The 109,646-nt window shown below is 46.4% G+C and overlaps 1 protein-coding gene across 3 annotated transcripts; it reads right to left on the bottom strand.

Moving 5' to 3' along the window:
- Positions 1-11,561: 11,561 nt before the first annotated feature.
- NEMP1 (nuclear envelope integral membrane protein 1) lies at positions 11,562-92,309 on the bottom strand. 3 transcript variants are annotated; one of them, XR_003941470.1, is made up of 10 exons: positions 92,142-92,309; positions 77,457-77,581; positions 75,950-76,169; positions 67,081-67,153; positions 60,564-60,657; positions 56,194-56,308; positions 53,982-54,207; positions 38,335-38,505; positions 13,256-14,226; positions 11,562-13,053 (listed from the first exon to the last, which is right to left on the bottom strand). XR_003941470.1 is itself a non-coding variant. In XM_030196657.1 (9 exons), the coding sequence occupies exons 1-9, from the start codon at positions 92,281-92,283 to the stop codon at positions 14,046-14,048; spliced, it is 1,347 nt and encodes a 448-aa protein (XP_030052517.1). In that variant the 5' UTR covers positions 92,284-92,309; the 3' UTR covers positions 13,183-14,045. The 3 variants fall into 3 exon arrangements, 2 of the variants coding, with proteins under 2 accessions (XP_030052517.1, XP_030052518.1); XM_030196657.1 differs by lacking the exon at positions 11,562-13,053 and having other exon boundaries at positions 13,183-14,226; XM_030196658.1 differs by lacking the exons at positions 11,562-13,053; positions 38,335-38,505 and having other exon boundaries at positions 13,183-14,226.
- Between the last annotated feature and the right edge of the window lie 17,337 nt (positions 92,310-109,646).

Here is a 109,646-nt window from a genome sequence, read left to right as displayed (position 1 = left end):
CATACAGCAGGCCCTCCCCCCAATCCAGGAGGAAGGCATCCGATGCTAGTCTGCCGGAGGCCTGAAGCCTGGAACAGAACTGAGGGACTTTGTGGTTCGCTCGAGATGCGAAGAGATCCACCAAGGGGGTGCCCCACGCTTGGAAGATCTGTCGCACTACCCTGGAACTGAGCGACCACTCGTGAGGTTGCATAATCCTGCTCAACCTGTCGGCCAGACTGTTGTTTACGCCTGCCAGATATGTGGCTTGGAGCACCATGCCGAGACGGCGAGCCCAGAGCCACATGCTGACGGCTTCCTGACACAGGGGGCGAGATCCGGTGCCCCCCTGCTTGTTGACATAGTACATGGCAACCTGGTTGTCTGTCTGAATTTGGATAATTTGGTGGGACAGCCGATCTCTGAAAGCCTTCAGAGCGTTCCAGATCGCTCGCAACTCCAGAAGATTGATCTGTAGATCGTGTTCTTGGAGGGACCAACTTCCTTGGGTGTGAAGCCCATCGACATGAGCTCCCCATCCCAGGAGAGACGCATCCGTGGTCAGCACTTTTTGCGGCTGAGGAATTTGGAAGGGACGTCCCAGAGTCAAATTGGAGCAAATCGTCCACCAATACAGGGATTTGAGAAAACTCGTGGACAGGTGGATCACGTCCTCTAGTCCCCCAGCGGCCTGATACCACTGGGAGGCTAGGGTCCATTGAGCAGATCGCATGTGAAGGCGGGCCATGGGAGTCACATGAACTGTGGAGGCCATGTGGCCCAGCAATCTCAACATCTGCCGAGCTGTGATCTGCTGGGACGCACGCACCCGCGAGACGAGGGACAACAAGTTGTTGGCTCTCGCCTCTGGGAGATAGGCGCGAGCAGTCCGAGAATCCAGCAGGGCTCCTATGAATTCGAGTTTCTGCACTGGGAGAAGATGGGACTTTGGGTAATTTATCACAAACCCCAGTAGCTCCAGGAGGCGAATAGTCATCTGCATGGACTGCAGGGCTCCTGCCTCGGATGTGTTCTTCACCAGCCAATCGTCGAGATATGGGAACACGTGCACCCCCAGCCTGCGAAGTGCCGCTGCTACCACAGCTAGGCACTTCGTGAACACCCTGGGAGCAGAGGCGAGCCCAAAGGGTAGCACACAGTACTGGAAGTGGCGTGTGCCCAACTGAAATCGCAGATACTGTCTGTGAGCTGGCAGTTTCGGGATGTGTGTGTAGGCATCCTTCAAGTCCAGAGAGCATAGCCAGTCGTTTTGCTGAATCATGGGGAGAAGGGTGCCCAGGGAAAGCATCCTGAACTTTTCTTTTACGAGATATTTGTTCAGGGCCCTTAGGTCTAGGATGGGACGCATCCCCCCTGTTTTCTTTTCCACAAGGAAGTACCTGGAATAGAATCCCAGCCCTTCTTGCCCGGATGGCACGGGCTCGACCGCATTGGCGCTGAGAAGGGCGGAGAGTTCCTCTGCAAGTACCTGCTTGTGCTGGAAGCTGTAAGATTGAGCTCCCGGTGGACAATTTGGAGGTTTTGAGGCCAAATTGAGGGTGTATCCTTGCCGGACTATTTGCAGAACCCACTGGTCGGAGGTTATGAGAGGCCACCTTTGGTGAAAAGCTTTCAACCTCCCCCCGACCGGCAGGTCGCCCGGCACTGACACTTGGATGTCGGCTATGCTCTGCTGGAGCCAGTCAAAAGCTCGCCCCTTGCTTTTGCTGGGGAGCCGCGGGGCCTTGCTGAGGCGCACGCTGCTGACGAGAGCGAGCGCGCTGGGGCTTAGCCTGGGCCGCAGGCTGTCGGGAAGGAGGATTGTACCTACGCTTACCAGAAGCATAGGGACCAGTCTTCCTTCCCCCGAAAAATCTTCTACCTGTAGAGGTAGAGGCTGAAGGCTGCCGGCGGGAGAACTTGTCGAATGCGGTGTCCCGCTGGTGGAGAGACTCTACCACCTGCTCGACTTTTTCTCCAAAAATGTTGTCCGCACGGCAAGGCGAGTCCGCAATCCGCTGCTGGAGTCTATTCTCCAGGTCGGCGGCACGCAGCCATGAGAGCCTGTGCATCACCACACCTTGAGCAGCGGCCCTGGACGCAACATCAAAAGTGTCATAAACTCCTCTGGCCAGGAATTTTCTGCACGCCTTCAGCTGCCTGACCACCTCCTGAAAAGGCTTGGCTTGCTCAGGGGGAAGAGCATCAACCAAGCCTGCCAACTGCCGCACATTGTTCCGCATGTGTATGCTCGTGTAGAGCTGGTAAGACTGGATCTTGGCCACGAGCATAGAAGAATGGTAGGCCTTCCTCCCAAAGGAGTCTAAGGTTCTAGGGTCTTTGCCCGGGGGCGCCGAAGCATGCTCCCTAGAACTCTTAGCCTTCTTTAGGGCCAAATCCACAACTCCAGAGTCATGAGGCAACTGGGTGCGCATCAGCTCTGGGTCCCCATGGATCCGGTACTGGGACTCGATCTTCTTGGGAATGTGGGGATTACTTAGTGGCTTGGTCCAGTTCGCAAGCAATGTCTTTTTCAGGACATGGTGCAAGGGAACAGTGGACGCTTCCTTAGGTGGAGAAGGATAGTCCAGGAGCTCAAACATTTCAGCCCTGGGCTCGTCCTCCACAACCACCGGGAAGGGGATGGCCGTAGACATCTCCCGGACAAAGGAAGCAAAAGACAGACTCTCGGGAGGAGAAAGCTGTCTTTCAGGAGAGGGAATAGGATCAGAAGGAAGACCCTCAGACTCCTCGTCAGAGAAATATCTGGGGTCCTCCTCTTCCTCCCACGAGGCCTCACCCTCGGTGTCAGACACAAGTTCACGGACCTGTGTCTGCAACCTCGCCCTGCTCGACTCGGTGGAACCCCGTCCACGGTGGGGGCGTCGAGAGGTAGACTCCCTCGCCCGCATCGGCGAAGCTCCCTCCGCCGACGTAGTCGGGGAGCCTTCCTGGGAGGTGGCCGCGGTCGGCACCGCACGCGGTACCGACGTCGGGGACCTCAACCTGGGCGATGGGCCAGCCGGCGCCACGCTCGACGGTACCGGAGGCGCAAGCACCGCCGGTACCGGAGGGGTAGGGCGCAACAGCTCTCCCAGAATCTCTGGGAGAACGGCCCGGAGGCTCTCGTTTAGAGCGGCTGCAGAGAAAGGCTGAGAGGTCGATGCAGGCGTCGACGCCAGAACCTGTTCCGGGCGAGGAGGCTGTTCCGGGCTGTCCAGAGTGGAGCGCATCGACACCTCCTGAACAGAGGGTGAGCGGTCCTCTCGGTGCCGATGCCTGCTGGGTGCCGAATCCCTCGGCGACCCAGAGCTCTCGGTGCCGACGCGGGGAGGAGACCGGTGTCGATGCTTCTTCGACTTCTTCCGAAGCATGTCACCGGAGCTCCCCGGCACCGACGAGGAGGACGTAGAATCCATCCGTCGCTTCCTCGGGGCCGAGACCGAAGAGGGTCGATCCCGGGGGGGCTGTACCGCAGGAGCCCTCAGGGTAGGAGGAGACCCACCCGAAGGCTCACCGCCACCAGCAGGGGAATGGACAGCCCTCACCTGCACTCCTGACGATGCACCTCCGTCCGACGACATCAGCAGACGAAGTCTCGGTACCACCGACGTCGATACAGTCGCCCGATGCCTCGGCGCCGATGCAGAGGTCCGATGCCTCGATGCAGTCGATGGAGCGGCAGCCAAGGAAGATGGTCCGGACGCTGACGACGTCGATGCACTCGATGCCTCCGGTGCCGATGCCGACGAAGAGCCCGAGAACAAAACGTTCCACTGGGCTAATCTCGCTACCTGAGTCCGCCTTTGTAACAGGGAACACAGACTGCAGTTCTGAGGGCGGTGCTGGGCCCCTAGACACTGAAGACACGCAGAGTGCCTATCAGTGAGCGAGATTACCCGGGCGCACTGGGTGCACTTCTTGAAGCCGCTGGAAGGCTTCGATGTCATGGGCGGAAAAATCACGCCGGCGAAATCAAAAGCCGAAATGCGAAAATTGAAGCACCAAAATTTAGAGGGAGAAAAATCTCGACCGAGGCCAAAAGAGGCCTACCCCGACAACGAAAGAAAACTTACGGGGCAAAAACTAAGAAATACGGGAAGGGCAGAAAACCCGAAAGGGTCTTCCGGAATACTACCGGAGCGCTTCCCGAACTTTTCTCAAGGAAAAAAAGGACAAAAACACGTCGAAAAGGACGCGCGAGGTCGACTCTCTGGGGCACGAACGGCGTAACACGACCGTACCGAGTGCGGACGAAAGAAGACTGGCCGGCTCGAGCCGGTTTCGGGCGGGAAGACGGCCGCGCATGCCAAATGCAAAGCGGAGATAAGGAGGGCAAAAAAGGACTTTGAGAAGAAATTATCGTTGGAAGCAAAAATACATAGTAAAAATTTTTTTAGATACATTAAAAGCAGGAAACCGGCCAAAGAGTCGGTTGGGCCGCTGGACGAAAATGGTGTTAAAGGGGCGATCAAGGAGGACAAAGCTGTAGCGGAGAAATTAAATGAATTCTTTGCTTCGGTCTTCACCGAGGAGGATTTGGGGGGGACACCGGTGCCGGAAAGAATATTTGAAGCGGGGGAGTCGGAGAAACTAAACAAATTCTCTGTAACCTTGGAGGATGTAATGGGTCAGTTCAGCAAGCTGAAGAGTAGTAAATCACCGGGACCTGATGGTATTCATCCCAGAGTATTAATAGAACTAAAAAATGAACTTGCGGAGCTACTGTTAGAAATATGCAATCTGTCCCTAAAATCGAGTGTAGTACCGGAAGACTGGAGGGTAGCCAATGTTACTCCGATTTTTAAGAAGGGTTCCAGAGGAGATCCGGGAAATTATAGACCGGTGAGTCTGACGTCGGTGCCAGGCAAGATGGTGGAGGCTATTATTAAGAATAAAATTGCAGAGCATATACAAAAACATGGACTGATGAGACAAAGTCAGCACGGATTTAGTGAAGGGAAGTCTTGCCTCACCAATCTAATGCATTTTTTTGAGGGGGTAAGCAAACATGTGGACAATGGGGAGCCGGTTGATATTGTATATCTGGATTTTCAGAAGGCGTTTGACAAAGTGCCGCACGAAAGACTCCTGAAGAAATTGCAGAGTCATGGAATCGGAGGTAGGGTATTATTATGGATTAAGAACTGGTTGAAAGATAGGAAGCAGAGAGTAGGATTGCGTGGCCAGTATTCTCAGTGGAGGAGGGTAGTTAGTGGGGTCCCGCAGGGGTCTGTGCTGGGTCCGTTGCTTTTTAATGTATTTATAAATGACCTAGAGATGGGAATAACTAGTGAGGTAATTAAATTCGCCGATGACACAAAATTATTCAGGGTCGTCAAGTCGCAGGAGGAATGTGAACGATTACAGGAGGACCTTGCGAGACTGGGAGAATGGGCGTGCAAGTGGCAGATGAAGTTCAATGTTGACAAGTGCAAAGTGATGCATGTGGGTAAGAGGAACCCGAATTATAGCTACGTCTTGCAAGGTTCCGCGTTAGGAGTTACGGATCAAGAAAGGGATCTGGGTGTCGTCGTCGATGATACGCTGAAACCTTCTGCTCAGTGTGCTGCTGCGGCTAGGAAAGCGAATAGAATGTTGGGTGTTATTAGGAAGGGTATGGAGTCCAGGTGTGCGGATGTTATAATGCCGTTGTATCGCTCCATGGTGCGACCGCACCTGGAGTATTGTGTTCAGTACTGGTCTCCGTATCTCAAAAAAGATATAGTAGAATTGGAAAAGGTACAGCGAAGGGCGACCAAAATGATAGTGGGGATGGGACGACTTTCCTATGAAGAGAGGCTGAGAAGGCTAGGGCTTTTCAGCTTGGAGAAGAGACGGCTGAGGGGAGATATGATAGAAGTGTATAAAATAATGAGTGGAATGGATCGGGTGGATGTGAAGCGACTGTTCACGCTATCCAAAAATACTAGGACTAGAGGGCATGAGTTGAAGCTACAGTGTGGTAAATTTAAAACGAATCGGAGAAAATTTTTCTTCACCCAACGTGTAATTAGACTCTGGAATTCGTTGCCGGAGAACGTGGTACGGGCGGTTAGCTTGACGGAGTTTAAAAAGGGGTTAGATAGATTCCTAAAGGACAAGTCCATAGACCGCTATTAAATGGACTTGGAAAAATTCCGCATTTTTAGGTATAACTTGTCTGGAATGTTTTTACGTTTGGGGAGCGTGCCAGGTGCCCTTGACCTGGATTGGCCACTGTCGGTGACAGGATGCTGGGCTAGATGGACCTTTGGTCTTTCCCAGTATGGCACTACTTATGTACTTATGACTAGCAAAGGCCTTTGCTAGTAAACTTTTCGATGGAGGGGGCTGCCGAGGACGTCAACCCATCAGTGAGAACAAGCAGCCTGCTTGTCCTCGGAGAAAGCTAACTACACTGCCTGCCGCTGGCTGAATATCGGAGAGATGGACCCTAATTACAACCATTTAGGCCAGTGGTTCCCAAGCCTGTCCAACAGCCCTCACTGCCTCCATTACATGCAAAATCACCTTGTGCACGTTCGTTACAGATATCCTAAAAACCCTACTGGACCATACAATATCTAATGCCTGCTCCCCAGTGGCTATGAACACTGCCTCTGCAGCATCCCTAACCTTGGCCAACCTAGGAAGTGGAGGTCATGACCAGGGAATCATACCTAGGGTTTTCCAAATGCACAACACTTACCACTTGAGCCACCAGGATATAGTCATTCTTGATCCATGCCAAATGAGGGAGGTTAGGAAGAGGGAACTGGCTGGGCCTGTAATTTTTTAGATTTATTGCCTTAGTTTGTAAATGCAGTCTGTCCAGTTTGCCAGTAAGCGTGGAAGGTCAGATTGTAAGAACATCAGAAAAACCATCCTGAGTCAGACCATGTTCCACTGAGTCCAGCATCCTATCTCCAACAGTGGCCTGTCCGGATTATAGGTACCCAGCTGGTTCCAAAAAGTAAATCTATTTCTCATAGATCATTTCCAATTATCACATAAATTTAGTAAAAGAAATTGTAACAGAGCTGTAACAATTACCTGTATCTATCTCTAAACTTTATTAAATCTTCAAACACATTGATTAAAAAAACAATTGGGATATTTCCAATGGACTTATCTCTACCCAATAATTGGGTGGTAGAGATAAGTCCATTGGAAATATCCCAATTGCTTTTTTTATCAATGTGTTTGAACATTTAATAAAGTTTTTCAATATCTGCATAGTTGTTCAGAGACAGATATAGATCATTTCCAGGGATGAGCAATAGCTTTCCCAAGTCCACCTGGCTACTCAATTTTTATGGACTTTTTGTCCAGGAAGAACAGTGGATTAGTATTAAATGTGGAAAGACAAATTGTTTATACTATAGTGATTTAAGGCAGAGAGATTTGAAGATCAAACCCACGGTAGGGCCAATAATGAACCCATGGGTGGAATTCCTTACGACCCTGGGTGTGCTAGAAAGAGGAAGTACAGGCCAAGTTCAGATATCTAACATTACAAAAAATGGTTATCATGAATTACAATTGGTTGTGGACAAATCTAAAGGATAAGGTGTTGAACGGTTTTGCGATCAACAATAATTAGCATGTTGGATTATTGTTGTGTACAATTTATCAGACTTCCAAAGAAATTCAGAAGGAAAAAATAGGTTATTCAAAACATGGAGGCTAGACTTAATGGGAGCTAAAAGCGAGAGTGTTCATCCATCTCTGGCAAAGTTACATTGGTTACCTATTAGTGAACACTGCCATTTAAAACTCAAAGAGGACAACATCCCCACTAATTCAAACAACCTTTTAATGAAAATAAATTTAGAGAATCATTAATTAATCAGTAATAAGCTATCATACGTTTCATTTTCCTACCACGCAATAAGCTTTATTGTAGAATGTGAATTCACAAGTGAGAGGCTGGGTTGATTGACAAACCAGTCTCTTATAAATGCAGATTACAGCCCACAATATATATTTTATCATTTACATTGAATTACATTACAGTGGCAGGCGCTGTATTTAGATCACACTGCATGAAGCCTTGTAGTTTCAGGTTAGACATTGTGCCAGCATAGCTTAATGGTCATCTGTTGTTTTTCTTGGACCCTTATCTTGTCTAACTTGCCCAATTTTCTTCCAGACAACTTCTCTACCTTGTGGTCAGTTGTTTTTCCAGACCCTTCTTCCCTAACAGTTGTTTAACCTTTATTTCATCATATAATATTAGCACATAGTTTGGCATATTTGGGTCTCTAGCGTTCCCTTTATTGATTGCTAGATTAGCCTAAACTACTTGGCCTATTTCCTTCTTTATTTCCTCAGCCCCCCCACCCCCCTCCTTGTCAAAGCTTTAAGATTTGGACAGCACCTTCAGGACTATTCTGTTTTCATTATCTATATTGCCCAGATAAATCTTACTCATCCTTCCATATGCACCCTGGGGCAACTGGCACACTGACATACAGAACTTTAGTAGCGAGTGTCTTTGAAGCTTTTCTAGTGCTGTGTGAAATCAGTGTGGTGCAGCATTGAAAATAGAGCATCCTAGATACAGAATACATATAGGGCTAGATTCTATATATGGCACCTAAAAATATCAGCTCCAAAAACCCCACACGTAAGCGGGTCTTCTATAAGCTGTGCCTAAAATTCAGCAGAGTTTATAGAATTAATGCTTAAGAAGAGAGGTTGCGCAGAAATTTAGGCACAGTCATTTGCAACCTAAATTTATACGTGGAGCACCATTATTCTACACAAAAACATGCCCCCAAAACGCCTATGACCCTCCCATTTCCGCACCTCCTTTTTTGGACCACGCCTAAATTTTAGGCACAGATTAAGTCCCAATTAATTCTAATTAGTGCCAATAATTGCTTGTTAAAAAAGCCAATTATTGTCATTGACTCTTTATTCTATTAAATTGCACACATAAATCAGAATATTCCTAATTTATAAAATCAGGGGGGATAATTATGACCCTTATTTGTAAAATCTTGCATCCCCCGTGAATCAAACTCAGGGAGCCATGAAGTAAGCCATGACCAATCCCAGAAGCTCCCAAGGTCACACTGGAGTTTGGCAATCATTTCCTTAGCCTTGTCTATATCATATTGGGCCTCATCTGCACCAACATTCACTTCCAATTAAGTCACAAACCTCTCCCTCAGTAGCCAGCACTAAGTCTAATGCATCCCTATTTTGTAAGACCAGCAGATGGCTCTGCCTTATCTCCTCCATGACAGCTTCCAACCCATCAAGAGTATGATTCATTGTCCTTTCCAGTATTAGAGAAAGACTCCTGATCATCCACAGTTTTAGTCATGCCATAGCCAGGGAATATAACTATCGCAAACCTGGCATGCTCTGACCCATCCCATGAATCAATATGCTTGGATGGGTCTGCATAAATTATGAAGGCAATTCTATTTTTAAAATTCCTGCTTCTACCTTGGGGAGGGGACTTCATAACCCTAACCCTGGGAATAATAGCAGCAATGAAACTAATCTCCAAGGGGAGGAAGAGGAAACTACTTATAAGCAGTAGTACCACAGATTAAATAAGCATTCTACAGTAATGGGGCACATTTATCCTCAACCAAGAGTTGAGCCTGAAAGAAAACCTCCCAAGTCTGCACACATCCCACAGCAACACGTTCTCTTCATGTATTGGCCTGCCATCCTTTGCTCAAGTTCATTTGTGCAAAAGAGTCATATACAAAAGTTTGAATGGCATATTAAAGGAAGTACTTGCAGGTACGGGTGGGGATGGACATTAATTGCAGGGATGGGTGGAGACAGAATGGATCTTAGTGGATACAAGTGGGTATGGGTGGATTCCAATGGGGACAGACAGGGATGGGTGAAATTTCTGTCCCCGTGCAACTCTCTAGTTTAGAAGTGATAGCAATGGCTATTAGGCCAACTATGGAATGGACATATAGGACTAAATTCTCTATAGCATACCTAAAAATCAGTGCCGAAACGAAATACACTTAGGCTTACTTTATAGAATAAGCCTAAATTTCCGCACGGTTTATAGATTATGCCGAGTGCCTGTCTGCATGACTAAATTTAGTTGCGAGCAGTTATGATAAGTAAAACTTGGTGTAAACACTGATGCCTAAATTATGTGCGGACCAGGTGTATTCTTTAACAATGTGCATACCCGCCCATTCCATGCCCATGGCCACACCTCCTTTTCAAATATGAGACTTCGAATTTAAGCACATCACAGAGAATACGCTTAGACAGTTCTGCATGTAACTTCTAATTGCCAATTAGTGTCAATAATTAAGTGGCAATTATCAGCACTGATAGGCTGAGAACTAGAAAAGCCATTGTTCAAATCCTACTGATGCTCCTTGTGACTTTGGAAAAGTCACTTAACCCTCCACTGCCTCAGATACAAACTAAAGATAAGGAAATACCTATTGTACTTGAATGTAACTTGCCTTGAGCTATGACTAAAAAGGCATGAGCTAAATCCAAACAAACCTGGAGGAAAAGAGGTCTATTTCTTGCTGTGCCAGTCCTCCCCTTTGTTCCCACTTCTATGGAGTAGTATTGCATCAAGCACAATTTAAGCCTTAGGCTCCTGTTTACAAAGCTGCACTTGCGGCTGGTGGTGCAGTACCACACACATAGCCCATTCACTTTGAATGGGCTGTCGGCAATGCCGCATGGCTTTGTAAATAGGGGGGGGGAGGGGTTAGGATCTTAGTGCACCAGAAATGGGTATTTTTACAGCAAGAGGTATTCAATGCTTTTTGGAATGAGTTTCATCAAAAGCAAGACACCACTCACACACAATAAAACTCACCAGCACTCTTACAAAAAAAAGTGTCCTTTATTTAAAAATAGGAATTCATTTATAAACAGTATAGCCTCAAGGCAAAAAAATATATTTTTAAGTGAGCAATGTTATATTATGCCTTTCATATCCAAATGAAAAACATTTTTCCTCAGGAACACAGGCAACATTTGCAGTGATGTTTCTCAAGGCCAATGTAAAATATCACACAAAACTATATTATATAGGGAAATATTTAAAAACGAGTTAGGCATTTTAAACCTAATGAGGCACCCCTAACTAATTTTTAAAAAAAAGCCATTACAACCCCAAAAGGACTGATTAGTTCACAACAGGAACCAACATCTCCTTGCTCATATTTCTTACAGTACAAATATATGGCATCAGAGGAAAATCAATACTGGATGTCCACTCTGCCATTTCTGAGGGTATTATTTAGTATCCCTTTCAGTGCCAGAACGAGACCCATGAGTTCCCAAAATAAATACTTTTTACATGCTCATTTACTGTGCTTTGCTAACAGCTTGCCAAGTTCAGAATTTATTCCTTGGCGAACTTAATGTCACCAGACAATAACAGAGCCATAGTCTAATATCAGCAACTACCTGAAGATTCCAGAGTTTTGTAGTCTTATTCTTAAAGGACAGTAACAGAAGGGGGAAAAAAAACACACCTTATTTTACCTTGCAAACTAAGAAGGCATGAAACAAGAGTCAGAGAGCAGTCACATACAGTTAAATTAAAACCCAGACCTCTAGCTTCTTATTGCATATCTTCTTATATTTTTTATATGGCCTCTGGGCTGACGTACTTCACCTACCTGTAAGCGCCAGGTCACAGGAATAAAACAGCACAGCTTAAGATACATTATGAAAGCATTTCTGTATACTTTTAGCAGGAAGGAAAACCACTTAAAATCTCTCCCTTATGATCTTCTCCCTGGTGTTTGCTTTTCCCATTATCAATACACTGCACAATTATAAACAGTGTATGAATTGTCCTTATGGTGAAACAAAACACATGCAATCCCAAGGTTAAATAACCAAGAGAAATGCAGGACAGTGCTGTAGCTCATATAGTTCATGTTTTAATTATCAGTAACGTGCTCAGCATGAAGTGCAACCTTTGCCATTCCTCTTGCACCAAGCAGTTCTAATTTGTACTGGATTTTATTATTTCTGCATTGCATGATTATAAGTTGGCTCAGTGTAAGATGTCTTCCCACTTTTTGGCTGCTCACAATGGAACCCATTCCGCAGCCCTTAATTTTGTGCTCACTGTTACTAGTAGGAAAACTTAGAATGACCACAAAATATAGAACCCAAGAGCAGAGCCCAGGGGAATGTTTGATTTCTACTTACAATGATTACCTGGTTTTTATTATTTTATATATTTTCCTCCCTTTTTTAGTCTATGATATTGTTCACTTTTCTCTTATACTTTAAATTCATGACTCATTCACGTGTGCTTTTTCAGATGTATTTTTGGACCCCTGATGCAGGTCAGTAGGCAGAAATACAGCCTGTGTCGGGTCCTGTTTTATTTTAATAAAGTTTGTTAACATCTTAGCACAACATAGTGCCCGATCTTCAGCAAAACCCCAGATGTAGGGGGAATGAGAAAAAGGGTGGTGCAAAAGCTCCTTCATGCAAATCTAGTGGTCTACCCTTGAGCAGCAATGACATGCATTTGTGAAAGCTGCATCTTGCAGATTTAACCACAAGAGAGCATTACTGTTTTTGGCACATATGAGATGCAGTGAAGATTAAAAGCTAGGTTGCTGTTCACAATGGCTATCAGGTGTGAGCTGGATGAGGAGGGGTAAGAGTAAAAAAAAAAGTGTATATATATATTCCTGGGTAACATTTCCGCTTGTATCAGTTCAAAAGGAGTAGGGAACACTGCAATCTCTTAAAAAGCTATCACAGATAACATGACTGAATCTTAAAGAAACAGTCACAGAGGCAGAAGATTCTCAGTAGGATTCAGCACAGACAATACAGCTGATATTAGCAATGCTATAACAAAGGGGGATTTTTCACTCCGTGTTTATTTTGAAGTAAATACAGAATGGCTGGTCATTAGCACCACAGAGGCCTTTCTTGGGATAGCAAAAAATACTATAATACTAAAAACTGGCAAAAAAAAAAAAAAAAACCCTGCTCGTACATTACACTTGGTCTACATTATTTGTAATGCTTTAGGTCAGTTTTGTGATGTAGAAGTAGAAATCAACTAGTCCCTCTCATGTCCCACAAACACCCTTTCACCTAGGACAGGGGTAGGCAACTCCGGTCCTCGAGAGCCGCAAGCAGGTCAGGTTTTCAGGATATCCACAATGAATATGCAGGAGATAGATTTGCATACCATGGAGGCAGTGCTTGCAAATCTATCTCCTGCATATTCATTGTGGATATCCTGAAAACCTGACCTGCCTGCGGCTCTCGAGGACCGGAGTTGCCTACCCCTGACCTAGGAATATCAGCAAAATAAAGTGGCTAATCAAGAAAAACTAAAATCTGTTGAATCAGAAAAAAAACAAACCTTAATATTTGTGTATTGTAAGTCAGGCACTTTGAATCAATGGCACTATAGAAGAAAGGCCTTAAGACACTATGAAGCTCATTTTCAAAGCACTTAGACTTTCAAAGTTCCACAATTTACTATTAAACTTTATAAGTCTAAGTGCTTTGAAAATACTCCTCTATATTAACTTTAGGCCCCAACTGTGAACCATTTCTTTGGTAAACATTACATTTATAAAAAGTCACTTGTTCTTCCTCCCTCATCCGTTCTGTTTCTTACACTCTTTCTCGCACACATACACACATACCCCCGCTTCCCCAAGCATAGTTAGAACTCAACAAATCAAGTTTTGCTGTAAAACATCCACAGTGTTCAACAAGTGGGGCTTAAAGGACAGGTCCCTGAGTTTCCAGCTGCCATATATTTTTCAAGGTTGCCCCTTGAAGTTATCTGCCAGGAGCACTCAACAGCAATTCTACAGCCCAGGAGCAGAAAATAAATCTCTTATGACCATAGAGTCCTTTAGCCATCTGTAAGATACTGTTGTTGAACATCATACTAGCCCAAGACATAACAGCTGGACCTGGAGCTCCTATAGAGCAGCACCTATATATTAACAGCATGTGACACACACTGCTGCCTAGACATCACTCCTGCTCAGAATCCATTCGAATACAGTGGCTTCTTCAGCACAGTTGTGGTCGCTCTGCACCCTGGCGAGTGTTCCAACAACTCCCTAGAAGGTGACATGGTTATTGGGGTGTGTGTAGCTTTGAAGTTCCTCCCGCTCGTCAGAATCCTCCAGATCTTCATAGAGCTGATCCTCGACGAATGAGCCCCCAAGCCCATATTCCTGCTCATGTGTTAAGTGCTCATTTGGGGTGAGGTGGGAAGCACCCTCCACGAAGTCGGCAAACCTGGCAGAAGAGAGAGATGGCTAATGAAGTCATCACAATAAAAGCACAGGACAAACAAAAAGTAAACTCATTCCTGCATGAGGCTAACCCTGTTACTGTGCAAAGCACCCACCTCAAAGAAATCAAAAACCAGCAGTAGTGCAGTCATCCCAGAGTGCAGCTGTATTAAATGTTATACAATAATTCTAGGGCTGCATTTTGATTAAAACATTATCAGAATTAATCATGTGATTAAAAATAAAGGAAGCAGGGAAAAGAAATAAGTCACTTAACCCTCCATTGCCCCATGTAAGCCGCATTGAGCCTGCCATGAGTGGGAAAGCACGAGGTACTAATGTAACAAAAAAAAATATATATATTTATTATAACATAAAATAGCCATAAGAAAAGCCAAAACACGCATTCAGCATAAGTAAACTACTTCACATACTGTCTTAAGAACAGAACAATGCATTCAGCATATACATTAAACACCCTATACATCTTAAGGTTTCAGCCAGCTGCTAAGGAACACAAGTTTTTCCAACATTGCCTGCTGAAAGAGCTGCCCATTTTTTTTTTAATTGACTATGGGTTCTGATAAGGTAAACAAGCGCTCACAAAAGACAGTTGCAGCTGGTGTTCCTACGTATTTCATAGGCAGTCTAGCAATGACCAGATGTCACGCTTCATGTTTCTTCCACCACTGAAATGGGCATAGCTCTTAGTCTATCTGAGGTTCGGAAATGTAACAGTCAACAGCCTGGTTCCAGAAATGGAGCATCTTCGGAATCAGTGAATGATACATACCTGTAGCAGGTGTTCTCCGAGGACAGCAGGCTGATTGTTCTCACGACTGGGGTGACGTCCGCGGCAGCCCCCACCAACCGGAAAAAAGCTTCGCGGGACGGTCGGCACGCAGGGCACGCCCACCGCGCATGCGCGGCCGTCTTCCCGCCCGTGCGCGACCGCTCCCGCCAGTTGAATGACTAGCAAAAGATGAAACACACAACTCCAAAGGGGAGGAGGGAGGGTAGGTGAGAACAATCAGCCTGCTGTCCTCGGAGAACACCTGCTACAGGTATGTATCATTCACTTTCTCCGAGGACAAGCAGGCTGCTTGTTCTCACGACTGGGGTATCCCTAGCTCTCAGGCTCACTCAAAACAAGAACCCAGGTCAATTGAACCTCGCAACGGCGAGGGTATAACAGAAAATTGACCTACGAAGAACAACTAACTGAGAGTGCAGCCTGACCAGAATAAATTCGGGTCCTGGAGGGTGGAGTTGGATTTACACCCCAAACAGATTCTGCAGCACCGACTGCCCGAACCGACTGTCGCGTCGGGTATCCTGCTGGAGGCAGTAATGTGATGTGAATGTGTGGACAGATGACCACGTCGCAGCCTTGCAAATCTCTTCAATAGTGGCTGACTTCAAGTGAGCCACCGACGCTGCCATGGCTCTGACACTATGAGCCGTGACATGACCCTCAAGAGCCAGCCCAGCCTGGGCGTAAGTGAAGGAAATGCAATCTGCTAGCCAATTGGAGATGGTGCGTTTCCCGACAGCGACCCCTAGCCTGTTAGGGTCGAAAGAAACAAACAATTGGGCGGACTGTCTGTGGGGCTGTGTCCGCTCCAAGTAGAAGGCCAATGCTCTCTTGCAGTCCAATGTGTGCAACTGACGTTCAGCAGGGCGGGTATGCGGCCTGGGGAAGAATGTTGGCAAGACAATTGACTGGTTAAGATGGAACTCCGACACCACCTTCGGCAGGAACTTTGGGTGGGTGCGGAGCACTACTCTGTTGTGATGAAATTTGGTATACGGAGCATGAGCTACCAGGGCTTGAAGCTCACTGACCCTACGAGCTGAAGTAACTGCCACCAAGAAAATGACCTTCCAGGTCAAGTACTTCAGATGGCAGGAATTCAGTGGCTCAAAAGGAGGTTTCATCAGCTGGGTGAGGACGACGTTGAGATCCCATGACACTGTAGGAGGCTTGATAGGGGGCTTTGACAAAAGCAAGCCTCTCATGAATTGAACGACCAAAGGCTCTCCAGAGATGGCTTTACCTTCCACACGATAATGGTAAGCACTAATCGCACTAAGGTGATTCCTTACTGAGTTGGTCTTGAGGCCAGACTCTGATAAGTGCAGAAGGTATTCAAGCAGGTTCTGTGCAGGGCAAGAACGAGGTTCTAGGGCCTTGCTCTCACACCAAACGACAAACCTCCTCCACTTGAAAAAGTAACTCTTTTTAGTGGAATCCTTCCTAGAGGCAAGCAAGACACGGGAGACACCCTCAGACAGACCCAACGCAGCGAAGTCTACGCCCTCAACATCCAGGCCGTGAGAGCCAGGGATTGAAGGTTGGGGTGCAGCAACGCTCCGTCGTTCTGCGAAATGAGAGTCGGAAAACACTCCAATCTCCACGGTTCTTCTGAGGACAACTCCAGAAGAAGAGGGAACCAGATCTGACGGGGCCAAAAGGGCGCTATCAGAATCATGGTGCCGCGGTCTTGCTTGAGCTTCAGTAAGGTCTTCCCCACCAAAGGTATGGGAGGATAAGCATACAGGAGGCCGGTCCCCCAATGAAGGAGAAAGGCGTCCGACGCTAGCCTGCCGTGTGCCTGAAGTCTGGAACAGAACAGAGGCAGCTTGTGGTTGGTCTGAGAGGCGAAAAGGTCCACCGAGGGGGTGCCCCACGCTCGGAAGATCTTGCGTACCACTCTGGCATGGAGAGACCACGCGTGCGGTTGCATGACTCTGCTCAGTCTGTCGGCCAGACTGTTGTTTACGCCTGCCAGGTACGTGGCTTGGAGGAGCATGCCGAACTGACACGCCCAACGCCACATCCCGACGGCCTCCTGACACAGGGGGCGAGATCCGGTGCCCCCCTGCTTGTTGACGTAATACATTGCAACCTGATTGTCTGTCCGAATTTGGATAATTTGGCAGGACAGCCGATCTCTGAAAGCCTTCAGTGCGTTCCAGATCGCTCGGAGCTCCAGGAGGTTGATCTGCAGATCCTTTTCCTGGAGGGACCACAGACCCTGGGTGTGAAGCCCATCGACATGGGCTCCCCACCCCAGGCGAGATGCATCCGTCGTCAGCACTTTCGTGGGCTGCGGAATTTGGAATGGACGTCCCAGGGTCAAATTGGTCCGGATGGTCCACCAGAGCAGTGAAGTGCGGCAACTGGTGGAGAGGCGGATGACATCTTCTAGATTCCCGGTGGCTTGAAACCACTGGGAAGCTAGGGTCCATTGAGCAGATCTCATGTGAAGACGAGCCATGGGAGTCACATGAACTGTGGAGGCCATATGACCCAGAAGTCTCAACATCTGCCGAGCTGTGATCTGCTGAGACGCTCTGGTCTGCGAAGCCAGGGCCAAGAGATTGGTAGCCCTCGCTTCGGGAAGGTAGGCCTGAGCCGTCTGGGTATTCAGCAGCGCTCCTATGAATTCCAGAGACTGAGTAGGCTGAAGATGGGACTTTGGGTAATTTATCACAAACCCCAGCAGCTCCAGAAGTTGAATAGTGCACTGCATGGACCGGAGGGCTCCTGCCTCCGAGGTGCTCTTGACCAGCCAATCGTCGAGATATGGGAACACGTGCACTCCCAGCTTGCGTAGATACGCCGCCACCACCACGAAGCACTTTGTAAACACTCGTGGGGCAGAGGCGAGCCCAAAGGGCAGCACACAATACTGAAAGTGCCGTGCGCCCAGGCGGAATCTGAGATACTGTTTGTGAGCTGGCAGTATCGGGATGTGAGTGTATGCGTCCTTTAAATCCAGGGAACATAGCCAATCGTTTTTCTGAATCATTGGCAGAAGGGTGCCCAAGGAAAGCATCCTGAACTTTTCTTTGACCAGGAATTTGTTCAGGCCTCTCAGGTCTAGGATGGGACGCATCCCCCCTGTTTTCTTTTCCACAAGGAAGTACCTGGAATAGAATCCCTGCCCTTCCTGCCCGGGTGGTACGGGCTCGACCGCATTGGCGCTGAGAAGGGCGGAGAGTTCCTCTGCAAGTACCTGCTTGTGATGGGAGCTGAAAGACTGAGCTCCCGGAGGACAATTTGGAGGCAGGGAGGCCAAATTCAGGGCGTATCCGCACCGCACTATTTGGAGAACCCACTGGTCGGAGGTTATGAGAGGCCACCTTTGGTGAAAACATTTTAACCTCCCTCCGACTGGCAGATCGTCCGGTACGGACACTTGTAGGGCGGCTATGTTCCCGTGGATCCAGTCAAAAGCCCGTCCCCGGCTTTTGCTGTGGAGGCGCAGGGGGCTGCTTAGGCGCACGCTGTTGACGAGAACGAGCGCGCTGGGGCTGTCCCTGTGCCTGACGAGGCCTTCGGGCCGGCTGGTTGTACCTACGCTTCGCAAAAGAATAGGGTGCAGCCTGCCGGGCCCGGGAAAAACGTCCACCTGTGGAGGTGGATGCTGAAGGCGCCCGGTGGGAGAGCTTGTCGAGAGCGGTTTCCCGCTGATGCAGTTGGTCCACCATCTGCTCGACCTTCTCGCCAAAAATGTTATCCCCCCGGCAAGGGACGTCGGCCAGTCTCTGCTGGGTGCGGTTGTCCAGGTCAGAGGCACGCAGCCATGAGAGCCTGCGCATCACTATACCTTGGGCCGCAGCACGAGATGCCACGTCACAGGTGTCATAGATACCCCTGGACAGGAACTTTCTGCACGCCTTCAGCTGCCTGACCACCTCCTGATAAGGCCTGGACTGCTCCGGCGGGAGCTTCTCGACCAGGTCCGCCAGTTGATGCACATAGGTCCGCATGTGGATGCTCATATAGAGCAGGTATGATTGGATGCGGGTCACGAGCATGGAGGATTGGTAGGCCTTCCTCCCAAACGAGTCCAGAGTGCGAGACTCTCGCCCCGGGGGCGCCGAGGCGGTATCCCTCGAACTCCGTGCCCTCTTGAGAGCAGAATCCACGACCGCTGAGTCATGGGGCAATTGTGGCCGCATTAGCTCTGGGTCAGAGTGGATCCTGTACTGGGACTCTGCTTTCTTGGGAATGGTGGGGTTAGTTAATGGTCGCACCCAGTTCCGAAGCAGCGTCTCCTTAAGGACATTGTGCAGCGGCACCGTGGAGGACTCTCTAGGTGGTGATGGATAGTCGAGGACCTCGAGCATCTCGGCCCTCGGCTCTTCCACAGAGACCACGGGGAAGGGAATGCTGATAGACATATCCCGCACAAAGGAGGCAAAGGAGAGACTCTCAGGAGGTGAGAGCTTCCTCTCCGGTGAAGGCGTGGGGTCCGAGGGAAGGCCCGTAGACTCCTCTGAGGAGAAATATCTAGGGTCCTCCTCTTCCCCCCACGAGGCCTCATCCTCGGTATCGGACATAAGCTCATGTAGCTGAGTCCTGAACCGGGCCCGGCTCGACGTCGAGGCACCAAGGCCTCGGTGTCGTCGAGCGGTGGACTCCCGCGCCGGCGGGGACGAAGCTCCCTCCATCGACGTCGACGGGGACTCCACCTGCGTGGCGGTCGAGACCGGCACCGCAAGCGGCAGCGGTGTCGCCGGCGCCACAGTCATCGCGCGCAAGCACCCCCGGCGCCGGCACAGCCTGGCGCATCAGCCCTTCCAGGATCCCCGGAAGGATGGCTCTGAGGCACTCGTCCAGGCCCGCTGCCGAGAAAGGCGGTGGGGCCGGTAGGGGTGTCGGTGCCCGGATCTGGTGGGAGCCAGGAGACTGCACCGAGGTGCCAGGACCCTGTTGCGTCGGCACCTCTATCACCGACGGGGATCTCTCCTCTCGATGGAGACGCTTCGGCGTCGACTCCTCTCCGACGTGCATCGAGGGCGACCGGTGACGGCGCTTCTTATCCTTCTTCCGATGCCCGTCACCGGCGCCGGGAGGCATGGAGGAGGAGGATGACGATCCCCCTCGGTCTCGAGGAACCGGGTCAGACAGGGTTCGGTCCCGTGGGCCACGGGCTGAGGGAGTGACCGGGGCCGACTGCCCACGCGGCCTCTCACCTCTACCCTCACCGGAGGACCGGCGGGCCGACGGGACCTGTTCTCCTGGGGTCGATGCCATCGGTGCCGATGTCTCGGGCATCGATACCGGTACCGAAGGACCGGGCGTCGATACCGATGCCGTCGAGGTCGACATCGAGGGGCCGGCGCAAGTTCCAAAAATACGGTCCCGTTGAACTTGCCTCGCAACCTGAGTCCGTTTCCGGAGACCGAGACACAGGGGACACGACTTGAAATTGTGCTCCGGCCCGAGGCACTGGAGGCACCAAGCGTGGGTGTCGGTCTGCGAGATGGGCCGGCCGCACCGACCACACTTTTTAAATCCACTCGGGACCTTCGAGGACATCGACGGAAAAATCGCGTCGGCGAAATTAAAGTCGTCGATGGTGGCGGAAATCACACCTCGAAAATGAAAAACGACCGTGCGGCCACTAGGCCGCAACGCTACGTCCCCGCTGGAAGCGAGGGAAAATGGGAGCGCGTGCTCCTTTTTTTTTTTTTTTTTTTTTTTTAAAGAAAGAAAAGTGGAGCGCGCGGCGATAAACTAAATATAAAAGAAAATAAAAAGGTTCGCGTAAACGCGACGGTTTTTCCGGGGCTGAAACAGAGAGAGCGGCACAGGCACGACTCTCTCCAGGCGCGGAAAAAAAGGAACTGGCGGGAGCGGTCGCGCACGGGCGGGAAGACGGCCGCACATGCGCGGTGGGCGTGCCCTGCGTGCCGACCGTCCCGCGAAGCTTTTTTCCGGTTGGTGGGGGCTGCCGCGGACGTCACCCCAGTCGTGAGAACAAGCAGCCTGCTTGTCCTCGGAGAATGATCAATACTCGGTGCAAAACGAACCTCCTTTTCTTGTGGTTATGTACATGGGGTTTCTGTCTCAGCATCCGTTTCATCACACAGCACTAGACTCTGCAGCTCATAACATAGGAACATAAGTGCTGCCATACTAGGACAGACCGAAGGTCCATCAAGCCCAGCATCCTGTGTCCAACAGTGGCCAATCCAGGTTACAAGTACCTGGGCAAGATCCCAAAATAGTATAATGCATTTTATACCGCTTATCCTAGAAATAAGCAGTGGATTTTCCCCAAGACCATTTTAATAATGGTTTATGGATGTTTCTTTTAAGCTATCCCAATCTTTTTTAAACCCTGCTAAGCTAACTGATTTTATTACATTCTCTGGCAACAAATTCCAGAGTTTAATTACACATTGCGTAAATATTTTCTCAGATTTGTTTTAAATGTACTACGTTGTAGCTTCATTGCGTGCCCCCTAGTCCTAGTATTTTTGGAAAGAGTAAACAAAGCGATTCACGCCTACCCGTTCCACTCCACTTCGCTGCTTTTTTGGCAGACACTTGAGGAATTTGAAGCAGGAATTCAGTGCAGTTGCAATGTTCAGCCAGGACCAGTTTAGCTGTCGGCCTCTTAGATCTGAATAAAATGCTTCTTTGAAGAGAACTGCGTATGCTGGATCATTATCCAACACCATCATAGCATGATGAAGATGGCATATGGATGGCAATATCACAGATCATGAGATATATTGATCTCCACCTAGCAACACTGTTACACATTTGCAGAGTTTGAGAATGTCTGTGTTACATGAAGCTTCTCCCACTCAAAGGAGGCTCAATGTGTGTCTATGCCAAGGTTGAGCTAAAGTTTTATTTATTACATTTGTATCCCGCGCTTTCCCACAAATGGCAGGCTCAATGCGGCTTACATAGTAACAATATAAAGAATTACAAATTTGTAAAAAAAAATATACAGTTTGTAGTGCCATCACCACTTCTTTGTTCCAAACCAGTCTCTTGATCATGTCTAGGATACAATTCCACCTAGTAGACGCATCCTGAACAAGTATTTCAGAATTCAAATTAAGTTTTCACTGGTGCTCCTTCACTTGATTTGCAGGGCTATGTTTGAAGTGGCCGACAATTTTTCTACATTTTGCCAAAATGACCTCTAAACCACTCTCAACCATTTGCTAACACACAATTGGAGAGTGTAGGCAAAGCATGGCATGTGCTCAAAAAGCAGCAGACCAAACACAGATTTCCCATTCCCTTGCAACCCGACTTAAGTTCTGCACAAACTGGAGTAAAGTGGCGTTCTGCCACATTGTAGACAGTTAGTGGAAAAGACTGCAGTCTCAAATATGGTCCAGCATGTGACACATGACTCCCAGGTAGCTGTCGCTGGCTACTAATGTCCAGTAATTTATTTATTAACTGCTGTAAGTGCAATGTGGGTCGCTTGAAGTGCTTGAATCTTGCTCTCTTCCACACTGAAGAGATCTCTTGATGCGTGCATCAATCTTTGACCTGCTTGGAAGTACATAGGTTCGACATCCTGTTGCAGCTCTCAGAACTTCCTGGAGGCCATAATAATGCTAATGGAGCGATCATCCTTGGTTATCCACCTAGCGATAGCATTTGTAAGGTTTTCATTTTTAATCGGAGCTATCAGCTTCGTCTGACTCTTTTCTTATAACAGGAGTAAGGTACACTGATGATGTCGACTAGATGTAGAAGCCTTCAATGGTTGTTGCTATTGGGATGAAGATAACGCATGTTTAGTGCAGAGGTGGTAGGATAGAGATGACGTGTTGCAATGATACTTGAATTTGCCTTTACAAAAAAAAACAAAAACTTACAAATCACTGTTTGCCAATCTTTGAAGGTAAATTGACCACTAAGCAGCGGCTTCATTTTCACTTCCATTGGGCTACACAAAACAATTTTAAAAATTAGGCAAGAGTTAAATATCAAATTTGAATTTCAATTGCATTTCCCACCCCCAGAGTACAGAACAACCATATGCAATGATGTACACAAATTAAATACCAGATTTGACATTTCAAATTGTAAATAAAAAGGAAAAGATACCTAGCCCACAATGGTCAGTGTGGGTTTTTTTTTTTTTGGGGGGGGGGGGGGGGGGGGAGGGGAAGGCAAGATCCCCTCTCCCTCCCCACTTTGCCCAATCCCACAAACAATAAAAGGTAGCCTTCCAGTACATCGGTAGTAGAAGAGGGGAATTTTACCTCTTTGTGGAAGGAGGGTGGGAAGCGGATTGGAAAGGAGGGCAATATACTACTGAGTGGGGAGGGGGTGAGATATAGCCCATGTGTTCATAGGCAGAAGGTGAAGGTCCTGCAGATGATTTGGTAATTTATTTTCAGACTAAAATTAGTACAATTAGGCAAAGTTTCCAAGTGATTAGTCAAGATCATCGATGGCAGGTTCAAGTGGGGGATAAGAGGGCAAGAATGTATGGAGATTTGTTATAGGATCAATTTTCAGTGTGGATGCAGATACTATCAGGGTTTATCTCAAAAGGTTGTCAAAGAAATCTAGTTATCTAGATGTTTGTCCTCCTTATTTATTCAAGGTTGTACCTTTTGATATAGCAATCTGGTTGACATGGTTTGTCAATACCACCTTGAGTTCTGGTATTTATCCACTTGACTTAGCGTATATTATGTTAATACCAATTCCAAAATCAATGGGGGCAGATTTGTCTAAGGCTGAAAATGACAGACAGGTGGCAAGCATCCCTTGTCTTGCCAAGCTTATTGAATTTATTGTAAATTTCAAATCAGAGAGCACATGACAGTTTGATCTTTTACACGATTCGCAACACGGTTTTAGACCATTACATAGTACAGCAGCTCTGTTAGAGATGACTACGGAAATTAAGATGGCTCTAAGCAAAGGAAAACAAATGATTTTGCTTCAATTTGATATTTCAGCTGCTTTTGATGCAGTAGATCATAAGCAGTTGTTATATAGATTAAGTCAGTTTGGTATGGGTGGGATAGTATTGAAATGGTTTGGAGATTTTTATGAAAAAGATTGTCAACATTAGGAGTTATGGTCTCTATTTTTTTTTTGTTTTGTACTGCTGAGGAAGTTGAGGATATTGTCTTTTCTGAAGGTAATTATTGTTAAAACAAATTTGGCTCAGGTTAATAATTTGAAGTTAAATAGGTTAAAGACTAAGATAAGGTGGTGTGAAGCTTATGAATCTTTGTTAGCGAAACATAGAATTAGAGTGAGGTGAAAAATTATTAATCGAGGACCACTGTATAGTGCTATAGACTCCAATTTGTCTTCTGAGTTGCAATTAAAAACACTGACTAAAAAACTTTTTTTAGGCTAAGACAATTGAGGGCAACACGCTCCATGCTACACCCTTATAGTTTTAGAACAGTGGCACAGGTAATTCTCCTTCATATTTGGATTACTGTAGCTCATTGTATGGAGGGCTAATGAACAAGCTATTTAAAAAAATTGCAGTTTTTACAGAATAAAGCTGCAAGGCTGATTTATGGTCTGGGAAAATATGAGAGAGCAACTCCATTGTTAAATGATTTACATTGGCTTTCGATAGGTCTAGGATAAAATTTAAATTAGCTCATTCACACCCACCAGATGATCAAAAGCAAACACTGGCGCTAGAGGCTGTTAGCGCCATACTAGCGCCGGCGTTTGCTACCGCCCCATGATTAGAGCCCTCGAGCGCGTGAAACAACGTGCTCGAGGGCTCTTTGCGCAAGTAGCATGCAAATGCATGCTAAACAGGGCTCAGCGCATTCATCGCCAATGATCAGCGGCCAGCGCGCCAAAATTTGGGTGGCTGGCCGTGGCAAACCCTACGCCAGCTCTGAGCTGGTGTTAGGGTTTGCAGATCATTGGGGAGGAATGGTGAGCCCTGTCCAGCATACAGTTGCATGCTGGCAGGCCCCTGTTCCCCGCCAAAGCAAACCTGCCAACAGGAGGCTGGAGGTCCAGCGGACCTCCAGTCCTCCCCTCCAACGATCCCCCCCCCTCCCCCGGTTCAGGAAGGGCTGGAGATCCGGTGGGTCTCCAGCCCCCCCAAACCCCCCCAAAAAATGGTCCCTGGTGGTCTAGTGGCCACCGGCCAAACCCCCCCTCCCTCCCGAGCGACGGGGGGGACGATCCCCCCCCCCCCCCCGGTTCAGGAAGGGCTGGAGATCCGGTGGGTCTCCAGCCCCCCCCCAAACCCCCCCAAAAAATGGTTCCTGGTGGTCTAGTGGCCGCAGGCCAAACCCCCCCCTCCCGAGCGATGGGGGGGGGGGGGCTGGAGGTCCGGTGGACCTCCAGCCCACCCACCCAGCGTTGTCTGTAGTGGTGGTCCAGCGTACAAACGGAACCCCCCCCCCCGGCCCCCCTACCTTAGTTGGAGGAGGGAGATAGCCTACCTCCCTCCTCTTCCTTGGGTTGACGACGGCACAAAATGGCGGCGCCCAGCCCTGCCCAGTACATCCTGGGATGCGCTGGGTGGGGCTACAGACCATATAAGGGAATGGTCTGTAGCCCCGCCCAGCGCATCCCAGGATGCATTGGGCGGGGCTGGGCGCCGCCATTTTGTGCCGTCGTCAACCCAAGAAGAGGAGGGAGGCAGGCTATCTCCCTCCTCCAACTAAGGTAGGGGGGGGCCGGAAGGGGGTTCCGTTTGTACGCTGGACCACCACTACAGACAACGCTGGGTGGGGGGGGGGGGGGGGGGGGCGGGGGAGTTGGGGCAGGGGTAGTCAGGGCCTGGTGATCCCATGGACCTCCAGCCCCTGTGTTTGACAGGTTTGGGCTTTTGACAGCCCAGACATGTCAAACATGTGCGGGAGGATTGTGCTGAGCGCATGCTCAGGCACAATTCACCCGCACTTCTATCCCATGATCAGAGGTAACTGTGCTGCTTAAATTTGCATGCATTATCTCTGATCATCCATGCGGTAAAGCCCTGCACTGTTCCAGTGCTATTTTTAGAGCGCTGTTTGGAACAGCGCGGGGCTTTTGATCATCTGCCAGTCGTGTATAAATCGCTATATGGAGATAACTAACAAGATGGCCAAAACTATTGACTTTCCGTCATCCTTTTGTTCGGCCCACGCTGTTTGAAATTAAATAATCGATCCTTTAGAAGTATTCAGAAGAAAGTGTATTTAGAGTCCTCTTTCTTATATCAGGGCTAGTAAACGGGGACAAAGTTTGTCCCCATCCCTGTCCCGTCCATTTGGGATCTGTCCTCATCTGCAGAAGCCTCAATTATGATTTTATATTTAAATCTTTTTATTAAAGTATAAAAAGGAATATTCTATGCAACTGTTTATAAATCACAAATAGAAAACAATAAAAATAAGCAACTATAATAACACCCCCCCTTCTAAACCCAACAATAGCTGACTACTACCCCAAGGAACCTAATCCTCCGTTAAAATGTAAAGGGCTACAAAATACAACTCACTCTGATAAAATTGAAAAATGAATTTGCAGATTGGCCAATGGCAATTTTTTTTTTTTTTTTTTTAGAGTGTTCCAGGGGTGATCTAGGAAATCATAGACCCGTGAGCTCAACATCAGTGTTGGCCAAAATGGTACAGGCTATTAGAAAGAACAACATTACAGAACATATACATAAGAATGAATTAATGAGACAAAGCCAACATGGATTTAGCTAAGGGAAATCTTGCCTCACCAATCTACTACATTTCTTTGAAGGGGTGAATAAGCATGTTGGTAAAGGTGAGCCAGTCGATATTGTGTACCTGGATTTTCAAAAGGCATTTGAAGTACCTCATGAAAGATGCCTGAGGAAATCAGAAAGTCATGGGATAGGGGGTAATGTCTTATTGTGGATTAAAAACTGGTTAAAAGATAAAAAATAAGCAGAGTACGTAAGAACATAAGAGTAGCCATACTGGGTCAGACCAATGGTCCATCTAGCCCAGTATCCTGTTTTTCCAAAGAGTGGCCAAGCCAGGTCACAAATACCTGGCAGAAACCCAAATTGTGACAACACTCCATACTACAAATCCTAGGAAAAGCAGTTGCTTCCCATGTCTGTCTCAATAGCAGACTATGCACGTTTCCTCCCTCCAAACCTTTCTTAAACCCAGCTATGCTAACCGCTGTTACCACATCCTCCGGCAGAGTGTACCAGAGCTTAGCTAATCATTGAGTGAAAAAATATTTCCTCCTATTTGTTTTAAAAGTATTTCCATGTACCTTCCTCTAGTGTCCCCTAGTCTTTGTACTTTTGGAACGAGTAAAAAAAAATCTACTTACTTCAACTCGTTCTACAACAATCAGGATTTTGTAGACCTCAATCATATCTCCCCTCATTTGTCTCTTTTCCAAGTTGAAGAGCCCTAACCTCTTTAGCCTTTACTCATACGAGAGGAGTTCCATCCCCTTTATCATTTTGGTCATTCTTCTTTGAACCTTTTCTAATTTCGCTATATCTTTTTTGAGATACAGCAACCAGAACTGAATGCAATACTCAAGGTGAAGATACAAAAAGCATTATAGTATTTTCAGTCTTAATCACCATCCCTTTCATAATAATTCCTAGCATCCTGTTTGCTTTTTTGGCCGCCACCACACACTGAGCAGAAGATTTCACTGTATTATCTACAACACCACCCAGACCTTTTTCTTGAGTGCTGACCCCCAAGGTGGACCCTAGCATCAGGTAACTGATTCAGATTAGTATTTCCAATGTGTATCATCTTGCATTTGTCCACATTAAATTTCATTTGCCATTTGGATGCCCAGTCTTCCAATTTCCTAAGGTCTTGAACTAGGGTTAAATGGTCTATATTTTCAATGGAGAAGGGTAGATAGTGGGGTTCTCCAGGGGGTCTGTGCTTGGGACTGTTGCTTTTTAACATATTTATCAATGATCTAGAGATGGGAACAACTGAGGTAATTGTGTTTCAACATTTTATTGATGACAATTCAAAATAAACACATCCAAATAATAAGAGTATACAGAGATTCAAATATGAAAATGTACACAGCAATGACAAAATGATACAGTCCATCATCAAACTAACAATTTTATCCCCATCCCACCCCTACCCTCTATTTTAAAACAAGTTGTCGACAGACAAATACAACTAGCATAATAGATACAAAATCCTAACAAAGCATCCATCAGCCCAATTCTTGAAAAACCCCATCCAATCACCCATTACTCACTTGCTCAAACCCCAATCCATCCCTGCTTCTGAAAATGACTCTCCGAGTATCCAATCCTCCTCATCCATTTCTCCCAATCCCAAGATTAGAATGCTTCAAGAGAATATGAGAGTCTGATTCCTCAACTTTCAACGAGAAGGAGCCTACCTCCCTTCCACCCACCCGCCTATGACATCTCAACCTATATCGCTAAGATTCAAAAAAAAAATTATAAACAATGAAGCAGAAGACTATGCCCCCTTGGAGACAGAATATCAAAGTAAGCTCCCCACACTTTTAAAAAATGGCCTTTCCTCGTAATAGAACGCTGTGCCTCTTTCTCCTCCCAGGTGGCAAACAGATGTACTTGGTTTCTCCAATGCCAGTATGCTAGAGGGTGCAGTGAGGTCCAATGTTGCAAAATACATTACAAGAGGACCTTACAAGACTGAGGAGACTGGGCATTCAAATGGCACATGATGTTTAATATGAGCTAGTGCAAAGTGATGGGAAAGAGGAACCCAAAGTATAGCTATGTGATGCAAGGTTCCACATTAGGAGTCACTGCCCAGGAAAAGGATCTAGGTGTTATCGTTGATATGTTGAAACCCTCTGCTCAGTGTGCAGCGGCAAACAGAACGTTAGGAATTATTAGGAAAGGAAAGGAAAACAAAAATGATGTTAAAATGCCTTTGTATCGCTCCATGGTGCAATCGCACCTCAAATACTGTGTGCAATTCTGGTCACCACATCTTTAAAAAGATATAGCAGAATTAGAAAAGGTACAGAGAAAGGCAGTGAAAATGATAAAGGGGATGGGATGACTTTCCTAGAAGGAAAGGCTAAAGCAGCTAGTGCTCTTCAGCTTGGAGAACAGATGGCTGAGGGGAGATATGATAGGTCTATAAAATATTGAGTGGAGTGGAACGGGTAGACATGAAATTGCTTGTTTATGCTTTCAAAAATACTAGGAATAGGGGTGAAGCTATTAAGTAGCAAATTTTAAAAGAAACCGGAGAAAATATTTCTTCACTCAACGTGTAATTAAACTCTGGAATTTGTTGCCAGAAAATGTAGCAAAAGCAGTTAGCTTAGCAGGGTTTAAAAAGCTTTGGATACATTTCCTGAAAGAAAAGTCCATAAGCCATTATCAAGATGGATTTAGGAAAATCCACTGCTTATTTCTAGGATTGTAGCATAAAATCTGTTTTACTCTTTTGGGATCTTGCCAGGTACTTGTGACCTGGATTTGCTGCTGTTGGAAACAGGATATTGGGCTTAAAGGACCTTCAGTCTGTCCCAGTATAGAGCGAATGCTACATACCTGTAGAAGGTATTCTCCGAGGACAGCAGGCTGATTGTTCTCACTGATGGGTGACGTCCACGGCAGCCCCTCCAATCGGAAACTTCACTAGCAAAGTCCTTTGCTAGCCCTCGCGCGCCCGCGCGCACCGCGCATGCGCGGCCGTCTTCCCGCCCGAAACCGGCTCGAGCCGGCCAGTCCAGTATGTAGCAAGACAATACACTTCAAGGGAAGACACAACTCCAAAGGGGAGGCGGGCGGGTTTGTGAGAACAATCAGCCTGCTGTCCTCGGAGAATACCTTCTACAGGTATGTAGCATTCGCTTTCTCCGAGGACAAGCAGGCTGCTTGTTCTCACTGATGGGGTATCCCTAGCCCCCAGGCTCACTCAAAACAACAACCATGGTCAATTGGGCCTCGCAACGGCGAGGACATAACTGAGATTGACCTAAAAAATTTACCAACTAACTGAGAGTGCAGCCTGGAACAGAACAAACAGGGCCCTCGGGGGGTGGAGTTGGATCCTAAAGCCCAAACAGGTTCTGAAGAACTGACTGCCCGAACCGACTGTCGCGTCGGGTATCCTGCTGCAGGCAGTAATGGGATGTGAATGTGTGGACAGAAGCCCACGTCGCAGCTTTGCAAATTTCTTCAATGGAGGCTGACTTCAAGTGGGCTACCGACGCAGCCATGGCTCTAACATTATGAGCCGTGACATGACCCTCAAGAGCCAGCCCCGCCTGGGAGTAAGTGAAGGAAATGCAATCTGCTAGCCAATTGGATATGGTGCGTTTCCCTACAGCCACTCCCCTCCTATTGGGGTCAAAAGAAACAAACAATTGGGCGGACTGTCTGGTGGGCTGTGTCCGCTCCAGGTAGAAGGCCAATGCTCTCTTGCAGTCCAATGTGTGCAGCTGACGTTCAGCAGGGCAGGAATGAGGACGGGGAAAGAATGTTGGCAAGACAATTGACTGGTTCAGATGGAACTCCGACACGACCTTTGGCAGGAACTTAGGGTGAGTGCGGAGGACTACTCTGTTGTGATGAAATTTGGTGTAAGGGGCCTGGGCTACCAGGGCCTGAAGCTCGCTGACTCTACGAGCCGAAGTAACTGCCACCAAGAAAATGACCTTCCAGGTCAAGTACTTCGGATGGCAGGAATTCAGTGGCTCAAAAGGAGGTTTCATCAGCTGGGTGAGAACGACATTGAGATCCCATGACACTGTAGGAGGCTTGACAGGGGGCTTTGACAAAAGCAAACCTCTCATGAAGCGAACAACTAAAGGCTGTCCTGAGATCGGCTTACCTTCCACTTGGTAATGGTATGCACTGATTGCACTAAGGTGAACCCTTACAGAGTTGGTCTTGAGACCAGACTCAGACAAGTGCAGAAGGTATTCAAGCAGGGTCTGTGTAGGACAAGAGCGAGGATCTAGGGCCTTGCTGTCACACCAGACGGCAAACCTCCTCCAATGAAAGAAGTAACTTCTCTTAGTGGAGTCTTTCCTGGAAGCAAGCAAGATGCGGGAGACACCCTCTGGCAGACCCAAAGAGGCAAAATCTACGCCCTCAACATCCAGGCCGTGAGAGCCAGGGACTGGAGGTTGGGATGCAGAAGAGCCCCGTCGTCCTGCGTGATGAGGGTCGGAAAACACTCCAATCTCCACGGTTCTTCGGAGGATAACTCCAGAAGAAGAGGGAACCAGATCTGACGCGGCCAAAAGGGAGCAATCAGAATCATGGTGCCTCGGTCTTGCTTGAGTTTCAACAAAGTCTTCCCCACCAGAGGTATGGGAGGATAAGCATACAGCAGACCTTCCCCCCAATCCAGGAGGAAGGCATCCGACGCCAGTCTGCCGTGGGCCTGAAGTCTAGAACAGAACTGAGGGACCTTGTGGTTCACTTGAGATGCGAAGAGATCCACCAGGGGGGTGCCCCACGCCTGGAAGATCTGTCGCACCACACGGGAATTGAGCGACCACTCGTGAGGTTGCATAATCCTGCTCAACCTGTCGGCCAGACTGTTGTTGACGCCTGCCAGATATGTGGCTTGGAGCACCATGCCCTGACGGCGAGCCCAGAGCCACATGCTGACGGCTTCCTGACACAGGGGGCGAGATCCGGTGCCCCCCTGCTTGTTGACATAGTACATGGCAACCTGATTGTCTGTCTGAATTTGGATAATTTGGTGGGACAGCCGATCTCTGAAAGCCTTCAGAGCGTTCCAGATCGCTCGCAACTCCAGAAGATTGATCTGTAGATCGCGTTCTTGGAGGGACCAACTTCCTTGGGTGTGAAGCCCATCGACATGAGCTCCCCATCCCAGGAGAGACGCATCCGTGGTCAGCACTTTTTGTGGCTGAGGAATTTGGAAGGGACGTCCCAGAGTCAAATTGGAGCAAATCGTCCACCAAAACAGGGATTCGAGAAAACTCGTGGACAGGTGGATCACGTCCTCTAGACCCCCAGCGGCCTGATACCACTGGGAGGCTAGGGTCCATTGAGCAGATCTCATGTGAAGGCGGGCCATGGGAGTCACATGAACTGTGGAGGCCATGTGGCCCAGCAATCTCAACATCTGCCGAGCTGTGATCTGCTGGGACGCTCGCACCCGCGAGACGAGGGACAACAAGTTGTTGGCTCTCGTCTCTGGGAGATAGGCGCGAGCCGTCCGAGAATCCAGCAGGGCTCCGATGAATTCGAGTTTCTGCACTGGGAGAAGATGGGACTTTGGGTAATTTATCACAAACCCCAGTAGCTCCAGGAGGCGAATAGTCATCTGCATGGACTGCAGGGCTCCTGCCTCGGATGTGTTCTTCACCAGCCAATCGTCGAGATATGGGAACACGTGCACCCCCAGCCTGCGAAGCGCCGCTGCTACCACAGCTAGGCACTTTGTGAACACCCTGGGTGCAGAGGCGAGCCCAAAGGGTAGCACACAGTACTGGAAGTGGCGTGTGCCCAGCTGAAATCGCAGATACTGTCTGTGAGCTGGCAGTATCGGGATGTGTGTATAGGCATCCTTCAAGTCCAGAGAGCATAGCCAATCGTTTTGCTGAATCATGGGGAGAAGGGTGCCCAGGGAAAGCATCCTGAACTTTTCTTTTACGAGATACTTGTTCAGGGCCCTTAGGTCTAGGATGGGACGCATCCCCCCTGTTTTCTTTTCCACAAGGAAGTACCTGGAATAGAATCCCAGCCCTTCTTGCCCGGATGGCACGGGCTCGACCGCATTGGCGCTGAGAAGGGCGGAGAGTTCCTCTGCAAGTACCTGCTTGTGCTGGAAGCTGTAAGACTGAGCTCCCGGTGGACAATTTGGAGGTTTTGAGGCCAAATTGAGGGTGTATCCTTGCCGGACTATTTGGAGAACCCACAGATCGGAGGTTATGAGAGGCCACCTTTGGTGAAAAGCTTTCAACCTCCCCCCGACTGGCAGGTCGCCCGGCACTGACACTTGGATGTCGGCTATGCTCTGCTGGAGCCAGTCAAAAGCTCGCCCCTTGCTTTTGCTGGGGAGCCGCGGGGCCTTGCTGAGGCGCACGCTGCTGACGAGAGCGAGCGCGCTGGGGCTTAGCCTGGGCCGCAGGCTGTCGGGAAGGAGGATTGTACCTACGCTTGCCAGAAGTATAGGGAACAGTCTTCCTTCCCCCGAAAAATCGTCTACCTGTAGAGGTAGAAGCTGAAGGCTGCCGGCGGGCGAATTTGTCGAATGCGGTGTCCCGCTGGTGGAGAGACTCTACCACCTGTTCGACTTTTTCGCCAAAAATGTTATCCGCACGGCAAGGCGAGTCCGCAATCCGCTGCTGGATTCTATTCTCCAGGTCGGCGGCACGCAGCCATGAGAGCCTGCGCATCACCACACCTTGAGCAGCGGCCCTGGACGCAACATCAAAAGTGTCATAAACTCCTCTGGCCAGGAATTTTCTGCACGCCTTCAGCTGCCTGACCACCTCCTGAAAAGGCTTGGCTTGCTCAGGGGGAAGAGCATCAACCAAGCCCGCCAACTGCCGCACATTGTTCCGCATGTGGATGCTCGTGTAGAGCTGGTAAGACTGGATCTTGGACACGAGCATAGAGGAATGGTAGGCCTTCCTCCCAAAGGAGTCTAAGGTTCTAGAGTCTTTGCCCGGGGGCGCCGAAGCATGCTCTCTAGAACTCTTAGCCTTCTTTAGGGCCAGATCCACAACTCCAGAGTCGTGAGGCAACTGGGTGCGCATCAGCTCTGGGTCCCCATGGATCCGGTACTGGGACTCGATCTTCTTGGGGATGTGGGGATTAGTTAGAGGTTTCGTCCAGTTCGCAAGCAATGTCTTTTTTAGGACATGATGCAAGGGAACAGTGGACGCTTCCTTAGGTGGAGAAGGATAGTCCAGGAGCTCAAACATTTCAGCCCTGGGCTCGTCCTCCACAACCACCGGGAAGGGGATGGCCGTAGACATCTCCCGGACAAAGGAAGCAAAAGACAGACTCTCAGGAGGAGAAAGCTGTCTTTCAGGAGAGGGAGTGGGATCAGAAGGAAGACCCTCAGACTCCTCGTCAGAGAAATATCTGGGATCTTCTTCTTCTTCCCACGAGGCCTCACCCTCGGTGTCAGACACAAGTTCACGGACCTGCGTCTGCAACCGGGCCCGGCTCGACTCCGTGGAGCCACGTCCACGATGGGGGCGTCGAGAGGTAGACTCCCTCGCCCGCATCGGCGAAGCTCCCTCCGCCGACGTAGTCGGGGAGCCCTCCTGGGAGGTGGCCGCAGTCGGCACCGCACGCGGTACCGACGTCGGGGACCTCACCCCGGGCGATGGGCCAGCCGGCGCCACGCTCGACGGTACCGGAGGCGCAAGCACCGCCGGTACCGGAGGGGTAGGGCGCAACAGCTCCCCCAGAATCTCTGGGAGAACGGCCCGGAGGCTCTCGTTCAGAGCGGCTGCAGAGAAAGGCATGGAGGTCGATGCAGGCGTCGACGTCAGTACCTGTTCCGGGCGTGGAGGCTGTTCCGGGCTGTCCAGAGCGGAGCGCATCGACACCTCCTGAACAGAGGGTGAGCGGTCCTCTCGGTGCCGATGCCTGCTGGGTGCCGACTCCCTCGGCGACCCAGAGCTCTCGGTGCCGACGCGGGGAGGGGACCGGTGTCGATGCTTCTTCGACTTCTTCCGAAGCATGTCACCGGAGCTCCCCGGCACCGACGAGGAGGACGTCGAATCCACCCGTCGCTTCCTCAGGGCCGAGACCGAAGAGGGTCGATCTCGGGGGGGCTGTACCGCAGGAGCCCTCAGGGTAGGAGGAGACCCACCCGAGGGCTCACCGCCACCAGCAGGGGAATGGACAGCCCTCACCTGCACTCCACCCGATGCACCACCGTCCGACGACATCAGCAGACGAGGTCCTGGTACCACCGACGTCGATGCAGCTATCCGATGTCTCGGCGCCGATGCAGAGGCCCGATGCCTCGATGCGCTCGATGCAAGGGCAGCCGAGGAAGATGGTCTGGACGCTGACGACGTCGATGCACTCGAAGATCCCGGTGCCGATGCCGACGAAGAGCCCGAGAACAACACGTTCCACTGGGCTAGTCTCGCTACCTGAGTCCGCCTTTGAAGCAGGGAACACAGACTGCAGTTCTGAGGGCGGTGCTCAGCCCCCAGACACTGAAGACACGACGAGTGTCGATCAGTGAGCGAGATAACCCGGGCGCACTGGGTGCACTTCTTGAAGCCGCTGGAAGGCTTCGATGTCATGGGCGGAAAAATCACGCCGGCGAAATCAAAAGCCGAAATGGCGAAAATTGAAGCACCAAAATTTAGAGGGAGAAAAATCTCGACCGAGGCCAAAAAGAGGCCTACCCCGACGACGAAAGAAAACTTACCGGGGCAAAAAGCTGGAAGTACGGGGAGGATTGACACGAAACCCGGTGGAGGGTTTCCGGAGCACTTCCCGACTTTAGAAAAAGCTTTCCGAAGAAAAAACACGCTCAAAAAACAATTAGGACGCGCGAGGTCAACTTTCCGGGGCCCGACACGGCGAAACACGACCGTACCGAGTGCGGACAAAAGAAGACTGGCCGGCTCGAGCCGGTTTCGGGCGGGAAGACGGCCGCGCATGCGCGGTGCGCGCGGGCGCGCGAGGGCTAGCAAAGGACTTTGCTAGTGAAGTTTCCGATTGGAGGGGCTGCCGTGGACGTCACCCATCAGTGAGAACAAGCAGCCTGCTTGTCCTCGGAGAACAATGCTTATGTTCTTATGCTGGATTGAAAGCAAAGAAGCCCTAGAAATATAGGCACTTCATACTGCAGCCTGAACAGCCAACTCCAAGACAAAGGTTTGTGTCAACATCAATTTCAAAAATCTGTCCTGGATATCTTTTGATGCACTATCCCTTTCAGTAGGTATCATCTTCTTAGCTACTGCTGTAACCAGAGCACCAACTTTAGGTTGCTTAAGCTTTTCTTTCTCCTCTGGTGTCCAGGAATAGAGTTTAGTTATTGCTCTTCCAACCTTTAAATCCGGCCTATGGAGCACCCACTCTGATGAGATTAAAGCCTAAATAGCAAAATGTAAATAAAAGGATTTAGAGGGTTTCCTAATCCCTTCTAGATTTCATGAGGAAAAAGAAAGCAAGCTCTGCAAAACTTCCAGAAACTTAAGATGTCACAGAAGATAAATTTTCCCTTCTGAAAAGGCGCATGATCGATGGGGTCATCCCCTTCAGATGAAGGAGTCTCCCCTTCTTGCAACTGATCCACAAATTGAGCTCTGGAAAGTAAGAGCACTCATTCTGAGAAAAAACAGAATGACCACCACAAGGAGCCAAGGTTCCATGGCAGACCTTGATACTGAAGGCACAGGTTGCTGCCTGGCCTCCTTGACAGCATTTGAGTGAAAATGCTTTTATGCAGGAGCACAAATTAGAGAGAGAAAGGTGTTTCAGACTGAAGTTTCCTCAATAGTGCCTGGAACAGACATCGGTCCCTGTAACAAAATACTACCTAGACCTGGAGAATCCACTGTCTTCTGAACTGAAACAGGAGTTGCATCTGAGGCAGGTCAGAAATGGCAGCTATAAGCAGCAGTACAGTTCCTATGCAGTGCAGTGCTGCAATCGCAGCAAGGAGGACTCTGCATCCTGAGGTAAATCTAACTGCCCAGTGTCCCTCAAATCCCCCGAGCACCAAGACCATTCCACGAGGAAGGACATTACTCCAACAAAGAATACAGACTCCCACAGCAGGAACACCACCGATTCAACCAAGGCCTTCATAAAAAAAGTATCCAACGTTCACCACACGCACACTGTTTATTTCAGCATGTCATTTGAATTATTTTCTTCTTGTTATAATTAAGACACCCCTCTAGGCAAGGAAAACCAACTCCAGGAAGATTAACATGAAAGGAGAGGTGAGGTGGGTGAAGTTAAACCTCAGACTCCTCTGAGGAGCTCCAGCTCAAAAAGTTTTTAATTAAAAAAAAAACAAAACACAACCATTTAAGTAGCAGAAAGCTAAAACACAAAAGCTAGACCCCCACCTCAACTGTTAACCAGCTCTCCAACTGGTTCAGAGCTCAGAACTGTTCAGAATCTACATGGTTAGACTATCATCATCTGCTGGAGACAAAGAAATACCGAGTATTTATTTATTTTAAACATTTCTAACCCACCTATAAACTAGGAAGTTCCCATAAAAATGTACAAACCAATGTAAAACAAAACATTATCAACAGAAATATAGCATAAAATACTACTAACATAATCCAAAACATAAGGTGCTGCTGTCATAACTTCCAAAACAGCACTATATCAAATAGTATACTTGAACAAAAAGCTGTGTTTTTAACTATTTCTTAAATTGCTAGAAACTAGTAGTTAAGCAAAGCTGACATGGCAAGGCATTCCACATTAACGCTCCTGCTATAGAAAAAGCAGAAACACAAGTAAAGACATAATGCACGGAAGACACCAATTGCAAACTCAGACATTTTAAGAAATCTGATCTTAAAGACCAGTAGTATTGGCTACACGATGCCTTATAGGGCAGAGGCTTCTCTGCCTCCCACTTGCTGGTTGACGGACATAACCCACATTTTGGACTGGCTTAGCCTGGATAAGGAGGGTGACATTTTGCATTGCAGATTATAGCGTGCTGCATCCTTTGGTAAATTGTTTTGCAGGAACCTCATATGTTAGAAGCCGGGCGGTCAGCAGATCTAAACATGCAGCTTTCTGCATTGGCCCCTAAAGCCTGAGCATATCTGACAGGGTCCTCTAAACATTTGGGCCTAGGCATGTGTCATGTTGTTTATGCCTTAATTAGGGTCTGGCAATAGACCAAGCTGCCCTTTCATATTTCTCTCTATAAAAGCTTTACTGTTCTAAGCAACTAATTCTGTTAGAGCTACTACTGTAGTCCCTCCCCTCAAAGATAAGCAAGACTGCAAGAGTGCCAAAGGGGAGGCTCCTAAACAGGAAATGACATCAGGTGGTTTCCTGTGGCTGATGTTTATCACATTTCCCAATGAGCAGTAACAATTGGTCTCGACTGTTGAAGAATGTAATAGGCACATTAGGTATTCACAGTAGTCCCAAAAGCGTGCGTATTATCTTTTTCTTAGTCATCTCTGGTTTTTGTTGGTTATGCAGCAACTACATTTTCTTTTGGTGGGTTAACTCTCTCTCCCCAAGTGTTGTAAAAGGTGACTGGTTCATTTATTGAAAGAAATCTTTAACATCTTGTTCGTTACATAGCTGGTGAAACAGCGAGACAGAAGTTAATTCATCTCAATTCTCAGAGTATCTACACATATCTTCACTGATCCCTACAAATCAGACTGCAACATCCCTACCTCTTGGGGGTCTGGATACGCGACACCACTTTCCACGCTGAAAAATCTGGGCTGCCGCAGTAGTCTCGGAGCTCCTCTAAGGCCCTTCTTGTCTCAACCTCTGCCTGCTTCCGGTACTCTTCCTCAGTTAGGAGCCGAGGAGGGCTAGGTTTAGCCCTTGCTTTAAGATATCTGAAAATTCCCAAAGCAGTATTCCAATCAATGCAGCTCGCAACTCCCAATCTAAAAATACAAACGTTTTACTCCCTCCACTTTGTACCTTGACCCTGCTCACTTTCTCTTCTCTTCCAAGCACAGAAAAACACTCAAACCCAGCACTGATTTCAGCAGCTACAAATCTGCCATAGCAGCTGCAAGAACTACAGCAGATAGCACCAAATTCAGCTTTTAGAAAATGTCCATGAAGTCTGATCTTTGGTCATTAAAATTAGTATAAAAACAGCCCCCTCTAGTTTTAGAAGAAATTTTTTCTCAGCTGACCACATTATGCAGCTAATTAGCTGACTATGGATAAATCCCACGTCTAAAAGTGGGTATTTACTGCAGTCCCAGTCTGCAGACCTAACTATCAGACTGACTGTTCACGTGTCCTTTAGATTGTAAGCTCTTTGAGCAGGGACTGTCCTTCTATGTTAAATTGTACAGCACTGCGTAACCCTAGTAGCGCTTTAGAAATGTTAAGTAGTAGTAGTAGTAGTAGTATGCATTTTAAGAAGGTTTCTAAATCTTGGGTTTAGCTTACCTTGTCTTACTGTGACAGTCTCCCCCCATTGAGGGCTATCTCTTAAATGACACTGAAAATACAGACTCCTAAAACATTTGATTAACTGGGTTAGGTGTCATAGAACTGCCTTTAGACTGATCATGTTGGTTGTTAGCCATTTGGACTTTTGGTTTTACTTGTATATAACTAAGTTATAATCAAACACATTATCACGTCTTGACTGTACTAGTTATTTAATACTAGTAAAAAAGCCCCGTTTCTGATGCAAATGAAACGGGGGCTAGCAAGGTTTTCTTCAGAGTGTGCATGTGGGAGTGTGTGTGTCCCTGCCTTCTGCCCTTTCTCCCTTCCCCTCTGCTCTCCGTCTCCTCTGCTCTCTGTCCTCCCCCCCAGTCCTTCAGTGTTAAGTTTCCTGCTGTGCTGTGTTTGTTTGTGTTACAGAGAGAGTGAAGGAGTCTGCCCTCTCTCCCCTCCCTCCTCCAGTCCTTCACTGTTACAGAGAGAGCGATTTCGTGCTGTGCTGTTTTCCTTCACTGTGGCCCAGATGCATCAACCAAACGTTAAAAAATAAGAATCGTAAAAGTGCTTAACGATTTTAAAAAAATGAGGCATGCACTACAAAAACACTCCAGAAATGTTATGATCGGTATTGCAAAGTAGGATGTATCACAGAATCGTTAAACCAGTCGTTAATCAGCGCCTAAAGCATGCGCAGAGCCGCCCAAGCGTTATGCTGGCTGCTCTGCGCATGCCACAAAGGCCCAGCTGTCAAAACAAAACAAAAAAAACCCCCCCACAAACACGTGTGTTTCGGGAGGGGGCAAAGGCACTCGTCATGAGCGTCCTGTATGGACGCCTTGCCCCCCCCCCGCTGCTCCCCGCTTCCCCCCCCCCCCCCCACGAAAAATCTCCAATTTTAGCAGCCCCGGGCCGGCCCTCCTCCCTTCCTGTATTCTCCCACACTAGCTCCGCCTCCTGCCATGCTCCGGTCCCGTGCCCCACCCCCGCCGCCCCCCCTTTGGTCGTGGCTGCCGCTCCCCCCGTCCAACGACCCCCCCCCCCCCGGCCCGTGCAGCGCCTCTCACCTCTGCTGCACGGGCAAGAACAGCTGATCGGCGAGTCAGAAGGCCTCCTCAGACGTCCCTTCTTTCTTCCTGGGCCCGCCCTCCTCTGACGTAGGTAAGACACGCGGGGAGCAGCGGGGGGGGGGGGGGGGGCAAGGCGTCCATACGGGACGCTCATGACGAGTGCCTTTGCCCCCTCCCGATCCTTTTTTTTTTTTCTTTTTTGGTGCTGAGGGAGAGGGGAGCAGCGGCGACCTGGGGCGTCAATAAAGGACGCCCCTGACGCGTTCCCCCCCCCCCCCCCCAGTTATTTTTTTTATTGGATTTTGTTAACTTCTAGCAGACACATAGCCCTAACGAGAGGTACAGACTCTCGTTAGATTTCATGGTGTTCTCCTGCGTTAAACGAATCGGAAAAGGTTAGTGCATGTCATTTCAATGGGATTTGTAGAAGAATTGCTCATCTGCATTCAGTTTTCGTTAGCTGCTACTGTCGTCGGAAAATAGGCTTTAGTGCATGGAAAGGATAGGAAATTCTTCCTTGAGGGCTCATTTAACGATGAAAAACGTTTAGTGCATCTGGGCCTGTGTTACAGAGAGAGCGAGGGCGGGGCAGACACTCATGGGGAAACCGGATATCTCTGCAGCTTCACACTTCCGGCTGGAGGCTTCATTAGAACGTTGGTGCTGCCTTTTATATATAGAGATAGTCTAATCTGTACATATATGTTAAGATTTTGTTATGGCTTGATTAGAGTGTCCTTTGTAGTTAAGTTTATTTAAACAATGTGTGCATGCATAATTCCTATTTTTAATGGATTCATCCTGTGTACCCTAAATTCATTAGAACGAACGCTGAAGTTTGGATAACCGTAAAATCAAATCAGTACCAATGTTTTGTTCAGAGAACAGCTGGTCAGTATACACAGTGATGTACAGAACAGAGGAATACAGCAGAGGCTAACAAACTGATATCACCTGGCCCTACAGCACAATGAAAGACCTTGCATTCTCCCATTACAGTACACCCAGCCAAAGCATGACTGGTGGTTTGAAACCTACACACGTAATGTGCTATTTCAGGCCACACTGAGTGCTTTTAAAATCAATCACACTTTAGATTTAAAGAGACAATCAGAAGAATGAAGGTTACCGAATCAACACCTCTGGCAAATTTAAACCCCAAGGAATCCCTGCCACAAATTTCGTTGTGACACCTACCAACATGACTTCACTTTAACACACTATTCAAAATAAACCACTACAAAATGTGTTTTTCAAAATCCTTTTATAAACATCCAATCTACACAAGAACCTTTGGTTGGAAGTACATAAGACACCTCCACCCAAAGTGGTATTCATCAGGTTGGAAAGGATTAGTTTTCAATACTATGGAATTGAGGGGGGGGGACACACAACTAGGGTTATGACCAGCATGATGACAATTTCTTACAAGCAACAGTGCAGCTCCCTCCAAGATCACTTTAGACACCATTTTAGCTGCTTTTAAGTAACATTTCTAACATAATGAAGAATCTCATACCGGCAGGACCATGGACAGCTGGTCCCCCAAGCGCAAGTCACTTGCTCTAACTAGATATTTTAAGCAAAGCAAGTGCCCAAGATTAAGGTAAAAGTATGTATCATACCTGGTAATTTCCTTTCCATTAATCATAGCAGATCAATCCATAGACTGGTGGGTTGTGTCCATCTACCAGCAGGTGGAGATAGAGAGCAATCTTTTGCCTCTCTATATGTGGTCATGTGCTACCAGGAAACCCCGAGTATAATAGATATCAAAGCTCCATCCACAGGAATCACCAAACAGAGAATTACACCCACAAAGGGACACTAAGCCACCCACCCACCGCCGAAGCGGGGGGGGGGGGGGGCACCCACACCCGCCGACGCGGGGGGAACTGGCATGTCCTGCTACCGCAACTGCGGGAGGAGCTGGCTTAACCCATCACCGCCAAAGCGAGAGGGAAACAAAGCTACCCTACTACCGCACGAAGCGGGAGGGAGCACTGGTTATGAATCCAACCACCGTCGAAACAAAGTCGTCCCAACTCCAGGGAAATCCAAATGAAAGAACTTGAACTTGAAGTCCTCCTGAACAGGAACTGAAGTCTAAACTTGAACCTGAAAATGAACTAGAACAAACAGTACAGATATCTGGGAGGGCCTATGGATTGATCTGCTATGATTAATGAAAAGAAAATTATCAGGTATGATACATAATTTTACCTTCCATATCATCAAGCAGATCAATCCATGGACTGGTGGGATGTACCCAAGCAGTACTCACCCAGGGCGGGACATGAAAATCCCAGAACGCAACACTGAAGCTCCAAACTGGGCCTCGGCCCGTGCTGCCACATCCAAGCGATAATGCCGTGAGAAGGTATGAGCCGACGCCCAAGTCGCCGATCTGCAAATCTCCTCCAAGGAAACGGACCTGGACTCTGACATCGAAGCCGCCTGTGCTCTAGTAGAATGAGCCTTCAGCTGGATAGGCGGCACCTTCCCTGCGGCCACATAAGCCGCCGCAATTGTTTCCTTGCCCCAACGTGCCACAGTAGGTTTAGATGCCTGCAGACCCCTACTGGGGCCCGCGAACAGCACAAACAGGTGATCCGACTTCCGGAAATCGTTGGTCACTTCCAAGTATCTGATGATAACTCGTCTAACATCCAGGCATCTGAGAGCACGATACGCCTCTGGATAATCCTCCCTATGGAAGGAGGGTAGACAAAGCTGCTGATTCACATGGAAGCGAGAAACAATCTTGGGCAGGAAGGAAGGCACTGGGAGAATAGACACTCCTGCCTCCGTGAACCGCAGGAACGGCTCTCTACACGAGAGCGCCTGGAGCTCGGAAACCCTCCTGGCTGAAGCGATTGCCACCAAAAAGACCGCTTTCAACGTCACGTACTTCAGAGCCAGTCGCGATAATGGATCAAAGGGCGGCTTCTGCAAGGCCCGCAGCACCAGATTGAGATTCCACTTAGGCACTATCGAGTGCAGAGGAGGGCGTAGCTGATTAATCCCTTTGAGAAAACGCACCACATCTGGCTGAGAAGCCAGGGAAGCACCCTTCAGGCGACTCCTGAAGCAAGCTAGAGCCGCTAGCTGGACCTTAAGAGAGCTGAGCGACAGGCCTTTCTTCAGACCTTCTTGCAGGAACGCCAACACTGAAGCAATTGATGCCGTGAAGGGCAACAGGGATCCTGCCTCGCATCATGATACAAAAGTACACCATACCCTGGCGTACATAGTAGTAGAAGAGCGCTTCCATGCTCTCAGCATAGTGGCGATGACCTTGTCCCAGAAGCCCTTCTTCTTCAGCCGCTTCCGCTCAAGAGCCAGGCTGTAAGACCAAAGGGGGAGATGAAAACGGTAACGGAATTCAAACATGCGTGGGATGTGCATAAAGGAATCCTGTGCAGTAGGAATGGATCCTCAGAAGCTTAGCCAAAATTGGGTGGCAGAGCAGGTGGGGGAAGAGAGGTTGGTGGTTGGGAGGCGACGATAGTGGAGGGCAGACTTATACGGTCTGTGCCAGAGCCGGTGATGGGAGGCGGGACTGGTGGCTGGGAGCCAGGAAATACTGCTGGGCAGACTTGTACGGTCTGTGCCCTGAAAAAAGGCAGGTACAAATCAAGGTAAGGTATACACATATGAGTTTATCTTGTTGGGCAGACTGGATGGACCATGCAGGTCTTTTTCTGCCGTCATCTACTATGTTACTACGGGACCCTGATGTAGGAGGCCCCGCTCCGCTGGAAGCCGCTGAGGACTGTCTACGGAAAGCTGGATCAGGTCCGCATACCAAGAGCGTCTGGGCCAGTCTGGACCCACCAGGACCACCCGGCCTGGGTGTTTCGCCACCCGGCCGAGAATTCTGCCAAGCATAGGCCAAGGCGGGAACACGTAGAGAAGCTCCTGTACCGGCCACTGCTGGAGAAGAGCATCGACCCCCAGAGATCGAGGGTCCAGTCCTCTGCTGAAGAACCACGGCACTTGGCAATTGGCCGAGGTTGCCATCAGATCCAAGGTCGGCATGCCCCAGCGCTTCGTGATCTCCAAGAACACCCGAACAAAACAGTTGCCACTCTCCGGGATCCAAGGTATGGCGATTGAGAAAGTCCACCTCGACATTCAGGACTCCCGCAATGTGAGCCGCCGACAGCTGGTCCAGATTCGCCTCTGCCCACTAGCATAACCTCATGGCCTCCCTGGCTAGGGGGACGCTCCTTGTACCTCCCTGGCGATTGACATAGGCCACGGCCGTGGCTTTGTCTGACAGGATTCGAACTGGCCTCAGTATCAGTACCTGAAGAAACGCTTGAAGCGCCAACCGAATGGCCCAAAGTTCCAAGAGGTTGATGGACCACTTCGCCTCCGCCGGCGACCATATCCCCTGCGCTGTTCTTCTCAGGCAGTGGGCTCCCCAACCCGTCAAGCAGGCGTCTGTAGTAACGACAATCCACTCCAGGGACATGAGAGGCATATCGGCTGACAACTTGTCTGACATCAGCCACCAACTTAGCGCCCTTCTCACCGCCGGGTCCAGGGGAAGGCGAACTGCGTAATCCTCCAAAACCGGAGTCCAGCACCGCAAAAGAGAGTGCTGTAGTGGCCTCATATGGGCCCTGGCCCAGGGCACTACCTCCATCGTGGTCGTCATGGAGCCCAACAGTTGCACATAATCCCAAGCCCGAGGAGCTGAGGCTAGGAACTGGCCCACCTGGGCCTGAAGCTTGAGGCTCCGGTTGTCCGGCAGGAACACTCTGCCCACTTGGGTGTCGAACCAAACACCCAGATACTCCAGGGACTGAGTCGGGCGCAGCTGACTTTTCTCCCGGTTGATGATCCATCCCAGGGAACTCAGAAGAGCAATGACTCTGTCTGTCGCTCTCCCACACTCCGCAAAGGAGGGAGCTCGAATCAGCCAGTCGTCCAGGTAGGGATGGACTTGCATTCCTTCCTTGCGAAGATAAGCCGCAATGACCACCATCACTTTGGAGAAGGTCCGCGGAGCCATAGCCAACCCGAACGGGAGGGCTCTGAACTGGAAGTGCCGGCCCAGCACTGCAAAGCGCAGGAAGCGCTGATAAGGCAGCCAGATGGGAATGTGCAGATAAGCTTCCTTGATGTCCAAGGATGCCAGGAATTCTCCTTCTTGTACCGCAGCAATCACGGAGCGGAGAGTCTCCATATGGAAATGCTGTATTCGCAAGGCCCGATTGACTCCCTTGATTGAGGTCGAGAATAGGCCGAGAAGAGCCTCCTTTCTTTGGCACCACAAAGTACATGGAGTAACGTCCTGTGCCACGCTGCTCTACGGGCACTGGGACCACCGCCCCAAGGCAGAGCAAGTTGTCCAGAGTCTGCTAAACTGCTGCCACTTTGAGGGGAGACTTGCAGGGAGAGTTCACGAACCCGTCTCTTAGGGGCTGGCAGAACTCCAACTTGTAGCCGTCTCTGATGACTTCTAGAACCCAAGCATCTGAAGTTACCCTGGTCCACTCGCCCAGAAAAGAGGACAGCCTTCCTCCTATCTGCTCTGGGCCGTGGACCAGGGCCCCCTCATTGGGTACGAGACACTGAGGGAGGACCGGAGGAAGAACCTCCTGAGCGGCGGTCTCTGCGAAAGGAATGCTGCTTCGGGGAGAATCTCTGCTTGAAGGAGGAGGAGAAGGAGGAGCCCGACTTGCCCGGGTGATACCGACGGGCTTCTTGAAAACGGCCCTTAGAGGAACCAGGGCGAGCACTGCTGGCCCTTGCCTTGACCTCCGGCAACCTCTTGCCTTTAGAACTGCCGAGATCCGTCACGATCTTGTCCAGCTCATTCACGAAGAGCAGCTTGCCCTTAAAAGGCAACTTGGCTAAGCGGGATTTGGAGGCATGGTCAGCTGACCAACGCTTAAGCCATAGCCATCGACGGGCAGAGACTGTCTGAGACATACCTTTAGCCGAGGCTCTCAAAACATCATACAGCAAGTCTGCCAAGTAAGCCAAGCCCGACTATGCCAGACCACCTTAATTTCCAGAAATCACTAACGGTCCTGTTCAAAAGAGCATACCCCACCGACCCAACATAAAAATACATAGACACCTGCGACACAATGCAACCAAAGAACGTAAAGGACATTACCTGACTCTTCCCCCCCTCTCTAAGTACCCTCGACTATACCTACCTTACATGTACCTTATCTACCACAACATCACCTTGTATTCATTCGTACCATGTATTTGTTCAGACCGGAATCGGCTAACGCCGTTAACGGCAATATGTAGGCCACATTCAGCCTGCAAAAAGGTGGGAAAATGTGGGATACAAATGCAACAAATAAATAAATGCAATGATTTTATATTATCGGGCAGACTGAATGGGCCATGCAGGTCTTTATCTGCCATCATCTACTATGTTATTGGTTGTATGTTCACAACCTTTTCGTTTTCTATAATTCTCTTCAGGAGATGATCTCAATGCTTTTCCATTATAGTGATGCTGTAGTGCTTGCCAAGTTTCTAATGATGAAGTGCCACTTATTATGCCTTTCAGTATATAAACCTTCTCCAATCAAAACGTTTGCAGCCAGTTACAAGATGCTTAACCACTTCCAGCTCTTCCTCTTCCCGGTATTTTTTCTTCCTATGCTGGCTATTAACTCATCTGTAATCCACTATCTTGGGCTGCAACTATCAATCTTTCAACCTCTGGTTTCAGTTCATCTTTCTGTAACCATTCATGTGTCCAATTTCAATTGGCATATGGTTCCTGAAGTAAATGCTTTGTATTTCTCACTGTATTTGTGCATTTGCCACTTGTTTTTCTTTGTTTGCTGATCTAATTCTTTAAAAGTTCTCTCTCTTATAATATGAATTTTGTTGTTTTCCTCCCTGTGTGTTCTAATGGATTCTCACTCATTCCTTTTAGTCACTGGAATGCTTATTCTAGTTTAACTATGGAGACACAATCTGGACATTTGCTTGCACATCTTAATCCTGTTTTGCCTATTTGGATCTGTCACATAGGTCTGGAAGTCTATGATACTAGTTCCCTCCATATAAAAAATGTCTGTGTAGCACATTCCTCTCCTGGAGCTTGAGGGATACAGTCTTGGCATACACTGATTCTTACAAATATCTCATGAGCATGGAGAACGTTTCTTTGCACAAACAGTTTTTAAAAATCTTTAAGCGGCCAGTCTACAATTCCATAGCTATACATGAGTATGGGAATTGCACTTTCAATATCAATTTTAGTCTCCTGCAATATTCTTTATTGATCTGTTCCCTCAGTGATTTATACTTGTCACTTTCCTCCACTCCTAGATATTCATATATACACATTCCTGTTCAAGTTCCTTTGTCTTACAGTCAGAGGAACACTTTCAGTTTTGCTCAATTTTCCTACTAGGAAGGTTGACTTCGCACATCAAGGCCAAAAGTCATGAGGAGGTCATCTGAGAAGCTTTTCAGTACATAGAGTTATTCTGCTATTTGTTGGTCACCGAACTGGAGAGCTAAACTCATTTACAGTGTGATATCACCTCTAGATCGCTACCACCTTTAGGGTCAAGACTAAATCCATGGCCCATATAAGGGATAAAGTGTCTATGAAATATTGCTTGCTGGACCTTGATGTTACAAATGACAAGCTGTCCATCTTCATACTTCAGATGGAATGTGGTTTGCCACATTTGCAAGATGAGCTTGATGTATTCGATCAATCCAGGGTTTATTTTGTATTTTCAATGCAATTTATTATCCAAACATGGGGGACTCTATCAAAGGCTCTTATAATCAGATCCATACTACACAGAGATTTTTTGCTTTTCTTGGCACATTGGCCATGATGACTTTATTCAGCATTAGCTGATCATTGGTTCCATACACTCTTCTCTTATTGCCCTTCTGCCCCGTTACTGGATGAATATGATTATAAGTGAACAACTTACACATTGTGGGTAGTGTAATTGGCCTCTTGGTCATGTTGTCCCGATGAAGTGAGCCTTTTCTGGCTTCCTTGAGAAGGCTACTGAATTACGTCAGCACAAACACACAAAAAAAAGAAAATATAGCAATCCCGATCCTAATCCAGTCCAAGATTCCAGTCCTTATCAGGATATTTCTCCTCAAAATAAGAAAAGTCACAAGAATGTTCAAACACAGCCAGTGGTAATCTCAGTTCAGTTTACCTAGTTGTACTGTCCTAGGAGCAGACTATCCTCTCTCCACAATGACCTCTTTAGTATAAACATTCTTGCTGTAATTCACAGTGCTCGTAGCAGGGTTTACAAGACACCCACAAGAAAAGTGCCCTTTACCCCTCCCCATCCAATAAAATTCTTTTAACAGTTTCTCTTAATCTTTCTGCTTAGCCGCTCAGGCAACCCCCGTGTAGTTTAAAACCTCCGTCCTGAGCACAGTTCTGTCCAGCACAAGAGATAAACAAAAGCAGAAAAGCACAGACAAAAAATGCCAGTTAAAGTTCACTGGTAATTTTCAAGTATTTCATAGTTTTTCACACACTCTTTAACCAACTCAGCATTTATGTAGCTGAGATTGTCCCTCCACCCTACCAGCAATTACAAACACCCAGTACCATCTGCTGGGACAGTGTGGAAAAAAAAATCCTTCAGTCAGTTAAAGCACTGACCTACTGATACAATATATTCTGTGGCAATCTCCATTGCTTTTTTCTTCATTTGGAACAGGTAGCTCTGAGGCTTTGAGACTCTGCTTGATCTCTCCATTCCATCTCCTCACCCTCAGCTCCGCGTTCTTGTTAGCCCATGCTGGCCCCTCCCTCACTCTCCTAACATAAGAACAGCCATATTGGGGAGGGGAAGGGGATAGGGGGAAATCTTGGAAGATAATGGAAAATGTGTGTTGGACAATCTTTTGATTTCATGTACACTATAAGATGGCAATGTATGCAGAGACTTGTGCTCCCCTTTTGGTGTTTATGTGTTATTTTCAATAAAAATTTATACATTTCAAAAAAAAAAAAAAAAAAAGAATAGCCATACTGGGTCAGACCAATGGTCCATCTAGCCCAGTATCCTGTTTCCATCAGTGGCCAAGCCAGGCACAAGTACCTGGCAGAAACCCAAATAGTGGCAGCATTCCATGCTTCCAATCCCAGGGCAAGCAGTAGGTTCCCCATGTCCATCTCATTAGCAGACTATGAACATTTCCTCCAGGAACCTGTCCAAACCTTTAAGCCCAGATATGCTAACCGCTGTTACTACATCCTCCGGCAAAGAGTTCCAGAGCTTAACTACTCGTTGAGTGAAAAAATATTTCCTCCTGTTTGTTTTAAAAATATTTTTTATTTATTTTTTGTTACATTTGTACCCCGCGCTTTCCCACTCATGGCAGGCTCAATGCGACTTACATATTGTATACAGGTACTTATTTGTACCTGGGGCAATGGAGGGTTAAATGACTTGCCCAGAGTCACAAGGAGCTGCCTGTGCCTGAAGTGGGAATCGAACTCAGTTCCTTGAGTGTCCCATAGTCTTTGTACTTTTGGAACACCACTCAGGATTTTGTAGACCTCAATCATATCTCCCCTCATCTGTCTCTTTTCCAAGCTGAAGAACCCTAACCTCTTTAGCCTTTCTTCATATGAGAGGAGTTCCATGCCCTTTATCATTTTGGTCACTCTTCTTTGAGCCTCTTCTAATTATACTATATCTTTTTTGAGATACGGCGACCAGAACTGAACACAATACTCAAGGTGAAGTCGCACCATGGAGCGATACAGAGGCATTATAGTATTTTTGGTCTTATTCACCATCCCTTTCCTAATAATTCTTAGCATCCTGTTTGCTTTTCAGCCACCACCGCAAAAGATTCCAGTGTATTATCTACAACAACACCTAGATCTTTTTCTTGGGTGCTGACCCTCAAGGTGAAGCTAGCATCAGTTAACTATGATTCGGATTATGCTTTCCAATGTGCATCACTTTGCATTTGTCCACATTAAATTTCATCTGCTATTTGGATAACCAGTGTTCCAATTTCCTAAGGTCCTTCTGCAATTTTTTACAGTCAACATGTGTTTTGACAACTTTGAATAGTTTTGTGTCATCTGCAAATTTAATCATCTCACTCTTCATTCCAATTTCCATATCATTTATAAATATGTTAAATAGCACCGGTCCCAGTACTGATCCCTGCAGCACTCCACTATTTACCCTCCTCCATTGAGATAGATGACCATTTAACCCTAGTCTGTATTTTCTGTCCAATAACAATTCCTAGCCCACAAAAGGACACCTATTCTCCTATCCCATGACTCTTTAATTTTCTCATGAGTCTCTCATGAGGAACTTTGTCTAAAGCTTTCTGAAAATCTAGATACATTACATCAACCAACCAGTTCACCTTTATCCACGTTTATTTACGCCTTCAAAGAAATGAAGGGAAAGGGAAATGGGACTTGATATACCGCCTTTCTGAGGTTTTTGCAACTACATTCAAAGCGGTTTACATATATTCAGGTACTTATTTTGTACCAGGGGCAATGGAGGGTTAAGTGACTTGCCCAGAGTCACAAGGAGCGGCAGTGGGAATTGAACTCAGTTCCCCAGGATCAAAGTCCACTGCACTAACCACTAGGCTACTCCTCCACTCCAAACTGGTGACGCAAGACTTCTCTTGGCTGAACCCATGGTGACCCTCACATTAAACCATGTTTATTTATGTGTTCCGGAATTTTATTCTTTATAATAGACAGACATCAGGCTTATTGGTCTGTAATTACTCAGATCACCCCTGGAACCCTTTTTAAAAATCTGCCACCAGCACATTATCAGCTTCTCCTCCCCCTGGAGTTAAACAATACAGCTTATTCATAGTTTTACCCATTTTCAGTCTGGCCTCAGGAACATGCCACTCCACTATGATTAAGTTTCTTATCACTTGGTGTCTGGGGAAAGCCTTTGTAGGGTCTCCAGAGGCTGAGGGTCTCCTGTTCCTCAGAAACACCAAGAGCCCCCAGTGCCTATGTGATCACAGTGGGAAACTATCCCTCCAGAAAAGCTGCACAACCATCATCCCCCTTCCCCCTCAGGCAGCCCACCATCCTCCAGATCTCTTAAAACTTGAAGATTTCCTTTGTAGTGCTTCTGAGACCAAGACTACTGAATGGGCTTCCTAGTCTCAAGGATGCTCCACCAGCGGTCTCTTAGCTGGTCCGCACATCCTAGGTGCCTAGGCAGAGCCCTCTGGTCTGGGGGAAGCAGCTCCTCGCCACAAACAAGAAAGCCCTGTGCATCAGAAGCAGAAATTATCCTTGGAAATTATCCTTGGAGTGACTATCGACCGCCACCTAACACTCGAAACTCACGCAAACAACATAACCAAGAAGATGTTCTTCAGCATGTGGAAATTGAAAAGAATTAGACCATTCTTCCCAAGATTCGTCTTCCGCAGCCTAGTGCAATCCCTCGTCCTTAGCCACTTGGATTACTGCAACTCATTATACGCTGGCTGCAATGAGCAAATACTAAGGAAACTTCAAACAGCCCAGAACACAGCAGCCAGGCTCATCTTCGGAAAACCTAAATATGAAAGGGCAAAACCATTACGAGAGAAACTACATTGGCTTCCACTCAAGGACCGCGTTACTTTTAAAACTTGCACACTAGTCCATAAGATCATTTACGGTGAAGCCCCAGCATACATGTCTGATTTAATAAACCTACCACCTAGAAACGCCAAAAGATCATCCCGAACTCACCTCAACCTTCATTACCCAACCTGCAGGGGCTTGAAGTACAAGACGATACATGCGTCAACCTTTTCCTACAAGAGCACGAAGTCTTGGAATACATTACCACGCAACCTAAGAATGATCAACGAACAAGCCTCCTTCCGTAAACTACTGAAGACACACCTGTTCGAACAAACTTATGGAAAGAGCCAAAACACATAGAGACCACTCACTGTCCACAATGCAATACACATCCACATCTGATCCATCATCCCTTTATCCAGTCAACCATACATTCGTCCACGGAACTATGTACACTATATGTCTAGGCGCCTAATAATGCCCTTTTTTCCCATTGTCTCTTTCTAATGTTTCTATGCTGTTGTCCCATTGTTATACTACCAATGATATTCGAATGCCTCGCACAACTCTGTTCAATGTAATCCATAACTTAGTTGTAACAAATGTATTTCTATTATTCAAGTCTTATTGTAAGCCACACTGAGCCCGCAAATAGGTGGGAAAATGTGAGATACAAATGCAACAAATAAATAATAAATAAATTAGGGGTACATCATCTGACATCAACAGAGGACCCAGATTGCCTCCTGGCTGCCAGAACCTACAGAGTAAGACTAGGGGGCATGTAGTTGGTGGTTCCCAAAATGAATGCTGTTCCCATGCCAAACTGAATTCCCTAACAAAGAGGAGTCACACTACCACAGCAAACATTCCCTTCTCCTCCCCCCTGCCGAGACACATTTCAACCACTGCATGAGCAGCAAGCCTTCCTTGAAAGAGGAGCTCCATGCAGCCCATGCACAGAGCTTCCTACCCACTACAGAGGCCATCATTCACATGCAATTCACTCACACTAGCTCTCCTGTCTACTCCTGACAAACACCTTGCAAGCTGGCATTACTCAAGCCCTTACCTTCATTCAGCTGCAGTTTTTATTTTTTTAATTATATTTTTGAATAGCCTTTGTGTGGTTCCAAGCCACTCTCAACAGAACAGGCTTGTACCTTGATACTCTTTTCCCTTTCACAATGGCACTCCTTACTCTTTCCTTTTATTCTTCCGCCTGGCGAGGGATTCAGGTGGCAGAAAAGGAAGAAAAAGAAGGGACCCAGATTCCTCTAGACCCTTCATTCTGCCCTACTCAACTTGTGGGACAATTTCCCAATCAATTCCCCGGAGTTCAACCACCAGTCCTCAGATTGTCTACTACAGCAGCACAAACAGAATACTGGAGAGCTGCGGGTTACAGGCGGTAGAACTAGACGGCATGATATGAGATTGAAGGGGGGCAGACTCAAGAAAAATGTCAGCAAGTATTTTTACACGGAGAGAGTGGTGGATGCTTGGAATGCTCTCCCTTGGGAGGTGGTGGAGAGGAAAACGATAATGGAATTCAAACATGCGTGAGATAAACATAAAGGAATCCTGTTCCGAGGGAATGGATCCTCAGAAGCTTAGCCGAGATTGGGTGGCAGAGCCGGTGGTGGGAGGGGGGGGCTGGTTGGGAGGCGGGGATAGTGCTGGGCAGACTTATATGGTCTGTGCCAGAGCCGGTGGTTGGGAGGCAGGGATAGTGCTGGGCAGACTTATACGGTCTGTGCCCTGAAAATGACAGATACAAATCAAGGTAAGGTATACACAAAAATTAGCACATATGAGTTTATCTTGTTGGGCAGACTGGATGGACCATGCAGGTCTTTTTCTGCCGTCATCTACTATGTTACTATGAGGCATATTTTCAAAGCACTTAGCCTTCCAAAGTTCCATAGGTTTCTATGAAACTTTGGAAGGCTAAGTGCTTTGAAAATATGCCTCCTCGTTACTATGTTACAAGGTACTCTATGTAATTTGGAGATCAGCAAGCTTCTTCTGTCTCCATCTGCTGGAAGGGAAGCAACACCTATTCATCTGGACTGGTCTGGCAAGACAATAAGAACATTTCTTTGGACATATGAACAAGTAAGAAACCCAGGTCTTAAATGGATGCCTTACAATAAGAGTCTTCCTTTCATCACAGGCTATCAAACTGCACACCAGTTGATCACCATTACATACCAAACAAAAACAGTATGCTCCCAAACAGATCTGATTTTATACTCACCTATATGCTCTATATGTCCATAGGACTGGATACTCTATGTACTTCGTGCAGAAAGCAATAAGAATCAGGGTCAAAGCGGCCTGGCGCACCTGTATGCCTGCATACATCAGCAGCAAACCAATCAGCTGCAGGGCCCAATACAGGAGATTGATGCTACGCTCATTCTCTAGGGGGCCATATCTGTAACACACAGCAAAGCTGAGGATGCCCATCAGGGACACATACCCTGCACAGGGGAGATAACAGAAGGCATGTTCAGTTTATTCTGCCACATGAAAAAGCAACAGCTCTAACACTTATTGAAAACAACCCTATGTTTAATGAGGTGACAAGCATGTGCTATTAGTAGCTTATATCTAGATACCTGAGGTGCAAAACCATGGCAAAACTCCTTGAAGTAAAAAAAAAAAAAAAAAAGGCCCCCACCGTCTGTTCAGTCAGAGTTCCACAAGAGGCATGTTGACTCAGGATATGTTCCTCCCCCTTTTCAGGTTGGGTCAAAAGATGCAAATATTAGAAGTGACGTCACAATCATAAAAGATGCCCTGAGGGGCATTTTTGATATGACTTCTAAATCCGATTTTGGATGTTTTGCTGAAAACATCCAAAAAATCAAGTAGTGAAAATGACCATTTTCAAACCAGAAAAACAGCTTATCTTTTATTTCCTAGATGTTGTTGTGCTTAGTACATATATCTTTTTGGACCATTTTCCACAAAAAAAAAAAAAAAAAAAAGCCAAGTGATGCACAAAATCAAGCCATTTGGACGTAGGAGTCAGGTTTCCTAGTAGGCTGGCCACACAGGCATCCCAGCAGAGCAAGCAGTGGGGCACCCTTAGGGGCACTGCAATGGACTTCACATAAAAGGTCCTAGGTACACATCTCACAATTAACCCCCTTATATTGTACAGTGAGCCCTTCAAAACCCATGAAAAACCTACTGTACCCAACTATACACCACAATAGCCCTTATGGCTGCAGGTGTCACCAATATGTGGGTACAGAAGGTTTGGGGGGGTTGACACTTTCTACCACAAGTATAAAAGTTAGAGTGGATTATGGGCCTGGGGTCACCTTCTCTACAGTGCACTGCAACCACCACAAGATTCCAAGAACCTGTTTGCTGCTCTAATAGGACTGGCCATAATATCTGAAGCTGTCATACAGGCAGATATATACTGTTTCATTTACATCTTTGTGGAGTGTGTATGTGGGGGGGGGGGGGGGGGGGGGGGGGGAAGTGACCACTGAAAGAGTAAGGGGTGTCATTCGTTTATTCCTGCAGTTGTCAACTGGTGATTTAGGGCACTTTTTTGTGACTTATACGTTGTTAAAACAGGTCTAGACCAAAACATCCAACTTATAGGCCTGGATGTTTTTGTTTTGTTCGATTATGGCAGAAAAACATCTAAGGAACGCCCAGATCCCACCCTTGACAAGCTCCTGAAACGCCCCCTTGTGGATCACACTTCTGATAGACTTCATAGAACATCTAAAAATTGGGTTTGAAAATATCCATCTGGATGTTTTTGTGAGAAAAATATCCAAATACAGATTTATGCCACTTTTTAGACATTTTCTCTTTTGAAAATGAGCCCCTGTTTCTTGATGCAGGCAAGATGGAAGCAAAATGCTGCAAACAGCTGAACTGCAGTATTCAGACCTTTTTTTTCTAATTTTACAACAGTTTTTGTTCTGAAAAGGTAACGTGTCACAAGTGATGTTTCAGCTGCCAAGAAAGTAATTTCCATACCTGAACAAGACAGAAGAACTTCCTTAGGTAAGGAGACACTTCTCTAAGTAGTAAACCTGGAATCTGCTGAAACATGGCACTTTGGATGCCTTCACTAGGTTTGGGAGGGGGGGGGGGGGGGTTGTTTGCTTTTTTTTTTTTTTTTTAAGTTTTGCAATTTAAAAACCAATTTGAATGATTTGCAATGGTTCAGTGAAATGATTAAAACCTATGAGGTTTTTTCTAACATCACTGGTACTGATTTTCCCCTAATTATGAGCACTTAAAAGCTTATGTTATATTTGCTTTAAAATCTGTGGGGAGGGGGGATTTTCTTACAGAGAGAAGTCACAATTTTCATCAAATTATAGTTTACTATTATATCCTGGTTTTTCGTTGCTTTTTTCTTTCGTGGTTTCCCTCAATCTGCTGAAATATGCCAAGTATATGAATAGCTAAAAGACAAAAGTCCCCCTTACCCAAGAGATACTGCCAGTATCCTTTGAAGATGCGTTGTAAATTCTTGAAAACCAGCTGAATGACATACAGCGAGAAAGACCAGCCTCCTACCAGCAGCACATAAAATGGACTTTTCTACGACAGAAGAGGGACAGGCAGAAAGTTATAGCTGTGTTGTTCACCATAATTATTTTTTTTAAGCATGAATATTTTTCCCCTTTGACCCACCTGTTTCTATGGGCCTCTGGTTCAAATCATTAGGTCTTGGATCTAGTGCCGTAAACCTTTGTTCAGAGCTATCTGATGAATTTTTCCACTATATTATCCCCTCCCTCCCTAACAAACTTGGGTCTCCACTGTGACAGTCCTGGGCTGATGGTACACACACCACTGCTCTTCCCAGAATCCAGCAGTCATGGGGCCTAAATTCAGTCACTAGGCACCAACCCATTAAAGAAGCAAATGACTCCTTGCTATTCCCCCTCTCCCCCTAGCAGGGAGTTTTGAACACTGCCTCCACAGGAATGCACTACATTTTGGGCAGCCTTATGCTAGATTTGAAGATGATTCAGAAATCTTTTTAAATAAGAACCAACTTGAAGGGCCCAGGGATCTTCCACGATGGAATTTATTCTTACCTGTTAATTTACTTTCATCATCAAGTCCTGCTAGACCAGTCCCCCAACGAGCAGATGGAGGTAAAGAAAAAAAAAAAAGTTTCCAGTGACTACCAGTATGACAGCAGGTGCAGGCTGAAGCTAGTCAGTATGTCTCTAACAAAGCCCATAAAATAAGAACATTTCATAGCATCCTCCAAAACCTCTATGATCAGAATCAACCAAACTTAAACAACCTAAAGCTATAAAAGGAGCTCAGAGAAACGGGCTGGGACCACCATGCACCTCAGCAACAAGTGGGTACTCCCAAACCCCAGGCTTTCAGGTGGGATGGTGGACTGTTCTAGCTGGACACAAGGAAAGGAAATTAACAGGTAAGAATAAATTTCACCTTCCTAGACCAGTCCTTCCCAATGGATGCATCAAAACTCATCCATCTGGGTGGGAGGAAAACAAAGCTCCCTGCAACACCGCCCTGCTGAAGGTGCTATCCCCCTCTAGTCCAGATCAAGCTTCTAATGCTTCACAAAAGGAATAAAGAGGACCATGCTGCTGCACAGTAATGTCCTCGGGAGAGACAACCTGAGCCTCTAGCCAGGGAGTGGCCTGAGACCTAGTCAATATGGGCCCACAGGCCCACTGACACCACCTTCTTTGCCAAAATATAGGCAGCTTCAATAGCTGCTTTCATCTAGTGAGCAATTGACACTTTAGACACTCCTCCCCTTTCTGCAGTCAGTGAAACTGCAGACTTCCTGAACTCATTGGTCACCACCAAATACTGCAACAGCACTCTACAGACATCCAATCTGCAGTGAAACCGTCATCTCCGCCCTAAAGCCTCATGGGAAAGCCTATCATGGTCCTGTAAGTGAAAAACACCAACATTTTGCATTGTCCACAGGTGCCATCAGATTGAACTTCGGCATCCCCCAGTGATCCACAATGCTTCTTCACTCACAGTTTGCTCTCCCACATCCAGATTCCAGCAATTGTGGAAGTCTGCCTGTATGTTGTCCACACTGGCAATAAACTGCCAGATGACACTCCACTCAGTGCACAAATCAACCATCGATCTCCAGGGCCACCAATGCACTTCTGGTACCACCTTGCTTATTGGCATAAGTCAGGACCATCATGTCAGATCTCTCACACACCCCACCTACCCTCAGAGAAAGGGGAGAAACCCCTGCAGTGCCAGGCGATCTCCCTTTCCTCCAGACAGTTAATGGACCAGAAGGCATCCTCTGCCATCCATGTGTCTTGCAGAAAGCCGGACAATGGTCCCCCAACCCTGGAGGCTTGCATCAGTGGTGACCACTGTCCCACCTCCAGAGGGGTCCTGCCATCCCACCACAACACCTCTTGCCAGAAAGAGGCAGGCAGAGGGAGATGGACTATGGACTCTTGGGACATCAGGCTCCAGCAGGACAGGCGAGCTCAATGCAAAGGACGCATGCGAATCCAGTCCTACGGGACCACCTCAAGGAACACCATGAAGACCATAAACTAAAGGTAGTCTTGTACGCTGGAAACCAGCTGGCTGCAAAAAGCCTTTATCTGTGCCTGATGCTTGGCCACTCCTGGGTCAGGCAGACATCCCCAATTGGTATGGAAGCATACATTTCTTTAACAAAATTTATAGCCTGCCAATCCAACCGTCTCAGCGGATTTAAAACATACATAAAAATCAACATACAAACATAAAACACCCCAACTCCGGTTGCCATCAAAGGAAGGCTTTACAGTATTTAACAAGTCTTAATTCGAGACAACTCTTCACAAAGTCAATGACCCAACAGAGGCTCTGCAGAACCAGAACTGCCAGGGAGGTTGCTGTCCACAAATCCTCCACCAAGTCTCCTTGAATGAGCCAGTCATCCAAGAGTATACTCGCACACCTTCCTTGCGAAGGAAGATGGCAACTACCACCAAGTCCTTGGAACAGGTTCAAGCGCCATGGCAGGGCAAAGGGAAGGGCCTTGAACTGAAAATGCCTGCCCAACACACAGGTGCTTCAGGCAAGTGAGGATGTGAAAAGCACCTGCTTCGATTCAACTGGGGAATTCCTGTCCACCTCCGATCTGGCAATCACCGAAAAGAAGGTCTCCATGCAAAAACAGGGAATTCTCAAGCAGGCATGGACTCCTTCGAGATCCAGGTTGGGAAGGAAAGAATCCCCTTTTTTGGGGGACCATGAAAAAGATGGAGTATCACCCCTGACCCCACTTTACTGGTGGTACCCCCTCCTCAACTCCCAGCTGGAGCAGATGACCTAAGGTGTCCTCCACTGTTTGGTGCTTGGAAGAACTACAGGAAGAGACCATAAAGGCGTCTGAAATGGGGAACATAAACTCCTAGGAATAGCCATCACAGATAACTTCACGGTCCCACTGGTCCAAGGCGATGAGGGTCCACTTCCAGACAAAAAAAAAAAAGCACGCTCAATCTCCCACACGTATCAGTCCAGGAAGGACCACATGATCTTCACTGGGCTCCAAGTTAGATGGTGGCAGATGACCCCCTCAAGAATTATCCTCCAGCAGGCCCTTAAAGGGTAGCCTGCTAAGGTGGTCTGTGTCCGCCGGCCAATGTCACAGCCAAATGCATTGTCTGGCTCCCATCACTAGAACAACCAAACTAAAAACACAAACTGACCAGATCATAAAGGAGGTCCGATAGGAAGCCTGCCCCAGGTTCCAGCCGAGCCATCTGTACGGTGGGTGGGAGCTACTGCACCCATTGGAGAATAGCTTCAGCCACATAACCCCCACAGATTGGAGCATGAATCTCTAGGGCTGCAGAACCAAAATACTTCAAGAACATCTCTAGCTTCTGGTCCTAGGGAACCTTAAGGGCACTACCGCCCTTGACCATGACAGTCTTCTTGGTCACCGCTGTGACCAAAGCACCTACCTTTGGGAGATGAACGAATCTATCCAAAACCTCCCATGAGCTTTGGACCAAGCAGAACCAACCCCAGGGTCTCCCACTTCTTTAGCGACATTGCACAGCTGCTGCAAACAAATAAATAGTCTGTCAACCAAACTGAAATTTGGATTTTTATTTTTGTTTTTTTAATCCAACAAGGCTCTGGAAGTTGGGGGGGGGGGGGGGGGGGGGGAAGGGGACGCAGCCCCAGCTAGCAGGGGTTCACGAGAGCCTGTGCCAGCCACTCAAGAAACTGGCCTGCAGGCATGGCTCTGAGCAGGAGAGGGGGCTCCCAGCACCCTAGAAGTGGCCCAGAGACTGATGCTGGTAGAGTCCTATGGGCCATACTGTTCTCCCAGGGAAGGCTCCAGCCGTAACTTGGGTCTCAGAGTCAGGCCTGAACAAAAAAAAAAAAAACGAACTATACCAATCCACCTGTACCATCTGCTGGAGATAGAGAAATACTGACTAGTTCCAGGCTGCACCTGCTAAAGTATCTGTGATGTTATTGGAACTTATCTTTTTTTTCTACCTCCAGTAGGTGGTCATGTGATTTTACCCCTTGAAATGGACTTGTCTAGCTGGATGAAAAGGAAACTGCATTTGAGTGATTTTTTTGGGCCCTCAATGCAACTATACCTGGCTGCACATGAAGTGTGCGTGCTCAAAGACCCCATTGTCCATAACACACAATGGATGAACGCCCATCAGTTATGTGTTCAATATATATGATCCAGCTCAGACTAATACTATTGTTTCAGAGATATCTATTCCCATTGTTTTTAACTACCTGCACATCTGTAAGCACAACAGTTATGATCTGGGGAACTGTGGGCACATACCTTAGGCATAAGTTTGCTGAGCATAAAAAGAAGGATAAGTGAAGAAGCCAGAATTCCAACACTCATTCCAGTAGAATAATAGAAAACCTGGCTCCTGTTGAGAGAAAGGAGGAGAAATTAGTTTTTACTTGCTATTTTCTTTCCTTTAGTCCCAAAGTATCAGTGCAGACTTTTGGCCATCTACCATCAAGTGGCAACAGAGTACAATAGAGCTCTCTACTTTAAAGGCTACTGTGCAGCTGCTCATAGTTAGTATTTTGATATCAAAGCAGTGAAAGCACGAAGCAAAAAATAACTCCTGCCTCGAACTGTCAAATTGTGCCTACAAAAGCAGAAACTGAGCAAAACGTAGCAACAAGCAAGCAATCAGATCAAGGGTGGGTTCTGGACTGATCCTTTGGGACTACAGGAAAGAAAATTAGCAGACAAAAATTAATTAATTTTTCCTTCCTTTGCGTACCAAACATCAGTCCAGACTTGTGGGATATAAAAAAGCAGGGACCAAGACACATCATCCAACCAATGTTTTGAAAAGGTATGACACAAAGACCATGTGGCCGACTTACAAATTTCATCTACAGAATCTGTCTGTGCCTCAGATTGTATGTTTATGTTTATTTTTAATTCTTGATATAATCGCCAAAATTGGACTAGCCAAGACTAGGCAATGTACAATTAAAAATAAAATACAAGGAAAAGAACTCCACTTGCATAGGAAAGATGGTCTCAAAACATCCACAAGTCTACAAGAAAAAAATGAGGGGAAAAGAGAAGGAAAAAAAAGAAAAGATATAATAGTAGAATGAGCCTTAATGTTTAAAGGCATCTGTCTCCCTGCAAGAATATAAGCTGAAGTTGATTTTTTAGCCAATATTACATAGCAGCTTTAGAGGCAATCATACATGTCCTAACTCCAGAAAGGAGAACAAAAAAATGGTCAGATCATAAGTAGTCGGTTACTTCTAGGTAGTGCAAGAGGACTCTACACATAACCAACAAATGCAGAGCATCATATTCCGATGCATATTCCTCCTTACAAAATGAAGGAAGATAGATTAGCTGATTCAAGTGAAAAGCCAATACCACCTTGGGGGAAAAATAAAGAACTGTCCTTATTGTAACACAGGCCTCAGAAAAATGAAGCATCTCTACAAGATAAAACTTGGATAGAGTTCAGATACATGCTTTGTGGATGCGATAGCCACCAGAAAAACTTGTCTTTACAGTAAGATCCTTCAGAGCAGCCTTATAGAGAGGTTCAAAAGAAGATTGAATAAATTTAAGACAAGGTTATGATTCCACTGAGGACATATATGCCTCCATGGAGATTAAGATTTATCCTTGTGAAGGGGTATACAGAATACTGCCCCCCTCCCTTAAGGATAGTCCCTCAGATAGCTTGAGCCACCTTAAACCCATTAGTCCCGCCCAGGGAGGAAGTGAGACAGGAGAGGTGGAGCTGAAGGTACATGGAAGAGGAAGTATAAAAGGTAGGGCTAGACTCTTGGGTTCAGGAGGCCCAAGGACGGAAGAGTTGAGCCCCACCATATGCCTCTACAACTTATATCTAGCAACCATGACTTGGCTGAGGTAAGCCACATTTAACTTGAGACTTGTAAGCCTTGCCCTGAGGCCTGGCTAGGGGCCAGACCTGGAACTCAGAGAAAGAAGAGCTTACAGGTTGTGTTTGGGGCGTGCAAGTCAACAGCCTGAGACTGTATTTGGGCCATGTCAGCCACAGGCCCTGGTTAAGACTATTCATTAAACCAAATAGATTTTTCACCTTGTGTTCCTGGCCCTGTGACTTAACAGGCCTCAGGTTTTCTGTTGATAAAGCATTTATTTTCAGTTTTACACTTTTGTCTTGCTGTGTTATTGTGCAGGCCCACCCTCAATACTTGCTCACAGTATCACAATCCTTTTCAAAAAATAAATTACATCCAGATGTGCCACCAAAGAAGAGTTCTGAAGACAGCCTCCATAACACACTGAGTGAATTTAAAAGCTAAACCCTTTTAAAAACTTTTGTACCACCACCAAAATCTGAAAAGGTTGAAAATTACACTCCTCACACCAACACTGAAAGGACCTCCAGACTCTTAGCATACACTGCCAAAGTGGATCATTCGTGAGCCTGTAAAAAGAGTAGTAATAGGATATTCAAAAGAAGTTATTACTACCCTTTTGAATATCCTCTCTATCGATTTTGACTTTTCAAGAGACAGGCCATCAGACCAAAGGGAGAGGGATTGACCAATGCTATGAGTTTTAGGTCAGGAGACTCCTACGTGATGGCAGCTGAAGCAGAGATACTATATGTAGACATCAAATCAGCGTAGTAGGTCTCCTTCACCAGTCTGGACCTATGATTATTACAGGCCCTGAATTATGAGCAATTTGTTTGAGAGTCCTGCCTATCATTGGCCATGGAGGGAATGTGTCAAGGTGGTCACTGGGTGGCCACTGTTGAACATCCAGACTTACTGATCCCAACAAAACTTGATATACATGAATTATTGGGAGATGGAGAGGAAATATGAAGAATTTCCAAGACTTTAGTTTTAAAATCAGGTAGTGTTACTGTCAGGAAGGTAGGCCAGATAACACCAATGGCCTAGACAAATAACTAGAAAGAAGAACCAAATAGAGGGACTGCGCAAACCTGTCACAAACATTAACCACAAGTGTGTGTGAACTGTGTGGCAGTGCTGATGAGAATGTATGGGAGTTCAGTGCACCCTGAGCATGGCAAAAATAGTGATACTATAAGGTCTTTAGACAAGGGACTTACACATATGAATTGCCTTAACAGATGCCTGCATGGAGATACATGCTTTAACATCAGTTCCACATTGCTACAGCATCCTTAGCTTGTATTTTAAGGCAGTGGCATACCGAGGGCGGGACAGGGCGATGGAGGCAGTCCGCCCCAGGTGCATGCTGCTGGAGGGGTGCAGACAGCAGCCACGCGCCTGTCGGCTCCGCTGGTTTCCTGCTCCCTCTGCCCTGGAACAGGTTACTTCCTGTTCTGGGGCAGAGGGAGCAGGGAGCCAGCAAAGCTGACAGCTGTGCGGCTGCTCCCAACAGCTAAGAATGCACCCGGGGTGGGGGGGAAGTGTTGTTGCGCTGGAGGAGGGGGGTGTCATGATGCACCCTGGGGGGGGGGAGGGGGGGGGGGAACGCCGCTGCACCCGGGGTGGGGGGTGCACAGCGGCGATCCGCCCCGGGTGGCAGCCGACCTAGGATCGTCACTGGAGATAAGGGAAGGTACCAGGAGCTAACTAACTCTGGAATGTTAGGAATTTAGTGCAACACATTGAAGCTGGACAGGACAAAGAGACAGGATAAAAAGCAGGAAAGATTATTCTGGAACATGGGAGGGATGAAGACTGGGTGAGATGACAGGTGGAAAGAATAGATAGGCAGATAAGAGGGAAGGGATGGATATATAGGTGAAAAACCTATAAAATGAGAAAGCCTTAGCCCTGGGGGGGGGGGGGGGGGAGATTCTGGTGGGCACTTGGAAGCCAGGTGACTGCTAGCTTTTCTTTCCACTTCTAACCTTTTCTCTTTGTTATGATTTGGTAAGCTATTTGTGCACTGCTTCTGCTAGGCGAGTTCCCACCTGGGCAGTTCCCACCCACCAATTTCCCTCGAGACAATTCCCACCTAGGACGATTCCACCCGAAACAATTACTACTAATCATTTCTATAGCGCTACCGGACGTACGCAGCGCTTCACACTTGAACATGGAGAGACAGTCCCTGCTCAATACAGATTTCTCACCCTCCCTAGCCTATTGTTTTTTTTTAACCAACCATAGCTTCTTTTCTTTCTTGTATCAGGTCTCATAAGTCCAGGCGGTGCGGTTTCTTTTTAACGGAATCTGGAATAAGGGGGTTAGAGCAGCATTCAGATGTACACAGAGGACATATAACAACAAAATAACTCTTCATAGCAAGAGTAGTAATTTGTTATAAATCGAAATCAAGTGCGTCATTTTGAGGGACTGAATTAGGTTGAAACCTAGTTTGGGGGTGTGTAGGGGGCATTACCCCCCCCCCCCCCCCCCCCCCCCCCCCCACTAACTGCAGTTTGTATTTATTTATGACATTTAGATCCCAGATTAAACATGAATTAGGTTGAAACTTAGTTTGGGGGGTGCCCCCCCCCCCCCCCTCACACATGAACTGCACGTCTGGAACATAAAAGGGAGGGAGATTACAAATTGTCCTCCCTGGTGTGATGGGAATTGGTTCAGTGGGAATTGTCGGGTGGGAACTGTCCATTTGGGAACTGACCTGAACCATTCTTGTCATTTGAAATAAAGAAAAAATAATCATGCATTCATGGGCGGATGCATTCCAACTGAAACTTAATGCAGAAAAAACACAGTGTTTCATACTTACTTCACATCATAACACAAGTAAATTCACCACTATAACCACACCAAACTTTTCCCTTCCCGTGTCAGACACCCTGAAAATTCTCGGGGTTACCATCGATCGAAATCTTACACTTGAAAGTCATGTGAAGAATACAACTAAGAAGATGTTCCACTCAATGTGGAAACTTAAAAGAGTAAAACCTTTCTTCCCAAGGGTCATTTTTCGTAACCTGGTACAATCAATGGTGCTGAGTCACCTTGACAACTGCAATGCACTCTATGTTGGCTGCAAAGAGCAAATCATCAAGTAACTTCAAACAGCCCAGAACACTGCAGCCAGACTCATATTTGGAAAAAACAAAATACAAAAGTGCAAAACCCCTAAGAGAAAAGCTACATTGGCTGCCACTTAAAGAACGTATCACGTTCAAGATCTGCACATTAGTTCATAAAATCATTCATGGAGATGCCCCGGCCTACATGCTAGACCTTGTTGACTTACCACCCAGGAATGCTAAACAGTGCCCGCACATTCCCAAGCTGTAAAAAACTGAAATACACATGCGTCCAACTTTTCATACACGGGCACACAGATGTGGAATGCACTACCACGTAATTTAAAAACAATCTACGAGCTAACTTTCGAAAATCTCTGAAGACCCATCTCTTCAACAAGGCATACCACAACGTTCAATAATTGTAACTGCAACACATCACCACTCTACCTTTATTTTGACTGGTTTCTTTCTATGCCTGTCTGCTTAATTTTATCATGTCAATCTATTCTCTATGTAACACCAACTGTAACTTTTACTCTGGAATGGCGAATGCCATAACGGAACATTGTAAGCCACATTGAGCCTGCAAATAGGTGGGAAAATGTGGGATACAAGTGCAACAAATAGAAATAAAGAGAAGTTGCTGAATTGACAACAGATTGTGTGTGAATTATTGGGTAAGCTTCACCCCCCATAGCAGAGATGGCGTGAAGAGGTTAAACCTCAAGTGAGTATACGCCAGAGCTGTGCTCAGGCGGTACAGTAACTCTTCCCAGTGGGAAAAGTCTGGCAGTTCTGGAGTCATCCCCCTCTGCACTAGGAATCTCTCCCTCCTCTATACTGGCAAAAAGAATGACAGGACACCACCAAAAGAACTGCCTCCAAATGCTGCCCAAAAGCTAAAGAAATTTAATCTACATCTCAAACTCTCTATTCTCCATTTCTTTGCTACCTGTTCCTCTAGGTGAAGCTGGAGGAGAAGGAGCTGAATCTTGAGTTGGCTGGGACCGTTTTAAGCACATAACCCTGATTAACTAAAGATAAACTCAAGCGAAAATAGAGCTGCCATCGCAGTTGGATCCATTCCTGATCCCTGACATAATTCAGAAGAAGTCAGCTGAAAAGGAGTCGGTGAAGGGTGAGAGATACGATGAAGGACCCAATATGGCCACCCAGAGTCACATACGCTCCAAAGTCAGAGCAAAAGAGCCCACCAAACGCTGTCCCGCTGTCTTATTCTGGAGAGAGCTGAAACCCAGTGATGTGTGTGCGCACACAGTACAAAGGCCTGTCGCTCTACTCCAACTGCTGCAGTGCAAGATTTACAGATTCAGCTATGTGAGTGGGAAAGTACTCGCTCTGATTCTGCTGGTTTACTTAGTTTCAGAGGGATGTAGGCACTGTCAGGTCGCCCAAGTAGGAGGCTGAGAAACACCCCCTCAGTAACAGATGCCGCTGAGGAGGATTAAGCTTGAACTTTAAAAAAAGGAGAAGGTAGTGGTGGGGTAAGGAGGGACCTGGCACAGACAGGTATACATCCAATAGGTTTAGAAATTGTACCATATAACCCCCAGCTTAACTAAAACCCAAGAAAACAGTCCAGGAGCTCTCCACAAAATCTAGTCACAGAGCTGCACAGGTCTGTATTTCTCTATCCTCAGCAAACGGTAGCAGCTATGAGCAGGTGCACAGTAGCCTTTAAGACAGAGCTCTGTTGTACTCTACCCACAAGTCTGTACTGATCTTGGGACAAAAAGAAAGTTTTACAGGCATGGATTCCATTCAGATAGCCACAGCAGGAGAAAGTGCAATATAAAATATACAGCATAATAAGCATCAACCAGAACCTACCTGCTAAGTGTTTCTGCACAAAAGAACAGCAATGCTCCAGTTGTGAAAACTAAGAAGAGTTTTAGATCAAATGCTATAAAACAACAACAAAAGTGACAAACATTAGGCCAGACACTTCAACAGGAGGGCATGTTATAAATAAAATGGTTTAATGTTTTATCATGCAGTGCTCCCACCTCTCAGCTTGAAAGTGTGCTCATGGTGCTCTGCTGGCCAAGGCTGCGGAGTCAGTCGTGGAGTCAGAGTCAGCAAAAATGTACCAACTCAGATCCCAGCTTAAAAAATAACAATTTGCATTATAATATATGACCAAACATATAAACAGGAATCCAATAAAATGTATATGGAAATATGATGATTGAACAAAGTATTTCTAAAAAGCAAGGAAAAGACCTCAAAATGCCCGACCGCTTACTTTCAGTTTTCGGTGGCTTTAACTGGGGGCATGGTGTTCATACTGGTCATAAAAACCTTGCTTGGAAAGAATTTTAACTTTTAATTTATTTCCAAATTTATTTCCAAAAAAGATTTTAGCAAAAGAGGTTTTTTTAAATATATTGACAATATCAATGCTAACTTCAAAATTTATTTAGTTCATAAAAATCTTCACTGATTCTCATGAAGTGCTATAAAGCAGCTTTACAAAGATAAAGTAAAGTCAAGCACTTATCTGTTGCCCAGAAAACTGAAAGTAAGCGGTCAGGCGTTTTGAGGTCTTTTCCATGCTTTTTAGAAGTATTTTGTTAAAATCATCATATTTCGATATAAATTTTATTGGATTCCTCTTTATATATGTTTGGTGACCTTGTATCTTGGAGTCCTGTATGGTGATCCTCCTACTACTGTTTACATTATAATATATGGTAATTTTATATATACACATATATACATATTTAATTTTTTTTTTTTCGCCCTATATCTAAAGTACTGGTAAATATAAATTTACCAGTACTTTAGATCTGGGATAAAAAATTTAAAGCCTAGTATCAGTAGGTGTCGCAGTCGGACAATAGAAAAATCGTCGTTGCCAGAGCCAAAGGTTTGGTGTACCGACTCCATTGGCACCCTTAATGCTATAAAGCAGGTGATGAACAAACCTCAAATACAAATAATGCATCCGATTACTGCTGAATCAAATATGCTCTTCAGCAGCCACATTAACTCATTACTGAAGGGACAGAACTTTATCATTTCACTCTCAGCAGCTTACACAAGCAACCTCATTAGCAAGGCAGGAGTCTAGGATGAGGTAATAAAAGCATCTGATTGACTGATATAAAAATCAATGTGCAGTCTGCCCTCAAAAATGCTAAGCATATCAGGTCCTCCCTCTATGGTCTGGCAGGATCCTATTATATGAATGAAAGCAGAACTCTACCTGAGTAAGCACCCAAAATCATGTCAGAACTAATAAATCTAGGCATCATCATAACCATATATACACTGCTGACACTCAAGAAAAAGATTTCTCACTTTGTATTCCCATCATAACCATAATGATAGAAAGACCCCATGTGCCATTCATTTATTTTTTTTTAATATCTCCATTCTAATCATGTTTTATTTACCGCATGTTATTCCAGTTCACAGATTAAGAAGCTCTCTACAATTAAGGGATACACAACATAACCTTTGTTCATGCCATTATTAACTTGTTAATTATTAATCACTAGTAAAAAAGGCCCGTTTCTCACACCAATGAAACGGGCGCTAGCAAGGTTTTCCTGGGAGTGTGTTTGCTTGAGAGAGTGTGTGTGAGAGTGACTGTTTTAGAGAGAGAGAGAGAGAGAGAGTGAATGTGCGAGTGTGTGTGACAGAGAGAGAGTGTGCTTGTGAGACAGTGTGTATGTGAGGCAGAGAGTGTGTGCGAGAGCGAGACACAGTGACTGTGAGAGAGTGTGTTTCACACAGATACGCTGTGTGTGAGAGAGAGTGAGAGAGTATGTGTGCATTACACAGACTCTCTGTGAGTCCAATTCAAGGTGTGCCTCGGAGTGTGTATGTTTGAGAGAGTGTGTGAGAGTGAGTGTGTGAGAGAGAGAGACAGAGTGAATGTGCGAGTGTGTGTGTGTGACAGAGTGAGTGTCTGTGTGAGAATGAGTGTGTGTTTGAGTAAGTCAGAGTGTGCGGCAGGGGCCCCCGCATCCGTCTCCCGGCCTCCATCCCCCTCCCCCGTGTCTTCCCTCCCCATTTTTCTTTTCCTCCCCCCTCGCAGCTTTAGGGTCATGGCCCCCCCGTTCCCTCCCACGACCCTCTTATGCAGAATATCTACTATAATAAAACTCACCCTCAACGTTCTGAAGACAACGTTCTGAAGTCACTAAGTCACTCCCTGAAGGGTTCATGGATCTGCCCCGCCCTCGCATGACGGACCAATCAGAAAAAACACCCTCAACATTCTGAAAGACAAAGGACCATCACAACACCGTTCCCAGGCAACACTAGGCAACGTAAGACGGACCAATCAGAGGAAACTACATGACAATAAGGGAGGAGCATTCCCCAGCAGAATGGCTCATTATCTGAGCAGCACGGAGAGCACAGAACCACCGCTGGAACGAGAGAAGAATATTCCTGCTGTGGGTATGTGCAAAAATAGACCGGGGGAGAGGGGGAGAAATTTTTAAATGCCTAATGCCAGTACTGAAGAGTGCCAGAGGGCCTATAGCACAGACTATATTTGGGATCGCTTGACATGGAGTCAGAGGAGCCGGAAAACAACGTGCCCGTCACCATCTGGGACGTGGGCGAACAGGACAAGCTGTGGCCCAGCTGGAAGGATTACCCACGACCCAGCCAGCAGCAAACAGCGACCAAGGACAGCACAGCACATCCCCCAACCCCCAAGCAAAAAACAAAACAAAACAAAAAAAAGACACACAACAACCTGCACACACACCGCACCCTCAGACACTCACACAAAATAACTCTGTGACACATACACACAAAAAAAGCCACATGCTAGCGCCCGTTTCATTGGTTTCGGAAACGGGCCTTTTTTACTAGTAAATAAATAAGTTACAGAAGGGAATGCATAAGCCGCTTCAGATCGATTGTTTTAAAAGATTTATAACTCACACAATCCACAATGTTCAAGGTAACTTACATATATATATATATATATATATATATATATATATATATATATATATATATATAAAGCAATCACAAAATAAACGAAAATTTAAATCATTTCCACATCTCCAGATAAACATTGACCATCCTTATTTTTTTTTTTTAAAGTATTCATCACCATACTTCTCCAAAATCAAAATCAATTCGACTGTACAACCATGGAAGAAAAACTTAATCTCCTAATGCGTCTTGAAATAGTAATGTTTTAGCTCCCACTTTAAATGATGTGCAGACGCTATTTTTTATATTCACTGTCAAACCTTGAAAGTTCATTCGATATTCATCTAATTAATAACTTTGAACAAAGGCACATTTAAAGATTTGTGTTAGTGGACCTTGTTTAAAAAAAAAAAAACCTTTCTTCTCGGTCCGCCTCCTTCGTTCCTTCCCTGAGGTAGGGGAATTCCTCCTTCCCTGCGCCTGTGGCAGCGGCAGCAACCACTGCCAACTCTCTTGAAGCGCCCGAGGGAGGGTAACAAAAAGGTTCACCTCCAAAATTGTCAGGACTTGTACCGGAGGCGCTGCTTCCAAGTGGGTGGAGGTTGGGTTTGTTGACGTCACCCTGGAGTGGTGCCGGTGTGTTCCTGGTGTGGGAGCTGAGGGGGAGGAGCATGTGCGCGTGCCGCAGTACCAGTTGTTATGTCGCTCCCGTGGGTGAAAGTGGTAGCGGGGAACTGTTTTTGCTTCGTTTGGGGGGGGGGGGAGCGGCGGCGACCTCTTTGGGGGAGGGTGGAGGGTGGAGCAGTGGGTGTTGCGACTCTGGGGGGGGGGTGGCTCTGCCTGGTCCCCTTCAAGTCGCCGCGAGCCTACGTCTTGGAGGGGGGGTCAGCGTTGGCTCGGGGTGGGGTGAGATGGTAGTGCGGCGTGGCGGTGAAGATGCTGGCAGTGTCCTTCGTTGAGTTTTTTTGTTTCGTGATTGGTCCTTTTAGCGTTGCTTTGATGTCGCGTAGCAACTGTGTGCTGCTGGTTTTCATTGGTTGAGTGTTATTGGTCCGCCCTCTACGTCATGACATTTGACGCGGGGGGCGGGGCAAACACTCATGGACGAATTTCGGGTTTCACCACCATGCATTTAGAACATTGGGACTTGTGGAGGCTTCAGAACGTTGGAGGTGTGTTTTATATAGAGAGATTATTAAAAAATTTAATCATGCTTGATAATCATGTGCTGCCTGGCATCACTTGCTCCCTTCCCCAGTACCTTTTGAAACAACAAGCCTTTCGGCCCTACAGGCCAGTGGCAGCCATACTGAAAGGCTGCCTGTGGCCTGCACAGTGTGGGTTTGAGTTTAGGGAGGGGGAGGAGGGAGACCAGGGGAGAGAGGCTGAAGACTTTCTTTAAAAAGATACTGTGGGTGCAGGTGCAGGAGGGAGCCACAGAAGGGTACAAGGGGAAGCTTGAGAGAAAACCGCGAACAGGACTGAAAGGGGAGGAAGAGATGGTGAACTGTGCAGAGGGGAAGAGGGATATAGGGAGAGGGAGAGCGAGATAATGAACCTGGGATGACGCAGTGAGGTTGCTGAAGCCCCACCAGCCGAAGAAATCTACTGCCTGAGCCACCTCCTTACTCCCTGTACTGCCTCAGGAATGAGGAAGTCGGTGGTGTGCCTCCAGCCACTGACACTTGTACTCCCCAAATTCATGTATGAACTGACTATGCTCAGAGAGTGGCAGCTGGAGGCAGCCCGCTGACTTCCACGCTCTGGAGGCAGTACAAAGAGGATGGGGGTTGCTTTGGCAGTGGATTTCTTTAACTGGTGAGGATTCGGCATCCCCACCAGCAAATGTATGATATCAGGGGGAGGGGGAGGTAATGTGTGCCCTCCCCAGTCTACTCCTGTCGTCGTCCCCACCACCAATGGACTGCTGGCTATTATCTGCCTTTAATCATTAGATTAAAATTTTTAATCAAAATGCAGCCCTACAGTTTATCAATTATACTGCCAATATCTTAACTTCCTCACTCCTCAGTACACCTCTACACTCTTATTTCTCCCTACACTCCTCCCCGGGAACTCCATTTATTTATTTGTTGCATTTGTATCCCACATTTTCCCACCTATTTGCAGCCCCAATGTGGCTTACATAGTGCAGTAGTGGCAGTTGCCAATACTGGCAAGAACAGATACAAAGTGAGGTTAAGACAGGCTAATGATCAGATTTGATAGACGTATTGGGGGTCAAGGGGAAGAGTAGGTTAGGTTATGTCCAACATGAACATTTATATTGATGTATTGATGTATTGCGGGGTTAGGCATTTAGGTTGAGTCGTTGGAGTATGCCTTTTTGAACAAGTCTTTAGGAGTTTCCGGAAGATTAGGTGGTCGTATGTTGTTTTCACAGCGGTCTGAAGTGCGTTCCATAGTTGTGTGCTTATATAAAAGGTTCATTGAGTAAATGTCTTATCTGTACCCTTCTCCGCCACTGCCAACTCCAGACTTTGAAGCATTCCATGTGCTGGACCAGAACCATAATACTGCTAAGTGTTCTGATATTTTCATTCTTAATTTCTCATCTTTCTGGCTACAGGTTTAGCTACCTGATATATATATTCTCTGGACTTTATTGCTTAATTTATCCTGTAAATCTGTATTGTGATGAAATTCTGTCTTCTAACGCAGACCTCAAAAAGACAAAAACAAAATAAAAACCTCTCTCTCCCTTTCTGCCTAGCTCTGATAATAATGAGCATAGGCTTTTCAAACAGTTTCTTGTCCTTTACCCTGTTAACTCTAGCTGTAGCATTCTAACTTTGGCTATATATTGTGGACAAGTTCTGCCAAGTTTATTTTCCATTGCTAGTCCTAGGTAAAAAAAAAAGTAGCTTTAGTCTTACAACTGGCTTAACTTGCATTTACATTGCAGAGACTACAATAATTATTGGGAATATTTAGATTTATAGGAGAAAAGTTAGTTTCAAGCTGAATTTGACTGTAGTATCAAACTGAATTTGATTATTTTAGCAAACTGTGTCATTACTTGCCCCAGAACCTTTTTGATAGAGGACATGGCTGACTCACTGGGACTTGAGTCCCACCCACCATCCCCAGAGTTTTCTACTCATGTATAGACAACCCAAAAGTCATTTACAGGCAAACTTAAAGACCATTAATGCTATCATAGTACACCCGTTCATACCCATTCCAACCAATCAAGATGACTATTATTCTGTATAATAATTGTGGTGCTGCAATTCCAAGGCACACAATCTGGAGTCTTAAAACTTGTCCTGTCTTCTGCTTGCTAGTTTAAAACAAGAGCTCAGCAAAATAAAGCAGGAATTGGATGTAATTAAAGTAGCTTCTATCACTGCACAGAATCATTCCAAATTTCTCACCACTGCCTCAAAGAATAAAACCACCTACGAATAGATGGATCACATTAGGTCAGGAAGACTACAACATGTGTCACAAAAGCATCCACCCTCACAACTGTTGCCCCTACAGAATTATTTTGCTCTATTACAGCACTGTGATGCTCCAGAAAACAAAACTGAGGTGGAACAAAAAGCAATGAAGGTGTCCCAAAAGGAAAAAAAAAAAAAAAAGACACCCTCCAGGCACTAATAATGAATCTCAAACCAGAAAACTGTTGCTGCTAGGAGAGCAACTTTGAAACACAGTTCAAGGAGCCCAGCAAAATGAAAAGCCTTCCAAGCTCCTCAGCTACTAGACAAATACAGACTATAACCAGAGAAGAAACTAAGGAGTCTAACACTGATATTGTCATCCAACCTGGGAACAAATGACCTGGCCAATAATACTCCTCTTGCAGCACAGAAAGCTTTTCAGGAGCTGGGGGAGGGATTAAAACCTTTGGTACAAACAGTAGAATTTTCTGAAGTACTACCTACTTTTAGAAAAGGAGAGAAAAGTTTACAAAATACCGAGAATTTCAATAGGTGGCTCAAAGCCTAATGTCATCAAAAAGACTTTGGGTACATAGGAGGATGGGGCAATACATGGAAAAACAAGACTATATTGTAATGAAGGACTGCATCTCACAGTGGCAGGCAAAAAAAATCCTTGGAGAGAAATTCAGACAATATATATCTAGGTGTTTAAACTAGAAGGTGAGGGTGGCATATGGAGGGCAGGTCAAATCCAGTGGTCACCTCACCCCCCAGTTAAAGAAAAGGTGTGACAGTAGTAAAGAAAACAATGAAAACAAATTATCTTAGCAAATCACTTCTTACCAACACAGTAGGGAAGTGACACTAAAGAAAAAACTAAACAGAAGATGAGACTGCCACTAAAATGTAGCTGGAACGTGATGACCACAAATGCTCACAGTCTAAGCAACAAAGTTCATGATCTGCAAGCCCCAATGTTAGAATCAGACTTAGAAATTGTTGCGATCACAGAGACATGGTTCAATGATTCCCATGAATGAGATGCAAACATACCAGGCTACAATCTATTTAAGAAGGACAGAGATGGTCGTAAAGATGGAGGAGTAGCTCTGTATGTGAGAACGATATCACAGCGACCAAAATGCCAGGGGCCTGGGGAAAGGAAGAAGCGATATGGATCACCTTGAAAAGAAATGATGGAACCTCTGTCCACATGGGTGTTGTCTACAGACCTCCGAAAGATCTGGTTACAAAGTTTGGTTTGATATAAAATCTAAAACTCAAAGTCCTAGATTTCTAACATATTGACTTTAGCAAAATGAGGGAATACCTGAAGAAAGGCAGGGGCTAAAGCCAGCTCAGCTCAGTTGTACTGCATACTTGGTCGGCCCATGGAATGGAATGAACTTTGGGACCTTCTTTTCTTTCACCACCTACCCTGCTGACTTTGGGGCAGAGTGTGTAAGGTGTAATTATCCTGACCAACTTCTGCCTACTCCCTTTAATGGGGAATGACATCAGTGGGGAAGAAAGCATTTAAGGAGGCCAGGGGAGGGAGAAACAGCTCATCTGGAAAAATCTTTTCCTTCCATTTAAGATTTTAGTAGATGCACTGTACTAAGGCAAAACACTAAGGATTCTCCTGGTTTCTTAAGGGGGACCACAGCAGAGTATGAGATGGGGGTAACTGATGCTCTAATGTCTATTTTTTTTTTATTACGTATGAAAAAAAAACTACTAAAAATTTCACAGGAGTTTTATGATTGGTTAACCAGTGCTGTAAATGTCTTATAGAGCAAAGCTGCTTACCTGTAACAGATGCCTGTGGACAGCAGATGAACAGTCTCACATATAGGCGATATTATATGACATCTTAGCATTGGCAAGAAAAGCCTAGAAGTCTTTTCTGCAAGCATGCAGTAGGGAGTCCTCAGTGAGGCCACCTCAATTTTTCATGTGTGCATCAAATCTGCAGCTGTCTACTCCTGCCTCAGTTACAGGGCTCCCTCCATTAGCAGGTATTTTTCCAATTAATTTTCTCACTCCACTTGGAGGACTTAAAACATCTTTGTTTAATGGCAGAGGCCCTCTTTACTGCCACAACTAAGAAGAAATTTTGTGCTGATCCCTTATCCAGCTGCAAGCTGAGAAACATATGCCAAGCAGATTACCTTACATGACACTTAACTTACAATCCAATGCAAAAACAAATGCACTTCTTTCCAGATTCTATCCCCAAGCAAAATTTTGGTTTTTAAGTTATTTGGCCCCCTCTCTAGCTCACCTACTCCTATTATCACATATCAGAGGCTGCAGTGCCATCTTTCACAAGAAATGTACTCGAGCTTCCAGGCTAAGAACCCAGCCAGAAGAGGACATACCTCGAGAACAGGTAACAGTGTATGCTGTCTTGGGCTCAATTATGTCAACCTTCAGGCAGGTTTCTTTGCTGTATAAGTCCACATTGATATATGTATCATTCAGCTTCTCCTTTAGAAATGAGGATAAGATGCCCCAAATGGTGATCTGCTTCAGCTCTTCAAGTTTCTCCTCACTATCCACTTGTGTCATCCGGATCATCTTATTACTAGACACTTGGATCTGCAATGCAAGCCCAAAAAAGAGGGAAACAATTTAATTGTACCAATAAAAGTGTAGCTACAAATGCTTCTAAGTCTTGTGATTTGTTTTCCTTGTACGTTTTTGTACCAATGTATTCTTTGTTCAGGAATCTGAGCTTCCTCTGTACAAAACATTGCTTTTACCCAACAAGATCTAAACAAAATCCCTAGAAGGCCTAAACTTTGTTTACTATACATGTTACACAAAACAAAATTCCAAAACATAGATAAATGCTTGATAAAATCAGAAAGTATGATAGCACTCCCACTCCCTCAAAAACTGCGCCTATGGCCACCTCAAGAGAGGTCCCCAACCCAAAGGAAATTGTGTATGCCTTTTTAAAGTGGCTCTCTCATAATATATTCTCTGCATCCCGGTGACAACAGGACTTTTGAGGCCCCGAGACTCTCACTGGCTAATTTATTCTCTGCAGAGTATGAGGGACTGCTGTGTTCACATCACCAAGAAGTAATGGCAATGGGATTAGAACCTTAAGAAGTTCATAATAAAACCTTAGTCAACCCTCTAGCAACTAGGTCTGAAAGAGAACCATATCAGGCCAGCTTTTTGTTCCTCCCTTATCAGTATTAGGGAGCTTGTAGCACATCTGCATATAAAGGTAAAGGGTCAAGGATTTGATATACTGCTTTTCTTAGGAACAAGCAAAGTGGTTTACATATATTAAATGCAGGTACTTTTTTTCTCATCAGGATGGGTGTGGGGTTAAATGGCACTTTGGGCAGCTGGCCTAGTTGTGGGGAGTGGAAGAAAGGTCTCATCTTATAATAGTCAACTGGTTAGGCCCCTGGGAATACACAGCAACAGTGAATGGCCATACCCACGTTTTCAGCAATGCTATCTAGATAATGCTGCTAAAATCTTTACTATTTGGGTCGTTCTGGGGTGGACAGTAGCCAGAGCTGGAAATTATTGAGATACCACTGATATTCTGTGCCTTTACCCGCTTAATTATCTGGATGAGTTAGGTTCTGGCAATATCCGGATAGCTTCTAGTAGCAGATCTATATCTGGATATTCATTGATAGTATCTGCATACCGCCTGACGCTGAATATCCAGGTATAAACTTTAAATGCTGTAATCAATGTTTTAAGAACATAAGAATAGCTATACTGGGTCAGACCAATGGACCATCTAGCCCTCATTATCGAGATAGAAGCCATATCCAGATAAGTTCCCATGAATATCAGGGCCTGTATGTATAATAGTGCTACAGTAACAAGTAGGAAAATAGAAATAGTACTTACTTGTATCTTAGTCCAGCTATGATGCCACTTGGGATCCACTGTACTCTTATAGCAGAAGCACTGAGGTTCATTACTTGTGATTGGTATCCCTTCCTTGAGGGCTACCACCTTTGTTTGACTATTATCTATACAAAAAAACAAGACATGGGTCATATTGCTAACCATAATAAATCTTAACTTTTTTGTCTAGCACATCTGTCTTCTACACACCCACACCTCTTGGTTGATGAAACAAGTGGATCACTCGTGTGAAACTGCAGAACTAAGTTACAGCCACATCAGTAAAAGTCCAGAAATCTCATGTTTCAGCAAACTTTCTTGGATTCGGAAATAAAGTTACATTACAAAATAAATAGATATTTAACATACAGTGGTGGAAATAAGTATTTGATCCCTTGCTGATTTTGTAAGTTTGCCCACTGACAAAGACATGAGCAGCCCATAATTGAAGGGTAGGTTATTGGTAACAGTGAGAGATAGCACATCACAAATTAAATCCGGAAAATCACATTGTGGAAAGTATATGAATTTATTTGCATTCTGCAGAGGGAAATAAGTATTTAATCCCTCTGGCAAACAAGACCTAATACTTGGTGGCAAAACCCTTGTTGGCAAGCACAGCGGTCAGACGTCTTCTGTAGTTGATGATGAGGTTTGCACACATGTCAGGAGGAATTTTGGTCCACTCCTCTTTGCAGATCATCTCTAAATCATTAAGAGTTCTGGGCTGTCGCTTGGCAACTCGCAGCTTCAGCTCCCTCCATAAGTTTTCAATGGGATTAAGGTCTGGTGACTGGCTAGGCCACTCCATGACCCTAATGTGCTTCTTCCTGAGCCACTCCTTTGTTGCCTTGGCTGTATGTTTTGGGTCATTGTCGTGCTGGAAGACCCAGCCACGACCCATTTTTAAGGCCCTGGCGGAGGGAAGGAGGTTGTCACTCAGAATTGTACGGTACATGGCCCCATCCATTCTCCCATTGATGCGGTGAAGTAGTCCTGTGCCCTTAGCAGAGAAACACCCCCAAAACATAACATTTCCACCTCCATGCTTGACAATGGGGACGGTGTTCTTTGGGTCATAGGCAGCATTTCTCTTCCTCCAAACACGGCGAGTTGAGTTCATGCCAAAGAGCTCAATTTTTGTCTCATCTGACCACAGCACCTTCTCCCAATCACTCTCGGCATCATCCAGGTGTTCACTGGCAAACTTCAGACGGGCCGTCACATGTGCCTTCCGGAGCAGGGGGACCTTGCGGGCACTGCAGGATTGCAATCCGTTATGTCGTAATGTGTTACCAATGGTTTTCGTGGTGACAGTGGTCCCAGCTGCCTTGAGATCATTGACAAGTTCCCCCCTTGTAGTTGTAGGCTGATTTCTAACCTTCCTCATGATCAAGGATACCCCACGAGGTGAGATTTTGCGTGGAGCCCCAGATCTTTGTCGATTGACAGTCATTTTGTACTTCTTCCATTTTCTTACTATGGCACCAACAGTTGTCTCCTTCTCGCCCAGCGTCTTACTGATGGTTTTGTAGCCCATTCCAGCCTTGTGCAGGTGTATGATCTTGTCCCTGACATCCTTAGACAGCTCCTTGCTCTTGGCCATTTTGTAGAGGTTAGAGTCTGACTGATTCACTGAGTCTGTGGACAGGTGTCTTTCATACAGGTGACCATTGCCGACAGCTGTCTGTCATGCAGGTAACGAGTTGATTTGGAGCATCTACCTGGTCTGTAGGGGCCAGATCTCTTACTGGTTGGTGGGGGATCAAATACTTATTTCCCTCTGCAGAATGCAAATAAATTCATATACTTTCCACAATGTGATTTTCCGGATTTAATTTGTGATGTGCTATCTCTCACTGTTACCAATAACCTACCCTTCAATTATGGGCTGCTCATGTCTTTGTCAGTGGGCAAACTTACAAAATCAGCAAGGGATCAAATACTTATTTCCACCACTGTACAGTTTTTCCTTCTCGCAGGAGATCATTCACTCCATTAAATACATTTTAGAATAGGCTTATCCAACCTTTTTCTATCAGAGGCCAAATTTTACATGTTCTAACATTCGGAGGGCCCAAACACACGTGTGCATGCACTCGCGCTCTCTGGAAAATGCTTTAATTAGACTAACTTATTACACTTTTAACTAATTTTTGGAGGCCAAAGCCTCCTTCCTTAAATCAGGACAAGCGTACTATAAACAATACTATACTGTTGAGACCTGAAGGAAAGGTTTTGGCCTCCAAAAGCTAGTCAAAAAAGTTATTTAGGTGTCAACTTAATTTTCCATTTTTTTCTTTTATTTATATTTATTAACTTTTAAAGTAGATTACACAGCTACCACATTTCTTCATAAACAAACTAAAAATCTTGTTTCTACCTTTGCTGTCTGGCCATTTAATTTTTTCTAAATGTGTTGGCCCTGTCTCTCTCTGCCCCTGGCATGCAGAGCACTGCCCCGTCTCTCTCTCTTTCTCCCTCCTCTCCCCCTGCACCATTACCCCACCTCTTTCCCTCTCTCCCCCCTCCCATATCCAGCACTGCCTGTCTCTCTCTTCCTCCCTCCTCTCCCCCTGCACCATTACCCCGCCTCTTTCCCTCTCCTATAAGGGGGAGTGGAGGAGTAGCCTAGTGGTTAGTGCAGTGGACTTTCATCCCGGGGAACTGAGTTTGATGCCCATTGCAGCTCCTTGTGACTCTGAGCAAGTCATTTAACTCTCCATTGCCCCTGGTACAAAATAAGTACTTGAATATATGTAAACCACTTTGGATGTAGTTGCAAAAACCTCAGAAAGGCGGTATATCAAGTCCCAATTCCCTTTCCCCCTTTCCCATATCCAGCATTGCCTGTCTCTCTCTCCCTCCCCCACCATCCAGTATCTCCTCTCTATCCTCCCCCATCCATCGTCTCTCCTCCTCTACCCCCCCCATCATCCAGCATTGCCCGTCTTCCCCCTCCCCACTGCACCATTCAGCATTGTTCCTGCCTCTCTTTCTCCATCCAGCATTGCCTCTCTCTCTCACTCCTCCTATGCAGTATTTTCCCCCCTCCGTCATCTCTCCAGGCTATTCAACATTGCCTGTGTCTCTCCCCCATCTCCTATTCACTATTGCCCTGTCTCCTCTAATCTAAAATTGCCCTGTTATCTCTCTCTTTCTCCCCTCCCATCCAGTCTTGCCCCACTTCTCTTTTCCTTTCCATTCATCCAGTCTTGCCCTGTTTCTCTTTTCCTTTCCATTCATCCAGTCTTGCCCTGTTTCTCTTTTCCTTTCCATTCATCCAGTCTTGCCCCATTTCTCTCTTTCCCATCTACCTCCTTCACATTGCACAATTTTCCTCCCTCCCATTGCATCTCCCTTGGGTACGTTCTAACAAACAGCCAAGGAAGGTCCACACTAGAGAATGACATGGGGACAAAGTCTGTCCCCGTCCTCAAGGGCTCCGTCCTTATATGCACAAGCCTCGAACACTTATGATTTTATATTTAAATGTTTATTAAAGTATAAAAAGGAACAATATTCTGTATTACTGTTTATAAATCACAAATAGAGAACAACAACAATGAGCAACTATAATAAACCCCTCACCCCGCCTCTATCCTTCCAACCCCAACAACTGCTGACTTCTACTACCCCATGGAACCCTAATCCGCCCTGTTAAAGTGTCCAGGGCTACAAAATACAACCTACTCTGTATGCCCTAGCAGAGGAGAAATACGCCCTATGATTTTTTAATCTGTGGACAAATAATATACAGAGCTGTCAAGTTACCCATTCCAGGAGGGAGACTTTTTGGCTGGTCCTGGATTTCTGCCAACCTCATCCAGATGCATTATGGGACCTGCAGCACTGATTACAATAGATAGAATCATGAACTACAAATACTACATTGCTTTGGGATATAAGTTTAAAACCAGGACTGGCCAAGTAAATAAACTCTCAGGATTCAGTCTAGCTCTCCTATCTTCCACAATCCTTCCCACAATAGAAAATGTCCTCTCAGAAGACATGCTGGCAGCAGGAATGCACAAAAGCCCCTGTGAAAGTTGTGCCAATTTTGGCCAGCACTTTTGCTTGTTTTTCCAAAAAATTTTAAACACTTGAAACCGCGGGAACAGCCTCAACTTCCAGCACCGCATGGCTCAAGCTCACAGACCAGTCACGTCAAGGAAGCAGGGGATCCCCTCAGAAGACTTCGCAGAGCTTCTGCAAGCCAGGAAAATGAAGTTGGCAGGCCAAGTTCTGGCCCATGGGCTGGACAAACATATTTTAGAATATTTTAAACAAGTTCAGACCACTTCTCTTTTGCTATTGTATATTCCACCTCAATTACCCACCTGTGACTAATAAAGGGATTCTTTTACTAAGCTGCAGTAACAAATGACCAAGTCCATTTTTACCACGACCATAAAAACCCTAATTTTCTATTTATTTCAATAGTACTAAGCCATGCAGACTACTGCAATGGAATTTACGCAGGATGCAAAGAACTCATAAAGAAACTTCATACCGCTCAAAACACAGCAGCCAGGCTTATATTTGGAAAAACGCGATTCGAAAGCATTAAACCCCTCCGAGAAAAACTACACTGGCTACCAAAGAACGTATTGCTTTCAAAATCTGCACCCTGGTCCACAAACTTATCTACGGCGAAGCCCCGGGCTACATGACAGACCTCATAGACCTAACAACAAGAAACACAATCGGAACACAAACACACCTAAATCTCCACTACCCACGCTGCAAAGGACTCAAATACAAATCAACTTATGCATCCAGCTTCTCCTACATAAGCACACAATTGTGGAATGCACCACCAAAAGCCATGAAACAACGTACCACCGCCTAAACTTCCGGAAATCACTAAAAACCAACCTGTTCAAAAAGGCATACCCTATCGACCCAACCTAAGTACCTAAACCCTGCAACACAACAAAACCAAAGCTTGTTACAGACTCTGCATAACTCTTCCTCTCTACCATTCCTAATGTGTCTACAACACATGAACCTTAATCGACCACAACAACTCTTTGTATCTGTCTCTCTACCAGAGATGGCGAACGCCTCTACGGTACTATGTAAGCCACACTGAGCCTGCAAATAGGTGGGAAAATGTGGGATACAAATGTAACAAATAAAATAAATTAATGTCCGTGCAGTAATGTTGCCATTAACATGTAACCATTTTTAAAAGTTACCACGGGAGCACTTACCACCACCAATTTTGTGAAATCCAGTTAGCACACAGTAATGTAGCTGTGGTAACTGGTTAGCACAGGAATGCCCAGTCTCCACCCCTGACACGGCTGCTCAAAAAATAATTTCCCAAATAATTAGCACATGGTTGGCACACATCCCAAAGTTAACGCACAGTGCTTTAACGCACCTCATGCTAGGCTTCTTTTGCGGCATTAGATGTGCTTTAGAATCTTACACAGCTTAGTAAAAAGACCACAAAATTATCTTTTCTCAGCTTTTTCTAAGTTGCTGTACAATTCAAGCATCTGAGATCTATTTGTTTGTTTGCAGGCTTATACCACCTTTCTGGTGAAAGCAGCTCCAAAGTGATTTACAAATAGTTAATATAAAACAAACATCACCCCCAAGTACAACATACATAAGTTATCCACCATTAAAAGCCTGTTAAAACAGCAAGACTTTACAACCTTTACAGAAAGGACACATGCACCCTGAGTTTCAACTCAAGGGGAAAGCCATTCTATAATCTTGGGCACACACAGAGAAAATAAGTTATAAGTAGTCTCACATAATTAGGAATCTGGAGTAATCTCTGAAGTTGAGGATCTTAAAATGCGAGATGGGTTACAGCACAAAATAAGCACACAAAAATGTAAACGCACAATGTTATTAACAGACTTATAAATCATCAACAAAATACTAAATTCAACTCTTTGACTAATTAGAAGCTAATGCAGAGATTCCATTGCTAGCCTAAAGTGGTCTGTATTCTGGACAAAGTGCAACCTCTGAAGCCCAATGTATGAGATACAGAAGACAGATGCACCACACTTATTATCAGCAAATCATTCTTACGCTGCTTAAAAATGCCCATTAAAAAAAATTCCAACAGGCAAAAACAAACTCCAGTTTTTCAAAAAAGTCAAATACTAGTACAACCAGACCCCCAACATTTTAACATCCTCTTTAGGTACCAAACCCACATACCCAGACAAACCTGAGGGCAAGGGTAAGTCATCTTAGCTCTTCTAACCTACAGCATTTCAGGCTACATTTACATCTCTATGGAGTAATTATACTGGCAACAGTGAGGAAATGCTATAGAACCCCATGCTTTATCATAACACTTACTGCACAGCCAGCTCCGATTTCATGGATGACAACACCTCAACAAGGCAATTTTTAGTAGGGAAGCTTCTAGCACATGGTTCCCAACAACACAAGAGTGAGGTGACAAGAAACGAGGATTTGCAGCATATGATACCAAAAGTCTTTATTGTGTCTCACATCCAAAGACCAATTGATAAGGGATTAAGGACTCCTGAAGAAGACATTGTTGCCAAAACACAGCCATGTCAAGTCTTCCTACAATAGGCTTTTGGGTGCGATATACAATAAGGACTTAATATACCCTTCTTTACCATGTATGTATGCAACTTAATGAAATGCCAGTTGTACTCTTCTTTTGTATTCTTTTGCAATCCTCTTTACCATGTACGTATACACCTTAATGTAATGCCTTTTGTACTCAGTTACTCGGAAATGGCAACCGCCATTACGGCAAATGTAAGCCACATTGAGCCTGCAAATCTGTGGGAAAACGTGGGATACATATGCTACAAATAAATAAATAAATTATATGCTTGGAATCCTCGTTTCTTTTTTTTTTTTATTTTCAAGAAGTCTTTTATTAACCATCAAAACATGACAAAAATAGTTTCAGATCAAGCCTACAATACATTGTCTTTAACTAGATACATAGATGTACCACACCCATTGTAAAAACAGCATTAATTACAACATCTATAACTAGAATCCCATAGAACTTCAGGATTTTTGTAAATTTTTTTAGCTTAGTAAAATAAACTATCCCCACCCCTTCCCTCTCCCTCAGCCCCCCCTCCCTCCCACCCCCGGGATAAAACACAACAAACATGTCCAAGGTTCCAGAAGACCTCTTTGCTCACTGTGAGCAATGCGCTTGAAAGGTGCCCCACACCGACTGCCAGCTACTCAATCTCTGTTTACGTTCTGCTAGTAGCCTTTCCATTTCACATACATAATCCAACTTGGAGAGCCACTTTTTAATGGAAGGTACACCCTCATGGTTCCATTGAGCTGCCACAGTTACCCTAGCCACTCCAGCCACTATTCTCACAAACTTCTGCTGATGGGGTGTTAACCCAGCTGCCTGAACAGAAAACAAAAAAGATTTCTGGGGCCCACCAGAAGGTACATCCCACCCATCTCTGCAGTCTACTGTGGACCGCCTTCCAAAATGCTTTGGCTTTAACACGTCCACCATATGTGCCTCATTGTGCCCCGTTGGCCACATCCCCTCCAACAAAGGCCCGACGCAGTTGGGTATATTTTTTGTAAACGGTCCAGTGTGAGGTACCAGCGAAACAAAGTTTTCACCGTGTTTTCTTTTAATGGTAAATGAATAGACACACACCCCACTCTTTTTTCGATTCTTTCTCACTCCGCCTCCCCCAGGGCCAATCCTAGTTCCTTATTCCAGCTCTTCCTGTGAATGCTATGACATGGGAGTTGTTCACCGATGCAGTTATATAATTGGCCGATTAGTCCACTAGTGGAAGTGACCTTTTCACAGATATCCTCCAGTTTGAGTTTTTCCCTCTTTATGACCGCTCGCACTGCTTCCGTTTTGAGGAAGTGAGCCAGTTGGACATAGGCAAATGCCTCCCCACTCACCACAGTGTAAAGAGTCTGTAAGTTCTGAAAAGACAACAACTGATCTGCCTCATACATTTGACCCCAATTTCTCAGACCCTTAGCATACCATCCTGTGAATGTCCTTGTCTCGAGTCCTGGCAAGAAAGTGGATTGTATGCTAAGGCGACAATCTGGACAGTGTACATTGGCCCTTCGGGAAAAGACTATCCCAGTAGTGGACAGTTAGGCTAATGGTCGGGCATTCTCCCTCCCCCAGGGTCTGGAAAGACTTTGGAATCCACGATTGCTCCCAGCGACCATTGTTCCAGGTGCACCCATTGCCTAGCTGGATAATTCTGATACCATTCAACTGCCACCTTCCCTTAAGCCGCTCTATAGTCCACATGAGATTCTGGACTCCCAACCCCCCTTTCCTTCTATCTTGATATAATAGGGTATGTGACAAACACGGACGTTTACCTGCCCAGACAAATCGCATTATTTTATCCTGCAACGCTGCCAAGAATCGCCTGGGCATCATCACAAGCAGCACTTGAAAAAGGTACAGTAACCGTGGTAAGACGTTCATTTTAATTATAGCTATACGCCCAAACCAGGAAAATGCCACGTCCTCCCATCGTTCCAGGTCTGCCGCAATAACCCGTCCCAAGCCCCCAGATAACGTATGCGCTTGGCAGCTCACCTAAAAGGAAAGGAGGTCTTCAGTTGGTCCACCTCCCTATCTGGTGGCGTGACATTCAATGCCGCTGATTTTGTCATATTTACTCTGAACCCTGACACCACCAAGTATTCCTCAATTATCTAGACTGCCCCAACTTGACATTTCATCCTTTAGATTGTAAGCTCCTTTGAGCAGGGACCATCCTTCATTGTTAAGCTGTACAGCTCTGCGTAACCCTAGTAGCGCTCTAGAAATGTTAAGTAGTAGTAGTAGAGTAATAAACAGCAGAACGTCATCCGCAAAAAGGGCCAATTTGTGTGCCCTACCCGCTATGTTCAATCCAGCAATACCTGGATGTGTTCGTATCCTGGAGGCAAGAGGCTCCATCACCATGGCAAATAGCAAAGGAGACAAAGGGCAGCCCTGCCGAATTCCTCTATGCAACGTAAAAAGCTCCGAGTTACCTCCGTTGACCCTCACACATGCCCTAGGTGACTCATAAAAGGCCTGTATCCATCCCCTAAACCGGGTCCCAAACCCTAAAACTTCCAAGGTCTTATACATGAATGGCCAGTGGACCCTATCAAAGGCCTTTTCGGCATCCAAACTAAGAAGACACATTGGCCTTTGTCCCCTCTATGTACATTAAGTCAATTACCCTCCTTATGTTATCCAAAGCCTTACGATGTGCTACAAAGCCCACTTGGTCCGGGTGTATTAGTACTGGAAGTACCGGCGCTAACCTACCTGCCAGTATCTTTGCCAAGATTTTAACATCTGCATTTAGTACTGAGATGGGCCTATATGAACCACACTCCGTGTGATCTTTATCCGGTTTGAGCAATACTGCTATCCAGGCCTCTCTCATGGAGGGAGGCAATACTTCCCCTCTCCCCACCTGATTAAATAAGTCTGCAAGAAGGGGCGCCAATTTGGAAGCAAACCTTTTATAAAATTCATTAGGAAGCCCATCCAGCCCCAGGGATTTACAAGATGGAGTGCCAGGTTTATCCAGTTGGGCCTGCTGTTGTAGGGTCAATGGGGAAAGGTCACTTTCTGCCAAATATTCTGCGATAGTTTCCTCGGCAGGGTTGATCTCATGAGCATATAAGGCCTGGTAAAAATCCCTGAAATGCCTCCTTATTCGTTCTGAGTTACGCTCCAAGTTTCCTCCACCATCACGCACCGCTGTGATAGTGCGGTCAACCTTCTGCCGTCTCAGCTTTATAGCCAGGAGACGTCCCACCTTATTTGCAAATTCATAAGAACCCACCCTTTGGCTATTATGCAAATGACTTAGTTGCTCGGAGTATATTGAATGTTAATATGTGTCCCAGCTTGGAATCCATCCACTGGAATGGTGGTGGGCCAAGTTACACGGCTTTAACCAGCTGAGAAGCCCTGACTAGTCCTGATAACCAGCTAATGGCCTTATAGTTGAGAACCTGCAAAAGCAGGACTGCATGATGAGTCTTAACAAAACCTGGTACAACTTTCAAATTGAATGTAGCACCTATGATGTAGGAATAATGGACAAAAATGGATAAAGTTTGGTTTTTAAAATGGAGTTTGTCTTTCTATAAGATGGCACCCAGATTACAAGATGATATGACACTGATATGTCCATATTAAGATATCTTTATAAAAGAAAAAAAAGTTGTTTACAAAAAGGGAAATTGCACAATCACTTGCAATAGCTAAAACGGAAAGGAGAGGTGGGTACAAATGGGCACCTGACCGGTAGAAAAGTATGATTCAGAGGTTATGCAATATTAAAAAAAGTGTCTTGCTATTGACTTGTATTGAGACCTGCGCCTATAAAAGAGATGAGAATTAGGCAGATTGTTGGAACTTTCCCCAACGCTTCTCCGACGGCAGAGCTCTGTGCAGTTGAACCTAAAATCTGTCTGATGAATGTACCGAATTGAAGACTTGATTTTGGTAAGAATAAAAATCTTATTTCTGTAAACTATCTCTGTCTTTATTTCTATTTATTCTATACCTGTCATTTGTTCTACAAAATACTCCATACACAAGTAAGATTCCACACTGAATTAATCAGGGGTGATTTCTAATAAGCATATATGTGGGAACACAAATGGCCAAAGATTCATTTAGACCCAAAAGGACAGAAAGCTGTGGTCATGGGAATTAGACTTGAACTGCGCCTTCTGATGCCTCCCCAACAGCGATACCCATGGGAAGGGGTCTCACAGGAATTCAGGGAGGCGGTCCACAAGATCATAGAAGAACAGACCCTCTGTACACCTCCGTGTGGAAGGATCCCACGGGGGTACACAGAGGGGTAGATTTAGAACATGAGTCAAGCAGCAGCCTCTGCCCTCTCAGCTCTTGTAGGGTCTGCGGGAATCTACTAGCCTTATGCTGTGCCTTCAGCTTTTGTATGCTATCCAAGCACCATTTTATCTGAGCTTTCAAAAAGTAACCCCTGGTTATCGCTTTCATTGCATCCCATAACACATTGAGGTCAAGGCCAGATTCTCTGTTAAACTCTAAATATTCCTTAAGGACTTTTCTATACCCCTCTGCTACTTCTGCGTCCTGCAGCACAGTGGTATTCAGCATCCATCTCGTATCTTTGAACTCTGTCTTTATGTTTGGTAGCACCACCCAGACTGGAGCATGATCAGACAAGGTCATACTGCCAATTTCAGCTTCCGGCCCCCTCTCAACCAATGCAGTGTCTAAGAAAATATAATCAATTCACGAGTATGAGTCGTGGGCTGACGAGTAGTATGTGTAATCCCTGTCCCTCAAGTGTGTCAGTCTCCACAGGTCCAAGGTTCCCAGCAAGTAAGCCAGGGATTCCAACGCCCATGACTCTCGGTTACTCTCTGTGTTGCTACGCCCCGAACGATCGAGGCTCAGATTCACCACTGCGATAATGTCCCCCCCACAATCATGGTTCCCCCATCAAAGGCAGACAAGGCGTTCTTAACCTTTACAAAAAAGTCTACCTGCCCAGCATTTGGGGCATATATTGATGCTATGGTGAACTCAACCTGCTCTATTGTAAGATGCATAAAGAAAAAGCACCCTCGCGGGTCCCTTTTTGTCTGTAGTACTTGCAAGCCAATGAAGAATGCATCAGTATCGCAACTCCACTTGAACTTGAGCCCTCAGGGGAAGCGAAATAAGCCACTGGGTAACTACAGTGAGAAAGAAGCCTCTCGTGCTTGCGTCGCAAGTGCGTTTCTTGCACAAGGACAACATGAGGGTTGTACTGCTGCAATTCTTTAACAAATTTCTGTCTCTTCTGTGGCATATTCAAGCCTTTAGCATTATAAGATAGTATCTTTAAGTCTGTAATCATTTCTTAAATTGTAAGCGCTACCCCCATCAGCCCCCCCAAAATCCCACCTCCCTCCGCACATCCCTCCCCCCTCCTTTCATTAACACCACCCAGAGGCCAAAGTCCTTCAAGCAGTATTCAAGGAAATGACCCACCCCCACCATGACACTCCTCCCCCCTGACAAACTTAAGCAGCACTTCAGTCAGCCTACCTCCCATACTACCCGACTCACACACCCCCCCTCACTCCGCACATCGTCATCATGCATCCCTTATCTAATCCTTAACCAGGTTTCAGTCCCTATCATCCCCCACACAGTTTTTACTCTCCCTTCTAAACAACATACTTGTAACACTACAGTCAGACTCTGACAGTACAAATTCTCAACATGGGGGACAGGATTGATGAATACCAAATCCCTGCGCAGCTCCTCACGCACCGCAAGCAGTCCTCAGCCAAACCGTCTCCTTCACAGTCTCTCAGCGCTTTGGTGCATTTCGCTTGGCGGACTCTGGCACTCGCTTCCATTTTTGTAATTTGGCTTTGGTTGCAGGGGCCACTGCTCCTGGTGGATTCTGTGTTGTCGCCAGACCCCCTTTAACCAGTGCATCCCAAGCCTCCGCTAAGTTGTGCACTCTACATTTGGTGCCCTGTACCTCAAAGTTCAAAGAGAACGGGAAGCCCCATCTGTACTGCACTTGATTCTTGACCAGTAAGTCCAGGGCTGGCCTCAACTGGCGTCGTTGCTGGAGGGTGTACTGGGACAGGTCCTGGTACACTGAGACTTTCGCCCCTCCATACTCCAGATCTGGCGTTTTCCGAGCTCGCGTCAGGATCCGCTCTTTGGCCTCATATTTATGGAAACGCACTATTATATCCCGTGCTTGCTGTTCTTTCCGGGCACCCGGGGCACAGTGCGCTCTGTCCAGCTCTTCCAGTGCCTCACCAGCCTCAGATCCCATCAGGGCTGCACACAGAGACTGCACAATCTGGGGCACATCTTCAGTCTCTCCCCCTTCCGGGACTCCTCAAAACCTAAGATTATTTCTCCTGCCCCTGTTCTCCAAGTCATCCAACTTGTATTCCAGTTCAGCACTGTGTTTTTCAAGCCCCTGGATCAGTTCTGCGTGTTTATTTAAACAATCGGCATGTTCGTCGAGCTTGAGCTCAGCTTCCTCCACCCTGCCCCCAAGCTCCCGTAATTCAGTGCTCAGCGTGTCCACCCGCTCCAATATCTCCCCTTTGGACTGTTTTATATCATCCTGTATGGTAGATAGGAATTTGCGGAGCTTCCCCGAAATACCTTTTTTTGATGGTGGGGGCGGGTTTCCACCAGGGACAAAGCAGAATCCGAATCTAATGGTGAGGCCCATTCAGGCAACTCGTGGCGATGCGCTGCCCTTCCCCCCCCACATTTTGCTCCCGCTTCTCTGAGTCCTTTTTGCGAGCGGAGGACGCTTTACTCATGGTGTGCTTGTTTAGTGGAGGTGCTCAGGTCGCGTTTCCCCTGTTACACGCTGCTTAAGATCGCTAATAACCGCTATTATTGGATTGAGGGAGACGGAGCAACGAGGCTAAGCAGCCATGTCCGATGGTGACGTCACTTCCTCCCCCGAAGCCTCGTTTCTTGTCACCACTTTTGTTGTGTTCCTGCTGCATATCCATGAGGATTGGACCTCCTTTTCATTTAGACAAAAGGTTACCCCCAGACTCTTAATGCCTGCACTATTACCAAATTTAGCACTTTCTAGTACCAAGATGAGCCCAATGATCAAACATGACTAGGCGGGTGCCTAGGGCAGCAGCTTCTGAGAAGCAGCAAAGCGCAACTGCAATCAAAACAATAGATCCTGATAGGCACCCAAAGAACCATATCAACGCAGGAAAAGAAGCAATTTTCAAAATAGTTCATTTATCTAGGTAAATGGCTTTTGGAAACTGACCTCATTATTAGTGATACATGGCCACACAAATTTAAAAAAAATTGGGGGGGGGGGGCGCAGATTAGGAGTCTGATAGTTAACCGAGAAGGGTAGCATATAAGGATTAAGATTCACCTAGAATACCCAATTCCCTTGCTCTAGCCCACAGACTTAAAGCTTCCCAAACACTGCTTTGCTTCAATAACTGCAAATGTAACACGTCTTACTTATCTATAGTTTGGAATTGTGACCCTCTCATATTTGCTTATTTCATCATACTATGCAAGACATGCTCTCTATGCAATACTACTGTTATATAATCTGGTAAGGCAATTGCCTTAACGTTACATTGTAAGCCACATTGAGCCTGCAAATAGGTGGGAAAATGTGGGCTACAAATGCAATAAATAAATAAATATTTAATAACCCTAAAAGACTAACACTGTCTAGTACGTGCCCTTCCGCTATTCCCAGTTATGCAGCCAGCCCTGACCTCCGATTTATGCTAAAACACTTTTCACCTACAATGCAAGTACTATGGCGCGCATTAGTAGTAAATATGGAGAGCCTGAGATCATGGTTTAGGAATAAAGTCCATTCCCATCATAGTATGCGAAGACTATCAACAATAAACTCGCAGTTTCCATACCACCTTTAAAACAGAAAAAGCCATGAAAGGGCATTCATCTCAAATATCGACTTTCCCTATATTTTTAAGCTTAACCTCAAAAAGTCCCCTCACCGCTACTCCAATGAACGATTATAACTCCCCCTCCCCGGTGGGGAACCCAATGAAAGGTCAATAATGTTCCTTATTTTACTTTCTCTTCGTCTGACTCAGGTAAAATGACAGGAAGTTTTTCACTTTCCACACCACTGCAGCCTTTACCTGCGGCTATTGGACTGCAGAGGACGAAGAGCAACATCGCAGCCACCACCACCACTCTCAGCCCTGAAGCCTCCCTGATTGCAACAATCCGCTCCAGCCCCATCCCAACCGATGCTGAAACCGCTACCCCGGGGGCAGCCATGACGGCCGTCGCGCGCCGCCGCCACCACCACCCACCATAATACGTAACGTACGTAACCGCCAACAACACCCGCCCACCCCCTTTTCCCGCCTTTCCGGCGTCCAGAATGAACCTCCCCTTGGCTTGCTTTCATCGCGTAAGAACTAGGGAAGAGCGTACTTCAAAATTGAGACGTAGATAGCAAAGGGGGGGGGGGGTGAGGATACGGCATGACGTCAAAAAGTTGAAGGCACTTAGGTTAATTTGTTTTCCCTTCCCAGCGCAGCCGCCGACGTTTTGCGTACACTCAAGCGAACAACCTATGAGCTGCTGCGTCTTTGTTGTTGGTAGCGTTTTTATTTAATCATGTACATCAGCACACATCTGTGCATGTGTTGGGATGCTACTCTACAAAGAAACATCCTTTTTACAAAGTTTTACGCTACTGCCTGGTTAAATCATTCTGAATGGGTTGGGAAAGGATATTCAACAGCGCGTAACTAAATAATGCCACTGAAATAATGCCTCTGACTGCTGCTTATTACCAGGGCTATATTGGGGGGTGGGGGGGTGCATAGAGCCAGGTGTTATGTGGGATAAACAGCAGTCCTAACTTTGACCACTTAACTATGAGGGTATGACACAGAATATTGGCATAGTGTTTGGCCACAACACATAGCTGGATATTGCGGGCCAGGGCCTGTATATTCAATTATCTTGTCCTCGTCCTCGCCCTCCACTGCTAACTCCAGGCTTCGCTCCTTTTCTCTCGCTGCACATTATGCCTGGAATAGACTTCCTGGACCTATACGTCTAGCTCCATATCTACCTGTTTTCAAATCTATGCTCAAAACCCACCTTTTCACTGCTGCTTTTAGCTCCTAGCCACAATTGCCCTCCCCTCCTCCCTGCCTCCCTTCTCACCCATTACTTCCCTCACCCGTAACTGTCTTGTTTGTCTGTATTACTTAGATTGTAAGCTCTTTTGAGCAGGGACTGTCTCTTTGTATCAGGTGTTCAGCGCTTGTGTGCATCTGGTAGCGCTATACAAATGCTAATAATAATAATAATCTGGATCTGGCAGCAGTCAGCATTTAGGGCCACTGGCTGTATATTGACCCTTTATGATTTGTTTTCAGTTGGAACTAATCCCCAACCCACTAGAGGGACTCAGTGATGATTTCCCCTTACTCCCCCAGTGGTCGCTAACTACTTCCCACCCTTCAAAAATGTGATTAACAACATTACTTACCAGCCTCAATTTTATACTCAGGTTCATTAGAGCAGCATGCAGGTCTCTGGAGTAGTCTAGTGGTGGGTAACACAAGTGGACCCAGGCCCATATCTCCCCCTTACCGGTTACACTTGTGGAAACTGTAAGCCCTCCAAAACTTACCAAAACCCACTGTACCCACATATAAGTGCCCCTTCACCTATAAGATAAAGGAGAATCACAAGTGTATTAAAAATCGCCACACCCCCTGTTTTCTCCACCGCCCGCCTGAGTATGATGAACAAACAGAATAAACCTTATGATTCAAAACTCTCTGATCTCTGCGACGTAAATGCATTTTCTGGAGCAGCACTATATCCCACTGTTGCTTTTTCAATTAATTAAATACTATGCTTCTCATCCCTAGGTCATTTAAACCATTTACATTCCAAGAACACACCCTGAGTCTGGACCCCTCACTGTACCCTCCTTCCTACATTAACCTGTCTCGTCCGAGCCCTAACCTTCCCCCTATTTCCCCTCTCCTTGTGAATACTGGCCTTTTTCCTGCTTTGCCAGCCCACTCCCTAGAGGAAGCCACCCACCACCCAGGCAAAAGCCATCCCCTGCCCCCCCCCACCCCACCAATCATACCTCCCTCTTTTGAAAGAGGCATATTTGACTGAGCAGAGCTCCAGGAGGAGGTAATTGATTGATTCCCCCACCAGGTAAGGAAACATGGATCAGGAAGAACTTCCCCTGCTTCTTCTTGGAAATCATTGCCAGGGGTGACGATCTGAAAATGGGCCTGCTATCTGGCCCAGATGCAGTTTGATCTAGAATTTCTCCTGTACCACCTCTCTGAACCACCCAATGAATGAGGCGCTTCTCACTGAGGTAGGATGGGATCCTAAAGCCAAATTTGAACCCTTGATACAGTGTTAACACCTCATTGACCTTGTAGTATTGTTGAATCTGTAGCATACATCTCTCATTGTTGACCCCATCCGTCCACTCCTTCTACACCTGATGCTGAACGCATTCTCCGACAGGACTACAGCCTAGGGCTGTCTCAGTTTATGCCATCTCCTTCATCCATAAATCTAAGTCTCTGCTTCCCCCTTTTCCCCTTCCATCCACCTGTGGAATTTCTCATCATAATTTAGCCACCCCCAACCCCCATGGTCCCTGTGGCCCTGGATGATCATGTCCCCATAGCCCAGCAAGTCGAATACCATTGATAGGTCTTTCAAGCAAACAATACATGCAAACATTAAGAAGGTAACAGTCGAGGGGAAGTGACGTCACCACCTGAAATGGCTGCCTGAGCCACGAGCTCCGATCAGCCCCAAACTATCAGTAAACCCACTGCATGAAAAACAAGCAAACGCGACTGAGAAACGCACGAAAACAGCAGTTAAAACCAAGGGTAAGCGAAAGATGCTGACCTCGAAAGCCCCAGCGGTCGACTTACAAACATTCGCGTATACGGGCCCAGCCGCGAGTCCAAGCACGCCAGCTCTCGAACAGCACCAATCCGAGCCCCGAGGGGGGAGTCCCCCGCCGCTCTCCCCATCGCTATTCGCTACGGGGGAGGGATGGATCCAGGAAGATACAAATATGCAGGAAATACGGGGCTGGTTGCAGGAGATAAAAACAGAAATAATAACGGCAGTGCGGGCAGACATCGCCGCGATGGGGGCGGAGCTACGAGGAGAAATAGGCGCGCTGGGCCTACGAGTAACTGAAATAGAAGACCGACTGGAGGAACAAACAGACTTAATCCAGACACTCGACTCCCAGCACCGTGAGGCCCGACAAGATACCCAGCAAGTCTGGGACAAAATAGAAGATCTTGAAAATCGGAGCCGCCGATGCAATGTGCGATTTAGGGGTCTGCCAGACACACCACACTATACAGATTGTGAACAGACAGTTCAAAAAATTGTGAGTGCGCTGCTCCAGAACATTCAAATCACAAGAGACCCTGCTACAATCCAACTGGTGAGGGCCCACAGAGCTTTAGGAACTTTAACATCAAACCGCCCAAAAGATATTATTGCATGCTTCAGCGATTTTAAATTAAAAGAACAAGTCATGCAGGCATCGCGCTCCACGCCAGGATTTGAATGGGACACATACCATATTGAATGCTACCAAGACCTGGCGGCGGCTACTCTGAAAAGAAGGGCAGAACTCCGACCCTTCACGAAATTTTTGACAGACAAGGGGATTAAATATCGCTGGGGCCACCCTTTTGTGCTGCGATTTTACAAGGAGGGGAAGCAATGCCAAATACGAGATATCGCAGAGGCAACGCATATCTTTCCGGAAGCAGGCCCCAGCGGAGACATTAATACTCCCAGGAAACGTATACCATTAACTGGAGATAGACCAAGATGGCAGCGGGTCACAGCGGGAAAAGGACGACTACAGCGACAACATTCTGATACCCAGCTACGAAGACCCGAAGACAAAGCAAAGAAGTGACTGGAGGAACGGACACAACAAAAGCTGATTCCAAACATAAGTTACAAGAAACTGACTGTAAGATTGAACAGTGTAAGGTGATGACATTTAATATGTAAAGGAAAAATGCCTTTCAGTTGCGCAATTAGCACTTCACATTACTTTGCCCAAAGCAGTGGGGCCCAAATTGTTAATTGATAATATGTGGGTGGGTGGGTCACTTCCCTCTATGACACCCTTGTGCTTTGGATACGAGGATGTCTTAAAGGGGGAGGGGAGGGTAAAAGAGTTTCTAGTTGGGGGGAGATTAGTTCAGATTCGACACTACCTGAAGGTTAGAGAGCAGGACTATCAAGAGGGAATAGACCAGAGGATTGGGAATAGAAGAGGGACAAAAGAGACTGTCACACAGTTGAGATGAGTATTGTTAAATGCATGACCCTTAATGTAAAGGGACTAAATTCCCCAGGAAAGAGACATCTTATGATTCAGGAGATAAAGCGCCTCCATGCTGATATAACGTTTATTCAAGAGACCCATTTACTGCAGGAGGCGGAGCGGCTATGTAGTAACATGAGATCACAGCAGGTATTTTTTGCATCAAGTCTCACAGAAAGGAAAAAAAACGGAGTCCTGATAGCATTATCCAATAAATACCCCTGGCAAGTGCAAAGGATAGTAAGGGACAAAGGGGGTAGATATCTATTAATGATTGTAAAAGTGGAAGGAGAGGTGTTGACACTTTTAAATATATACGCCCCCAATGACCAACAAGGTGCCTTCTATTCGGACCTATCAGTGCTCCTCTCTAAACATGTTGAAGGGACTCTCTTAATGGGTGGTGATTATAACCTCACACTGCAACCAACACTAGATAATTCTACGCAAGGGATACGCTACTCACAAGCAGATCGATCCCAATTATATAAATTCATGAGACAATGGCAACTAGTAGACATTTGGCGACACAGAAACCCTCAAACTAAAAGTTATACATTTTATTCGGCGGTACACAACTCTCATTCCCGCATAGATTTTTGGATGGGACACTTGACATTAATGACAAATACAGAGGATATTCAGATATGTCCGAGGACATGGTCAGACCATGCTCCAGTAGTCCTTGAGTTGAAATTGAAGGTAATGAGCCCTGGAATGCCACAGTGGCGCTTTAATGACAAACTGCTAGCAGACCCAATCATAGCCGCCAGGATAGAAGCAGATATTAGAGAGTACATTGACATCAATGATAATAATGAAGTATCAGCTGGAATCCTCTGGGAAGGATGTAAGGCCGTGCTTCGGGGAAAAGTTATATCCTTACAAATCCACCTAGAACGACAAGTAAGAGCGAGGACCCAACAAATACACGCGGAATTAAAAGACCTCACTGAACAAGGTGCAAGGCGACGGGGGGCAGGAGCTATAACCCATCGAATACACGCACTACGGACAGAACTTAGGGAAATTCAAATGGCAGAGATAGCAGAGCACCTCCAAAGAGTGAGACAAGCTCATTTCGAATTTGGAAACAAAGCTTCACGACTACTAGCATTTAAGTTAAAAAAGCACTATACCCACACTCAAGTGCCCTCCATATTTAATAGGGAGGGGAAATTATGTATAACAGGAGAAGAGATCAGGACAGCCTTCTCAGACTTTTACACGGCCCTATACAGAACGGAGGGTACTTTAGATGCACAAGAAGCCCAGAAATATCTTGCAAAGGCGGCCCTGCCCACACTGACAATGGTAGAAGCGGAGGCGCTCTCTGCACCGATCACAGCAGATGAGGTGGCGTGGGCCATAAGCGATATGTCTAACGGTAAATCCCCGGGCCCAGATGGATTCACAAACAAATTTTACAAACGGTATAGCAAACTCTTAATCCCTTTACTAGTCCGAGCATTTAATGAGCTTGATGCCCAAGAGGAGCTACCCTACACCTGGCGGATAGCAAATGTAGTAGTTTTGCCTAAACCCGGAAAGAATCCACAATACTGTGGCTCCTACCGTCCGATCTCTTTGTTGGGATCGGATTACAAGCTTTTTACTAAGATATTGGCTAAGAGACTACAAAGACTCATGCCGAAGCTGGTACAAGAGGACCAGGCGGGATTCATCATGGGAAGGCAAGCAATAGATAACATTCGCAGGGCACTCCACCTGATTCAGGAGGCAACCAATACCAAACAGCCAATGTTGCTCCTGTCTTTAGACGCCGAAAAGGCGTTCGATAGGGTCAATTGGGTCTTTATGTTTGCAGTACTAAAGCGAATGGGATTTGTAGGACGGTTCATAGTATGGCTCCAATTATTATATACCCAGCCATTAGCAATACTGAGAATCAATGGAGCCAACTCTGACCCAATAATATTGGAACGTGGGACCCGTCAGGGTTGTGCTCTGTCCCCACTGCTGTTTGCACTAACAATGGAGCCCTTGGCCCAATGCATACGACAACATCCACGCATACATGGTCTCCAGGTGGGGCATCTAACACACAAAGTCATGCTATTCGCCGAGGATATCTTATTAACAGTGACTAATCCAGGCGAGTCCTTACCAAATATAGTACAAGAATTGAACCAATATGGCACCATGTCCGGGTTCCGGGTGAATATAGATAAATCTGAGGCTATGGGATTGGGGCTGGCGGCGGGGGACGAAGCCTCACTGCGACAACAATTCCAGATCAAATGGGTCCAACGGTCCCTCCGATATCTAGGCATTCAATTAACACCCAAATTGTCAGACCTCCATCAAGTTAACTATCCCCAAAAACTTAAAGAATTGTTTCGAGATCTGGACAGGTGGGAGGGGTTAGAGCTGTCTTGGTTGGGACGTGTGGCAGCCATAAAAATGATGATTTTGCCCAAACTTTTATACCTGTTCCTCGCACTACCACTACCAGTACCGAAGGGATTTTTTCGACAACTTAATAGAAAGGTTTTCGCCTATGTGTGGCAACACAAACCACCACGGGTACGAGCGGTTGTTATGTACCAATCAAAAAAAAGAGGAGGAATGGGAGTCCCAAATTTTGCTCTATACCACCAAGCAGCACAGTTACGAGTATTAGCAGAGTGGAGCACTGGTAGTACTAAATCATGGGTCCAGATGGAACAACACTGGATGGGATTAGCAAACTTACGCTCTATACTGTGGCTACCAAAGAGCCAACTCCAGTCTTATATTAGGAAAGCCCCAATAGCAGTGCAATACCCCTTGCAAACATGGTGGGCGGTTAGGCAAAGGACTCTACCCAATAGACTATATTTTCAACAGATGACAATAAAAACTGCCCCGGGATGTCCGTTGGGGGTGGACAATCCTCTTTATGGCCAATGGGAAAGGAGGGGTCTTATCACGCTAAGTCAGCTGTGGGAAGATGACCAAGTAACCCCATTCGAAGAATTACAAGAGGACTATGGATTACCAACCTCTCACCTATTTCACTACCAACGATATAGAGATTATATAAACAAAAAAGTAAAAGCAGAACTGATTCGGGAGGAGGTAGATATAGAAAGAGCAATGAGGGCGGGTAGCCATAGGGGTTGTGTGTCTCGCTTATATGGGGCCCTGCTTGCTGATCAGGCGCCAATCCAATACTATATACATCGCTGGGAGCGAGATCTACAGATAACTCTAGATGAGGCCCAATGGGAAAAAGCTTTAGAACACATGTTACATGCCTCTGTATCTAGTTCTCTCACTGAAAACAGCTATAAAATATTGTATCAATGGTACTATACTCCAAAGAGATTGGTAAAAATGTATGGGAAAGGGTCTGATCAATGTTGGAGAGGATGTACAATGGTGGGAGACATGGCCCATATTTGGTGGTTCTGTCCTAGGATCCAAGTATTTTGGACAGAATTGATTGATACGTTTGCCCAAGTGACTGGGGCGCGATATTCAACTAAGCCTGAGATATGCTTACTACATGTTCGTCCACCTGGAGTACGCCTTGCTGACCACAGACTTACCTCTATATGGTTTATAGCTGGGAAAATAACATTGGCGGCAGCGTGGAAAAGTACAATGGCACCACCGGTGATCCAGGTGATACATAAGATGGACTACCTCTACCAAATGTCAAAATTAACAGCCTTGAAATCGGGACATGTAACAAAATTTAACTTGCTATGGGAGCGTTATCGCACATGGAGAGGACACAATGGGATAGATCTTGATGCGCCCCACTTGATTGTTCCTAGACTCTGAAAGCGAATAATTGACCACAATATGACTAACCTTCACTAATGAGTAAAAGTTTCTCATGTTAGGTAGAGGGGTAGGGAGGGAGGAGGGAATTTGTTCACTTTCCTATTGTTAGTTATGGAAGTTATATATATGTGTCATATGATTGTGCCATGACGAGTGTTGTATATTGTTATTCAAAAAAATTTCAATAAATATAATTTAAAAAAAAAAAGAAGGTAACAGTCCATTTGCCTCTGTTTCTTGCCACCCTCATCATTTAACCCTTCTCTTTCCTCTTGCCCTTCTTACCCTTGGTCCTCTTTGGGTACTCTTCCAATAGTGACTTGATATCTATGTATTTCCGCACCCTCATGGAAATATACTGTCACAACCTGGACCATGTGCATAGCAAAGAGGAGCTTCACAGCATGCCTGCCTGCTCCTAATCTGCACTTGTTGGATCCTCTGTGGCACTTGAGGAAGAATCATCTGTGCTCGCTGACTCTATATCATTACCACTCTCCTCCCATGGCCCTTCCTGAACACTTCTTTCTCGACCATTTAGACATTTTAGTCTTGTAGCCTTTCTGTCTTGCTGCCTTCCTCACTGGTCCTACACTGGCCACGTGCATGCATTCAACCGCCCCTTTACTGGAAGCAGACACTTCCAACACGGACATCAGCAGTTGGACACTCCCTTGTAGGCTCACGGTCCTTGCTAAGCTTCGTCCATCAGTCATGCCATACTTGTTGAAACAAAAGCAAGATCCCCCAGCCCTACCAGGCTCGCTTGGACCTGACCCTGTGCCCATGTTCATCCTGCTCCTCACTACATCCCCTCAGATATAAAGAAGAATATCATGCAGGTCCTCCTGCATGAAACATGATGCATGTTGAGCCATTGGAGACCCCAAAACTGAATATTGCTGCATTCCTTGCCCTATCAGTGCCAGGGCCAAAATCCTTGACACCCTTGTGGGCACTGGAGTCTGGGACTCCAGGAATCCCTCTCAGGGATTCTCCCCTTTTGTGTTCTGCCATTTCTCTTATCTGTTGGAGTTTTTGTTGTGTTATTCACTCCCTCTCCCCTTGTTTTTCATTTGTCTACTGTTTATTGTCTACCAGTTGATGGCGTGGTCTGTCTTTGGAATTATCTAACACCTTATACACCACCTTGATTCCTAGGCCTGTGGCAGTATATCAAATGCTAAATAAATGTTGCTCAACATGTGTCCCTCCACAGTAAGGAGGACTGTGCCAGGAACTTCCCAGCTGCCCACCAGCTACCGTGGTACAGACTGCACTCTGTGGTACTTTCATGCCAGACCCACTAGTATTCTCTCCTCCTACAGCCCACCACTTGCCCAGCCCTTCACTAGCTGACACAGGAGAGGTGGCCATTCTGGGCATGCCCAGAAATTCCTGGAGTAGAACAACCCGCACCTCAGAAGTTTCAAAGCCAACGTTAGCAGCAAAAGCAGTGGTGACCTGAAAAACACATGACCAGCACAACACAGACTGGGCTGCCACGCACTCCTGCTGGGGAGCCCATGCTAGAAGTTACTGGCACTGGGGGGGGGGGGGCACCACTGAGAGGTGTAATTTTCTGCCGCACCAGTTGCACAGACCCAGCATCAATGCAACCTATCGCCCAGGGCTGCCCATGTGCTGGGATGGCTTCAAAGGGAAGTCACCATTGAAGGGGGCAGCATCAGTAGAGGAGAAACCAAGGATCGGGGGAGCGCCACCATGGAAGTCCTGCTGGTGGCCCTGAAAACTGCTGGTGGCAACTTGCAGATATCCCAACTGGAGATTGCTTGGTAAAGGAGAAGAGGGAGGTGAAGGAGCCAAACAATGACAAGGAGCTGGCCAAGGAGGCATGGGGGGGGGAGGGGTCCAAGGCTGAGGGGATGCCACATGGAAGAGACCTTGAGGGAATGAACTAGACCTGTCTTGCTCCATGGAGTGTAGCAGCAGGAAGGGAAAAGAGGATAAGCCCCTTGGCTCACCTTCAAACCAGTCTGGTTCCACCCCATGGCCTTCCCTTCTGTCCAGTAGCCAATATCCACCACCACATCCCCTGTAGAGAATACAAGAGGGGAAACGTTCATGCATCCTCCTCCTGAGGAAAGTAAAATCATTTGGTTACTGTCACCTTCCTGGGCACGGTGACCCATCGGTTCCTTCTTCCTAGTGTTGTGCTCAACTTTTAAGCTTTTTGTACAGAATGGCCAATATCCTCCTCATGGTTTTACATATGGTGAGTGCTGGTATCTATCCCAAGGCTGTTCACAAAACCCTCTTTTGAATCTGTGCACCCAGAGAAGTAGGCACTAAAGCCACACTGATCATGCACAAAGCCTTCCACACTTTATTAAATTGGCCCCAGAGATTGTTCTTTACTTAAAATGACCATAAATCCCTGATTTTGGGGGATTTGTCCCCGATTTGAGACCTATTTCCCTGACTCCATTTAATTTGGCAACCTTCTCTCCATGATTTTAGTAATGGGTACAAAAGTGTTATATTGTAGGTCAGCATGGGTGTAGTATTGCCCCACTCTCCCTCTTGCTGCCAGCTCCTGGGTCTACCCTTCCCTTCAAACCTTTCTTTGTGTGCCCATTTGCCCTAGTGACAGCATTAAAAGGTACAGCAACACTATAAAGAGCCTCTGCTTAAGCACACTGTGAGTCTCTGCCAGGTCCCATGGCAACACAAAGTGTACTTCAGAAGGAGCAAGTTTTGGCAACTTCCTTAAGAAAGGAAATCCACTGCTTATTTCTGGGGGTAAGCAATAAGGAATGGATCTATTCCTTGTGATCCTGCTGGGTATTTATGAGCTGGATTCGCCACTGTAGAAGACAGGATGTAATCTGATGGGCCTTTGATCTGACTAGCGGGACATTTAATGGGCCCTAGACAGAAAAATTAAGATGGATCCCCTATAAAACCAACTCTCCTAAGGTAGCGGGAATTGGGGGGGGAACAAATCCCTTCAGCTCTCCAGTAAACAAACCCAGCAAAAAAGCAAACATGTTCCAGACCTGTATAGAAACCTATCATAATAATCAAAATATGAGCTGAAATGCAAGATATCAGAAATGCACATTTCCCAAAGTTGACAAATTGCAATTAATAAATTCAGAACAAGAATTTTTAAAACATTATATTTTTTTTAACCTGTGTCTGAGCATTAATTTGGTTTTAGGTCTATTTTCTACTTTCCAGGGTCTTCTGTCCTTTTGACATTTTTCTCTACATATATCCACCATCCAGTGTCTCCCTTCTGTGTCCCTGTCCCTCTATTAGGTTGATCAGTGGGATTGGGCGTTATGATAGTATTTCTTCCATATATTGAGATTTTCATTGTTTTATGATAAGTAAATGGATTGAATTTAAGATTCTTTGATTTTTAAGTCAATCCTGGGTTCAAACTCTGAGGGTTTAATTGATTTATTGACTTTTCCATCTGTAGAGAGGATCTGAAGCTGGGTTTACTTTCTTTTAAGTGTTTTAGGTTTAAATCTATTTTAGAAGCCTCCTTCCCATTTACTGGTGCTAGATTATAGAATAGAATTCCCTTGGAACTGAGATGAGTGTCATCATATCTGTCTTTCAGGAAATTGTTGTTAACTTATTTGTTTAAACAATAAGCCCATCTTCTTTTTTATATATACTTTTAAACTCATTTTTGTTCTGTTTTTATATAATTCTTTCCTAGTTTTTGGAGTTACCCTATCCCTTCCTTTGTGTCCAGCATCATCTCTCTATTGCCCTGTCCTTATGGTCCCTCCATGCTCAGCATCTCTTCTCTGTGTCCCTGTCCCTCCCTCTGGCCAGCTTCTCCCCTTTCTATTCCCCCTCCCCACCCCGGCCTCCCTCTCCCCTGTGGTCCAGCATCTCTCCCTCCCTCCATTGAGAGAAAGTTTCTCCTCTTTTCTTCTCCCTGGTCCAGCCTCTTTCTTTTTCCTCCACTCCCCCTTCCCAATCAGCATATCTTCCCCTTCCTGTTTGCTCCAGGTCTCTCTCTCTCTCTCTCTCTCTCTCTCCCTCTCTCTCTGTACCCCCAGGCCTAGCTTCTCTCCTTCATTCCCCCTTCCCCATGCACCAGTCCTCCAAATGTGTGGTCCTAGTTTCTGCCTCTTCTTTCTTCTATCCTCTTAGTGTGCTGTCCAGGGCCTCCTGTCCATTTGCCATTTCTTTTCTGTATTCCTATCTTCTTCATTTCCTCATTGATTTTTCACATGCAGCTTTCTCCAGTGTATTTTCTGCCTCTCAAATTTCATGTCTCCTTCTCATCCTCCAGTCTTCAAGCTCCTCCTTTTTACTGTTTCTATCCAGCTCTCCATCTCTTCACCACCCTTGTCAAATATCTCTCCTCTCGTCCCTTCTTCTCCAACCATATCAGGCATCTCTCCTGTCTTCTCTCATGTCCAGTTATCGCTCCCTGATCTTCCCTGTCACCTACCAGTATGTCCTCCCATCTTCCTTTCCACTATGTCCAGCATGCCCCCCTGATTTTCCACGTTCCTCCATTTCCAGGATCTCCTCCTGATCTTCCCTTCCACCTTCCTCTATGTCCAGAACGTCCTTCCATCTACTTTTCCACCATATCCAGTGTCTCCCCTGATCTCCCTTCCACTTGGCTTCCTCTCCACCATCTTCTCCTGATGTCTCTTTTTGTATGGCCTCCTTTCCAGCATCTTCTGCCGATCTCTCCTTCAATCCACCTCTCTAGCATCTTCCCGATCTCTCCTTCTACCCACCTCCTCTCCAGCGTTTTCACCTAATCTCTCCTTCCACTCACCTCCTCTCCAGCATCTTCCCTAATCTCTCCTTCCACCCGCTATCCCATTTGGGTAGAGGGTGGGATGAGGGACAGAAGGAGGTGTTAGCTGCTTGTGTCCCAGATACCGGTGTTGGGTGGAACATGGTGGCAGCTGTGAAGAGGCAATCCAGTGTGGCAAGCTTTAGGTGCCCCTACAGTTCAGCTCTCTGAGCCCATGTCTTGCTGGCCCTGATTTCCCTAATCTTCCCCCCCCCCCCCGAGTTTAGCATATCCCCTTTCCCAACCCAAGAAGGTCTGCCATTTTTCTTCTCCCTCCCCTTCCCCATGTGTTCCTGCATCTCCCCCCTCTCTCTCTTTCTCCTCCTTCCCCTTCCAGCATTGTCCCTTCTTGCCCCCCCATCCACCTCCTCCCCTCAAAACTTCCCTTTGTCTACCTATTCCCTTCTTCCTGGTGTCCAGCATATCCCCTCTCCCAACACAAAACTGTGTGCCCTTTTTCTTCTCCCTCCCTTGCTCCACATATTCTAGCATCCCCCCTCTCCTTCCATGTCCAGCTGTATCCATTTTGTCCCCCCCCCCCCCCCCATCTGCTCCCTTCCCTCAAGCCTGTTCCCATCCCGCCGCTGGACTGAGTGCCTTACTGTGCCTCCTCTGCCCGTCGTGTTCCAGAATCAAGCTCTGTCTCTCTCTTCTTCTTCCCCGTTCTGCTTTGTCCCTTCTTGCCCTCTTCCACCCCCCACCCCCCCACCCCGTATCCTCTCCATGGCTCCCCTCAAACCTGCCCTAGTCTCACGGCTTCTTCCCAGTGCAGCCACTGTGAGCAAAAACTAGAAACAGCGGGCACAGAGCTTCATGCTATAGCGCTTCCAGCCAGGTTCGCCGGAACTGCCCCCTTTGCAGCAGGAAATGCATCGGAGGGAGCAGTCCAGCAGAGCCCCACTGGAAGTGCTGTGGCACAGGACCCTGTACCAGCTGTTTTTAGTTTCTGCTCATCGTGGCTGTACTGGAAAGGAGCTGCAGGACTAGGGCTGGTTTGAAGGGAGGTAGCGGATGCAGGGGGTGGGGCAAGAAGAGACAAAGCAGAATGGGGAAGAAAAAAAGAAGGAGAGAGAAATACTGGAACACGTTGAGCAGGACAGGGAGAGTAAGGCACTTGGTCCAGCGGCATATAGGGGGGCAATGCCCCCCCTCACTCCCCTCTCCCAAATTACGCCCATGGGGTAAAGGAAGAGAAGGTGTCAGATTTGCAGGGGGAGGGTTCAACAGCAGGCATTCTCAAACCTCTACCACTGGGCATCCCTCGGCATTTTGATGGGCTCACTCAATGGCAGGACATTTGTTTTATCTTACATTTTTATGTCACATATTCTCATAAAAGAGGCTCTAAGCAGCTTACAAATTATAACACATACACCAGTAGTTCCCAAACCTGGTCCTGGAGGCACCCCAGCCAGTCAGGTTTTTAGGACTTGACTTCCACAATGAATATTCATGAGAAAGATTTGCATGCAGTGCCTCCACTGCATGCAGATCTCTCTCATGAATATTCATTGTGGATATCCTGACAACCTGACTGGCTGGGGTGCCTCCAGGACCAGATTTGGGAACCACTTACACAGTAAATTTAATACATAGACTTTTTTTATTTAGTTCACAACATTTTGGTAGTAGTTCAAGGCAAGATACTGGGCCTGATATTCAGACAGTGGGAGTTAGCCCAGCTAACTCCCGTGGTCAGCGCTGAGCCCAGACATTCAATGACGGACTGTTTCCAGTGAACTGCATTGAATATCTGGTTTATTTCTGGCTGGTTCAAACTTAACTGGCCAAGCCAATATTCAGTACTGACTGGTTGTCTGAACCAGCCAAAGAGAGGCCTGGTATTCATGCAGCCAAATATGGCTGTCAAATTTAGCTGTTGATGCACTGAAAATTGGCAGATAGCCAGTTATATCGCATGATATAACTGGCTAGCTGCTAGCCATGAATTTTCAGCAGGTCATGGCTGGCCATGTCCCGCTGAAAATTCTTGGATAGCCAGTTATGGGGCATTTAATTGACCAGGTGCTGATCCTGGCTGGTTAAATGCTTTTGAACAGCGGAAGGGGAGACTGTAAATATAGAAAGCAAAGGTTAATTTAAATTACAGGCTCCTCCTATCCCCAGAAGGGGGAGCTGTTGCTGGTTCTGAGAGGAGCTGGCAGTGAAGAGGAGGATGGCGAGCAGCTGTCCCCAGAAATCTGGAAGTGCTTCAGGCTGCTGCGGGGTCGCAGCTGCACTCTGGGCTGCAGGGGGGGAGAGGGAAGAAAGAAACAGGCTGGCTGGCAGCAAAGGAGGAGTGGCAGGCGAAAAAAAAACAGGTGGCAGGGTGACCTGTAGCATTTACTGGTGCTGCAGGAAAGGTGGGAGGCAGGCCAGCAGGGGGGCCATTGGCACTTCCAGTGCCCAAGGTGGGCCGGTCACCAAGAAGAGAGGAAACCAGTCCGAGCAGGCTAGAGTGAAGCAGGGTGTGCTGGGCTTAAGAGAAACTAGAAGGGAGCTGTGAGGCTGGAGCCCAAGTCTGTGAAAGAAGCCTGAACCCTGAGGGAAAATCCTGACCATGAGTGCCTACACCCAAGCGCCCAACCGTGAGAGCCCACCCTAGAGAGAGACAGAGCACCTGCATCTGAGCTCTTATCTCAAGGAATGGGGAGACATAAGAACATAAGAATAACCATACTGGGTCAGACCAATGGTCCATCTAGCCCAGTATCCTGTTTCCAACAGTGGCCAATTAGGTCACAAGAACCTGGCAAAAACCCAAATAGCAGCAACATTCCATACTACCAATCCCAGGGCAAGCAGTGGCATCCCCATGTCTGTCTCAATAGCAGACTATGGACTTTTCCTCCAGGAACTTGTCTACACCTTTTTTAAAACCCAGATATGCTAACTGCAGTTACTACATTCTCCAGCAATGAATACTCAAGGTGAGGTTGCACCATGGAGCAATACAAAGGCATTATAGTATTCTTGGTCTTGTTTACCATCCATTTCCTAATAATTCCTAACAGCCTGTTTGATTTTTTGGCTGCCGCCACAAACTGGGCAAAAGATTTCAGTGTATTGTCTATAACAACACCTAGATCTTTTTCTTGCATGCTGACCAACAGAAAGAACCTGCCCTGAAGGGAGAGAGAGCCTGCATCTGAGCAACTGTCTTGAAGAGAGAGAGCCTGCATCAAGGCCCCTCCCTTGAGAAGAGAGAGAGAGTGTGGGTCTTGGGAAGAAACCCAGCCTGAGAAGCCTGCCTTAAATGCCTGCCTCCTAAGAACCCACCCTATGTGCCAGACCAGTGTAAGCAGTGGGGTTTAGAGGCACGTGCATAAAAAACAAGAAGAAAAAGGCACATGTCAGAGGAGTAGGTAGGGATTCCCTTGCTTATCTTTTTATTTAAAGCTAGTTAGCTATACACGGCTTTCCCTGCCAAAGAAGACACTGACCTAGACTAAGGTGCACACACAAGAAGAGGGAGTCAGGGTTTTCCTATTTAGAGTTTGTTGAATTAGTGTGGTAGGTTCCTGCACCAAAGAGTTGACTACCTGCAAGAAGGGATAGGACAGAGGCCAATCACCAAAGGTATCCAACGCAAGAGAGCAGCGAGCTAGCAAAGATAAGTACTACCTCTTCTATACAGTGTGCACACACAGATAGTAAAGCACCTCATCTGTCACTGAAGTATAAGTTTGAGCTGCTCAAGTATAGCTTAATTAAGAGTAATAGTATGTGAAGATTTACTTTGTGAATTGTTAACTGTAACATTGAGATTTATTACTGTGATATCCTTGAGCCTACTCAAGCATAAATATCTTTGAACACTAGCTGGAATTGTAACATCTACTATCCAGTTAGGACACATGTGCTACATTGTTTTTTTTTAAATATATCTAACTTACTATCCCTTAATAAATAACATATTTTCTCATTGTCAAATCCCTTGGCAGAGGGGAGTTTATTTGGGGAACCCAATTGGACAATGACAGTTCTGTAAGTTAAAGTGTAATACAATACTCCACCACTAGGGGGTTTACAGTACAGTAGCTGTTTCCCAGTCCTGCAGTCTATCTGACACCTATGACAGCCTACCACTAACTCCTGAGTCCCATGGCTCCAAGCCTCCTGCTACACATTAGTAACGAGCAGACAGCATGGAGCAAGTGGAGAGAGGAGACAATTACAGCACTGAAAACAACCAGAGTCCAAAGAACAGAGACCACATTAGATAGAGGAGGGAAAGTGCACTGCAGTCATGTTGACTCTGGCACTGCCTCCCTGAGTCTTGCTGCTGCCTACTGTGCAATGGAGCAAGCTCAGGATGGAAGGCCTCAGAATTATGGATTAAGGAGGAAGAATGTGGCAGTGAGCACCACATGGCCAGTGCCTTTGCAGTCTAGGATAAACTCTGGAATTCGTTGCCAGAGAATGTGGTAAAGGCAGTTAGCTTAGCAGGGTTTAAAAAAGGTTTGGATTACTTCATAAAGGAAAAATCCATACACCATTATTAAAATGGACTTGGGGAAAATCCACTGCTTATTTCTAGGATAAGCAGCATAACATGTATTGTACTTTTTTGGTATCTTGCCAGGTACTTGTGACCTGAATTGGCCACTGTTGGAAACAGGATGCTGGGCTTGATAGACCTTTGGTCTGTCCCAGTATGGAAAT

The sequence above is a fragment of the Microcaecilia unicolor genome, chromosome 3 (assembly GCF_901765095.1).
Source record: "Microcaecilia unicolor chromosome 3, aMicUni1.1, whole genome shotgun sequence".
Classification (NCBI taxonomy): domain Eukaryota; kingdom Metazoa; phylum Chordata; class Amphibia; order Gymnophiona; family Siphonopidae; genus Microcaecilia; species Microcaecilia unicolor.
This window is presented reverse-complemented; position numbering and strand designations above follow the sequence as displayed.

Coding starts and splice junctions, on each gene's coding strand:
- NEMP1 (XM_030196657.1), bottom strand. CDS start 92,283: ATGGCTGCCCCCGGGGTAGCGGTTTCAGCATCGGTTGGGATGGGGCTG. Junction 67,154..75,949: donor CACTGTTACCTGTTCTCGAG/GTATGTCCTCTT, acceptor GTTGTTTTATAG/CATTTGATCTAAAACTCTTC. Junction 54,208..56,193: donor ATACTGGCAGTATCTCTTGG/GTAAGGGGGACT, acceptor TCCCCTGTGCAG/GGTATGTGTCCCTGATGGGC.